Source organism: Saccoglossus kowalevskii, chromosome 4 (genome assembly GCF_978046115.1).
Source record: "Saccoglossus kowalevskii chromosome 4, keSacKowa6.1, whole genome shotgun sequence".
Taxonomy (NCBI): Eukaryota; Metazoa; Hemichordata; class Enteropneusta; family Harrimaniidae; genus Saccoglossus; species Saccoglossus kowalevskii.
The window spans coordinates 25,356,801-25,500,979 of NC_140644.1; the positions used below are offsets into that span (position 1 = coordinate 25,356,801).

The following is a 144,179-nucleotide window of genomic DNA, read 5'->3' on the forward strand; positions in this document are numbered from 1 at the left end:
CTATAGTTTACAAGGATTCATTTCTACCTTGCAAAACGTGAGGTACGGTATCATGAGAGGTAAATTTGTTTCAGAGCGAGACATAATCAACTCTTTCAATGTAATACCGGTAATAGTGCATTCTAATTACAAAGTGTTGTTCAGTTAAAAAATGGAGCTAGATGGTTCATGATGGTTAGCTCCATGGTTCAACTCATAGGGCTGCAAATACATTGTGGTCATTGTATACTAGTAATATGTAGATTACAAGCTATCAAAATATATATCTAATATAGGTGGTTATTTTACTTTTTGTAAAGTTTTACTACCATCTTGAAGTTTCAAAGTATGTTGTACCAATTAGGCCAGACTTATTATCCCTTGTTTCGTGAATCCGCCAAAATAACAGGAGCCGAAAATGAAATAAAAATAAAATTTTATTTCAGCATAATTTCTCGCGCTGGCTGAATTGTAAGTGCAAAAAATTACTAAAAAAATTATTTTTATTTTAATTTTTTTTCCGCTCGCTGCATAAAAAATCCAAGTTGCATTTTCGTTGGAGTATCATGATCAAAGTACCGAAGTCTCGCGCAGATGAGAAACAAGATTATACATGGAATAAAATTGTATTTTATTTCATTTCTTCTCTACGATCAATGATCTCACTTACAATTCTTTGAGAATCACACAAATCTAATGGAAAAAAGAATTAATTTTATTTTTTTTCCGCCCTCCTCAAAAAATTTGCCTTATAAAAACTCGAGAACCAAGGAATAAAAAAAGTCTGACCTTAGGAGCTTTGGTTTGTTCACAGAGTGTACTACCAGTACTTACATAAATTCAATGATTTCCTAATACAGCTGAAATTGTGTAATACCTAGTAACCAGTAATTACGCTGGGATACACTACTGTAGAATAAGACCAGAACATTCACAACCTCATCTTGTCAACACTATTTCACCATTTTAGAGGCAAAACAGGATTTTATGTCAAAATTTATTTCCATTTAATAAAACATATCAAATATGGTAATTTTAAAAGTCAGAAAAAAAATTATAAATTTTCCATTTTGAAGAAAATATACAAAGAAGTTCATTACATATATACAATGCAAAACTGAAAAAAAGACAGATATAGGAGGTGAAATTCAAGGTTATACGATATCCGATTTATGCAAAGTAATCATGTAAGGAAGGCATACTGAATGATTCAACTTCGAGCACTTGGATGTTGAAATTATGACATTCCAAACACAGAGGGAGTCTTCCAATTTATAAGTTATCACTGGAGTTTTACTTAATAATTCCCTCAAATAAAATGTTCCCTGCATACCAAATTCACTGATGTGCAATTTGAGCACCAAGTTTTGATGCCAGATTATTTTGAAAACTGATTAGTAACAGATTATTTCAAGACAGATCTTTTGTTCCTTTTCCAGTACTGTAAACACATTAACAATTCACTGGAATTAAATTGTGCTATTCTCTGTGACTGGTGAAATTAATGAGAACAAGTAAAATCACATTACCACTTACAGTTTGTGAAATTATCTCCTTGTGACTAGGACCCAAAATCAAAATTGTGATAATAAATACCAGTTAAAATTAATGTGTTTACAATACACTATAATATACAGGTGATAAAAAGCTTCTGACTTGAAGGCACTGTTATCATGATGCTGACTATGACAAGAACACCGAGATGTTTTTATAGGTCTTAAATTAGTCTGTAAAACAATATAAAGAAACATCAACTGAGAACCAAACTTCTTTTTCGGAATGTAAGGCAAGATACAAGTTTTACACATTGTTGATTTTAAGCAACAAGCATTCGATAAATAAAAACCTTCAATGGTTTTATAAAATAACATTGTGGAATACAATAAATTTAAACTCTTCCCGCATTTTCAATTAATTCCAGAGAGCAAAAACGCACACATCTAAATTTATTTTATAATCTCTCCAACTGACCTTTGAGGGCAGTAGTTGACTCTGAAATATGGCAATAACAGTAATGGAGTTCTTAAGAGAAATGAAATATAGTAAGTATTCATAAATTTTCAAATTGATAATTCAATAAAAAAAAAAGAATAGTAGAGTGATTTAAATACATCAGCAACAAATCACATTTATCAGTCTCTGAATCTGGAAATATATTCAGGCAAGTAAATAAAAATATAATACTATAAAACAAAGTTAACGATAAAATCATTTTTTGAAATGTAAATAAATCAGGTTTGCTTGTTTTTTAACCAGCCAGCATATGTATAGCTATGTGATTAGTTGATAAATGGTATCTTTGTAGATGTATTTAATTTCACAAGTTTAATTTAGGTATTTAAACCCTCATGATTATCAAGACATAATTGAAAGTGAAAAAAACAATGGAAACAAAATCCATTGTGCTTATAACCTTTCGCACTGATATAATTTTGTGAAAATAGCAAAATTTAAGCCATTAAACTAAAGCAAAATTAGCGATATAGTGATTCATTAAAGATTGATCACATTTTTATTAAAAGTGTACATGTCTCAGAAATGTCACGGGTGGGGAGTGAAAAAGCGTGTATAATATTTTTTAATATTTTTATTTGAAAAAGTAAAATGATTTTTTTTTTTTTAACTATTACGATGTCTTTATGCGCCCTCAGTGTTGACAATGTCAAGTACCTTTGTTTTTTCTTCCACATTATTATAAATTATTTATATAAAATGCTCCCGGTAGCTACTTTCGTTATACAGCAGACAAACCTGTAGAATAATTTATTCTAAAATTACTTTTCATAAAATCTTAAATTTGACATACATTCAATAATTTAGAATTTTGTAAAAGGATATGTTATCAAGTCTACAGATGATATTCAAAGAAAGGAATAATGAGCCATACAAATTATTTTCATTTCGCATAGTCCTAGTGCTCACTTTTTAGTTATCAAACTAAAATAAACAAAGTAATGTTTGCAAACTTTTACCATATTTGCTCTATTAGAAATGCATCTTTGATAAAGCACACATGAACCAAAAATGTAAATTGGATCATTAAAATACGACTTGATTCAATCAAGACCTATGTCATTTAGATGAACGCATGCGCTTCTAAAAATGCAAATATGGTAGTCCAAATATAATGGTATTGAAAAATAACACTTAAAATAAAAATAAATGTATGGACGTGCATGACTTGAGAACCCAGTTTGAATGAACTCATCTTGAATACATGGCACATACTTTAAAACCATTTTGAATATTTTCATGTTAAAGGGCGGGAGGCGTCGCGCCATGCATGTGTGAGATATATGGGTCTCATATTATAAACAAAGATGGCGATTTTGGCTGTTGCGCAGATCAGTATGAGTACAAACTGAGACGTTACCAAGCTTTAATTAGATATCTTTTAGGTGATTGGAGGTATTGTAGGAGTCACCGGCGGTAATTGTAATGCGCATTGGATTGTGGAAAAATCAATGTTTATCAACACAAATGTCGCACATGCGCAGCACAACGACTACCACCCTTTAATTTCGCTGCTAATTTTTGATCCGTTCCTGACATGACCTGATCAATATTTGTGATCAATTATGGCATAAAATATTTGTTATTGACTTAGGAACTCAAAATATTATATACAACAGCATTCCACAGATTTGAAACTACTTTCGTTCATAGTGTATGATTGGCACTATGTTTGCTGATGTGCTGACAGTCAAGACTACAGTAAATATTCCCACATCTCACATGCATCACGCCATAATTGAGCTTCTCTAAATGGCAGAACAGGAAAAGGTGAAATCACACAAAAATGAAATATAAAATTAAGCAAACATTTTCTTTTATAAAGTTGGCTATGATACACCTGCGTAAATAATGAATATTCTGGCCTTTAACTTAAACCATACATTAAGTAGTAACTGTGAAAATAAAGGGTTTGTAATATTATGGTGTTTATGTATAATCTTGAAAAAAAAAATTTCAAAAAAAGATTTTCTTGAAATATTAAAACATAACACTTATTTGAGAATAATTGTGTAGTTAATTGACAGTAGTGATAATTAGTAAGAAATGGCAGTTTAAGGTGTAGCAACAAATGTCAAAAAATGTGCATTCATCAAAATATACTAAATGTTTGGAGAACCCAAGTGAACTGGATAGGTACAGTGTGACAATAAAAACCATGCCTGCAGACACAAGTTATCAAACAGCATGTTAATTCTAATGGGCAAACTCACAAAGCCTTCAAGATGCAACCGATGATGCAAGATAAAATAAATAAAGACAAAATATATATCGCAAATTTATTGATTTTGAAGTATTTCTGATTTTGAAATCACTTCACTTCATTGAAAATCGAATTGCAATCTGCATACAATTTCCTTCCTTGTATTACCAGCAACACAAAGATTTGAGGAATAACGTACAAAGACAATATGTTATAATCTTGTGGTGAGTTGGCCTATCTGTGCTGACATGCCAAGTATGGTATGGTTATTTAGTGATGTGGTGATAGAACAAACAATATTAGGCTTTAGTCAAAAATGTAAGAAAACATATAAAAGGCACAATGTCAAAAGTACAGGACATCAGTATTTGGCTCAATAAGGAAGGCTATTATGTTATTATTATAAATTATTGAATCTTTAAATTAATATTCAAACATTGGCAGTTTAATAGCAGTAAGCATAGCAGTGTAAAATTTCATTTCATTCCCAATTATGTCTATTTACACAGATACTATCTATGGGAGAGGGGTCAAAGTTCATATATTTATCCCCTTTAACATGGCAGCTCAAACTTAAATCATTACAACATATGCTGCATAATATATAGAGGTGAGAATATGTACACATGTTTCTCCCTGAGCTCCTATACTCTATATTATCAATCTTTTCTGCACTTACATAGATGCTCTTGTTACAAAGATTGATGCTTATAGTCAACCATGTTGCCAGGATATGCAAATGAGCACATTAAATATGCAAGAATGACAAAATATTCATGGTACATGACCAGACTGAATAATTAGAAAATAGAAAGACAGAGGGTGATTTGTTTGAGATTTATATTTGGACATCACAGTGGCATGGATAATCAAATCAAACATCAGCCGTTATGAACAGACCTTCTAAGATGGTCATTTTCAGACAACTTCTCAAGGTTTATATATATATATATATATATATATATATAATGAAGAATGATAACATACATGATATTACAACAGAGTGCTCATTCTGAATAAATAAATGACAAAGTAGTCCCTCATTTATATGGAAGTAATATGCAAAGAATCTGCAGTACTTTACGTACCTACTGTAGATAAGGAAAACTGGAAGTCTATGGGAGATACACGAGAATGGAGAATTCTGGATACATATGGAATGTTTATGGTAGACAATGTCAATCATTCTCAGGTTATATTGTGAATGGCTAGAATCTCAAACATTCTCACAGAATGGACTCTCTAATTTCAAATATCATGTACACTTGTTGTCATACTCTATCATTTAGCACTGCCACCCCTGCAACGGCACGGCTAGATCCAATAGTTCCTTTGCTTGACCATTCCCCCAGGTGCGGGTCAAATATCTCAACTGTATTTAAGTAGTGGGCCCCGTCATGTCCAGCAATTGCGTAAATCAAGTTTCCTACAACAGCCACACCAAGCCCACTACGACACTGGTTCATAGGTGCAACAAAGTTCCATCTACAGGTGAGTGGGAAGATTGGTACAAAAGTTAAAATATGATGTGATTTGTAGTTGATGCACAATATGTACATGTAATTGAAAAATGCAATGGATGACATAATTACTAGTATAGTACATACCTGTCATCATCTGGGTAGTACCTCTCTAGTGTACTAAGATTAGAAGTGCCATCATAACCACCCATTGCATACAGTCTATTGCCAAGTACAGCGACTCCTACACCACCTCGCCTAGCACCCATGCTGCACATCATTGTCCACTGAAATCAAGCATTCAAATGTACATGATTATTGTGCCCGTCTTCTGGAAGCTTGTATTGTTATCAACAATTTGTGTCATTAAGTGCTGATTCTTCTAGAGCATCAACAAATGTTGACAAGTACTTCACCCAGTGTTGATAACTGTCACCTAGAGTTGACAAGTGTGTCACCCATGCAGTGTTTACAAGTGTGTCACCCATGCAGTGTTGACAAGTGTGTCACCCATGCAGTGTTGACAAGTGTGTCACCCATGCAGTGTTTAGAAGTGTATCACCCATGCAGTGTTTACAAGTGTGTCACCCATGCAGTGTTGACAAGTGTGTCACCCATGCAGTGTTTAGAAGTGTATCACCCATGCAGTGTTTAGAAGTGTGTCACCCATGCAGTGTTTAGAAGTGTATCACCCATGCAGTGTTTAGAAGTGTATCACCCATGCAGTGTTTAGAAGTGTGTCACTCATGCAGTGTTTACAAGTGTATCACCCATGCAGTGTTTACAAGTGTGTCACCCATGCAGTGTTTACAAGTGTATCACCAATGCAGTGTTTACAAGTGTGTCACTCATGCAGTGTTTACAAGTGTATCACCAATGCAGTGTTTACAAGTGTGTCACCCATGCAGTGTTTACAAGTGTGTCACCCATGCAGTGTTTACAAGTGTGTCACCCATGCAGTGTTTACAAGTGTGTCACCCATGCAGTGTTTACAAGTGTATCACCCATGCAGTGTTTACAAGTGTGTCACCCATGCAGTGTTTACAAGTGTGTCACCCATGCAGTGTTTACAAGTGTGTCACTCATGCAGTGTTTACAAGTATGTCACCCATGCAGTGTTGACAAGTGTGTCACCCATGCAGTGTTTAGAAGTGTATCACCCATGCAGTGTTTAGAAGTGTGTCACCCATGCAGTGTTTAGAAGTGTGTCACCCATGCAGTGTTTAGAAGTGTGTCACCCATGCAGTGTTTAGAAGTGTGTCACCCATGCAGTGTTTACAAGTGTATCACCCATGCAGTGTTTAGAAGTGTATCACCCATGCAGTGTTTAGAAGTGTGTCACCCATGCAGTGTTTACAAGTGTATCACCCATGCAGTGTTTAGAAGTGTGTCACCCATGCAGTGTTTAGAAGTGTGTCACCCATGCAGTGTTTAGAAGTGTATCACCCATGCAGTGTTTACAAGTGTGACACCCATGCAGTGTTTACAAGTGTCACTCATGCAGTGTTTACATGTCACCCATGCAGTGTTTACAAGTGTGTCACTCATGCAGTGTTTACAATTATGTCACCCATGCAGTGTTTACAAGTGTATCACCCATGCAGTGTTTACAAGTGTGTCACCCATGCAGTGTTTACAAGTGTGTCACCCATGCAGTGTTTAGAAGTGTATCACCCATGCAGTGTTTAGAAGTGTGTCACCCATGCAGTGTTTAGAAGTGTATCACCCATGCAGTGTTTACAAGTGTATCACCCATGCAGTGTTTACAAGTATGTCACCCATGCAGTGTTTACAAGTGTGTCACCCATGCAGTGTTTACAAGTGTGTCACCCATGCAGTGTTTACAAGTGTCACTCATGCAGTGTTTAGAAGTGTGTCACCCATGCAGTGTTTACAAGTGTGTCACCCATGCAGTGTTTACAAGTGTGTCACCCATGCAGTGTTTACAAGTGTGTCACCCATGCAGTGTTTACAAGTGTGTCACCCATGCAGTGTTTACAAGTGTGTCACCCATGCAGTGTTTACAAGTGTGTCACCCATGCAGTGTTTACAAGTGTGTCACCCATGCAGTGTTTACAAGTGTGTCACCCATGCAGTGTTTACAAGTGTGTCACCCATGCAGTGTTTAGAAGTGTGTCACCCATGCAGTGTTTACAAGTGTGTCACCCATGCAGTGTTTACAAGTGTATCACCAATGCAGTGTTTACAAGTGTGTCACCCATGCAGTGTTTACAAGTGTGTCACCCAGTGTTGACAAGATTGTCACCCAGTGTTGACAAGTGTGTCATCAACACTTTTTTTCAGATAGCGTATATACTCACAGTATTGGTGTCTGGATCAAATCTCTCAACACTTTTAAGATAATTATTGCCATCATGTCCCCCTACAGCATACAAGTAACCATCTACTACACCTACACCAACATGTCGACGTCTACAATTCATAGAAGGCACAAATTCTGGGAAACAAACATAGTGAAACTACTGTGAGCTACACTGAAGCTGAAATCTGAGTTCATATTTCATAAGCTGAGTTGATTGATGTATGGAATTAGATGTGGACTAATATACTAACAATATGCAAACTATTGTGTAAATTGTGGAATTAATATGCACAATTTTCAATCAAAAGCAAACCAGGTAACCAGACTATCTCTGAGCACATTATGTATCAAATTCAATTTTGTATGACATCATGGATATCATTACTGAGGTGTGGAAATCAGAGTCTGGTGACGATTTATGGTTCTCAGATTAACACTTCACTCTAAATTAGATTACTCAAGACATAAGTGTAGGTGTATGTAAAATTGTAATAAATATATGATGACTGCTACTGGAGATATTTATGGAACAGACACATAATTAATAAAGGTTCTCATTATATGCTCCACACATAAAGAGGCAAATATTGAAAACAGATAAATGTCATGCAGCAAATCATTAAAGATTGTCATTTGTTGTCAGTGCTTTCCCAACGGTTAAATTCTGGATAAACAATAAAACAAATTTAGCGTAACAATGAATACAATACAAGTCATTAATATATTGTATTGTTATGTAAATTTGTTGATACTTTATACAATTTTTTCTGGGAGAACACTGTTGGTTACTGGTAATTACCATCAATGACGACACTGATTAACTGTGAATATGTACTTACTCCAGTGGTTTGTTTTGGGGTTATACATTTCGACATCATCTAGTACCAGTGTACCTGTATATCCTCCTACTGCGTACAGCATACCGTTGAGTGTGCCGACAGCTACGTAACGTCTTGGTCGAGTCATGGATGAGACATAGCGCCATCTCTTTGTAGCAGGGTCATAACATTCTACACTGCTTAGATACTGTGTACCGTCATGTCCACCTACATAGTGTTAAGTAAATACATATCAGTGACTGTTTTTCAGTCTTGGATAACAAAAAACAGATTTTACTTAAACCTATATACGCAAGCTAATCTAATGGTGAACTGATAGTCACAGTATTTGACAATCCAGTACACAATAAATGCAATTTTGGCTTTTATGTTATGGGCATGTGTAAGGATGCACTTCTGATAAGGCATAGATGCACTTCTCATATAAGGTATATGAACAAATGTTTAAAGGTGTTGAACCCATTTTTTAAATAATACTTGTTCTTAGCTTCCCCCTTTTTTAAAAAAAAATGCACCTTTTTTATATTTAAATGATTTTATGGAACACATTTTATATTAAATGATTTTCTGATTTACACAATGTTATTTTTCCAGATATGATCATCCCACCAAAAAATAGCAAATGTAAATAAAAATAATTATACGATCCTCAAACTCATATATTAGTAATTTTATTGCAATCTACTCACCTACTGCATAAATCTTGCCGTCAATCACAGTAACACCAACTCCACTCCGCGGTGTGTTCATACTGGCTACAATGCTAACTTTACCGCTACTGAAGTCATATCTTTCAACGCAGTTTAAGGAGTAACTTGTGGTGTCCATACCACCTATACAGTAAACCAATCCTGAAATTGAAAACAAAAATAACATAAGAAAATTATTTGTTATTGCAAATTCAATATACATGTAATATGAAATTTGAGTATCGACTGATGTATACTGCAGGTGGTTGTGACCATGGTTACTAAAAAATTTGTAGTATCAGTAACCATGATGTGACCATGTACTGCATATTGTGTAATATCTTCATAACAACCTTATTATTTCATCTTTCTGATCCCACTGCTTAAAGTATGAACTCAAGGACAGAGCTAGACAGTAATAATATATTGAAATATATTTTCAATCATATCCACCATTTTAGAGATACTGTGTAATCATCCAGATTTGAAATTCCTATTTTCTAATAAGGTATGATGCAGATACCCTGAAGTAATAACCCTGATTAATGGTATATTGTAACATGTGGAGATAAGGTAACAGAAGAATAATACTACTATAAATTACGTTGATAACATTCTCCTACAGGTACATTATATTTGATGGATAAACTGCTTTTTCAACTTTTTTTCAATAAAATTCAATACATTGAGAATGCAATAAATCTCATCTGCACGGTTGCAATGATACAGGATAATAATTACCACGCTGTGCAATACTAATTACATTGTATATTAATCTTAATGCATTAAATGTGCAATATGGAGTATTTATGTTCATTTTTGAATTGATATATATTACATGTTGAAATACACACACAGGATTACAAGCACATCTGAGTATGTTAATACTTAATAAAAACAACAGTTTTGACATGTGTTAAAGGAAACATGCAGACAATTGGCTCTTACTGTTTTGTCAGTACTTATCACAAGTTTAAGAAAAACAAAGCTATGCAGTGAAAAGCTTAGCAGGAAAAGCTGCATAAAGTATTTTTATGAGTTATCCATATAACCTTTTTTTAATAACTCTATAATATAAATATCACATTATATAACTTTAAAATCTAGCTGAAGTCTGAATCCCAGTGAAATACTAAGAAACATATTATATTTCCAACCACTCCACAGATTTCATTATCAGCATCTAATAACCATGCAAATAGATGTTCATAGAAAAGTGCTTAACATTTGACCTGCAGTAGTCATTGTGAATAGATATTTATTTTCATCCTTGATGCAAGAATGAAATTTATCTTGCAAGCCATGAGTGGAAGTCTCAATATAGAAAAGCCAGAGAGGTTTTGCATCCAAGTGTTTGGTTTATCAAAGTGTGTGCATGCATGGTAATTGTTTTCCCTCTCAAAGGATATAGCAGATAAATGCATGCATTGAGGTATAAATTTTGAACAATAATAACTCTCGCCCACTGATTGTGATTCAACTTTTGAATTGCAAAAAATCAGTTTAATGCAGCTAAGCTGATTGATGGATTATACAAAACCACACTGATTCAAATAAGTAATCCTCAAATGCAATTAGTAAATTGACTGATATAACATCAAAAATTAAGGCCAGAATTGAGCAGTCAGAATTTCAAGAAGTCAATGACTGATCAGAAGGTTTCATAATAATGCCATCTAGTGGCAAGTAGGAGAGATGTTTCCATACTTCACTGGTATCATTGACATTCCATTTAAGATCCCACAAAAGACAACATGCTACAGAAAAAACGGCCTGTATATGAAATTCACTAATTCACTACACAGTATTCATGTTATTCATGGTAGTGAGTGACAATTAATCCGTAAGTTACCAAGTAATAACACAAGAGTTTAATCTTGAATATATACAAGCAAAAAACGCATTTACATGTTAATTTGAAACGAAACACTATGCAGCTGGTAACAGCAAACTGCAGTTCATATTTCACATACAGCATCAAGTTGAAGAGGAGAAGTTAAGAAGGGGACAGATGGAGTGGTGGGTGAAGAATCTGATTTCAATACAACCTTTGTTAAAGAGAAAACACAAGGTTAATGGGTATCCTATAATTAGCTGATTGAAATGTTGTGATACTATTTGAAATCCTGCAAGAAACATGAACCCACATGATATCCAAAGTAAGTATCAGTAACAAAATGTTGTCTCAAGGCTGAATTATTAAAGTCCACTATTTACTTTACACCAGTAATTGCTTTTAGCTATTTAAAAAAACAAACACTTAGTTTTAATTTTGTAGTGTTTTGTGGTATAATGTGTTACAAGCAGACTTATTTTTAATTGTAAACAGTTTTTTAGTAGCATTTGCCACAAATTAGACTGCTGGTGTGATCTATTATGTATGCTACACACATAATTCTAATTCAAACAAGGGCTTGTGGATGGTTTTCAACTGACATTTTGTGCTTAATTGTTATTTACATATCCATGAATTAAGTGTACACTACATTTATGGGTAATCTGAAATTAAAACACTGGTTAATTTCTCTAGCGAGATTTTGATTTATTTTTAATAATTTAACAATAGTAATTTAATAATTTGCAGTGTACATATATAATTGTGATAAACTAAGGTCAGTTGTACATTCTGGGCATGCACCAGAAGCAATTGTCTGTTGCCTGCTGCTTAGCACAGAGACTGTGATTTAAATTAGTATGATCATAGACTTATGTCACATCACCCTTGTGATACAACCTTTGACATTATGACCTTAGTGTCTGCAATATTACTTACTACAAAGGATTGGAGTATAACTGCAGGGGGATTCATTGAGAGGCGACAGGCGTCAAAATAATGGTCTACTTGTGGTGACTGCATGGCCACCTACTTGAGTCACATGCTTACCACCCACATCATGTGAAACAAATCTAGCCAACCACTCCATAAAAAAGTTAGAGTTACCCTCCTGAACCAAAAAAAAACCCATGTATGTGTTAGGTAAAACTAAATCAATATAGTATAAGATGACAGATACTTGTAGCATGCTAGCCCATATTCTATCCTTCTTACAGAAAACATAGAAATTAATAAATTTGTAATCAATATAACCAGCTAATTGCTATATTATTATTAGTTTATTGAACACAGATAAAGGCTAACACCCTGATCTGTGATATTCATGGTTGACACTGCATTTTAAGTTTTTCATTAGATTATACCGGTAATAAATCCCACTGTAAAATTACACATAAATCAAATTTCCTCAATTCATTTTCAAAGAATGCACTTTTAATGTGTATGTGTCTGTGTGCACAAAGTAGTGCAGGTAGGTGTATCACCTGTAAACTTGGTGGGGTGTATGTTCCACATACTCACATTTTCATTTGTGGATTTAAGCCTGCACTTTGGAATCAACCTCCAGGGCCACTAAATGCATATTGATATAGCACTTGCCTGGATGCAACAGCTAAAAAATAAACTTTGTTTAGACATGTGGGTTTAAAAAAACAACACTTAGAATTTTAGGACATTTTTAGCCTGATTTTGACCATTAGCCTAAGAAACTAGAATGTAAAAGCAACACCTACAATTAGGATAGATGTACTGTGTAAATGTGAATAAAATAATTTACCTACTTGTCATAGCAATTTTACTATCAACTAAATGTACATAGACAAATACTCAAAGATGGCTTGCAGTGCACAGCCTCAGGTTTTGAAGTCCATATACTGATTGATAGTATAAAATGAATGCTTATTTATTTTGTTATAATTAGATGTCAGCTACAGAAATTTATATTGCATACCAGGTAGATTTTAATTACAGAATATTTTTCAAAAATAATACGATTTCTCTGAAATGATTAACAATGTAGAAGGCTATGACTGATACGAATATTATTTGAACCATTTCATTATGTGAACAACAATGATTACTGATCTATGTCTTCATGATTGATGCATTAAGTTCATCCTGGTGCATTGTGATACAGATTTATTATTATTAATGCAGTGACTTTTAATTTGTTCTTGTGAAGTTCTTTTGAAGAAGTATCTTGTAATGTGAAATAAAAATCATAACGAGGGCATTCAGCAGATTAGTAAGAGGGGTCAGTGATCTTTCTTATATGTGCAATGAGATTATTCACTGAAGTAATTAACGGAAATACCCTAAAAGTAATTATGTCTCTGTCATGACATAACCAGAGGGCAATCACTAACATCACTCAGCTAGCATGAAGCAGAGTGAGCCAAATTGAGAAACAGAGAGTCAATGACAAACAGTAAATTATAAAGAATTTGATTTTATTGGTATGTAAGAAATACAATATAAAAGGGCATAGGTTTTACAGTCTGGATTCCGTGCATGGCAAGGATTCATTATTAAAACTTAAAAGCACTATGAGTAGACTACTATTCCAATCATTTCATATATTTGATATGCAGGAAGAACCTGTCTAAGGTTATTGGTCCCTACAGAATCCTTCTCAGCCATGTTGTGAAATCGTTAAATTACAATAATTCTTCTATGAATTATTAGGTTAATTGTCAAACGAAGCAGTCAATCAGATGCTTTCATGGGTTTTAACATATTGTTAAACAATTGTCTGGCAGTGTTACATGTCAATGACTGTACATACACTGAACCCACAATTCAAGATGATTAAAATGTTTTATACAAAGCAGCGCGTGTTCGGATTTCATGTAAATAAACAATGTATTTTACACGCGTTGTATACGTCGCTATGAGTCCCATATCGAACAGGACGCGACGCGACATTGAACCGCTGAAACAGGATGTGTCATAGGCTATGCAAGTGATTAACACCACTCATTAGCATAGCCACACCTCCAATTCACACTTACCCTGGGCAAGTGAATTGGGTCTTTAAGCCCAACAGAGACCATTATCTATGACACACATGACACAACTGTCACAATCATAGCAAAATTGTACTATGGCCACAACTCTCTGACTGATTGGTGCACTCTCACATAGTGACATGACTGGCAGTGCAGACAACCCAAAGCAACAGAACCTGACAGGATATAACCAAACACACTTTTGACAGGTTCCACTGAACATGATTGATAGTCAGTGTTGACAGGACAATTTTTTTATGCATTAATTAGAGACATGAACAAAAGACAGTTTTCATCATTTTGAGAAAATTTAAGTTATACTGTAGAATACTTTATTTTCGCTTGGAATTTATTATCGCTATTTTCGCTGAAGGGGTGATTCCGCGAAAATAAAATCCAGCGAATATACTTTTATTCCTATATTTCACATTAAACTCATCAAAAATCAGTGAAAATAAATTCCATATAAAACGCCCAAAAATAAAGTATTTTACAGTACATGTATAATTAGATGCGTTAGTAACTGTGGACCTTAGTAACTGTGCCAATACACAGCCAGGAAGGATTAAGAAGCCCTAAGGCATAATACAATACAGATGTACGTGGCACACAAGAAGTAGATCTTCTAAGCCAATTTGCTGCATCGCTGATTCACTGCGACTTATTGTGGACTTAACAATATCTTCAACTTAAATCTATATAGCTTTATGGCTCCTATCACATCACTCTTGCAGATTAGTCAATAGGAACTTGATCGATTGTATATACTTGCAGTTTGTTGATTATGAAAGCAGATGACACGTGTTATTTTCGCAAGAGACAATTAGTTGCGTATACACAAGTCAGAGAAAGATACTATTTCCAGATAAAATATGATGCAATACAATAAGATTAAAAGAAAAAAATTATCAACCATTACAAACTTACCTACTGTGGATTTCCTAGGTTTCACCTTTTCTCGCATGAACTTTGACCTCCTATCAGGCAGCATGTGATAATTCTTGGCTTCGTCAAGAAGATCCCGACACTTAATGTCCTGTTTTATAAGTTCCTCCGCTTCCACAGTGTCCACAAGAAAATTGGGCGAAAGAAGCGGAAGACGTATCCTCTGTAAAAGGTCAGCAATGTCATCTTTGCGCAGTTCTTTGTCATGATAAGCCCACCGCATTATTGCATTGTACACTTCCTCTTCACAGTTCACATTTAACTCCTCACTGGAAATTAAATCTATGAGTTGTTGCTTCGGCAACAGTAGGAATTCCTCCTCTTTCACCACTTCACTGAAGTGCTTCTGAGCATATCTCTCTGAGGCTATAACTAAATCCATGCAAGTGTGCAAGTCGGCAAAATTACGAATTCCTAGTCAGAAAAAAAAAAGCTATAATTTCAAAAGGAGATATGATTATGAACTGAAATGATTTCAGAAAATAATGAAGCTGCTAAAATACTGTAAAACCATTTCTCACTGGCATTTAATTTCACCATTTTGATGTTTTGAGCCATGAACTTGACAGGGCAATGATGAGTTCTATTGTTATGTTCATATGGATTTAATTTAGAAAATTTTACCTTTTGGCAAAAATAAAAACCAGCCAAAAATTAATGTGTTTACACTATTGAATATCTACTACACTAACATCAATAATTCACAAACAGATATAATTTTGTTCTATTTTTGTGTTATAATGAGCTCCTTTCAAAGTAGCTGGATAACGAATAAATGTTATCACATTAGAAACTTATCGCATATAAACCACACATGTGTTTTGTACATGTACATGTATGTCTAAATTCTTAGTTAATTGCAGGCACACATACTACCCGGTATTAAAAGTGTGAACAAAATGACATTTAATTTTCAAAATCTGGCACAAATTGAAAATACTAGTATTTATAGAACATCATGTATATTTCAACAAAACAAAGTGATGATATCACTGCTGATCAAAGACAGTCATGTCAACAGGGCCACTGTAGCTGTCTTTTGCACTAGACAAACCTAATAGCTATTAAATGACCCAATACATGATCTAAAATGCACATCTGATTTAATGTACATCCTGCAAAGCTTCTCATATTTCTCCTCCTGCTTTTCCCATTTACCTAGCACAGAATGCCTGAACACAATGTGGAAACATGAATAACATCTCTGCAGGAGCCCTATAGATGTATTCACATTAATGTTTTTCTCAGTAATACAGATTACTAAGCAGTTTGGCTCACAAAGCCAAAATCCTTCTATGTAATCGAAAACCAAGCTTGATATGAAAAAACAGATCTAATCCTTATCATATCGAAACTATTCATTAAAAATTCATCTTCAAGTTTCAAAATTTAGTTCGCCATTATTTTTGCCCATTCCCTGAGGGCACGTTGTCTAAATAATTGCAATACTGATATATCTTGAATATATTGAACACCCGAGGACCATTTGCTATGAATTTAATACTGATATCTGGAGTATTTAATCTATTTGGAAGATTGATTTCTGCTAAAATTAGTAAGATTGAAAATTAACATATCAAATTTTGTAATATACTATAATGCACAGATTGGATTTCGCTATGCAGTGAGCACAGTCTAGGATGTGTAGTTTTTCACTGTCATGTACCAAATCATTAATCAAATTAAAGGCAGCTGAGATTCAAATACTGAAGAATATATATCACGTCAAATCATATTGGTCACCTTTACTAATTTGGATAATGTTATACCAGTAAATGACATAGATTGCCAAAATGATGCTACAATTAATTGAATCAGAAAAGAAACAGAACTATGCGCATAACTTAAATTCAATATTACATGATTGAGACTAGTTTTTGAGACCAAAATAGTTTTGGAATTCACTGAAAAATGCACAGACTAATCATGCTTGTCTTTGAAATAACTTGGATAATGCATATATACCTATTTATACAAAATAGGGCACATGCATTTTTGAAAATCCATTTGGAATTTTTATCATGAAATATAATGCATTTAACATATACCATATAATGTTTAAAATGTTTGAGTTTACAGGACGATCACTGATTTTTTTGTGAAAGTATGTTTATATATATTTATAATTTTGGAGGAATTCACAGGCACATTATTATGACAACTGCATATTAAATCACTGGTTTTGAATAAGCCAGGAAGGAAGATACACATACTGCACATAATTTAAGATAACATACTGCTTTAAATAAACAATTAAAGACTGAATGAGAGCAAAAAGACTGCAGTGCTTCACTGATATTGTAAACATGCATGTACAAATATTTAACTTTGCATGCAAATAATTTCTGACACCTACAATCTGTCATTCATAAGGAAATAGGATAATCATTTATTTATTTAGTCACCAAGCTAATGAAACCAATACCAAAATTAATAAATAGATAACTAACGATTTCCATGACACTGTATACAATAATCTATCCACGCATTCACTGTTGATTTATCAAGTTATTGCTGATGACATAGTCCCTGTTGGATGTATCAATTTTTAAAATATTATTACTATTATTATAGGTCTTGACACAATACCATTAATAGAATACATTTTCCCATTTGTTACAGTTGTTAAAAAAAAAGAAAAAATATGTGTATACTTTGTGAATTGTGCTAAAAGTTGACTTTGGCATTTGAAAAGTTATTAGACAACCAACACAACAGAATTTTTATAAAAGTCCATACACAATAGACACAATTCAATATAAGTCAAACAAAACTAATATTTAACTTAAAGTAAAGATATAATTGTATAGAAAATGGGAAAAAAACAATTAATTTTCACATAAATTTCATACTTAATAGAACCAATTTCTATAGAATTTTATTAGACTTATACAAACACATGTAGAACATTTTACTTTAATAGGGGAAATACTGACTTCTCTCCAAATACTCCTAAGTTAATACTGACATTTTGGGCAAGAGAATTCAAATCCTATAACTACATTCTTTGACAGGATTTCAGTACACTCATCATGATTCAGAAACATGAACAGATTTCTTTATAATTTAACCACCTGCTGCAGCATTCACTCACCTACTTCATTTTCACTTAAAAAATATTTGTAGTGCTTTTGTGATTTTTCTTTTACAGTAATTGTTAATTTTTCATTCAGCCATTCCAATCATTGTCAGCATTGAAAGCTATACAGTCTATTATTTGGAAACATCAGTACAGTATGTTTAGCAGGTTTGTAATTTACCTAACAATAATAAATTCTCTACAACACTATTGGATGTAGGGTCAATATGCTGGACAGTATATATGCAAGCCACATGTGTGCATTGTTGATCTGGAGAGTTACCAACTAATTTGTTTTTTATGATCTATGCGGAGATGTTGTAAATGACACACTTAGTTGTCCAAATAATTTCAATTTATTATCAGAATAAAGTAGCTTTACTTTGTTTATATTAATATGCATTAAATTCACATTATTCATCAGTCAATTCGAAATTCAGAATATTATGCAGTTTCAGGACCAATGGAACACAGAACATGAATTTGTACTTTATTGTCTGCTAGTGTAATGCTGTGTCAAGTCATTCTCTCAATATTTTTTTTCAATTAATAAAATTACATATAGGTATTTTAATTGTCACTTATATTTATGATCATTCATTTTTTAATTACATGTGTATATATTTAATTAATTACTAATAATAATAACATTTAGTTACATCATGTATAGTGTAATTATGCCTTGGAAAAAATTGTAATTGTTATATTATAAGAATTAATTTTCAATCTACCCTGTGAAAATAAACATAATATTCATGAACTAATTATAAGAATGGATATTATCAGCAGCAACTTGGTTAAAGTATCTAATTTGAACATGGGTGTGAAAGTACTGCTGGTAAGGTTACTGATAAAGACACAGAAGTGAAGACTGATTCATTAGTAATGGGTGTAAAAAAGGAGGCAATTAAGGGGCAGTATAAATTAAGCTATTTTATGAATTGGGACCAAGCTTAGTAGCCGTGTCAAGACAATTATTACAATTACTGAACACTTATCATGGTTTAGTGTGTCAAAATTCAAGAAAAAAAAACATGAAGTGGTCATCCGTATACAGAAGATAATGTTTTAAGAGATTAACCATATTCTAAATGACAAACATTCACTTACACCCAGATATAACATTTTAATGTTGGAGAAGCATTATTATAGATGGAGGGACTTATTGAAAAGTTCTATTCACAGAGAACTAACACATATATACTCTCAAGCAAAAATCCTGGCATAATTATAGAACTTGCCAATTATATTTCAACAACAAAAAAAATTATTTAATATTTAAAAACTAGTTACATTCTTTTGTTTTTTTGTACAATATTTTTACATATATCTTGTAATTATTAACTCTTTTTGCTGTACTTATCATATTATAAATCTTTTAGACGGAGGCAATAAATGTATTATTATTATTATTATTCATAATGTATTTGGTGTGAAATACCTTAAAATGGTTATGGTAAAAAGTCAGTTACTAAATGAGAAATTTTCATAGAAGCCTTAAAAACAGAATTTTGTAATTAGTTTTAGATCCTAATCCAATGTAAGCCAGTAAAAGTAATGTTTTTAGTATATAGCATGCATGAGACTGGACTGGAAATCAACTTTATAATTAGAATGCAATTTTGTGATTTGCAATACTAGTATCCCAATCCTAGGTACAGAGTGCAATTAAACTGTCATGAAAAATTGCTTGTGATGTTTACAGAGCATGTTATATTTAACCCGTCCTCCAATCACACACATATAAAAAAAACGTGTTACTTTCGTAAGTATTTGCAACATTTAGAGATGGTCCCTAAAGTGATCATGTGTTATTGTTAATGTTATTTAAAAATGAAAATGTAGTGTACTAGCAGTACACACATACCGATATATGATATAGGCTCAAACTCAGTAAAGTTCATAGTCATGAACATATAATATGTCATAAATTACCATATTTACATGTACGACTTGAACTACACAGAGATAATGAGGCAACTGCCTTTATAATACCCTTGGTGCCCTTTGGAAAATACAAATAGGCAATATTGTTGAATTGGCCTTACAACTGGTTGCCCCATAGTATAGGTCATGCTCCTGCACTTATTAAAATAAATTGGAATTTTGATACATTCTTGGCATTAAAATATATTTATGTTATTTAATATTTTTATGATTAATCCTCAGTTATCTAAACTTTTCTTTTTTACATTCTAAAGAAATAAACATAACAGCATCCATGTTTAGGGTTAAGGTAATGTTATTGTAAATTGATAAAATCACAAAATATGCCCAAATAAGGACAAGTGTTATATTTTTAAGCTAACTCAAGCTCAAAGACACATTATTCAGATTAAAATGCGGTGGTCGCCGGGCCGCGTTCTGTTCCATATGGGACTCTTAGCGACGTACACAAAAAATGTAAAATACATTGTTTGTTGACATGAAATTTGAATATGCACTGCATGATGACCATCAATGAGCAGCAAATATACTTATATTTATATTTCATTGACAACAAAAGATGTCCAATTATTTTGCCAGGACCATAAGCATGTTAAGATATGTTAAGATTTGTTCTACAAACCATAAATCACTACATAAACATGGTGACACCCACTGAGATGCCAAGTTTAAATCAACATTCTAAACATATTCAATTAACCTCCAGTAAAATGACAGCTGACATAAAGGGTATTTTATCCAACAAAAAAAATCCATTTCTTATTAAACACAGCTTAGCTGTTAACACCTTTTCTACCTGTCTAATACTATGATTTATTTCCTTTCTGACAACCCCCGGGGGATGAACATTCGAGTGATTGACTCTGAACCTGAATAGACTATAGAACGTTACCTTGAGTTAAAAAGCAGACAAAGGTCACTGTGACCCAGGGACTGCTTTGATGCCAATTAATCAATTGAAAAACTCCTGCAGGGGTTTCTATTATTTGGTTTTTGCATGACTTTAATCGGATTATTCAATTTCGCTGGCATGGTAATGTGACAACTGTGTCACATTTCTTTTTAAATTGAGGTTATTTTGAATTAGTTTTTAGTATTTACGTTGACTGATGTGATCACGACTAATTCCTACTCAGATTGGCAAAATGTATTGTGGGTGAATTGTGGTACCCTGTATAAAGTGCGTAATATATCAAAGTGCCACCTACTACATCAAATAAGGCAAGTACTTGATTGCTAACAAACATGCTGAATCTGTATTTTTCTTTGACACTTTTAATTTGTGAGTTTGCAATTGAAAGTACCGGTGCATTTCTACTATAAATGGAAGATTTAAAGGCTATGTTCTGTAGTTGGTAACCTAATGGTACACTTGACTACGTGTAAAAATAATTTTATAGGTAGTAAAAATCAAAAATTACACAAGTGAGTGATGCTGTCAGACAGACAATTGTGACTGTTGGTGTACATTGAAGCCACATTGTACATGAGAAGCTGTTGATGACATAACTGCAGCACATATATTTCCCAATGAAAATTTTATAGTACAAGCTTGCTGATTTCTTTCGATTCAGAATAAGTGTTGGGAAATGACTGTCAAAATATTTTTTATCATTTTTCTACATGTACATATATAGGAAACCAGAATTGTCATCAATGTACTGATTTCAGATACTGTTTTTTAATGTTGATTGATCAATTTTATTTTTAAATGAGTGACCTGTGGAATGAAACAGCATCGCTGTCATATTAGTTTACAATTAAATAGTTTTCCATTAGCTGGTGATAATATCAAAAATAGAGAATTGAAGACATTGTCATGAAAACAGGATTAATAAATAATTCCAATTGAGGTCCTGCCAAGCTATACCTATCAAGTATTGAAGCCTAGATATTACCAAAATATTCACTGAAAATAAAGAATTGATGATATCATCATGAAAATGTACCAAGGTACCTACATACCATATTATATGGAAACAATTTAAATAGCAGCTTTCCATAAGTAGTATCATTTAATGAACATTGATAAGCCTGACAACCACTGACAGTTAGTCTATTAACTATTAGCTCTGCATCAGTAAACAGCAAAGCTAATTTTATATTCAATATCTAGATTTATTCATTCATTCATTAGATTCAGTCAGTTCCACTTGAGGAGCGACACATTCTTGTCACTAGTGTCATGAAAACAAACACAAGAGGTGATATTTATCAAAATTGCCAACAACTGAGCCCAATGGAACTACATGGTGACAAACAATTCAAGAAACAGTCACGTCTCCCTGTGTGTTCTAACAATCAACATTTCACCCCACATGTCCACTGCTCAGAAACCTGCACTGACCAACCACATGACTATCTGTATATATACATGTATATGCATTCAATTGGGACCTGATAGTGACAAAGACAACAATTCAAGTAAGAGTCACATCTTCCAGTGCTCTTTTACAATCAACATTACACAGTCAAGTCACACTTTATGTAGGTTTCACTTTGACAAGCAAGCTATCACAGCATCTATCACAGAATCTATCTCAATGATATCTAACGTCACGAGGCTTGTCTTCTCCTTAGGCGCTACTCCACAACCATCTTTAAAGCTTGCAGTTTCAAGATTGACTGTGTTTTATCTTCTACATGTTTTTTTTTTTTTTATTCTAAACACATATACTATTAGTTCTCCATGGGAGATATCCATTATTTTCGCCATTACCTTATCAATTTTAATGGGTTGCCCTCAGGGTAACTTCAGTTATATAGTTACTCTGTTGCTTTTACACAATACAAGCCATTATGCATGTACTTACTTCCTTTCTAATGGTTGTAAACATGATAGAACTGTGTGCTGAAAGCCACTTTAAAAGTTTTCTCAGTTACATACTTCACATACATTTAAGACAAAGGTTTAGAAGTCCCTGACCAGCAGGAAAATACAATCATCAGTGAGTAAATACAGGGTTCATCTTATGGGAATGTAGTTTTTAAAATTTTACAATTTGGTCAATAACTGATTGGTTCACTCAAAAATTATATAAAAAGACATTCTAAACCTTCAAAAATACCTGTAATATTATTTGCCTTTACATATTTTAAACCTTCTTTTTACAATGTATTTTCCAATAAATAATTTCTGTCAATTATAATTTTTCATGAATTTTGTGGGTTTTGCAGTAGTGAAAATGTTGTCATCATAACTTACCTAAGCAGTTTGTTGGATCCAACTGTCTTTTCAAAAAGCCTGAACAGGACACTTGTACATCCGGTAGCTGTAATAATGATGCTGCATATAGTATCTGTTGAACGGTCTCTACACGAATCTCAATACGTCCTAAAAAAACAAAATTAATATCTTACCATCAGATGTCTTATGTAATGTATCACAGGCATAACATACTTATTCAGTCACCTTAATACACTATTCCTATAAATCGTGCCTTCTAGTGACACTGAGTGTTTCTGTGACATCAACATGACATACATGTGTATATGGGTGAAGGCAATGTCATTCAAATCAACCACTGAGTTTGGGTTCGTCATCTAATATAAAGTAAAATGCATAATCTTCATTGATGCAGAAGCAGATTGATACAGATCAAATAAATATCAACATTTTGAATGGCCATTGCACAAATAGCGACATATGTTTTTTTTTTATTCTGCATTATAATATAATTTCCACAGTCAGCAAATGACTATTTCATTTTTTCATAGTTTCATTTCACCAGACATTCGTGATTAGCACCAGGGAGTAAATATATATATATAGCATCAATTTTCCACCATGGCTTAAATTGATGGTGATGATAATCACTATTGACTTCAGACTGAGTGAAAAATATCATGTGGTTACAAACATGTATGTATAAATATCACCAATAATCTTCAACAAACTATCGTTTTATCATTCCGTACAGTAAGATTACATCTGTAATAGTGTAATCATACACTATCATACAATCCAATGGTATTATTTCTTAGTTTGACTGCCAGACTACTAGTAGGTGGCAACAGCCAATATCACACTTATAGATTGGTTTTCAACACTCATGATATTTACTTGCGCATGTTGACGTCAAACTAAGAGAGAATACTGCAGGGTGAAGACACATCACAAGAGTGGTGGCAAAACTTGTCTATTGTGGAGTTGCACATGTAATAGTACAAATTGCTGATTAGTTCATAAAAAGTGCACAAAAAACTCAGCATACTCAAATTATTAATTGAAACTAATTTAAATGATCACTGTGATGTGTGACAATAACATGTACACAAGAAGCTGAGAAGCCAGTGCATGAAAAGATCTTTACCTGTATATGCATATTCTACAAGTAGTTCCATGGCATGGGCGTCTACCTCCTTCATTACAATACTATCTTGCTGTGACTCAGCCATATCCCCTGTAAACATGGCCCAGAAATAACTACTGCACGATGCTAATACAATCTTGTGTGCTCGGAAAGTCTTATCACCCACGCAAATCGTCACATCACAGAGCGTTTCTGATTTCCGTAAATCATTCATCAAATTCAGCGACTTTAGGCCAAATCTTCTATCGGCTTCGTGTACAATGACATCTGGCTCAGCCTGCTCAACGTTATCGAAGTCAAAATCCATTGTGTTGTTGCAAGGTGGTAGAAAGATATCTTGATTTTGCTGAATTTGTATGTTCTGTATATAAGGATTGTTGACTCTCAATTGCTGGCCATTAGGGCGTCTACCAAATAATCTCCTCAACATTAAGTTGTCATCAACTCTCAATCTGTATACCTAGCATCTGTGATGAAGAAAGACAGAAAAATGTGAGGTGAAAACTCAATTGGTAATCAACACTAATTGATTAAGTGACAAATAAATTATTGATGACATGAAGAGTTGATGAGCAAGGGTTTAATAGACACAATTTTATGCACTGATGAATATTTATGACACAAACTAGCAAATACTTTTCAGAATTTTTTGCTTCAATATATAGCAATTTTTAAAACTTGACAACATGTTTTCTCTACCTCCTGTATATTAACTGAAATGCAATTATCTTGGACAGATTTGAAATACCTCATAGTAAAACATGTACCAGTACTTATATATTAGTATTCAATACATTGTAATTTTAATAGCATCTTAATAGGCAGTGGTCTTCGTGCCACGCATGTGCAAAACTGTTTTCAAATTGATAAACAGTGACTTCTCCACAATTCAATGTGCTCTTCAGTGCCAAGCAAGAATGCATATTTCGACTTTATTGTGATGTACACTGAATACTGACTTTGACTCTTTAAAGTCCTTTCATGCATTCCAATCATCCCCCGAATCAACTAATTAAACCTTGGTAGCGTGGCTTTTTTTTGGTATACATTGACCTGCATAACAAGCATAGCCGTATTTTTGTTAATATGGGAACTACATCTTGTGCATGTGTGGCACAATGACCACCAGCCTTTAAGTGAATAGGATTCAACAATTCTATGGTAATTCCACAATGAATATAACTACTACATCCGTGCAAATAATATGATCAAGAAAATATAATCAAGAACAATTAAAAATAACATCTCAGTATACTTCAGTGATATGCAAATATTACATATCAAGGAACTGATGACTCAGATACATGTTATTAATTTTTTTTATTATTTGACAGTGACACCTGTCATGAACAATAACACATTCTCACTAATGGTATACACATTGAATATGTCAATTATGAAAATCAATAGTTTGGATGCTGTCACCTTTGTACAGAGTATATATAGTCACCACTGTTATCAAAACACATACATGTTGTAAACATTATCATCTGTTGTTCATTGTATTCTATGGAACTGTTATCAATTTACTTTATGGACGTGTTTTTTCCCATTAAATTGCGATCTGCAAAAAAATTTACTTGAAAATCAACCAAGAATTATAATTAAATTTGTGTTGATTTGTGGAAATGGCTAATCAGCAGAAATGTGAAAATAATTTGTATTTATAACTCTCAAAGGGTTTTTCCTTAAGGCAGGCCACTGATTGGAGATGTACAGAGTTGTAGCTATCTACTAGGGCTGCCCACTTACAAATATTTAGGTGCATAGATATATGTGTAGTAAAGTAATGTTTATAAGCCTCCTATATTGGGTACGCTCCACATATAGGGAACATGATACAGTCAGTGCAGTGAAATGTCTAAAACACATTTTGATAACAAATTGTTAGTTTTCATAACAGTTCTCATCCCCCCAAAAATAAATTATACAAATCAACACTAAGACTGAGTGTAAAATTGAAATATTCAAATACAAGTATACCTACTTAGCTTAGATATCAGATTGATTAACAGGATTTAGTTGTAACATATTGCAGCATATGTAGACAAATACACAAACCAAAATACAGTGCTGTCTGCATAACAACCAGACTGGCTGTAATTCTGTATCTACTTTACTCTGACACTCACTTGTATGCAAAGTGACACTGTGACACAAATTTCTCTACAATATATTGTGTTGAGCAACATGACTGTGACACGCCTATGGTTTATCAATGTCCAAACAGATAATGTAGTCACAGTTGTCAAGAACCTTTGAATATTGGTTTCATTGAATCCCCATTACTGTATTCTTTCTATTTAAATGCATAGTGTATTTTAGCATATACATGTACATGGTAGATTACTTTAATTGGTGCCTGCCAGTTTATATTTCATTACCCCCTTTAAAACTTGTCAGCCTACCAGGTTGATCCACTCTTGGGGGGTAAAAGAGGGTTCATATACATGAATCATACATGTAGCTGTTCTCTAGCATAAAAAGACACACTTTTTAAAAAGATACCTTTTATCAAAAAGTAAGAAGATTTTAAACATTGCAATTAAGAATACTAATATTATTTTCTCTATTAGAAGTACATCTCCAATAAAAGAGCAAATAAGTCTTATTTTTACCATATACAAACACACCTTTGCATGATAGACCATTTTCCATTCACTGTGAGATCCTGCGATACGGGCGAAAATCACACATAAAAACAGAACAAGCAAAGGTCACACCCTTGTAGTGACATTAAAACACCACATGGAATTTAATTTAAGTAGTTTGAAAGTATTTCCACACCTAATCATATGCTACACACATTTGAGTATGGTCAATTTTGATTAATAAATATGGATATTTTAACACCACAGTCCAGCCCCAATGAAAAAAAAAAGTTCAAAATCTAATAATTGTTTGGCAGAAATTCAATTCGCACATTTCTTGCAGTGAGCAGAATATGGTCTATTGTATATGTGTCACAAGTAATTACGGTATGCTTTTTATTGACTTTGTTAGGGTTCAGTAAACAAAACACCCCTACTTTTACTATTTTGTAGTCTGAGTTGAATACCGTAGTATATATGCCTCCCCTTTTTTTAACATTTCTACAAATGAGCACACAAGCACGACTGGTGTCACCTTGAGTACCAGAACCAGACTTATGGTCACTAAATGTTGTAACTCTTCCATAATGTAATACCCTTTTTAATGCTCAGTATATTCCATCTTAATCCAAAATCAAACACCAAATTAAAACTTATTAATTGTAAGTGTACAGGTAATGAATTAAAGGCAAACATGTTGATGAGAGGTGTTGTACAGTCAATGCTAGAATAATGATCATCTGACTCATATTTGACCAAGTTTATACTGTCAGTACTTGCTCTCATGTACAGTAGCAGTCATACTGCAATAATTACAGAACACACATTTTATACACTAGTAGCTACTTCCTCAAAATACATTGCAAAAGTTAATCCAAGTCAGGCATATGCTTCTCATTCAAAACATGGTACCACAATCAAATCATCTGTTTCTACAAAAACAAACAGAGTTTAACAACAGCCTAGATAAAGCATGGGCTGAACCAGTAGTATTTAAAGGCCTGAAAATAGGCTGTGACCAAGGTTAATATGTCAATGGCAGTTTATACATACTTTGTACTGTGTTCATGGATGGAATGAGTAACTATAGAGAAAATAGCTCACAGGTGGCAGAAAAACTGATCAAAATTTGCAATAATAAACACTAGTAGTAAACTGTCAGTCTCCATCAAGTTTGAAGCACACATTTAGATGCAGCTTCTTCAGCCACTCACCAATAAATAATTGTAGAGCTCTTAATGACCAGTAGACAATCAGTAACAATTTATTGTAATATTCAATTAGTCCATAGAAAGGCCAGTAATAAATGGTTGTAGTTTTAAACCAGTCATTAGCCCAACAACTATTGGTTATTATTAAATAGGGCCAACATAATGTCCAATTAAAAACTACATGTATATCTGTAGTTTCAATGGCAACCAATGGCCAATCAGAAGCTATATTCAAATTTTAATGACTGGCTACTATACAATGAGTAACCTAATGTCAAACTAAAAAAAAAAACGTTTCTCATTGGCAACCAACTTTCCAATCAGAATCTACATGTACATACAGTAATCAATGGATTGGTGAAATGTAATAGTTGATTGGTCAGTGGTTTGTTCAATAATCAAAAAGTGACTGCACACATCCAAAATTAGTTCAAATGAATGCACAATCTTTTAACAGTGAATGCTAACTGCATTGATCATTTCAACCAGAAAATACTAACAGATTTACAGAGTATAACAAATTTGGCGAACACGCAAAAAACACAACTAGAGACAGCCCTCTTAGTGTCCTTCATTCTTAAATAAATTAGTGATGAAAGCTGGCTGATGAAAGTTGGACAATTTAGAGTCATGTACAGGGGTTGGTTTGCTAGGAGGATTCATGGGAACAAATGAATATTAAATTTATTCACAATGAACTTGCATATATGGTACATGAGGTATGTCAGATGCTAAAATTAGAAAAAAAATATACCCCTTCTTAGTACAAATGGTCCACCACAATAACAAATAATGAAACTGTGGACAGACTAGTGTAGTGATTGGGTGATTGCCTTATTGGTTGGTATATTTTTCTCCTTAAGGGAGAATATCCTAGACGGTTGGAAATTTCATGGCAATTATATCTCACTATCAACGGACTGAGAAATTGACATGCTTGGTTTATTTTCCATGCAAATATAGAATGTCAAGTTTGAATTTACCATCTCTAATTGAAATGGTCAGACCACCCATACTTGGAACTGGGACACTCAGGAACTGCTGTGTGTTGGTAGCTACCCTAGTTGGATGTTGTATACAGCCAATTAGATATTTCAAGTAGGTATAAAGGTTCACAGCCATACAAGATTATCATATTATAATACACCAATGTCCTTATTTGGATTGTGTGTTGTGTCTTGGCCCCAAACCTGTATATTGTTTAGATAATAAATCAATTATCAAATGAACATGTACAATTTGGGTGCTCAGAAAAGTGAGAAGTAAAACTAAAACATAATAATCAGAATGAACTGAAAAAAGTTTGTTATTGAAAAACTTCAAATGAAGAATGTGTCAATGTCAAAAAAATTTTCACAATTTTCTCAGCATAGATTATTGCTCACAATATTGCTTAAATACATCCAGCTATCAGAAATTCATTGTAGTTATAATAAGTATCAAAGTTTCACAAATTGCAGGTATGGGAGCAGATGGGAATTTATAGTTATTACTGAAGACAACTTGTCATGGTTGAAAAATAACTAGCTGAAATTATTGTGAAATGTAATCAGGCATCAAGAGATACTATGGGATGAAAAAAAGGTTGCAAAATAGATGTTGACAAAGCCTTGGAGGGAGAAATTCCTCATATAATTGTTGAAAAATGAGACATCAGTATATCATCAAGTTGTGATGGTGGTGGTGTGTGTATGGATGGAGTATTGGGTGGTGCTCTACCTGCCGCTCCATAACATTGCCACTCCCCTGTGGCTCTATCATCGCATAATATTATCACAGAGCAATTAATAAGTTAGTTACTAGTAGTTAGTACTAAGGTAAATGATGATATGGTCTAGAAACCTAGTCTAGAGCCTACTACATCAAATTGTGAAATAAACTATATGCACTCAGATGAAAGAATGTAGGTGTATTGAGCTACTACATGTATGCACAAAGATGCAAGAGCGGAAAATGAACTTAGTAAAGGAGAGTAACAGAACTGTGTGTGGCCCCTACATACATAATGTAGAATACAATGTAAATAATCAGAGAAAAAAGAATCACATTCTTTTGACTAACACATACTGAAAAGAGAACTAAAGTAACAAAGAATTCAATAAATATTAGTATTAAATAGCGTAAATTAGCTGGGTTCCGACCTTAGGTCTCCTGGGATACAGACCTTAAGCCTTTAGAAATCCTATTCAGGCTTAATCAAAGTATGCTTGATATACAGTATACGTTCAGGGTTGTGTACAGCATTCATGTCTCATGTAATTGCTGGTTTATACTGACTATATTGGACAGACTTTTTATTAATTTAATATATTCACTATTTTAACTGTGTCCATACGATCCTATACACCGGTACTACTTTTTTTTCAATAGCAGCAACACTTTAATTTAATAGCACTGGATTATAAATATAAGAATTACAGTGAACATTGCCTCTAATTCAGGTAGGGCATTTTTTTGTTGCTCTTCACTTCAATGCCTCTCACCCCAAAAACATAATGGTACCATTCTAGGGTGCATGGCATGGAACTTTTAACACTTTAAGTTACAAAGGAGGGGAGGGGCAGTGATGGAAGACAAGTGCTCAACTGATTCTTATCTTTGTGCCATAATAAAAGAATAACATGGGAACATTTGTAGGAAGCACTAGAGCAGTGAAGGATGAAATGAAAGAGTCAACGATATACTAAGGTGTAAATGCAACCAGTGACTGTGTTTCAGTGATACGGAAATATTTGATACATTCATTTCCGCAAGGGGAACAGTAGTTTCAGGTGAAAGTAGAACAGTGAAAAAGAGTGACCCAGAAATGTTCACGTCAAACAAAGAAAGGTAAATGTCTAGCATAGACTCTCTTGTTGCAATGTAGAGGAACTGCACAAGTTTGAAGGAGTCAACTGTTGACTGTGGCGGACTAATGAATCTGTTCAGTAATATGTAGTAAAGCCTGAATACTTTTTTAATTCAGGCTTTTCTTTTGCTTCTTTTTTATTTTCAAATGTGTGGATTCTCAACAATAAGATTTTTGATTTCATGAAAAAAATAAATCTGTTCAGAGATCAAGATCTGTGACATCAAACAAACTGAACAGCATTTCCAATCCATACAAGTACCATACCCACAGAATAACTGTTCAAACTGCATGAACTTCTTAATATATAACTTATAATACCAAATGCTGAAATGAAGTAATATATAATGCATTCTGGGTGACAAGTTGGATTGACAGTCACTGGTATATCTACAGATCTTATGGAATAATTGATTAATAGTTGTTTATAACAATTTAAAATTCTAAACACTCTCAAACACCCACCTGTTACAATTGTAACTTTCGATGTCATGTAATAAATCTGAGTGAGTTAAATACATACATTTATGTATCACCTTGCTTTTCATTGGCCAGTTAATTAACTCTGACAATTTTGGAGTCCCTCCTTTTGTTGTTGTGAACATCTATTTAATTTTTGTTTCTACTGATTTAAAGTACAACTGAAGAATTGATATATAACACCACCATATATACAGATGTATATGCATGTATATGTATTTCTTATTGATCATCAATAAGTTCTTAGTGTAACTTACATTATTGGCCCTGAAAATTGCAAGCGACACTACACGTAATGTTTGACTAAACTATGAACTGTGAAGAGTTCATTTTTGTTTTTATGATATATATCCCATACACAAATATATGTTACATCTGGTATGTTTGAATTCTGGCATATACATGTACAACAAACCTACACAATGCCTAATATATAATAGCCAGCACAGGCATGCAGCCATGGTGACAATATTGTAATGATGACACATACTTTTAAAGTTAAGTGCTTTATCAATTCAATATTTGGGGTGGGGGGGGGGGGTGATTTCACAATTCATGTAACCTCCCCTCCCCAAAATGGTATATTTACTTGATAGCTAATTTAACAACACAACATGATGCATACTACCGGTACTGGTATTGTCTCATAGCACATATAAAGACATATTGATCTAATTGATTACTTTATTTTGTTACTTTTTTAGCTAGCTGTTGTTTATTTAAACAACATTCTTTATTTTATTATTTTCAAGATCCCAATAAGGATACAAAATCAATAAAGTTATTTACTTTACTTTATAAAGACATCACATCACATGTTCTCCAAATAATGGACAATGGTATATATTATACTATGTTAAAATCTGATATTACTGAACAAGAGATCCACTACGTGTGCAATATGTGCAAACTTGAACACAGCTAGTATGACCTACTTCAAAAATGATATAACCACTGCTATACAAGCTATTAACACTTCAATAAAAATGAAATGAGCCAGTAAGCCATATTGATGATTTGTCAAAGTGTGGTCATCAAAAATACCTAATACCTGTCAAGCCATTACACAACTAGGTACAGTTTAATGTTGTAGTAAATCAATGACATGTACTATAATATAGTGTTCAAAATGAGATGTAAGTCATTTCCTGTGTGGGTGTGGGTGTTTCATTTAAGAAGCACATCAACTCTTAAGGATTGACATTAAAAAAATGAGGAAATTTTAAAAGCTCAACAAATTCTTGATATTTGGCAAAAAGGAAGGTTCCATCAAATAAATGACAAAAAGTAAATTGGGGTATCAAAACTTTGTAATTCCCCCATAGCATTAAGAACAAGATATACTTGTTTAAACACACTTGTTAAACACAACAAATAGATGGTGGAAATGAAATTTAAAACATTGCATGTTATATTTCAGCAAACTATATATTGCAGCTTATTAAAAATACAGTTAATTTTTGTGATTTATAAAATGGATTTGATGTTTGGCCAAAAACAAAATTTTTGGTCAAAATCATAAAAACTAAATCTGCCTGATCACTTTTTATCTGATTTTGTGTTGGGTCATTCAAAACATCTTTTCACCAAGATAAAAACAATTTGCATAAATAACACTCATCAAAAATGCAGTCACCATTTCGCGAAGAAACATAAGCTATTTCAAATTCAAATCCTTGTTAAATTCCCAGACATGTTTTTTTAAAGGCATTAACATCCCTTAATGTTTTCAATATCTAGTCAAAAATTGTGTACAATAAACTAGTCTATGATGGATACCTGTTCACAATACTTATTAATTAATAAATAAATGTAAATCACAAGCAGCTATGTAAATAAATCTTTAAAAATTAACATGGTATCCTCAACCAATTTTCGACTGAAAAGTTATTACATGTAGATTGGTAGACTGATTTAAAGCATATTTTCTTTGTACTCAGCATTACAAGAGCAACTGGAATCTACTACAAAGCTAAGGATATTTGAGAAGAAGCCACTGGCTATAAACAGCTCCATCTTTCAAAGCACTTGATATTTTATTAAAAAAACAGCACTACCTCTAAACAAGCACTTTCTGACCTCTATCTGCAAGCTATATTTCAATATCTAAAGGACATGTACATACAAACTTGAGTAGTGTGGTATACTCTTTCACATTAAAACTAAAAAAAACTACAGAAACAAGCCAAAGAGAATGTCATTGGCCACTCTGTTTTGTATTTTAATATATAACAAATCAAATGTTGAAGCATTTTTTGGGGGGTAAAACTGCATATACTACATGTAGTTCAATGATGTGAACAAATGGCCATACACTTTAACATGTGTGAGTCTGTATGTGTGTACTGGCAAAATGCTAAACTGCTCTCCTGTTGGTCATCTTTAATTTGACACAAATCAACTTTCACTGAAGATGTGCTTGAACACAATTTCTGTGAACCAAGGTTGGACAGTGATAATTTAAAATATAAGCAGAGTTCTGCAAAAAAAAAAAAGATGAAAATAGTTTTGTCAAGCTAAATGGCTACCAGTCAACCACCTTGGGTTGGATTTTAACACAAATCAACTTTTGTTGAAGTATTACAACCCAGTAATGTGTTTACCAAGCGTCAACATACATAAACAAAGTCATATTTGAGTTACAAGCAGAATTGTGCAAAAACAAACTCAAAATCAAAGAAAGCTTAGAAAGAACTCCCGTGTGCTGATAGTATTGAAGACACATTAAAAATTAATTCAAAATTACTTGTACATTTTATTCAACTGTGATGATCAGTAATTGAGCTTTCAGTGTCAATTAATTATATTAATTAGGTGATTAATAAGCATAAAAAATTACCAAAAACTAATTGGGTTACTGCATAGTTCTCTTTAAAAGTTTCATTAAAATCCAATTTGTGGTTCTTTATATATCAGTGGAACTTTATGCAAATTAGGTAATTAATATCCAATTAAAACTAATCAGGTCTCTGCATAATCCTAGAAGATCTAAGTAGCAAGTCTCATTGAAATATGATGATTACTACTTGATATATCAAAAGCTGAAAATTAATTAATTATGCAAATTAGGTAATTAATATGTACTCATATTACCCTAAAAACTATCAGGTCTGTGCAGTGTCCTATGACATCTATGTACCAAGTTTCATTGAAATGTGACAATTACTACTTACTACTAATCATTATGCAAATTAGGTAATTAATATTGGACAGATTTTTACCCAAAACTAATCAAATCTGCGCATTAGTTTGGAGCATTTGTGTGCCAAGTTTCATCAAAATCCAATGAGTGGTTCTTTAGATATCAGTGGAACAGTCATGGAACAGCTAAAAATCAGCTAATTATCATGCAAATTAGGTAATTAATATGCATGGATTTTTACCAAAACCTAATCAAATCTGCGCATTGGCCCAGAGCATCTATGCACCAAGTTTCATCAAAAACTGATGTATGGTTCTTGAGATATCAGTGAAACAGACGGACACACACACACACACCCATACAGGTGTCCCATGAATTGTGGAGCCACCATACAGGTGTCCCATGAATTGTGGAGCCACCATTGAATTAACTTTTAATATAGTTGAATTAACTTTTAATATAGTTGCGATATGAACTCGATTAAAACGCGTTCCTATATAGGGTTGCGTTTTAATTGGAGTTTAATTAAACTCAATTACAATGCAATACAATGGAGAATTGCACTAAATTGAATTAAACTAGGGTTGAATATCCCGTGACTGAACATAGAAATGTTTGCGAAGCTTAGGTTTAGTATCGGGGTAAGGTATGGTATAATTATATTAATATTAATATAACGTGAACCATACCTTCCCCGATACTAAACCTAAGCTTCGCAAACCTGACTTAAATTCGATTAAATATTAATATAAATTATGAAACATTGTGGAGCCACCAATTTGGGGCTCCACTTGTACAAAGGGCTCCACTTTGTTTGTGTGTGTCTGGTCTACTGGCTCTACTTCTACGTCTACACTTTGTTTTAAACAGCAAACAATGTGGAGCTCGAGTGCAAGGCTCCACTTTCAGGAGGGGCTTCACATCGTTGGTGTGTAAACAGGCCAATGGCTCCACATTTCATGGTTTACCAACGCACATACACACACACACACACACACACATACAGACACACTAACTGCAAAGACTCCCTTTTTGTGCTTCACACACGGGAGTCAACAAAATGACTGATGAAATATTATAAAGTACTTGTATTTTCAAGTTATAAGTGAAAAGAAATGTATTTTTTACTTATAAAATGGGCACCAGTTGGCCAATTTTCAATATTTCTAGTTTGAAAAGAATCAACCCGCACAACTAAACATATAAAATGTAGGAAGCCAGACAATAATTCACTAATGTCGCATCTGACCTACTGGATGCAGTTATAAACTATTTTAAAATGCAGTTTTCATACCACTGAAGAATGATGTACATCATATTCACTAGATAGTTTAATATCCAATTAAATAATAATCTAAAATTAGAAATAACTTGTTTTTATACTTGGTAATAAATCACCAAGTTTATTATCCAATTATAATAGCATTTTGATAATTTTACCCTTTTTTTTTATAGCACTCTTTAAATCTCAAGTTAATCCACATTATTATGCTTTTATTCATCCCCATAGCGACATAAATAATTTTACTTGCATTTTTTAAATAGTTAATTTATTAGTATGTTTGACATGTGGGAGGACATCTGTAACGTGGGCTACATTCATATTACTAGATGTATTGATTTTCTGGAATATTTATTTGCAGCTTGGGTCTGGTAGTAGAATGAATCAATCCTTTTTAAACAGTTGGTCCCTTCGGGTTTGGGTTATTGTAGATTTTTAAAATAGGGACTAGTTTCCCAGCAATCTTACTGCTGATTCATAATTATTTGTTATCACAAAAAAACATTGTCCATGGGGTCTTCTGCAACTGATGTATTTATTTAGCAGCAAAAAAACGAGATTAAGTATACAAGTATTACATACTCACAACACATGTTTATATGGAATCAGCTGTTTTACAACAAAGGATATTAAATTTGTTTATCCAGATTTTATACATTATTGAACAGAGAAACAGATTTCTTCCAAATGGCCTTGCACAGAGACCAAAACCATGTAACTGACTGGTGATTATTATCACCAATATTCAACATATTAGTACTATCAGTGGTACTGTTCAACCTCTCCACTATATGGAATGGCAGAACCCAAAACACACTAGATGTACGGTACATGTATATGTGGCACAAACCAAAATAGCTGGATGGAGAGACAGGAGGAATATCATCAAATCCTTCAGAGAACAGAATTTTTAAATAATGTTTTGTAAGTGAATGAGCATGTACGAGAAAATGTACTGGTAGAAATAGTTTGTATACATTTACTCATATGAAAACCTCCTTGTGTATGTATAGATACAGTAAGATTATATGTCATGGTTATGTTTACTACAGCACTACTTTTTTTGAAAAACTTTAACAAACATGAACAACGAGCAGTATCATTCTGATAATTTTACACAAGTCACAAATGTTATATTAATAATACTATTTAGAACATCCACAGGTTTCTGTCATTTACTACATACAAAGTTTTTAACAAGCAGCCGGTCGGCTGAGATAGCTCCGCTGTTAACAATGCACATTTCAGAACAGAAGATATCATTAGAAACTGAACAATATGTATAGTATCAAAGCAATGGGACTTGCTGTTTTCAACAAGAAGTCAAAACTTTAACTTTTCACCAACAATGACAAAAATAATCATCGAAATTAGATAATTGAAAATATCACCACGAAATTAACAAATCTGAAAGAGGTCCACATGTAGTACCTATATATGTAATATCAAAGCAATTGGACTTGCGGTTTTTAACAAGAAGTCGAAAATATCACTTTTTACCCAAAATGACAAAAATATTCACCAAAATTAGAGAATTGAAGATATCATTGCAAAATGAACAAATCTGAGAGATCCACATGTAGTACCTATATATGTAATATCAAAGCAATTTGACTTGCTGTTTTTAACAAGAAGTCGAAAATATCACTTTTTACCAAAAATGACAAAAATATTCACCAAAATTAGAGAATTGAAGATATCATCATGAAATGAACAAATCTGAGAAAGGTCTACCCAAGGTACATATACACCAAGTATCAAAGCATTCACGCTTGTAGTTTTCATAAAGGAGTTGAAAAAGTAAAACATTGACACGAACGACGACAGACAATCACTCATATGATAAGCTCCGCTCGACAAAGCCGAATGCGGAGCTAAAAATTCGATATCAATTTGATATCAAGAAGGCATTTATGTGAGGCTACTGATAGTAACAATAACGAAACTGACATGTTTTCACTTTTACCAGCAATTAAAAGCAGCTGATTTAGACAAATTCCTATAGTAATCATTCTTCACTTGGACTAAAATCAATATATCAATTTTGAGTTATTAGACCATTATTGAATCCAGTCAACCCCAGAAGACTTAATTATCTGATTTTTACAGGTGGTTCTAATCACTAGTAGTGTTTTTTACAGCATTTATCAGTCAACACCTGCAGGACAGATGATAACTAAATGGTACACAGCAAGCAGCAATCTATATATACATCAGCACAGAGTATACAATTAATAACAGTCTAGTGAGATTGCAAGTCAGTTATATAGTATATAATTGCACCCATAGGAAATGCACTACAGACTGCTTACAGAGATATATCTAGCTTGTGTAATCTCATATCCGTATCACTGAAGACACACAGTGCACCAAACACTAATATCCTTGAATAATCATATACATGTATGTACATATAGAATATATCAGAATTTGTTTTTATCTTTCATGTTTTTTGGGGCTTTTTTTCACCAAAACTTAGAACATAGACATTGTTCTTCACAATTTTGGACTAAAAAATCATCAACAATTTTAAAAGCTGGTCAGGAACTTTTTTTTTCATACATTGTACCCATATGCACATACATGCACACCCCTACGACAGAAAAAAAAATCAATATAATACAGTGTCAGTGTCCTGTTATCTTGTAGCTATGTTAAATGTGTTGTAATAATATTATGCTTCCCTTAATCAGGTATGGAATGGTGCATGTAATGAAAATCAATACCTCCTGCTGCCAAATTACCATAAAATCCCTCCACCGTTGACATTAACATTGTCACAATTCATTACCATCATTAAAACAACTTTGCATGGCTGGTATGCACAAAGAAGTAGCAGTATGCACACATCAAACAGGAATTTACAATTCATTACTTTTCTCACAGTCCAAGGAAAGCAACCTCATAATACATCTGTTGTAATATAGGCTGCATAAGTAAATAGTAGAAATATTTGTGGAATGGATGCAACAGATTCACCAGGGCATAAAGCTATAAAGAACATATACACTGACCAGGGATAAGGATGGGAAAATTACATTCATGGTCTAACTCAAACCAGGCCAGTACGAATATTGCATCCAGTGAATTTGTGCATTTGAAGTACTAGTAATTAAGAAATTCATTATGAAAAAGCCATGCATGGCACAGTCCCTGTTACTTTTATATAATAGTTTTGTTTACAGTAATATAGCTGGAATATAATTATGATGATTGTTTAACATTAAAATGATTGACATTTGTATCTGATCGTCAAACAAGTACTTGTCCATATTGAGAGATATTGCTCTGGAACAGCATTAATTATAATAAAATCAGCCATTTTGAGTACATGTATATATCTATAACATGGTGTATTATTAGCTGTATAATGAATATATAAAATTTGAACAAATCTGAAGCCCAATCATTAAAAAAAAATGGCCGCCAGTCAGCCATTTTGAATCCAATCTGAAAAATAAAATGATGTGCATCAGGAACTTGTAATGTCTAAAGTATGTACCAAGTTTGAACAAAATCCATTCATAAATGTAAGAAATGCTTGATATTTGATGATTTTTTTTAGCACAAAAATGGCTACCATTCGGTCACTTTGAATAGGATCATCAAACCAATATATCTGTATATCTATGACATGATGTATTATGAATATTAAAATTTGAACATAATCAGTCAAAACAAGTCAGAGATATGGGTCTAGAAGCCCATTCATTAAAACAAAATGGCTATTTTGAATCTGATCTGTTAAAATAAAATGATGTGCATCAGGAACCTGTGATGTTGAATGTATTTGTACCAAGTTTGAACAAAATCGATTCATAAATGGCAGAAATGCTTGATATTTGATGATTTTTTAGCACAAAAATGGCCACCATTCGGCCATTATGAATAAAATCGTCGAACCAATATATCTGTATATCTATGACATGATGTATAGTGAATATTAAAAATTTGAACATAATCAGTCAAAGCAAGTCAGAAATATGGCACAACAACCACATTCATTAAAACAAAATTGCCCCAGTCGGCCATTTTGAATCTTATCTGAAAAACAAAATTATTTGCATCAAGGTCCCATAATGTCTAATGTATATACCAAGTTTGAACAAAATCTATCTGTAAACAGCCGAGAAATGCTTAATTTTGATGATTTTTTAGCATAAAAATGGCTGCCATTCAGCCATCTTGAATCAGATCGTGAAACAAATTGATGTGCATATGTAAAACATCATGTATGATGTATGTGTGAAGTTTGATTATGATTAGTCCAGGCATTTATGAGATACAGGTCTGGACGCATGCATGCACGCACACACACATGTACAGTCCCTGCGTTTTCGGACTGTGTCGCAATGGGGACTAATTAGTTGTTAGTAAGAGTAATGTTCAACCTAACATTCATTTCATAGTCTGATATTCTATCACAATCCATAATCAATTACAGCACTTTCGTCCTTGAAGTTCAAGCCCTGGTGAGTCTTTGGATGGGCCAAAGTAAGATAACAGAGAGAGTGTTGTCAAATAGTTGTCATTCTTTGTATCAAGAGTATTGTTAATAAATATTGGCTGTGGTACCTTACAAATTTACAATTGTAGAAAAACATGACCATTCAGCCTCATTATTTTTGCACTACACATATGATAATAATTGGTATCTGTTTAGTTATGACCTCAAGGTGTTTGAAGTGGGTCCCAAGGTAACTGACGAAGCAGATACCTTATCCAAGATGTATGATACTATATGCACTGTTGAATATAAATGACAATATAGAATCCAAGTATCCAAATGATGAAACAAATAATTTGTGAAAATTATATTGAGATTTATAATTAAAAAAGAAACACCATTAAGATATATACATGTATGCAAGATATGTAAATTCTGAAAATACATTCCATGTACATTTGTATATTGCACAACTGATACAGGATCATTCTAGCCAATTCTGATGTACAGGCAGTTTGCATATACTGTTGAGAAGAGATTATAGAAAAATGTTTATGTACATATGCAATCCAATATATTTCTGAAAAAAAACATTACTCACAAACAGTATACGAAAGTCCAGATGTACTGCAGTATAATGCTTTTAGTCTATAGTTGCAGAACAAGAGTAGCGTCTGCTGTAACCAACGATTATTGCTCATTGGCTTGACATTATCAAGGAAATTTCCAAACCTGTCTCAGTTACTTCTTTGTATGCTCAAAATGGGGAAGACAGATCTAGAGGCTCAATCAACTGATATCTGTGCAATCAAAGCAAGATCTGTCAAGCATTCAATAGCACATTAGTTCCAAGCTACTGATTCTTACAGTCCACACATCGTTTTTTGACTTGTTTCTTTCAACAGATCAATACAGTCTCTCTTTTGTTGGGCCAAGGCACTCATCTTTGCATGGATGGAATACTGACAATGTCGTCATGGCTGGCACACTGACAACTCCACACTAAGAAGTATAAGTGTGGACAAACATGTGAATGGCAAGTAAACCAATACGGCACTGAATTAAACTTTAGAGTAACACAGTAACTTTATTGATAAACTATTGGCTGGAATCTGCAAACTAATATATTTCCACAATTAAAGTGTTATTGACTGATTTTCATTCTGTAGGGCAATCACAAACATCCTGATGTGCGTACATTATAGCCATTTGTATATGTGCCTGTTTTTCCTACTACAATACATGCATTATAGTGAGACCAACACAAGTTCATTCTTTGTGAAGCACACCCCCGAACTTTAAAAAAGGTGGGTGGGCAGGAGTGGTGAAAAATACACAAACTCTGTTTCTTTTTTTTAATATTTCAGGTGTAAAATATTCATAGCAGACAGTTTGGTTGAAGGGGAGATCGTTTTATCCATATTTAGTATGATATAACTTATTGGTAACAAGTGAACTCAAGTCTTGGAACCAATCACTTATCGATATGCCAGTGTTTTTTAAAGTGTGCAATGATATGTGCAAGTGATTGCATCATGGTAAATGTAACTGAAGTAAAAAAATACAAAGTGACCTTAAGCTGATCTTCTTTACTAATGAAGCCATACAATATGGCGATGACTCCAATGTGCATCTCACTAAGTACAGTGGCCCCTCGCTAAGTCGCGGGTGTTGGGATCCAAGCAAAAACCGCGACTTATCGAGGGCCGCGACTTACCGAGGGACCTCGTGAAAGAGGGAGGTCGTGCATTGAAAAACATATAAAAAGCACATATAAACCCTCGGTTTAGTTAATTGATGTATCATCACATGTGTCAGGCAGTATTCGAATAAAATCATGATTATGTTTGCTGTAAACATTGCGTTGATTATTTTGTTTGTGTCTAATATTATGTGGGCCACTTGCTGTTGCTTGCGACTTCGACGGTAACAGCTTCCAAAATAAACCAGTTTCATCGCAATTATAAACATGTTCGTCAAAATAACCACCTTCATAGATAATTTCTCTCAGTTTTTCGGGAAAAGTTCCGACAGCGTCAATGTTCCCAGATCGAGCTTCGCCTTGGATTGAGACTGCGTGTGTCGATAGCGTGTCTTCTTTGCCATCGCAAGAACCACCCTGAACTGGCCTTAAATTCAAAGTCGTCATATCTGAGTTGTATGCTTTGCATTGGGTGATGGGACCAGATAGTGGAGTTCCGGCAGACCGTTCTTAAAGAAACGTAAACAGCTTTATCGGTGTCATCATTGTTGGACACTTTCGCTTGTTTTTCTGTTCAGTCCCGCCTCTTGGTCAACTTTGAAAACAAATTTACTTTTCATTTTTTACCCACCCACGAATAGTGGGCTCAACCACGTGCAACCCTTAACTTGGTTTGACACGGTCGATTGCCGTGAGTTTATGGCGTACGAACAGGCTGTATAGCTTTCGCTTTGACATGCTGCTCAATTGAGAAATAGAGATCAGAATGCTATGAATTCAACTCATTGTAGCGAGTTTTTGTAGAGGTATAACAAAATGGGACCGGCCAAGAAGTACGTACGGTCACTACTCGACACCCCTGTTGACACCTTGAGTAAGGCCGCCGTCACCCATTGCATCTCAGCAATTGACGGACAGTAGGTGTTAAGTTGTCTCTTTAACGGTTAGTTAAAAACACTATGCCACGAAACATTAGTCTTTGTACTTCAAAATTGCTGTCAAAACACAATAGAAATTTTGGGAGCCATCCAAGTACCCGCGACTTAGCCGAATCGCGACTTACCGAGGCGCGACTTAGCGAGGGGCCACTGTATCTCCCTTGTGTGAAAGACAAACAAATGTTGATATCATTTGCACTGTTATGTAAACATTCCTTTGTTTTTCAAACACTAGTTATGTGAACAATAGAGAGGTAAACTACATGTACCATGGGAGTACACGTCCATCATGAAACACGAGATTCAGTCGTGTCTAAGTGAAGTAAACATGTAATTATATTCCGTCAGTCTGGGGCACAGAGCCCTACATGAGTAGTGAATGAAATGACAGTTACATTTATATACTGATTAGAAAATTGAAATGGTCTTAACCATTAATATGTTCTCTGAAACATGTACTCACATTGTTACCATCAAGCCAATGAAATTACAAATTCAATACTAAAGTGGGGATAGAGAAAGTGAAAATTATATAGACTAAATGTTTGGGGAATTCGCTATATAGCAGTTTGAAGTAAAAAACAAGCAAAAATAACATTGTACAACGAATCCAAAACTTTACTTGAGCCCTAGCATATATTGCTGTCATCCAATGAAAACTATTTCTAAGGATGCAATAAATTTATTATATATATGGTATACAAGGCAGAAATCTGTCAATAAACAAGCTGCTCTCTGATTGGTCTGACTGATGTTAGGGTTCGGTAGCCAATCAGGCACAATCATCACATTGACACCAAATCTAAATTTATACTGATTATTAAGAAACTCACTGCAAAATTTAACAGAAATCCTGTAACAATACATCTTACCCTATTATCCTTAACTGACCTTCGTTTCGCCAGTGTCCCAATCTACAGATTGAATGTACACAAGTTTTGAAGAACAAGATTACTCCATTAAAACTATGCATAAATCAATATATTAAAGTTCCCATCAGGCCATTGTCTGAGATAACAATGGTCTATGTACACCAAGAAATCACTACAGCTGGAGTTGCTTTCATCGAGATAACCATCTCGTTTGAAACTCCCAATCCTTCTGCCACAATGGATACCATTTATGTATCTTAATAGCATTTAAAATCCCTTGAAAAGAAAGAGTATTTTCCTGAATTCCCCCAGCAAGTCGGTGCCTACGCTTGCCTAATTCAATATTTTAAACCTTTTAAAATTATAATACATTGAAATCCCTAACCAATCAGCTTAATAATTACTTTTGAGTGTATTGTTACACAATTCCAAACATGGTTAAACTTCGCAGTATTCCCAAATGCAGAGTCTAGTTTCCCTATTAAATTCAACTCCCAAAACCAATCTACCATGTATTGATAACTAATCAAGGCATCTCAAGTAGTGGGTAATTAAACTTACTGCCCAACTAAATTTAGCGCAAAGAATATTCCCTGATTCAGTTCACCTGGCTAGCTATATGTAATGCAGTTGATTATATCTCTAGCTATATTAAGGTGAACTTCTAAAACCTAATTTAAAAAAAAAATTATTATTAGATCATAGCTAATCCTTTATTCAGAGAGATATCACAAGCTGCCCCTTCCCAATGAGAAAATCACTCCTACCTGATCTCACTAACAGCTGAGCCAAGACTAGTGATATTAGTTAATCTAGCTATTGTAAAATTCACCAGCTACCGAAAGCTAATCCAGATATTAGTGAATTCTAATCAAGACTTATCCCCTCTGTAAACTTACAGCTACTTTACAAACTCATTGCTAACTTAGCTGAATAAAGTAAGTGGCTACTCCTCTCAGCACTGAAGTTTCATTTTTTTTCCAGATTTTAAGAAAACACACTAGTTAATCTATAAAAATAATGAGTAATTTACAGCTAATCCAGTAAGAACTAGCTAGTCTGATAAAGTTATTAGGAGTATGTTAGCTGAGCTCACTAACTTAGAAGCTGATTCATTTCACCATACAGGGTGACAGGGCTAATTCAGCTAACTTAACTAAATAACTAATCTACCACTGAGTAATTACTCACTGGCAAATTCAGCTAAGTGAACTAAATAACTAATCTACTGCTGAGTAATTACTCACTGGCTAATTCAGCTAAGTGAACTAAATAACTAATCTACTTCTGAGTAATTACTCACTGGCCAATTCAGCTAAGTAAACTAAAAAACTAATCTACTTCTGAGTAATTACTCACTGACTAATTCAGATAAGTTAACTAAATAACTAATCTACTTCTGAGTAATTACTCACTGGCTAATTCAGCTAAGTGAACTAAATAACTAATCTACTACTGAGTAATTACTCACTGGCTAATTCGGCTAAGTGTACTAAATACTGTAAAGGGGGTAATTATTCACTGGGTTTTAATTTAGCTTATTTCGCTGACTGGAAAAATGCGCTAAATTAAAACCCAGTGAATATGTAAAATTTATCATAGAACACATTATCTAAATGACGAAACTGTGAATTTAAAACCCACTGAATATGCCTGAAATGGTAAATCAGTGAAATTTAAACCCAGTGAAAATTAGTCATTTTACAGTAACTAATCTACTTTTGAGTAATTACTCACTGACTAATTCATCTAAGTGAACTAAATAACTAATCTACTTCTGAGTAATTACTCACTGGCTAATTCAGCTAAGTGAACTAAATAACTAATCTACTGATGAGTAATTACTCACTGGCCAATTCAGCTAAGTAAACTAAATAACTAATCTACTTCTGAGTAATTACTCACTGACTAATTCAGCTAAGTTAACTAAATAACTAATCTACTTCTGAGTAATTACTGGCTAATTCAGCTAAGTGAACTAAATAACTAATCTACTTCTGAGTAATTACTCACTGGCTAATTCAGCTAAGTGAACTAAATAACTAATCTACTGATGAGTAATTACTCACTGGCCAATTCAGCTAAGTAAACTAAATAACTAATCTACTTTTGAGTAATTACTCACTGACTAATTCAGCTAAGTTAACTAAATAACTAATCTACTTCTGAGTAATTACTCACTGGCTAATTCAGCTAAGTTAACTAAATAACTAATCTACTTCTGAGTAATTACTCACTGGCTAATTCAGCTAAGTGAACTAAATAACTAATCTACTGCTGAATAATTACTCACTGGCTAATTCAGCTAAGTGAACTAAATAACTACAGTAATCTATTTCTGAGTAATTACTCTCTGGCTAATTCAGCTAAGTGAACTAAATGACTAATCTACCTCTGAACATTTACTCACTGGCTAATTCAGCTAAGTGAATTAAATAAATAATATACTGCTGAGTAATTACTCACTGGCTAATTCAGCTAAGTAAACTAAATAACTAATCTACTGCTGAGTAATTATTCACTGGCTAATTCAGCTAAGTTAACTAAATAACTAATCTACTACTGAGTAATTACTCACTGGCTAATTCAGCTAAGTGAATTAAATAACTAATCCACTTCTGAGTAATCATTTACCAGCTAATTCGGCTAAGTGTACTAAATAACTAATCTACTTTTGAGTAATTACTCACTGGCTAATTCAGCTAAGTGAACTAAATAACTAATCTACTTCTGAGTAATTACTCACTGGCTAATTCAGCTAAGTGAATTAAATAACTAATCCACTTCTGAGTAATCATTTACCAGCTAATTCGGCTAAGTGTACTAAATAACTAATCTACTTTTGAGTAATTACTCACTGGCTAATTCAGCTAAGTGAACTAAATAACTAATCTACTTCTGAGTAATTACTGGCTAATTCAGCTAAGTGAACTAAATAACTAATCTACTGATGAGTAATTACTCACTGGCCAATTCAGCTAAGTAAACTAAATAACTAATCTACTTTTGAGTAATTACTCACTGACTAATTCAGCTAAGTTAACTAAATAACTAATCTACTTCTGAGTAATTACTCACTGGCTAATTCAGCTAAGTGAACTAAATAACTAATCTACTGCTGAATAATTACTCACTGGCTAATTCAGCTAAGTGAACTAAATAACTACAGTAATCTATTTCTGAGTAATTACTCTCTGGCTAATTCAGCTAAGTGAACTAAATGACTAATCTACCTCTGAACATTTACTCACTGGCTAATTCAGCTAAGTGAATTAAATAAATAATATACTGCTGAGTAATTACTCACTGGCTAATTCAGCTAAGTAAACTAAATAACTAATCTACTGCTGAGTAATTATTCACTGGCTAATTCAGCTAAGTTAACTAAATAACTAATCTACTACTGAGTAATTACTCACTGGCTAATTCAGCTAAGTGAATTAAATAACTAATCCACTTCTGAGTAATCATTTACCAGCTAATTCGGCTAAGTGTACTAAATAACTAATCTACTTTTGAGTAATTACTCACTGGCTAATTCAGCTAAGTGAACTAAATAACTAATCTACTACTGAGTAATTACTCACTGGCTAATTCAGCTAAGTGAATTAAATAACTAATCTACTTCTGAGTAATCATTTACCAGCTAATTCAGCTAAGTGAACTAAATAACTAATCTACTTTGAAGTAATTACTCACTGGCTAATTCAGCTAAGTAAATTAAATAACTAATCTACTTCTGAGTAATAATTTACCAGCTAATTCAGCTAAGTGAACTAAATAACTAATCTACTGCTGAGTAATTACTCACTGGCTAATTCAGCTAAGTAAACTAAATAACTAATCTACTGCTGAGTAATTATTCACTGGCTAATTCAGCTAAGTTAACTAAATAACTAATCTACTACTGAGTAATTACTCACTGGCTAATTCAGCTAAGTGAATTAAATAACTAATCCACTTCTGAGTAATCATTTACCAGCTAATTCGGCTAAGTGTACTAAATAACTAATCTACTTTTGAGTAATTACTCACTGGCTAATTCAGCGGAGTGAACTAAATAACTAATCTACTTCTGAGTAATTACTCACTGGCTAATTCAGCTAAGTGAATTAAATAACTAATCCACTTCTGAGTAATCATTTACCAGCTAATTCGGCTAAGTGTACTAAATAACTAATCTACTTTTGAGTAATTACTCACTGGCTAATTCAGCTAAGTTAACTAAATAACTAATCTACTGCTGAGTAATTACTCACTGGCTAATTCAGCTAAGTTAACTAAATAACTAATCTACTACTGAGTAATTACTCACTGGCTAATTCAGCTAAGTGAATTAAATAACTAATCTACTTCTGAGTAATCATTTACCAGCTAATTCAGCTAAGTGAACTAAATAACTAATCTACTTTGAAGTAATTACTCACTGGCTAATTCAGCTAAGTAAATTAAATAACTAATCTACTTCTGAGTAATCATTTACCAGCTAATTCAGCTAAGTGAACTAAATAACTAATCTACTGCTGAGTAATTACTCACTGGCTAATTCAGCTAAGTGAATTAAATAACTAATCTACTACTGAGTAATTACTCACTGGCTAATTCAGCTAAGTGAACTAAATAACTAATCTACTTCTGAGTAATGATTTACCAGCTAATTCAGCTAAGTGAACTAAATAACTAATCTACTGCTGAGTAATTACTCACTGGCTAATTCAGCTAAGTTAACTAAATAACTAATCTACTGCTGAGTAATTACTCACTGGCTAATTCAGCTAAGTGAATTAAATAACTAATCTACTACTGAGTAATTACTCACTGGCTAATTCAGCTAAGTGAATTAAATAACTAATCTATCTCTGAGTAATTATTCACTGGCTAATTCAGCTATTAAATGGAACTAAATAGAATTGCCCCTCTGCATGAGTAAATAGTTGATTAATCATAATGGTTTTGCTTTAAGGAAAAAAATCTGTCATTTACTTCAAATGGTTAAATCAAACCTACTTTAATAAAACAGGCATTTGTAAAACATTCCATTCTAACTGATATAGTATTATAACATGGTTATTCTGAATCTAGGTCTTATATCTGGCAACAGAAGACCTGTGTTTCTCTCCCAAAACATGATAAACTGGCTTAAATATCTAACTGAATCAAGCACACATGACTGTGAGCATGGTTCATTGTGACTTTGGGTATGAGATCAACTGATCAAAATCGGGAAACTTGGTACCATTACTAATATGAATTATTATTTTCAAAAATGATAATATTTTTTTGTGCATCTTGTTTGAAAACTCCCCATGAGGAATGTGCGCATTCATTAGAGCATAGCATTCAAATCAAACATACGATGTCATCAATGCGTCCATCGTTGCTATGGTGGTGGGGTCTTGGTGGTGGAGGAATCAAGGGTGGGTGTATCATCTATATATTTAAGTGGTCTCTGTTAAGTGCAATAAAACAAACATCACAAACTTGCAGGCAAATCATGCAATATATTTTGTCACTAGTGGACAGGACTGATATCACATGTTCATATATGTAGAGATGGTTAATATTAGTGATGTCATGGGCTAGTATTATATCGTACAAAGTCAGTGAGAATTCACACTAAACATCACTAAATGTGAGTGATATATCTTCAACAGTCATGTGATAATATTCACCTGCTAACTGAGAAAGATACTGAGTTGATTCATAGACCCTCTAGAGGGTCTATGGTTGATTCAACATAACAGACGCTAAAACAGACGCTTTCAATTATTGCCTGTTCAGAAAATACATTCTGATTGCATTTCTGGTTATTATCACATTGAAGTCAAAACAAATAGAAAGTAGCAGTATCTATAGGGAATCTTGTATCTTAGGTCTTATAATGTTATGATAAGACAGACATTTAAAATAAATGGGGGTCAGGTCACAGTGTTCTGATCTGATGGCTTTTAGGAGAATTGTTTTCAAGTGTACATTGACCTTGCATTAGTCAATGTTATAAAACCACTTTTAATTTTAATAAGCGATTTATTTGCAGCATTTAAAAAATTTGCAAATGTCTTTTATTGTAAATTTTTCAGTGCGTAGAACATTACATTGTCATGGATATATGCACTATATAAATTCTTTATTTATAACATATAATTTAAACTTAATTTCGTAGATGCATTTTATGGAGTTACATGCATTGTAAAATTAAAGTATATTCAATTAGTTTTAGTTATTGCCAACTAAAAGTACAATTACAGCAGGTTCAAACACACCGCCATAATAATAATGTTGACAAAAACTGACTCAGTTATTATATAATAATGCCACGGACTGCAATATCGCTTGGTATTCAGTAAAACCATAGTCAAGAATTTGAGGCTTGATAATTATTTTGTTAACACCACATTTAATAAATAAAAGAGTTTGGAATACAAGCCTAGAGGTAAGCATATTTCAAAAGTACAAGTGAAATTGGATACATTATCTATTAGTGGTGCGCGACTTTTATATAAAGACACAAACATTAGGTATCCAGGCAGAGTTTGCGTGAGAATGTTTTAGCTGTACTTTGAGGTTTGCTGAAATGATGATCAGTGATTATCTGAGCTGTCTTGCTCCTTTCAGCTAAGCAGCACTGTGACAATTTGAGTTCATGCTTTACTTCTCATACAGGAAGCAATTTACTGAAAAATCTGTATTAGTAGCTGCATCCCTAATAGAAGTCACACCCATTCTTTTTGATTAATTGAGAACTAAAAAATCATCATTTCTCACATGTGTAGATGCCCTAATAGAAGCCACATCCTCTCTGTTGCATTGTACCATTTTAATAGCCATGGTTTCTAATACAGACTTTACAGTATCAGCTATACTATATGTACACTACACTGACTTTCATTTAGACAATGACTAATAAATGAGAATAACCAAGTAATAAATATCATACACATGGGATGTGTTCAAATGCAGGTGAGGAATGACTTACATTTCTAGGGAATTCATCATGTACACAGTCAGGCATACAAGCTCTGTTACCAGTACATATTATGGTGCTTGACAGTCAAGTGTACCAAGAAAGGGCAACTCAATGTTATGCTTATTTACAAGCTCTAATTTTACTAATCAAAATCCCTTCTAATTAATAATTAGTAAATACCGTTTTATAAAATTAATATTAAAACTATAATGACCAACACATTTTATTTGTTTAGAACATATTTGATTAAATAGTGGATTAATGAAGAAATTTAATTATCATGTTATCCTCTCACATAGAAATTGCACATAAATACAGAAAACATAATGCTCACAATGATACATGTAATTGTCTAATACAATGCCATGCCAAGTACTGTAAAAAAAAAATGTTGAAATTTAACTACATGCCCTTTCAGTGAATTTGACCCAGTTGTATGAATTCGCAATTTAACACGTTCTATTCACAAAAGAGACTTATCACAATGAATCACACATTTTACTGAATTAGCTACATCTTGAATTAGCAAAAAAAAAGCTAAATTAGATAAAATAACAAGGTAACTAAAAAGACACGTTTCACAGAATGTCATTGATGCGAAACTTTCAACACTTCAGAAGGAAATTGCTAGTACATCAATTCCAATAACATGTCAGACTTGATAAACGTCAATCTCTGAAATTCAGCAGGTACACTATACACAGCAGTGTTAATGGGTAAGGAAATTAAGTACAGCTGAACAATTTGGGTTATCCCATGGTCATGATTTCACATACTCATTAATGCTTGAAGGTCAGCAAATGAGTAACATTTTTCACAGCAAGTGGAGTGAAAAATACGGCTTAGGCGGACCACATATTGTGGAAATACAACGTCACTTAGACATTCAGTTAACATGGAGTATGTGATTGTAGAAGCTTGAATGTCAGATTCAGAAACATGTTTGTTAGAGTGAGTGAAGTGAAAAATAGTGCAAATAGATGAACCACAGATTGTGTAAATACATCGTCACTAACACGTACAGTTACATTCAGTACGTAGAATCTTGAATAAGCTAAATATTACTGTACACATTAAAACTAACCAAGAAAGCAGGATTACATACACTTACTTTATAGCATCACGATGCTATTCAGAATTCACACCCAAAATAGAAATCAATATTCAATTATTCTGTGTTTAGTCTGTTATGTTTGATACATCACATGAATAGACAGATGCTATAAATAATAAAGACATATCAATAGAAACATTAAAAGTGACTGCACACAAGTTTGCCTGTATTCTAATAGAATAGAATAGAATAGAATAGAATAGAATAGAATAGAATAGAATAGAATAGAATAGAATAGAATAGAATAGAATAGAATAGAATAGAATAATGCTTTATTACATCCTTAATGAAATCTGACATTTCAGTTTTCGTGTTTGAGTGCAATAGTAATGTTTTAATCTTCAAGAAAACAATGCCTGTTATTGATAAGCTAATTGCATATACTAGTATGCAATTTGGTCACTAATTATATGCTAAGAGAACCTGTAAATGTCAAAGTCAAACAACAACCACTATGCTGCTGGTTATCGTTCTAAAAACATGTTGAACCACTGTTGTGTTTTTCAAAGGCTTTCTATTGAAAATGTTTCAGTCATTAAAAATACCAAATCTCTGTAGTAACTTTTTATAATTTGAGAATAAAACTACCCTTAATCTAATACCATTTTTAGGTTTGGTCAACACAAATCTTTCACGAAATCAGTCCGCATATTTTTTCCTCATTTTTCAATTAGTTTGATCTACCCTGTACGAAATAGGTGATTCTAATCTAATCCATGAAAGAAAAAATTGCATTTTTATAGGAAAATTGTGGCGATGAAAAGGTCAAAGACAGAACAGCCGCTATGGTAGAAGACACTATTACAATACTGATTTTGTCACATCTACCGGTAGTTCAAGATCACTATGAAAATTATTTCAGATGACAACTTATCACATTTCTTAGAAATTACAAATAAATATTTTTTACAAACAATTTTAAAAGCAAAACCAAACAGCATACTGTGTCAACAACAAATGATGATTATTTGAGTATAATAAGATAAGTTGTCTGAAAAGCACAAAATTATTTATTATTCATAATTCTTTGAACTTTGAATGATGCCTGAAATGTCTGGTTATTTGGAAGACTATGGTTACCTACTATACTTTAAATTATATAATATATTTCACAGCATGATCATATCTGTTATTTCATATACTGCCTGCATATATTAAAGGCAAAATTAATATGTATTAAACTTATTTTTTCAACAACTTCACAAAACAGATTCATAATGAGTAAAAAATTTACATCCGGTTACATGTACAATATTGAAAATATTAACTTTGTAGTTCATTTTACCATAGATCCTCTAGTAGAGGATCTATAATTTTACTTGCAATAGACAAATAATTGCACAAAAATGAAAATTGTATTGATTAACCTCTAATAGAGGATATAACGTATAATATTTATATACACACATGTCTGGTTCAGTAAAATAATATCTCCTCTACATGATTGTTGAATTTCCAATATCGGTATATATCTAAATCACCAAATATGAACATAGTTAATTATAAAAGAGCATCTTTTTGGGATCCACAGAGATCCACATGTAGTGGTACAAATACAAATCAGCAAGTTATAATATCACTAGAAAGGGTAAGGGCACTTTGCCAATAATAATTGAATGGCATTTATAAAATGAAATTATATTTCGTCTGGGGTAATTTGATATTGAATCAACACAGCTGTGTTTAAGGTTTACAATCTACCCAACCAGACTTACTGTGTTAGATTCAAATGCACTTTTTACTTCATCTCACACAATAATGCACAACTTACAATATAGATGTTAAATCGCAAGTGACAATTACTATTTTCAACGTATGTATTGAATTAACATGCAGCAAATTCATAGGGCATACTATTTAGTAGAGACACATACAGACCAAGTTATTATTTACTCCACTACATTAAATTATCTCTATTGATGAGCATCTCTGATACAAGCACACAGAAACCAAAAATAGTATTTTTTCTGTGCTAGATTATTACATGTGTATTTTGATCATAGATATACTTTATTTATGTGTGCTACCAATAGAGCACATATTATAATAGGAATGACTACATAAATGTTTTGTAAAATTATATCACCTATGCCTGGCTATATTTAAAGTAATGTAGCTATTTCAAAGTGTAGTACAGTGCAATGTACTTCTATTGGAGATGTGCTTTTAATACGGCGCCAATATAGTATCAATGAATCATGGTCCAGAGAATACTCAGAAGACCTTTAATCAAGAAGCTGTTTCCATCGAACCAATGCAGCATCTAGTGGAGGTGACTAATGATTCTGGAATGAGCCACTCTCATGAATCATGAAACTTTTATTTGCTGAGAGGTTTGACTTGCACACATTTTCACAATATTTTGTAGCCAAGTGAAACTTTCACTGGGGTTCACATAAACAGAGTCATATTAATTTTTGTGAAACCATGTGAATGCTCTATCTTGTTATGGTCGTTTATGAGCATTCAACCAAATTAAAAGGGCTGACAAATTTAAACAACTTTTCATTGTTTTCATCTAGTGGGAAACATGGTTTTTAAGAAATACGTATCTGAAAACACTGCAGAAAAAATCCTTGTTAAAGTAGTATTTAATAAAAAAAAAATAACAATACTCATCAAAATTTCCTAATAATTTGTGACAACCATAAATATATCCATCTAGTAACATAGAATTTTGCAGCAAAACAAAGTTTTGGGATATGGCAAGACCTTTTTATCACAGAAAGCAAAAGTAAATGGCTCAAAAATCACCATTTTCATGAATGTTTTGTGTAGTTTTTTTTAATTTATTTATTTATAAATTTCAATGGCAGCCAAATCAAACCAGCAATCATTGAGAAGAGTCAATCAGTCACAGCTTTAGCTTCAATGAACAATTTGAAAATGTTCCAATGTTATTCAATCGGCTAAGAGAAACCTCTCCTTTCAGTTTTAAATTGAAATTTATATTAAGTATTTAAAACAGGTTTGTGATCATGATATTGTATGAATCAAGAAAAATTGATGATTTGTTTTTAGCCAACTACCTTAAGTTAAATCAAACATTTCTGGCTGGGATAACCACAAGTTGCAGTACCTACAGTATGCCAGCAGCATGCTAACCAGAAAAATCACAGAATATAACCTCAGGTGTCTGTGAATTTAAAGGCAAGGGTACATTAATACAAAGAGCATGTACTCTACTAATCACAGATCAACTATAATTTTAAAAGTAGACTCAGTTGTCACTACAAATGATGGATGCACTCACTTCATTCAAGGTATTAGGATAGAAGGCAGTTTCTTAATACCTCTATTAAAATCACACATACACCTGTGACACTAGAAAATGCAAATTAAAATACATTTAATCCACTGTGAAGATGAAGAACTACGTTTTGATTAATTGACAGATGCTAGTATTTATTTCTAACTTTTTCTAAATATCACTCTGTGACCACTGATGAAAATTTTGCAAACAGCGAGGTAGACTAAATCTTACCTTAAGATTAACGATAAAAATATATATGATACTATATGCTTTGAGTGACTGAAAAATATACTTTAGTCATCAACCATGATGCTACAATGTAGCAACATATACTACTGTGCTTGTATGCCTCAACACATTAACAGGCTTAGAAACAATGGTAATTTTAACTTATATAGCCACGAAAAGTTACTCAGATGGGAGGGGGTTGTTGTTGTTGTTTCTAGTCACATTTCATCATATTTTATTGATACAGTATACGCATCTCTAATACAGCAACTACCGCTTATCAGAAATGTTTGACCAAAAATCGGGATCAGGCGGGTAAATGTAAATCTTTGAAAGAGAATTCGCTTGCTGAATTGAGGTACAATATCCAGACTGAAGTGACAAGTGAATTTATAAGGATATAGTGGCGAAAAAATAACCACCATGCTTGTTTTTACATGGATAATGGTCATCACTGGGAAAACCGAAGGCGTCGACCACAATGAGAAAACTGCAGGCCATCAAACTTATTCATTTTAACATATAATGATATATTCATTTTAAAGGAATATACATGCATATATAGTACATTTGGTAAAAAATTACCTGTATTATTAAATTTATCACAAGTAACAACTAGCTTATTTGCTCAATACAAATTGCTAGTTATGTGAATGAAAAAAACAAACATTTCACATTTTTCTGATGAGATGATTTGCATGCATGCTGACTTGATAACAAATATGCAATTTAAAATCAAATTTACATTCACTGTTCAGCAGTGGACTGTATGTAATATCGGCATCTGTAGAAGCACACATACAGCCTTCAAAACCTGCTTGATAATATTATCATAACAGTGTTATCATACTTGTCACTTAAATACACAGTTACAGTAACATCATCAACATCACTACACACACAGGGATGATCCTACCCGCTGGCAATCCAGTAAAACTGTTTACTTTTAAAAGAACCTCATAAAAGCAATTGATGAGACATGATGAAGAAACCAAGTGGTTTGTCATGATACACATGTAAAATACCTGAGGGGAATATTGATCAGCTACACGGTACCAATTAAGGGGTAGTCTCAAATAGTTGAAAGAAGATACTTAATATTTAGTTTAAGTTTTCAACACCCCCCGATGTGTTTGTGCTATATTTTACATGCATTGTATACATCGCAAGGGATTTAACACAATGCTGAGCAGCAACCACTGATGAAACCACAGATTTTCCAAACTGCAGATATGGAGAAAAAGAAACAGGTACTGTGTGAATAAAATTGTGTCAAGATATGACTACATTTTAATACACCTGTAATATATATCACTGGCAGGTGCAAGGAAAATTAGTACAGATCTAAATAAGAGAGGTTTCCTAGACAGGACATAAGATAATTTCAGATTTTCCCCCAATAGTGTGCGTGTTATCTACCATCATCTTGATGTATTTGGTTGTAATCATTACTGATGTGTATCTCAGTACATAACAACAACTGACAAGTTAATTTAAAAGTAGATTTATCGAAGTTGTCTTTACATAACGTCTTTATTACCAAACTGCTTCATTCTGGAGGCAAACTCAGCTAGGGATAGGTGCAGTTAACGAGCAAATAATGAGGAAATTTTAAAAGCACTACAAATTTCTAATATTCAGCAGATTGAAAGGTTGCACTGAATATTAAAAAGACAAAAAGGAAATGAGAACCTTATTTCCATGGAAACACTGCCTTCTAGGTATGAAAGTGGGCAATATGCATAAAATTGAGAATCCTAATTAAAAAATAGTTCAGATACATTAAGTTTATTCTTTGAAATTTAGAAACAGGCAATCATAAAAGTATGTTATTCATTCTCAAAACCATACTGTTACGCTTCAGTGAATAAAAAAAGAAGAGTTTATTCAATTTCAGAAATTATATACATTTTATATTACCCCAGTATATTTTTACCATTACCACATGGTTAAAAGGGAAAAGACGATCATGAGTATCCAGGACTGAAAAACTATTTGGGCCTCATAATTCACTGAATGACAAAATATCAATCATATCATATCAAATTTTAATACTAGGTTAGTTTGAATAATAAGGTAAATCAAATAAAATCAAATGGACTGAAGCTCTAGTTTGTTGAATTTCTGTCAGCATCAGTATTATAACAACATGTATTGCCCTGTAAAAATGTAATTTGCCACAAACTGTAAAAATGTAATTTGCCACAAACTGTAAAAAGCAACAGTTAGGTGCTAAAGAATTGTTAATCAAACAAGACCTAGAGTTGTAACAGTGATGTGAAGCAAAACGAATGCACAGTCCAAGCATTCAGCATATGCTCATTAATTTCTGTTTCTAGATATAACTGCAAGTGCAAGCAATATATCGTTTGTGAGAAATCAGATTGCCAATTCAGTAATACGAAACGAGTACAGGACACACATCACAAACAATCTTGCTGTAAAATATTGCCTTCCTACTAAATGTCAAGCACCTGCATTATAATGAGTTTATATTAACGAGTTTATATCATACTCCCTCAATGACTATTGGGTCAAAAAATCAGGTTTTTGACATGCAAAACAGTAATTATTTTATGGTTGCCCAAGCTAGAGAATGGTAAGTGATATTTGAAGTAGGAATCCCACAAATCCAGCTGAATGTACACTCTGCTCTTGCATTACAATACCAAAATGATATACTCTGAGTCTACACAAGGTCCTGTTTGCTTCCAGATTATAATGACATCACCATTAGGAACATAAAACACTAAATTGCACTTAATAGAAGGTCACTTTTACAATAGATTCCGGTATGTTTGATCAAATTTCAGATCACATATCCTCAGTTGGAGCAGATGTTTTTTTATAAATATCGATCAGCATATTTCTGATGTTGAATAATAAAACTGTATTGTTAATAAACGGATGCAATATAAGTAAATGATTTCCTGATTTTTGTTATATTTAATCAATTCAACATTATAACATGTCAGATATTTGAAATAATAATTTAATAAAAAGACATAATTTCATTGAACTGGAATTAAACTTGAAATTTTTCCAGTAAAATGTTGTGCCTTTGTATGCATTTAATTTATCACTATAGGTCATGATCAAAAATATGGAAAAGGGATGCAAGTTTATTTGTGAAAAGTGATTTTGGTGTTCAGTGGTTAATGTATAGCATGTTTAATGCTTAGGCATTAGACTGTATTTAGGACATAGCATTTGCTGTTCTTGTTTTTTTATGTCACTACTCAGTTGCATGTTGGGGTCTTAGTTTATTCTTCATCTTGCTTAGGTTCAATGTTGATACTAGTTTTGGGCAATTGTTACAGATTATAGAATTATGAATAGAAGATTATTTTTACCCATACCAACATCCACAATTAACATCACCTTAGTTAGTTGGATATGGGGAAATTTTCCCCACTATGAATGTTGTAAAGATACTCGTAAACCATAATATAGATATCTATGCAGTAGACACAGAGGAGGGAAATGCATTACACTTGGCAGCATCAAAAAACACTGTGGATGTTATAAAGATGCTCTTAGACCAGAATATAGATATCTATGCAGTAGACAGAGAGGAGGAAAATGCATTACACTTGGCAACATCAAAGAACACTGTGGGTGTTATAAAGATGCTCTTAAACCAGAATATAGATATCTATACAGTAGACAGAGAGGAGGAAAATGCATTACACTTGGCAGCATCAAAGAACACTGTGGATGTTATAAAGACGCTCTTAGACCAGAATATAGATATCTATTCAGTAGACAGAGAGGAAAGAAATTCATTACACTTGGCAGCATCAAAGAACACTGTGGATGTTATAAAGATGCTCTTAAACCAGAATATAGATATCTATTCAGTAGAAAGAGAGGAGAGAAATGCATTACACTTGGCAACATCAAGGAACACTGTGGATCTTATTAAGATGCTCTTAGACCAGAATATAGATATCTATTCAGTGGACAGAGAGGAGGAAAATGCATTACACTTGGCAGCATCAAAGAACACTATGGGTGTTATAAAGATGCTCTTAGACCAAAATATAGATATCTATTCAGTAGACAGAGAGGAGAGAAATGCATTACACTTGGCAACATCAAAGAACACTGTGGATCTTATTAAGATGCTCTTAGACCAGAATATAGATATCTATTCAGTGGACAGAGAGGAGGAAAATGCATTACACTTGGCAGCATCAAAGAACACTATGGGTGTTATAAAGATGCTCTTAGACCAAAATATAGATATCTATTCAGTAGACAGAGAGGAGAGAAATGCATTACACTTGGCAACATCAAAGAACACTGTGGATATTATTAAGATGCTCTTAGACCAGAATATAGATATCTATTCAGTGGACAGAGAGGAGGAAAATGCATTACACTTGGCAGCATCAAAGAACACTATGGGTGTTATAAAGATGCTCTTAGACCAAAATATAGATATCTATTCAGTAGACAGAGAAGAGAGAAATGCATTACACTTGGCAGCATCAAAGAACACTGTGGATGTTATAAAGATGCTCTTAGACCAGAACATAGATATCTATTCAGTAGACAGAGAGAACACTATGGGTGTTATAAAAATGCTCTTAGACCAGAATATAGATATCTATGCAGTAGACAGAGAGGAGAGAAATGCATTACACTTGGCAGCATCAAAGAACACTGTGGATGTTATAAAGATGCTCTTAGACCAGAATATAGATATCTATTCAGTGGACAGAGAGGAGAGAAATGCATTACACTTGGCAGCATCAAAGAACACTGTGGATGTTATAAAGCTACTCTTAAACCAGGATATGTTCATGCAGTAGACAAAAATAAGATGAATGCTCTGCACTTTGCAGCAAAGTATAATGATATGATAATCCTGTTATTATAAAGCTACCCTTAGACAGGAATATAGATATCAATGCAGTAGGCAAAAATCAGAATTAAGCAAACTTGAACATGAACTGGATTTGGAAGTTGTCTTCTACAGAAGCCAAACATTTGCCAACTCTACCAAGTCTTGCTGTCTTGCCAAACATTTATCGGACAAGATGAATACTCTGCACATTGCAGCAAAGTATAGAAGTGTATAAGGTACACTTAGAGAAGAATATAGATATCATATGCAGTAGAGAATAACAAGAAGAATGCTCTGCACATTGCAGCAGAGTATAATAGAAATCCTTGGGTTAGAATGCTACTCATAGACAAATTATAGATATCAATTCAGTAGGAAAACAGTTTCGCACTCTGGTACTAATGGCACAGAAATGGCACAGCACACCTTGCCCACCCTAATCAACAGTGATTCATGTTTGATTCACAATACAAGATTCCTGCATAAGGGCTGCATCATCGGATGGTAGTGGTGGAATTCAGGATCACATGATCAAAACATTAAGTCGATGGATTTCCAACTCATACATATTCAAGTTTTTAAGGGATCTCTTAGAGATGCACAAGCAACATTGACAGTGGCAGGGGTTAAGAGATAATTTTACATTGATATGTAATTTTGCTTTGAGTTATTTCTTTTATCATATTTACATCTTAGGGGTCACTGCCATTTATATTGGCATCAGCAGGGCAACTGCAAAGACTCCTATTGTGTGCTTGCCTAGACCAAAAAAATGCATCCAGTTGGCCAGTGGGACAGACAGATTAGCACAAAAAAACAAATTCATAAGTCCTACTGGTCTTGTCAAGACAGCAAAACATTGGCAAATGTTTAATATTTGCAGACATTTTGTTTGGTCCCATTTTCGCCCTCTTTTGAATTTTCAGCATAATAAGCTAATAGGTATAAATACCTGTCAACTTGCTTAGATAGTTTCAAAATATGTGGATCTGATTACCACTTTGATAAACAAGTGATGGTATACAGTGTAAATGTAGATGGGGAAATAACAACATAACTGGTGCAAGTGAGTGAGATGAAGTGTGAAGTAACATATAGCACACAACATGACCTAACTCATAACACAGACTGTCAAGGTCTAATCTGTAGGGAATTGCACAGACCATAAGGTGGCCTCATACACACACACACAGGCATAGTGCTAAATATGATGGTTGATGATAGTAAGTGGCTTATGAGAGATGATTTCTTTATGTTAGCATTTGAAGAAAGTTTAATTTAGACAACTTTTGTGAACGTTGTAGAGATATGCATGGCAATCAATCTCCAAGATGAATTAATTAAAATTTCTTTTTTAATGCATTTAAAAAAATATAAATGTAACAAACTAAAAATTTACAGTTCTTCAGCAAAAACTAAGAACAAGATTTCATCTCCCATAACAGACTACACAACAGCTTGTGTGAATTTATATTCAACTTGAGCCATTTATTAAGTTCTTTGTTTATTAAACCAGTGAGATTACTCATTTACTCAGCAAATGCTTATCTTGAATAAAAACAGATGATGACATGAATGATTGTTGAATGAATGTTTTGCTGTTACAGCAAGATATAAGATAATTATGTAGGGATAATCAAGCTTACAGAGATTCAATCATATAAGCACAAAAAAAGTTATCTATTATTATGAAGACAATTGCAAATCTGCCGATGATCAATCTTAAATTATTAACAGCATTTTTGTTCAATTTACCTGCCATAATTGAGAAAGCAAGTTATAAGCCTTGATTTTAAATCTAAATGTGCATGAAGATTTACTTTCATTTACCCAATAACCAAAGTTATAATAAATGGTTACTGTATCTAAAGTGATAGTAAACACTGTCAATAATGGTAGATATGAAACACACACAATATTGCCCAAAACCACATTTTTGAGTGTAGGTTTTAAGTAACTTAATCACTCTGCCACCTGATCCCCTTCTCTCATAAAAAAAATACAACACAACATTGGCCAGCCCTCAGTGATAGTTGGATAACTACATTGTACCAGGAATCAAGATATCAAGTTACAATGGGGAAATAGCTTATCAGTGGATTACACTGTATGTGGACGTCTTATCCAGGACTTCAGCAATGATATGTGTCTACATAGACCAGGATGAACCTGAAAAAAGATATCCTTCAATGGAGATACAGTTACATTTGATAGTTCTTCGATACAAACCAGCAGTCCCCCCCCCCTCCCTCCTAATGCACATAAGCAAAAAAGAACTTACAAATCATCAGCTTTTCAATAAGCAGGTAAATAATTACTTTAATGGAACTCCAAGTAGAGAAGCTGAAATAATAGCAGTAATAAGCTGTAAAAACATTTATCTGTGACCCACATGTCATTTACTGTTATATATGATGTAAAAGTCATATATGTTGTGCACTTTGATAAAGTTGATAGTTAATCATGTTACAGAAAGCAGTTCCAGGTATGATGAATGACAAACTGATAAGCTATATTGTGCATGTATATTCAGAGCTCAGCTCATCACATTTTTTACAAGATTGTAAAACATCAGCTGGTACTTTCTTTGAGTGTTTTTATACACATTGTACACTTCACTATTCATGAACACAAATATTTTAGCTACATAATGATACATGTGCGTGTAAACACAAATACAGTTGGTTATCATACATCAACAAGTCAAAGTCCAAGAATTGTTAAAATGATATGAACAGAAATTGTACTAGCATTCCGAGAGGGAAATGAATCACACCTCCAAAATCTTAAGAATTTGTGAAAATTCATTAAGCTATATCATTATCATAAAATGAGACTTCATCCCAATATTTGACACACAGAAAGCATAATTTTAGAGTTAATATTATCCCTGAATTAAGTAAAGAATAATAATAAAACAATTACAAATTTTACAAAAACAACACAGGATTCTTATAATAAGTCATAATATGCAAATCCAAAAATGAGGCTGCCAAATTTATATTTTGTAGCAAAATTATAGATATAAAACATAGGTAGAGTGAACACAGAACAGAAAAGAAAAGTAGTTACCTGCTTTGTCTAGCCAGGGGATAAGATGTATGACCACAAATGTGTCTGCACATACTTGATGCCCGACACCTTTTGCAAAGGTTGAAGTTTGTTGCTTGGTATAGTTATTTTGGCTGTATATCAAACACACATATCATTTAGCACAGGTATCTTGCTATGAATATCAAAGGCAAACAACTTTGAGGACATGCAGTGTATCAGGCATCAGGAGCATTTATAAGCCCCTGTGCTCAGCTACAGTACAGTGTACAGATAAGAACCAAACTGAGACAGGCTAGGCTAGGCTAGGCTATGCTATTCCATTTCAGTTGCAGGAGCTACAGCTACAATATGGGATGAAGTGAACAACTAAACTGAACCAGACTAGACTGTTCCATTTTAGTAGCAGGGTTGACAGCTACTGCCACAATATGGAATGAAGTGAAGAACCAAACTGAAACAGACTAGACTGTTCCATTTCAGATGGGAGGTTGATAGCTACAACTAAACCATGGGATAGAGCAAAGAAACAAACTGAAGCTACAGCTACAATAAGGGTTAAGTTGCTAGTTTCAATACATAGGCGCAATGCAAACCAGGCATCTAGTGTAATTATGAATATATTTTAGTGACCCTCTGCCCACCATGCAAATTCTAAGTACTGAAAAGAAATTTCATTTATTGAATGTAAATAAATGATAGACTTAGTCTAATTCCCAACTGACATATTGAATGAATATCATTGACTTCCTTTGCTCAGTTAGGAATAGCTTAAAGCAATTTTTTTAACATCATCTCCTCATAGTGATAACATCTATCAACTACTGTAATTGCAATTACGTCATATTCCATAGTATTTAGTACTTTCAATTTAGTATAAATAATTTTCATTGATTTCTGAATAAAAAAAAATGGAAACATCAGACTCATCAAACTGACATTTGACAACTATGATTACTTGGTAATAACTTGCGTATTTTTTGTGTATAGTAATAACATGTCTTCTTAAATATAAAGTGGTTTCAATTCTGAATGTTGAATCTAAGCAAAAATATGTTTTATCTCTTATAATAAGAAGAATCCTCTTGAGTCATAAATGTGTTACATTGTATGATCAAATATTATGATATACCATACTTAAATGATTTGATTTTTATTAGTCTAGTGTATGTGCAGTACACTTCCATTTATGATTCCAACATACAATCATGTAAATCATTTAAGCAAAAAACAAAGACCATTGCATAATGCATAATGTTCAGTAGTAAATTCAGGGGGATATGGCAGGTACCATTGGCTACGTTTGCACATTTACATCACCCATGTTAATAATAATGTTACTTCTCCAACTCTGCTTTTATTCAATTTCATGACTACACATCTTCAGAAATATTAAATAAGGAAATTCAATAACAGTATTATACTAAAGGTCTGTAGTTAGATATACACAATACAGTCAATACTACACTATAGCACAGATCATATATCTACCTAAAAACTGTGTATAAATGACTCTGAAAAATGAACCAGCTAGTATTATAACAAGTATGAAGTATAGGTGGAGATGTATCGAATTACAAAACGTGTTTCCGGCACCTGATGTGGCTAGTGTGTGCCTGTATGTAAAGTCTCCATGGATTTGAACGGAGAACAAAGGTCTTCGGGGATAAATAAGGGTTTAATTTTATAAATATTTTATAAATTTCCATAAAATATAACCCATGATTTCATAAAACTGAATGTATAGATCTAACAAAATAATTTGATTTACATGCAAGCATCTGTTGTTAATGTTTACGTTTACTGTTGTTTATACTTTCAATGCATTACACGTATGTGATATTACATGTATGAGAAAATTTACCCATTGTTGTAATTAATGTAATTTGAACTAGATTGGTACAACATGATTTGATTAGTAATTTGATTAAAGTAATATAACTACAAATTATTACATGCTTTCAATTTCAAGTAAATTTGATAGCTTAAAATTAAAAATATCCAGGGTAGTTTGTGTGTCTATTTGTGAAGCCTCTTCGTTGGACCATTGCTACACAGTGTAGAGAATGATTTATTGTTCAAAACAATGGTGGTGTGATTGTTTTGGAAAGTATAACTCCTGTATGTATATATATAATCTGAGAGGCAAGGATTTAAAATATTATTGCCCAAATACGAGTGTTAGTCCCCTTGAGCAAATGAATCCCTGCATTCGAACACAATTTGATTTAGTAACAAACAAGTAACTGCCTGAAAAAGTTTCCAAGCTTGTAAAATGGCCAGGCTCAGTGCATTTTATAAATCAATACATGTAATACATTGCTGTAGACACTGAGAAAATGATACAACAAAAAAACGCCAATATTGTTTTACAGACTATACTTCAAGATGCCTGGCTGTTAACACAGACATTAAAACAATAAATACGATCAGACATGGTCAGAGAAACTGTGTTTAGATAATGTTATGCTGAGGATTCAACTGAAAAAGTCCAGATTAACTGAGCCATAAATCATTTCAAGCAAAAACCAAGACTTTTCTGTTTACATTGTCAGATTCAATTTTTAAGCACAAGTCAGGCTTTATGTCTAAAACATGGGTTTCAAGAACTGTTCTAAGTAGAAATTTTGATTAAAGAAAAACAAATTCATTACGGTGATAATTAGATATTTTACCTACATGTAGTTGAGAAATACTTACCTAACACCCAATTGATACCTTCATATTCATTGAGTGCAAGGTAAGTATACCTGAATGTTGTAAAATCACCTTGGCAAAACAAAAAGAAAATAACACATTACATTCACTAATAAATCTCCTTGAAATGCATACCTGTACCAGTTAAAGCCAGTCACAACATAAACACACCTACCATCATCAATTTCAGTTGCAATTGTTCCTGGTTGAAAGACCTACACTTGTCACGTATAAGAAAGAGCCCAGTGGAATCAAATTCTTGATGATTAACAGCATGAATCAGTGCATCCTCTTGAGGCATGCAGAGCCATCATTATCGCTGTACTAATTACAAGTGTGGGAATTTCACATTTATCTATTAAATTATTTTTAATATCAGGATTTGTAACAGAAGCTAGAATTTCCATATTGAGTTCACCTGATAATTCATATATTCATTAATTGTTTTAATTTTTGCTTAACCAACATTAACATGAATAACATATCCTCTTTCCCATTTTTTTATCACATGAAATAAAAACTGAGAGTGAGAGCAATTTTAATGGTGATTTAACATGTTGAGAGAATGATTCACTGACTATTGATCCAAACAAGCATTGACAATGCACAGTCATGTGGTTATACCGTTTAGTCAATCTCTGATGTTCAGTCACATATATACACATCTACCAAAAGGCTGGCCATGCAACATCTGTACATGTAGTATGACTGAAAGTGCATAGACTGACAAGATGTAGCGATCATAATCACACACAGGGAGAGAGAAACCACCATGGATACTACAAAATAAATGCTGGTTTCAATCTTAAAAATATTATGACTTGCACCTGTAATCCAATGTTCATCGCGTGAATTGGTTCAAACATATTTACAGACTGTGATTTCAGATTTCAAACAAAATGGCTGTGGGTGGACACATGGATGGAAGCACAGATCCCAAATTAATAGTCCTCAATTTGTCTGAAACAGGTTCTAATTAACCAGCCTCAATTACTACTACACATTGACATAAATAAAACTGACATGCAGACCAGTGTTGCATATTTAATGGCTAAACTGCATCCTAAAGTTACCTTGGAATGTTGAGATACATGTAACATATTAATCACTAATAATAGGTGTAGTTCTGAATGACAGAATGGAATGTCAAGCCAAAAAAAGTGAAAACAAACAAGGGAGGGAGCCATTAATACTTCCTAGGTAGCACCATCCCATACACAGACACCATTGGTACATAGTAACCATCATGTTGTAAGTGTTGCATGAAGTAACACTAATAGAGTAACTGCACAGTGACAGACCATGCTTGATTTGATTCATACCGCCCAGTGAAATAATATGCAGCTGGGACTGATTTTTATGTGGTCAAGTGATTATATATTGTAGTGTCATAGCGCATATATATATATATATATATATATATATATATATATATATATATATATATATATATATATATATATACTGTCAGTGTTTTCAGGTGTACTGTGAAAAACAATGCTCATGGAAACTATTTCATGTAGTCTAACATAATGGCCACCCATCCTCAACAAGTTGAAAACATAACACGTAAAGTTGGATAGAGGACAATGAACTTGAGTAAGAGAGTCTTGATCTGAAAATCTAATAAGGCAATTTAGGATGGATATTATTAATAAAAGATCTCTTTTTTATTTTATCTTTTTACTATGCTAACTATAATGTTAACATTTACCAGCATATACATATTTATCCTTAAGTAAAATTTAATGCTGCAGATCTATAACAAGTAGAACATGTGGAGACAATAATGACATCTGTTAGTACTGATATAAAGAGAAACAGGATGAGACAAGATTATATCACAGCAAAGCAGTATGACTAAAAGTGAATGCCTCCCAGTCCCTAAAATTAACATACTGACTAATCTAAGAATAGAATGCACCTGTACGCATACTTCCCCAGCCTTCCCAGTTACATGCAGCCTGCAGTTTTGAAATACCAAGAGAGATTTTAGCAGATTAAATGCATATTTACAAGAGTCAAAAATACTGAGCGAGAAAGTCAGAATGACTGCATACAGTCAGACACCCTGACCCAAATTAAATGCACTTTCACAGCAATCAAGGCAAACCTGACAACATAATTTTGAAGGAGAATCAGTAAACTTAGGGTTTTAAATCAACACTAAAAGCGGAAATATTCCTTGCAGGGGATACTGTACTCACATTATGAATGCCTGTCAGCTATTACTTTATACTTTGCACATCCGACAACACTGGATTGTTTGTACTTAATACTTGACTGCACATGCTAAGAAATTAATAGTGACAACACATGACCTGGCATGGGTACGCATTAATGCTGAGCGCTTTCACAGCTTCCTCCAGACTCATTCAGATAAGAAAACCATGTCCATGCAAGCATTCATCTACATGCCGGCTGCTTTCTTCTTTTCTCAAGTACAAATCAAACAGTTTTACATGTACCGATATGCAATAGTTTTTTCTGTCTCTAGCGTTTGCTTCTTTGTAACAAAACGGGTCATTTTAAAAGAGTCCAGCATTTCCTTTAAAAGATGCCGGAAACTAAGAAGAGAATGAAAGCACGTTCTGATGTTAGACTGTGATATGAGTACTGAAGACAGGATGATGTACCTGATCATTTTGTCTTGGGAATAAGACAACTTCCGATTTCATTATATAGGTAATATGGGGCAGGTAGCTGGATAAAGTGCGTGTGTTGAAGACATACAGTACTAATACTATTGGTTGACAGTATAAGCACATAATAAAAATTCAGCTACCATATTTGCTCTACTAGTAATGCATACACTTACATAAATAAAAAAGGTATGTCTACGGTCAAGCCAAGTCAAATTTTAATGATCCAGCATTCAATAAATGATTTTAAATGCAATTTTTTATTTATTTGTGCTTCTATTAGAGATGTGCTTCAATAAAAGAAATATGGTATCTTCTGGTGCAGCAAGTCAGGACAACATACTGGTTGACTATATAAGGAATTTGATAATTCTTCCAAACAATATTTGAGATCATTCATTTCCTTATAAGATACATGTATCAGGGGTTTTCTAAATCGGGGAACAGATGTGCAGCGCCCTGATACTCTCGGCTGGCGCCCTCTTACCGATTGAACTTTCAAGTCATAAATATATTTCTTGAGCTGCACACTTCCGTGCTGCTGTCCAACATAAAATCTTTCTCAAATATATTTCTCTCTGTGAAAACCCAGCAACACCAGCTGACAATGTGTCTGGACACCAAATACACTAAAATTACTCCAAAAATATTTCAATGGAGATAGATAGATACACCATTAAAACGGTGCAGAAACCTTTCGATATGACGTCGCTCTGCTCCCTTGCCTGTGTGTGCTCTCTATTGTTAATTTTTTCTCGAAAAACTCCTTATGTATGATGTATGTTGTCTTCACACGGTATGACATGCCATAATAAAAAAAACAGAATACAGATTTTTTGCTATATAAAGCTAATAAAAGATCAGATCATGTGATGAAATGAAGAGAGTGTAATTGTTAGTGTCTTGTAACTAAACTTTATCCTGCCAATCACGCTTTGATATACAAATCTCCAAAAACCATCTAGTATTCTATAAAATATCTGGTAATCCAAGATGTAAATGCAGTATCTGATTGCCATTGATAGATCAGCAGGGTACATCAAACTGCTTCATCAGCAACCCACTGACTAATTTGAGATATAACAATGTCGATGTTCGTTTACAAGTAATCTGATAGACTGTGTGATGAGAAACTGAAATTATTCACACAGTGAGACTTTAGTATGCATAATTTGACTAGACCATTATGATGATTAAGAAGGAATTATTTGAAATTCTGAGGATACAGCGTGGGTGACATTTTGTTGTTGCTTATTATGATTTTGTTTTTAAATTTTCACAATGACTACTATACGTAATGACTGAATAAATGCATAATTTATTAAATAAATAATTTGGGAAATTCAAAATTTGTTTGCAAATCATTCAAAAACACCCCTATGATTTTGAAAGACAATTCAAGAAAGATGTGTGTTTTGAAAATAAATTATTTGCACTCACTTTATAATGAAACCAATGAACATTAATAAATGTGTTAAGAATTCAAGTATATGCATTTTCTCATTGATTTTAATTAGACAACAAATTTATACATTTAAACAAGATCTATTTTGTGAGTATAACCTCAAAATCACAAAAAAAATCCATTAAGGATGTTTATAAGGCATGCTGAGACCAAACCCAGATATCATGACATAAGAATATGTACATAGAGAATACAGGTATTCATGTAACACATAAAGATGCCCTATAGACCCTGAACTTCAGCCTACTTTTCAAACTATAAAAAACTGTACAACTATTTCAACACCTGATGATAAAAGAATTTGTTACCTTGTAATGCTACCTACACTGATGAATAAATATAGAAAATAAACCTGAGTGATTAAGTATGAGTCATTACAAATTTGTAAAATATCTAAAAGGTGTAATTTGGATAAAGCAAGGTGACGATTAGTCGCAAATAAAAAGAGAACTGCCTAAAGCAATGAAATTTGCTGCCTGAGTAACCATAAATTAGCCTACCATGTTTTCTTTTATGACTTATACCTTCATGGCTGCTACCACTTGTTTTATTTTATGTTTCTTACATCAATCATGTCCCTGTATTAGATTTAACAACATTAACTTGCAGCTAGAGAGAAATGTCAAAATTATAAAGGGTTTCTTTCACTTGGTTGAGGTATTATAATAACCTGGGATGTTCACCAGTTGAAGAGAAATCAATGATGCAACTACTCTATGACAGTACATATCTAATCTGATTACTGTTTAGTGTCAGCTACCAGGATTTTATCCCTGTTTAACAACAAATGAGAACACAAGACTTATTTTAAAAATAAAACACATTCAATTTATGGTGTCATAAAGCATAAAAATAAAAAGAATAAAGAAAAACAGAAATACTAACAAAACATTTCATATTTAAACATTGTCACAGCGTTTTTGATTACAATTGCCGTATTATATTTCCATGAATATAAATCATGCACATACATGTATTCACCCATTCCCCTAAAAATACAGAAACACACAATAAAAACAAACTACTTGACATTATATTCAAAGTCGAAAATGATCTTATAATCAATATTTCAAAGGAAAAACATTTTTTGAAATGATGGTGACTATGACAATAGACATTTCTCTCTAATGTACCTCTTCCTTCATCTTTGATACAAGGAAGTTAAAAATGCTTGATTTATAGCTAGATCCTGAAAACCTGTATTAATATATTCTATAAACTGACAACTGCAATTACTAGAGCAACTTTTCTTGTTATAATATATAAAAAGCTGAAGCAGAGAATTTAAATCTCAAAACATTGTCAGTTAGTTCATGAACACAGTACTGGTACTTTATTATTAAGAGCCCAAAAAAGATTGTAATTTCTTTACGGTGATAATAAAGTATTATTGTATTGTATTGTATTGTAATTATATGTATACATTTGTTTTCAATGAAAATACTATCTGCTATTGTACAGTAGGATTTTGCACAACCTGTCACAAACATTCATGCATTAACACATTGGCGTTGTGCATTTAACACATACTTTACTGAACCCAAATCGTGAGATTTTTTTCAATAGTGTATTTTATAGCTTTTTGTTTCATTACCTGATTTTTTTAAATGCTCAAAATTCTCCTGTGGGAATTAAAATGGCCAGATTGAACAAAAAACTATGCAAAATACTAACTAGCACATCATAAAATAAAAATACTGCAACAATACGGTAAAATGCATCACTACAGAAATGCGAGCTCACACATAGCAAGTTTAAAACTAGAACACATACAAATTGAAATTCTGGCGATGGTAGGAAAAACGAATTATAAAATGATGATTATGCCATGCCGGCACGAGGTGTTGCCGTCTCATGATCAAGTTGTTTTTCTTTCATAAATTTGGCCAATGCAACATTTATTGTGATGTTTTGGTGATATTTGCATTTTTTTTTTTGTTTTAATGAAGGATGAATATTTTTTCTACATTTTCTGTTAATTGTCTTTTGTTTAATGCTTGTGATTGTAATATCTGTATCGATTAATTGTGTTTGAATAATCTTATCTATTTTTATTACGTAATACCATTTACTGTGTTCATTAATTGATTTAAGTATGTTTAATCATTTAAGTATGTTTAATCATTTGTCCTTTGATAAAAACATTGATCTACTACAAATTGAGCAAATTCTCTCTATATATTTCCATTATAGGAGTTTTTTTACTCACGCCTAAAATGAATCGTAAAAAGTGTAGATGAACATCTTCTATGTCAGATTTGTAAGAACATTTGTCTCAGAAAATATCACTGCCCTTTACCAGTATTAGTCTATTTAATTTATAAAAGAGAGACAACATTGTTTTTTAATGTCAATTAGATTTATAGCCATTTTTTTCTTTCAGTAATACCAAAGTTTTTTTCCCTTTTCTTCATTCATTCATTTCATTACTTCCACGAATTTGACATTCATGCTTAGAGTAATTTCCAAATAATAAAAGTGCCCGGCTATATTTACAGACCACACAAACAGACAATGAGAGAATATCTGGCTAGATGAACTAAAATAAATACTAGACTCGTTACGAAATTACATTGAATTCGTTACATATTATAGCCATGGTGAACATGTACGCCGCCGTACAGTCATACACAAAATGACATGCAGTGGTTTAAACAGACGTGATAATTAATTGTGTATACGAGAGAGACAATGTGAATGTATTGTCTGTGAGGCAATGTCACCTGAGTCAATGTCGACGGTACGTCGTCGTCTGCGCGTAAATTTATTAAGTACATAAAATACAGAAAAATAAACACATATTCGCTCAGTCACTTATACACAGACAAATATTAAATGAGTCGCCTACCAAAAAGACGCGTGTACTCTGTTGGCGGAGGTCAGTGTAAGGGTGAACTGAGTTGACAAACAAGTTGCCTCGCGATACGACGTCGACGAGCAGTGCACAACGCATCAAGTTTTGCAATCCTTCACTGATTCACGGATTTACGCCTGGGATCACAACAAAAAAGTACGATCTTCTTACCTTATAAGCAGCACAAATCGCCATGAATCCAGTATTAGAAACCGATTGCAGCTTAGGTTGCTCGGTGGCCTGTAATTTAGAAGTACACCCAACATAACAAACACCCGGTTGAAATACCACATCCACAACCCATCACTGCTACCGGAACTTGCACAAAGGGAAATACGCTGGTCAACTATAGAGGGCGACAACACATTTCAAATGTTGAAATTTTAAGTTATTTCATTCCAAGTTTTGATCATGTTATACTCTCTCAATGTCAAATTTCGAATAATCTATATATTATTATGTCGGTATCTTATTATTATTACCACGTGTTAGCCGAGGTGGGGGGGGGTGCATTGAACAGTGTGACGAGTGCATTTTTCACAGAGTTTTCTGTGCATAATGTCATTTTTCTTGAACTTCGCCAACTCGTGGCAGCGAAATTTTTTTTCGTGCCTTGGTGAGCAGATCTCGCGCCCATGCACAATTTTGTGCCACCGCCTCGGCCAACAATTTTTCTTGCAACAACTCGCATGCAATTCTTTTTTCTCTCAGTGTCTGCCTTGCATTTTTTTTACAAAACTTTCCATGATTTCAAATGGTCAACCCCTTAGACCCTGGTGCTATATATATATTGATACCATTGATTAGCCAGTAGTGATACAAGTTATATACCACGGATTAGCCAATGGTGCTAAGATTTATATACCATTGATTAGCCAGTAGTGATACAAGTTATATACCACAGATTAGCCAATGGTGCTGAGATTTATATACCATCGATTAGCCAGTAGTGATACAAGTTATATACCACGGATTAGCCAATGGTGCTGAGATTTATATACCATCGATTAGCCAGTAGTGATACAAGTTATATACCACAGATTAGCCAATGGTGCTGAGATTTATATACCATCAATTAGCCAGTAGTGATACAAGTTATATACCACGGATTAGCCAATGGTGCTAAGAATTATATACCATCGATTAGCCAGTAGTGATACAAGTTATATACCACGGATTAGCCAATGGTGCTAAGATTTATATACCATTGATTAGCCAGTAGTGATACAAGTTATATACCACGGATTAGCCAATGGTGCTAAGAATTATATACCATCGATTAGCCAGTAGTGATACAAGTTATATACCACGGATTAGCCAATGGTGCTGAGATTTATATACCATTGATTAGCCAGTAGTGATACAAGTTATATACCACGGATTAGCCAATGGTGCTAAGATTTATATACCATCGATTAGCCAGTAGTGATACAAGTTATATACCACGGATTAGCCAATGGTGCTAAGATTTATATACCATGCATTAGCCAGTAGTGATACAAGTTATATACCACAGATTAGCCAATAGTGCTGAGATTTATATACCATCCATTAGCCAGTAGTGATATAAGTTATATACCACGGATTAGCCAATGGTGCTAAGATTTATATACCATCGATTAGCCAGTAGTGATACAAGTTATATACCACGGATTTGCCAATGGTGCTAAGATTTATATACCATTGATTAGCCAGTAGTGATACAAGTTATATACCACGGATTAGCCAATGGTGCTAAGATTTATATACCATTGATTAGCCAGTAGTGATGCAAGTTATATACCACGGATTAGCCAATGGTGCTGAGATTTATATACCATCGATTAGCCAGTAGTGATACAAGTTATATACAACGGATTAGCCAATGGTGCTGAGATTTATATACCATCGATTAGCCAGTAGTGATACAAGTTATATACCACGGATTAGCCAATGGTGCTAAAATTTATATACCATCGATTAGCCAGTGGTGATACGAGTTATATACCAAGGATTAGCCAATGATGCTAAGATTTATATACCATCGATTAGCCAGTAGTGATACAAGTTATATACAACGGATTAGCCAATGGTGCTGAGATTTATATACCATCGATTAGCCAGTAGTGATACAAGTTAAATACCACGGATTAGCCAATGGTGCTAAAATTTATATACCATCGATTAGCCAGTGGTGATACGAGTTATATACCAAGGATTAGCCAATGATGCTAAGATTTATATACCATGTATTAGCCAGTGATGCTAAGATTTATACCCAATTGATTAGCCAGTGATGCTAAGATTTATATACCATGGATTAGCCAGTGATGCTAAGATTTATACCCATTGGATTAGCCAGTGATGCTAAGATTTATATACCATGGATTAGCCAGTGATGCTAAGATTTATATACCATGGATTAGTCAGTGGTACTAACATTTATATACCATAATTTAGCCAACAGTGCTAAGATTTATTTACCACGGATTAGCCAATTGTGCTTAAATGTAAATACATGGATTGTTCAATGGTGCTAAAATTGACATACCATAGATTAGCCAATGGTATTAGAATTTAAATACCATGGTTTCGAAAATAGCGCTAAGTAAGATATATGTACCATGGATTAGCCAGTGGCATTCTATTTCAGTCTCAGTTCCTCATAGTTTCGTTCTTGCCGTACGGTATTTGTCATACACAGGGACATAGACTAAACCAAAGACTATAGTCATTGACTAAACTAAATAGCCACGGGTTGTGTCGCCAGGCACCCGTGGCAAGAGAATGGAACCACAGTCAGCTGGCATGTGTATCGCTGCGCACTAAAGTAACCTCGAATCTAACCATTTTCTGATACAGTGTCAATTGATTAGCGCCCTCTAGTGCGGATACCACCTTTTATTTCATCAGTATTGTTCAAAATATGATAGAAGCATGAAATTTGGTACATTTTAATGTACTCATGAAAATAATCCCATAACTGTCCTGGAAAACTGATATTTGGTTCAAAAAGAATCTTGGATTGGAAATGAAATACGTTAGTGGTGAGAGGTAAAATACATAATATATACAAATCAATATGTATATTATTTAATGGGTTATTAATTATTTAATGGAATATTATTTATTTGAATTACATAATTATTTAAATTTACTACACATAATCATCAATATTTTTTGAGAGCGTTGATAGTTTGTTGCATGTAATGATTATTAATACTGTATTATATAATACTTTAATATTTTGGTTTTGTTTTTAATCTCCATGATTGTTATTTAAACTTTGTGAAAAGCATGAATATATACACACACGCATTTGTTATTATAACATGTCAATACTTATATTAATTTTTGTCTATTTGACGTACAAGGTTAAGCATTTCACGGTGGCAGCATTGTGCAGTGATTGCCAAGAGTATTAAAAGAACATTACGTTATTATATTGTGTCGTATCATGTTGATGAATTATTGTTTTCATGTATAGATACGTATTGTACATTATACTGCAGATTTTGTTCCATCTTATGTGACTATAAACACACTTTACTGTCATTATTTTCAAATACTACAAATTTAGTTATTATGTTTTAGTATTATCATTAATTAATTGTCTGACATTGTTTCTCACAAAACAAATACAAGGTTATTATAATAGGAAATAAAGGAAATGCAACCTTCCATCTGGGGGCATCGCATACCAAGCGGGAATGCAGCTAAGCACTCAAAGACCAATTCACAAACCTTGTGATTTCAAAAGAAAAGAGTGGATAATGGATCACTCATGCTAGTATACACAAACAGAGAAAACCAATCTTACAAATACAGAAGTGAAGATGAGAAGCCAGAACTAATTCGAATGCATTATGTCACTCAGTTGGCAACACGCCTATTTCGTAAAGACAAGTGCTTATTTTGCAATTCTTGAAAATAGGATGACATAATTATTATAAAGAATTCGCACATCCGTAAAACCATGATAGCAGTAGAAGTACTTGGTGATTACGAATTGATTGCAACAATTGTCTCCAAAGGATTCATTGCATGACAATTGAAACATCACAAAAACTGTTTATCTGGCCGTCTGATAAGCCACAAAATTGATGACAAGAGTGAAGAAGCATTTCATTAGGTTAGTTAGAGAAAATGAGATAGATTTATTACAAGAAGTAGCAATTGACATGAATGCACTTCTTACAAGATATAAACAACATTTTAGTGGTCACAGTCATGCAGAAGGATATAGACTAGCAGCCTGTCGGCTGATATAGCTCTGCTGTTTGTGATGCATGCTCTGACAGCAATGACTAAGAAGCAATTTAAACTTAATGCTAGCTGATTTAATATCGCAAGACACCAATTTTCTTGATTTTGTTGCAGAGAATATTTCACTAAAAGTAGAGAATTGAAGATATCTTTACGAAATGGACAAATCTAATAGAGGTCTACCCAAGCTGTATGTGTACAAGTATCAAATAATTTGGTCTACTGGTTTTGAAAGGACAAGTCAAAAATATGTTTTTTGATGAAAAATAACGAAAATATTTGCTAAAAATAGAGAATTGAAGATGTTGACAGGAAGTGAACAAATCCGATATAGGTACACCCAGGGTATATATACACCAAGAATCATGGCATTCAGTTAACAATTTTGAAGAAGTCGAGCCAAAAATGATAAACCTATTCGCTGAAAATAGAGAATTCAAGATATTGTCACGAAATGAACAAATCTGACTGAGATCCACCCAAGGTACCTACAAATATAGTTACAAAGCAATCGGATTAGCACTTTTCAAGAATAACGTTTTTGACCAAAAATTACAAAAATAATTGAATTGAAGATATTGTCACAAAATCAACAGAGGTCCACCTGATATACCTACATATACAATATCAAAGAAATTGGACAAGCAGTTTTCAAGGAGAAGTGACAAAAATATTTATCAAAATTAGAGAATTGAAGATATTGTCACAAAATCAACAAATCTGACAGAGGTCCACCTGATACACCTACATATACAATATCAAAGCACTTGAACAAGCAGTCTCAAGGAAAAGTAAAAAATATAATTTTTTACCAAAAATGACAATATTCATAAAAATTAAAAAATTTAAGATGTCGTCACAAAATCAACAAACTGACAGAGGTCCACCTAATGTACCTACATAGACAATATCAGAGCAATTGAACAAGCAGTCTCAAGGAAAAGTCAAAAATATAATTTTTTACCAAATTGACAAAAATATTCATAAAAATTAAAAAAATTAAGATGTCGTCACAAAATCAACAAATCTGACAGAGGTTCACCTGATGTACCTACATATAGAATATCAAATCAATTGAACAAGCAGTTTTCAAGAAAAAGTCAAAAATATAATTTTTTACCAAAAATGACAAAAAATATTCATCAAAATTAGAGAAATGAAGATATCATCACGAAATGAACAAATCTGAGAAAAAACCACCCAAGGTACCTACATACCAAGTATCAAACCATAACATTTTTGACCAAAAATTACAAAAATATTCGCTATAAATAAGACAATTGAACATATCCACATGAAATGAACAACTCTGAGAGAGAACCACCCAAGGTACCTACATACCAAGTAACAAACCATAGCATTTTTGACCAAAAATGACAAAAATATTCGCTATAAATAAGACAATTGAACATATCCACACGAAATGAACAAATCTGAGATAGAACCACCCAAGGTACCTTCCTAGAAAGTTTCACAGCTGTAAAGTAAAGTTGACGACGGCGACGACGACGACGGACAATCAGTCGACAGCGGAGCTAAAAAGCTGAAGAAACGATTGCAGACATACTCTAAAAACACAATGTTAAATTGCAGACCACTATTTACAAAATAGCTGAGCTCAAGTAAACATAAAAGAGTGTAATGTAGAATTTGCTTCTCCTCGATGAAGAAAATGGTAGTGTTAACCTGGTATATTCTGAGATTAGGTGCGAAATGTAAAATGAGTCTCTGATAATCAATGCCCAGACAGCATTGTAATAACTTGTAACACAAACATGTACAGGTTTGTTGCACAGGACATAATATATGTTTCCTCAGGAAAGAAGTAAACTCCTGAAGATGCTCCGCAGTCAAGGTCATGCAGTCTGCAGATTTTATGCATCAATAGCAATGTAATGTCACCTGTCATGCAAGGTGAATGAAAATTATCGGGTAGCTTGATCTATCAAGAGGAAAATGAAGAAAATATACAGACAAGACGATATAAATAGCTCTTTTATAATAATCTCTTAGCCATTAGCTAGCCTTAACTTACTCAAACGTCATAACAAGCTCAGGCTAACTACATGGCTGAATCAGCAGATTGGCTAAATCTGTGTCCAGACATGCTTCCCAGAAGAAGCGTATTGTGGTATATATCGTTTAACGCTTGTGTTTACTTTGTCTCTGGTGGATAGACATTGAGTGTTTGCAGCCGGATGAACAGAATATCCAAAGTTGAAAAGAATACTCCAACATGACATACTTCTCACAAATTTAGTTTGCAGCTATAACAGCACAAGAAATTCGGTTTTGTAACTGGGAAGAATTGACTTTTCATGTTATATCACTTGGAGGCACTCATATCATGGAACAGTACTTGGAAATACTATGAAAATGATACACATGCCCTGTAATTGAAGACATACATGTAACGACTAAGAAATGTGGTCCAAATGCTACATCCATTATCAGGGGAGGTGAAAATTACATGTTATGCACCTTGGCCCACACATTTATATGTGATGTGCGGATTGCATTTGAAAGCCTATTTTCATGTTCAATTGAACAAAATTAATTTCTCCAGACGAGGCGAGTGAACTCCCCCATTTGACCTGTCGCATGGCCCAATGACCATCATTGATGAAAGAAATCACCAATCATCAAATTAAGGGTACATATATGAATACGTCTTTGAAATATGAAATCAATTGGGGGAACACCTGCAAATTGGCTCAGATAGAACTGAGCAAGTCCAGTAATCAATATCGGGACCATGTTCACATACAAAACCCTGATTATTTACCATTGGTTAGATGGTACTTTTGTTGCCTACTACGGCCCATGGTAAGCTTTGAATGCAATGACAAAGACCCTCAGGATGAATGACTACCATATAGAAAAAGAAGTAATGATGAACTTTACAGATATCAATCTGTTGAAGTGTTACGAGGTACGAAATTCTACCGATGACAATGCAAACATAAATGTATACAGATTCTCAGACCAAAGAATCACAAGAAGTATTGAGTATACTGTCACATTTAAGACATTCATTCTTAAACCTACAGTACACTTTGCAACAGGTAATACTGTGATAAAAGAAAGTACATGGTATGGTCGGAAACCGGGAATTCACCCATTCAGCTTTTCAGAAGCCTCATTAAAGACTTTGATTTGGTATGGGTTTCTCGAAGCCCAATAAGATCACACTCACTGCCCATTTCAAATTCCAAATTGTTTGAACAATTGGCTGATAGTAATTACTTGACCAAACTCATCTCACGAAAATTTTCTGGCAAATATTCTTGATCACTGAAGCAAAGACAGGAATATTGTTTTATGTGCCCCAGATGTTCCCTATGGACCTCACTCGATGAGTATGCAGATGAGGAATGAATAGGTGTCGTGATCCAATTAATTGACACAATACGTCATAGCCGGTAATTAAAACTGAACCATGGGGTTATGGCGAGATGTTTTACCCGATGAAGCGATCTATGAAATCTGACGACTAATACCATAGCCGAACCAGAACTCTTTATTTGGGAAGGTTCGTCTGTATAAATATGAATTGCTTAGATTCAATGGGTGACGGCGGCCTTACTCAAGGTGTCAACAGGGGTGTCGAGTAGTGATCATACGTGCTTCTCGGCCGGTCCCATCTTGGTATACCTCTATAAAACTCGTTACAATGAGTTGAATTCATTATCTGATCTCTATTTCTCAACTGAGCAGCATGTCAAAGCGAAAGCTATCCAGTCTGTTCGTACGCCATAAACTCACACCGATCGACGATGTCAAGAGGTGAAACCATAGGTGAAACCAAGTTAAGGGTTGCACGTGATCTAGCAGTGGGTTAGCCCACTATTCGTGGGTGGGTAAAAAATGAAGAGTAAATTTGTTTTCAAAGTTTACCAAGAGACGGGACTGAACAGAAAAATGTGCGAAATTGTCCGACAATGGTGACATCGATAAAGCTGTTTACATTTCTTCAGGAATGGTCTGCCGGAACTCCACTCTCTGGTTCCATCACCCAATGCAAAGCACGCAACTCGAATTTGAGGCCAGTTCAGGGTGGTTCTAGCGATGGCAAAGAAGACATGCTATACGAAGCTCGATCTGCGAACATGGACGCTGTCAGAACTTTTCCCGAAAAACTGAGGGAAATTATCTATGAAGGTGGTTATTTTGACGAACAAGTTTATAATTGCGATGAAACTGGTTCATTTTGGAAGCTGTTACCGTCGAAGTCGCAAGCAAAAAGCAAACGACCCACATACTATCCGACACAAACAAAATAAACAACGCATCACTGAAGTGTTCACAGCAAACATAGTCATGATTTTATTCGAATACTGCCTGACACATATGATGATACATCAATTAACTAAACCGAGGGTTTATATGTGCTTTTTATATGTTTTTCAATGCACGATCTCCCTCTTTCACGAGGTCCCTCGGTAAGTCGCGGCCCTCGATAAGTCGCGGTTTTTGCTTGGATCCCGACACCCGCGACTTACAGTTTGGGTCATTTAAACAACGGATTTTCCACGTTTTCATTCCGGTTTTTGTACAATTTGGACTGTAATTTGCCCATTGAAAGTACAGTTGTGAAATAAACCGGTTTTGTGACTCAACATACTACTTGTAACTGTGGATATTTTACGTTCAGCGGTACTTGGTTCGACCGAAATTTGAGACTCGGCGGGACGCGGTGTATCATGTACGGCGACCGGCACAGCGACCTCAGTTCCAACATCTGACCTGGATACCTTTGGTATAACCAAAGTTTTGTGACAGTATGACTGACAAGTTTTGTCGTTGTTCTGGGGTAAGTTTGATGGTGTAAGATCGGATTTTCGCATCGTTTTTGTGACACGTACATGATATGCCTTGTCTCAACTCCGGCCGAAAGACTTTGCACGCCGTCGCTCTAATACAGTGGTTGGTGAACACTCGTCACAAATCTGTAGCTTTCGAAATTACCTTCATCATCTCCTGTAACTTATTTACCCATAGTGGAGAATTACAATACCATATATCGTCGTCGAATCCTGCGTTGTCCCGTGTTTTTTGAAACAGATGGCAATTACCCGGGTGCACTGCAATTTTGTCAGCTGCCGCTACACCGGTTATTATTGGTGGCATACATTTTTGCCTGTGACTCATAGTTTTTTGCATTTTTATGTCATTGAATCCCTCAATTATATCTTGTACTTAAAGATCATGTTTTCTTTGTTGGAAGTTCGCAATCCATCTCAAAGTAACAACATTGAGAACATAGCGTTCTGGCGTTCGTGTAGGCACCTCACGGTGTTGAGGGACGGTGGTTTAGGTTTGTGTGGCGAACGACAATCACCCAACGACGGACGCTCACAACTTGGATCCCACCATTAACAAAAAGCAATATTATAGTTATATAACTTTTCAGATGTTTTTAATTCAGTATTTTTTTCAATATTCTTCCAAAATTCAACCACTATATTTCCCTAAAAATCAAATAATACCGGTTTTATGTATTTCCGTATTAAACCTGTAGTCAATTCATGTTCCAGGGCCACTTGGTTTAGCCGTGCATTATCAGCCAATATACCATGGATTGCATATGCAAATTTTGTGTTTGGGCCAATCAAATCAATGGATTAACACCATCAATATACTGGTATAATATAATTTTAGATAAATACAGTAGATTTGTACAATATATCCGGGTAGTGACTATTTAGTTGCATCGCAAACGAAGCTATCATACCACAGTCTACAAACACAAGGCAGTAGGAGCACGTTTCAGATTCACCAGTAAGTTAAGCCATTTTAACGTTATTTAAGGAGCTGATTGTATGTACCATGTTTTCACCACAGATAGATGTCGGAGAATATTTTTGAAATTTGTGTTAAAAACAAAATTCTGCGAGTTTGCTTTGACATCCTATATATTTAGGGACCTTGGCTGAACCTCAAGTAGTTAATTTCGCTAAGATATTTTGAAATTGTTTCGGGGGTAAAACCAATATACATATGCTGGAATCAGTCCTCCAAAAAGTGTGATACTAGTAGTTAAGGATGGACTATAGGGACGACCATGAGGGCGCTGTTCATATTGGGATGCGATGACGTCATAGGGATGGATGACGTCACAATGGGAGGCTGTGCTTAGCATAAATAATGACGTCACAATGGGAATTCGTGCATAAATTAACATAAATGAGGACCAATGCTGTAAAGGGGATCATTTGAATGAGGATGACGTCACAATGGGATATTGTGAATACATTTGCATAATAATAATAATAATAATAAGTATGCACTTATATAGCGCCATATATCCAAAATAAATGTTCATAGGCGCTTTACAAGACAAAAAATAAATAAAAATATAATAAAATTGATGTGAATACGAGGTCGTGTCGAGGTCATCGTGAATATATTTGCATAAATTACCATCAATTTTTTTTTTAATTATTTTTTTTTAATTATTTTTAATTATTTTTAATTATTTTTAATTATTTTTTTTTAATTGGACAGGCGTGGACGAAAGATTTTTCAGAATGTGTCGTAGAGGGCGCTCACACACACAAACACACACACACACACTAATAAATACACGTCATTTTGAAAACTAACGGAGTTTATTACACAAAGAAGGGGAAATCTACTAATGAGTAAATAATCAAAAAATGGATTAAAACTGAGTAATTGAATTGACTATATAGAAAGTATACATTTTTGTTTTTGTTTTGTTTTTGTTTTTTTGTTTTTTTTTGTTTGAGTAAATAATCAAAAAAGAATGGATTAAAAAACTGATTAATATTAATATAGTTTTCGATATATCTGTTCACATAAAGATCATTCAAATGTCTATCACGCGTAAAAGAGTCGGCTACGGAGTTCACAGGTTTCCATCGTCATCTGCGCAACAAATAGGGTTAGGGATCGGTAGAAAACTCACTGAGTGTCTTTCACTATACTACGGAGAATGATTGACATTCTTATTCTATATATGCTGTTGTATAATGTCAAGGAGTTGGGAATCCATTTCACGAGTTGATAGCGTAATTTCACAGGAATCTAAACACAGTTCAGGGTTAGATTTATACCTTTTAAACAGAATACATGTATAACGCTTGGAAAATTTTCCAACCAAATCTGGGTAAATGCGTTGAAATGCGTCATAACACATGGCAATTTTACCAATATCAATCTCAGATAAAGCTTGGTCAATAAAAAAGTGGATTTCATCGATCCGGCTATTTTTATCGGCGAATCCATAGGATAGACACCAATGTTGGAGTTGTGACGGGTGGTCTACTTCACACGCGGGACAATTAGTTTGGATGATGCAACGTACGTGTCTACAAACGAATTCAGCGACAAGTTTTTTGGAAACAAGTTTATCCAGTGGTTTCCTCAGACTGCTGCCTGTGAAAAAATACAAAAACAAACAAACTGTAAATGACTATTTCTTTGATTTACCATTTCAGGCATATTCAGTGGGTTTTAAATTCACGGTTTTATCATTTTAATACATAAAATGTTCTATGCATTAGAAGTCGGGAAATGAGCAACGAATATTTGGATTTTTAAATGAAAACGAACATACCTGATAGCCCAGTTGATTTGAGGCATAATATCATTCAATATTCTGAACTGGTTCATCCGTAAGGATACACCACGTTTTGTTGGGTGACCATTATAGTGCTCGCGAATGTGAACATAAGTTTGTCCGCGAAAAGTATTCACTGTGACAAACAATTGCTTGACAGGGCAAAGCAAATATGTAAAAATGTCGGCCTCACCTCTCGGTGGAGCTGGCGACAGACGCGTTGTGCCACTTATAGCTAGTGCATTCGTGACTTTGCGTCGTTTAATACGGCGAGTTGAATTTTCAGAAACATCGGGCTGTGCTGTAGCTGGAGTAGACATTCCAGGAGTCGCGTCCTGTAGGAGACTGCCTGAGAATTCATTAAGGTAAGTGCTGAGCTGGTTCGAAGCCATGTTGCGAGTACGCTCGTCAGTGATAAAATGATTTCACTCTCGTCTCCTGTTAAAAAAAATTCCCCTTTCTGTTGCCCCGGATGTTTACATCATGTCAGCATTTTTCCCAACCAAGTCAAATATATTTATAGATTTATCACACACACACACACACACACACACACACACACACATGTTTATGGTAAAATAAACAGGTTTCTTCCGTTCAAAAACAGTTCATGAATCCAGGGGGGAAATCAAAGTCGAGTTCGCTATGGTGTTGAGCGATGAGTGTCAGACCTATGTCGTCATAATCCATTTTTATCACACAAACAGACAAACACATGTCCTGTTCAAAAACAGTTCATGAATCCAGGGGAAATCAATGCTGAGTTCGCTAAGATGTTGAGCGATGGGTGTCAGATCTGTGTCCACATGATCCATTTTTATCACACAAACCACAGTTACTAGTTTGTAACTGTGCACAAACTGACCACACAGACACAAAGATGTTTATAGTAAAATAAACAAATTCACATCTGTTCCTGGATCCAGGGGGTGGGGGTTTATGAATGTCTGTTATCTAGGGCATTTCAGGGTGTCAGATCTGCTATCAAAACACAAATCGTTAGAATGTATTTATCACAGTGACTTCTTAGCTGAGTCAGTATGAATAAACGAGCCACACCCGTTACACGGAATGAAATGGCGTCCACAGATAATATAAGGTAGGGAATTCATTTTTTACTTTTTGTTTTCATGTTGTAAACACTACCTAATAATTCGGGATATGTGAGTTTTTGTTTTTTGAAAAAACTGTCAGTTGAAACCAGGGGAAAGTTTCTACCCATGAGTCTTTACGTCTTTAAAGAATACTTATCTTTTTATGCTATGAGAGACATTGTTATAAATTGGCACAGAAAATAGAAAGTCTGAGTAGGTAGAAAATGTATAATTAATGAAGACTTGTTTACTAAAAACGAAAACTACAATATTTTCAAATGATGTCATACCACGGTCATTCGCAAAGAATGCCTTGACACAGCGAATCAAGACTTGCTTGGACTCATTCATCGAGCATACCCCTCAGCTTTAAAACAATGATTATGTGCGGTATTTTCCCAGTAGGTAGAAAATGTATAATTAATGAAGACTTGTTTACTAAAAACGAAAACTACAATATTTTCAAATGATGTCATACCACGGTCATTCACAAAGAATGCCTTGACACAGCGAATCAAGACTTGCTTGGACTCATTCATCGAGCATACCCCTCAGCTTTAAAACAATGATTATGTGCGGTATTTTCCCAATTAGTTAGGGTGTCTTTTCACTAGACTTGACCTTTTATTTTGTCATGAAGGTCAACATATTGTATAGCGTTACCCGCCAACATGTTTGAACATAGCAACGTTATTTTCCAACCTTAGCTCGTTCAAAATCTTTTGTTTTTAATCGGAGCATGAATGCACGCCCTCTATATCTGAGTAAGTTTTTTTTTTTGAACTGACCACAAAGTTGTAGCTGATTCAAAACTCTTGTCATTTTCAGACAAACAGAAGAAAGCGACAATTCAGATGAAGGGTAACTGATTTATTTATTTATTTATTTATTTATTTATTTATTTATTTATTTATTTTATTTATTTATTTATTTCAAATTTTACCTGAGGAAAAATAAAACAGGATAAAACATGTTTTTAACTTTTTGAATTTACAGGGAAAGCAATTCACAGCTTAAAACTTTGTCAGACCTAGAACATGAATATGGTTTTATAAGCAGGTGTGTATTCGAATACTATATAAATAACTCGTTCGATATGCGTGTGAAGATTTAGTAAACAATATGAATAATAAAAATAATATAACTCTTATTTTTTCAGTGAAGACGACACATCTGAGAAATCACCTACGAAAGATAGTGTTTCGTAAGTTCTTTATTTATTTATTTATTTATTTATAATTTATTTATTTATTTATTTATTTATTTATTTATTTATTTATTTATTTATTTATTTATTTATTTATTTATTTATTTATTTATTTATTTATTTTATTTATTTTATTTATTTATTTATTATTTTTACATAGTTCATGGTCTCCAGCCAGCAGTATAGATACTCCAGATTTCAATCAGAAGTTGAAATGTCTTATTAAATCTGGTTCAAGCTCACATGTAACGTAAGTATACTTGGTAAAACAAAAAAAACACAAAAAAACAAAACATGTGAGGTAAGTTGAAATTTGTTTTTTCTTCTTTAATCTTTGTTGTTGTTTTTATAGTTCTACAAGTACTGGATTTGCAACACCCAAGTTCGCTAAGAAAAGTTTGTACTCTATATATGGAGAAACGAACACGCCTACCAACCCTCCGAGTTCAATAGGGTCTGTTAACCATCCATCTACCTCGGGATATCAACGTGGGGGGTCGTAAAGACCATGTAAGGTTTATTTATTTATTTATTTATTTGTTTGTTTGTTTGTTTGTTTGTTTGTTTGTTTGTTTTATTTATTTATTTATTTATTTATTTATATATTTGTTTGTTTTGTTTGTTTGTTTATTGATTATTTATTCATATATTTGTGTATTTATTTATTTATTTAATTTGAAATTTTATTACAGTGATACTGACACAGATGATAGTGACGAGAATATCACCGACAAGATTAATTTCAATCTTGTCAGTAAGAGAAAACGTTTTGTCAAAAAGTTTAAGGTGAGTGGAACGGACTGGGTCGTAAAAGTTTCGCATCTAAATGCCAATACGTTCGATGAAGTGCATAGCGTATTACACGCTACTTTTCATCAACTGCTCGAGCTGGTCACCTCTGACCTTGACGGATTTCCATAAACGTACCCAACTTGAACAACGAAATTTGGTTACCATTTATACCGGTTGAGGACATGAATGTTGACAAGGTGATGTCAAAAGTGGAGAGGATTCTACAATCTTACCAAGATATATCTCTTGAGGAAAACATCACCATCAGGACGGTATCTGTTGAAATGCCTCTTGGTGCCGGCAAAACACGTGGGAGGAAGCGACAGTTTGATACAAAGATCGCAGACAGGTTGAGAAATTCCAAATCTGTCATTGAAATCGTTTCCGATGACCAGATGTGTTGTGCAAGAGCAATCGTGGTCGCCATGGCACACGCCACAAAAGACGAAAATCCACCATCGGTGTGGGATTCTATAAAGAGGAAAAAAACAGCGAACTACTCTATGCAAACCGTCCGAGCTAGAGAACTTTTACGGAAGGCCAGAGTCGAACAGGGACCATGTGGCATCGAGGAGATTAAAAAATTCCAGAGCGTGTTACCCGATTTCAGAATACACGTATTGTCGCACGATCATTTTGACTCCATCATCTTTGTGGGCGATGCCGCAGAAGGTTCCAATAACATATATCTGTTTCTGAAAGATAAACACTACAACGTCATCACAAAAATGACTTGTTTTCTGGGAAAGGACTACTATTGCACTCGATGTGACAAGTCTTATTCCCACTGTTACGATCACACGTGTCCGACTGGGTGTTTGAGTTGTGGAAATCAACTGGACTGCGTGGTTACACGATGGAAAAAATGCGGGAATTGTCACAGATTTTTCAAGAACGAAGAATGTTTCGAAAAGCATCAAAAGTCAGTTAATGGGAAAAAAACTCTTTGCCAGTCAGTTCAACGTTGCGAAAAATGTCACAAACTCCTCAAATATCGTGATGGGTCTCACAAATGTAACGAAGTTTACTGCAAAACCTGCAAGTCTTTTCAGACGTACGACCACCTGTGTTACATTCAACCACTCACCGATAGAAAAAAGAACCAAGAATCTGACGATTCGATGGAAGAATTGGAGGAGGATGACTCTGACAGCCATGGTAACTACGTCTTTTACGATTTTGAATGCACGACCGACGAACAATGCACTCATATTCCAGATCTGTGCGTAGCGCGAATTCCACCGAGTACGGAGAAAGTGTTCAATGGTTCACGTACCTTGGAAGATTTCTGCGAGTGGGCATTAGAAAAAGAGCATAATGGGATGATTTTCATCGCGCATAATTCGAAGGGGTATGATGGAATTATGATTCTGAAATACTGTCACGATCACAAGATACTACCCGAAGTCATCATGAATGGTTCAAAAGTCATGCAACTATACATCCGTCGTGCAGATATCAAATTCATTGATAGCTTGAATTTCCTGCCCATGGCTCTATCTAAACTTCCTAAGACCTTCGGCATAGACGAGTTACACAAGGGGTTTTTTCCTCACCTGTTTCCGAGAACCACTGGAGACAATTACAGAGGACCGATACCCGGGGCTCGTTATTTTGACCCAGATGGTATGAAGAAGGCGGCTAGAAAGACATTCTACACATGGTACAATGGAGAAGTAGAAAAGAATTCCGTTTATGATTTACGTAAAGAACTGCTCAAGTACGACGGCGACGTGCGCATACTCGAGGAGTGTTGTTTGGCATTTAGATCGATGATGATGGATCTCACCAAAGTTGACCCCTTCAGCCGCTGCATCACGATCGCTTCCGTGTGCAACGTCATATTTCGAAAGCATTTCCTGACTCCTGACACAATAGGGGTTGTGCCTGAGAAAGGGTACCTCAGCGCCCAGAATCAATCTGCAGATGCTATAAGATGGATGGAATACGAGGCACACGTCAATAACACGCATATTCAACATGTTCGTAATTCCAGAAGGGAGATGAAAATTGGACCTTATTACATAGACGGATATGATGCTTCTACCGAAACCTTGTATGAGTACTACGGTTGTTACTTCCACGGTTGTCCAAAGTGTTTTTCCCAGAAGTAATGAGATGAATCGCAAGATTGAACTCAGTATGACATCCCTCTACGAAAGACTACTGGCAAGGGAAGAGTGGTTGAAATTGAAAGGATACTCGCTAGTCACCATGTGGGAATGCGATTTCAAAAACCTGATGAAGAACAATCACAAAGTCGAGAGGTTTGTCGGAAGCTTAAATATCTCAAATCCTATCAGAGGTAGGGAGGCTTTTCTCGGGGGTCGTACCAATGCCCTGCGTCTGTATTACGAGGTCAAGGAAGGCGAAAAGATAGAATATGTTGACTTTTGCAGCCTCTACCCGTACATCAATAAGACCTCGCGATATCCAGTTGGCCACCCGACAGTCGTAACTAAAGACTTTATCGCCAAACCCACGAACTATTTCGGTATTATCAAGTGCGACGTTTTACCTCCGAGGAGATTGTATATACCAGTTCTACCTTTCAGGGTGAACAACAAACTGATGTTCCAACTCTGTTCCAAATGCGCGGAAACCATGAATCAAGACGAATGTCACCATGGTGTCAATGAACGTCAGCTGACGGGTGTTTGGTGCACTCCGGAATTGGAAAAGGCTGAAGAAGTAGGGTATCGCATCACCAAGGTATACGAAGTTTGGCATTACGATGAGTCGGCAACATACAACCCTGAAACTGGAGAAGGAGGGTTGTTCACCGAGTACATCAACATGTTTCTGAAAATTAAACAAGAGACTTCCGGTTTTCCAGAGTGGTGTCGCACCGAGGAAGACCGAACCATGTACATCCAAAGGTACCGCGAAAGAGAAGGTATCGTCTTGGACAGAAGCAAGATAACCACCAATCCAGGTCTCAGAGCTCTCGCCAAGCTAAATCTCAACTCGTTCTGGGGAAAGCTGGGACAGAGATCAAACTTTGGACAGAGCACGTATGTAGAAACGCCCGCCAAACTGTTGGAAATGTTGATGGATGGTACAAAGGATGTCACAGATCTTTCTTTTGTCTCTGACGAAATGGTTCTTGTACAGCACTGCGATAAAGAAGACTACATTACCGAAGCACCCAATACGAACGTTGTACTGCTGCCATGACGACAAGCTATGCCCGACTTAAACTCTACAGTGTTCTGGAGAAATTAGGTAGTAGAGTCTTGTACTTTGACACAGATTCCATCCTTTACATCCAACAAGCTGGAGAATGGGATCCACCGACGGGTGATTATCTCGGAGATTTGATGAGAGAAATAACTCCGACGGATAATTACATCACACATTTCGTATCGGGAGGGCCGAAGAATTACGCGTACCGACTACACAAACCAGACAAAAGTGGGAACCAAACGGTGTGTAAAGTGAGAGGGTTCACCCTCAATTACAGAAATCAACTGGAAATTAATTTTGACTCCATGAATCGACTCGTTCGGAGAACAAGCAGTCCTCTACACGTCAAAGACCTTCGAAAAATAACGCGCAAGGGAGATAGAATATTCAATAGAGAAGAAGTTAAAACGTACAGTTTAGTGTATGACAAACGGGTGATACAAGATGATTACTGTACCCTTCTATACGGCTTCTAAAAACAAAAAATATATAAATAGAAGCTAGATCATCGGTTACCCATCATTCATCCATTTGAACCTTGAACAATCACATTGGCATGGGCTCTACCAAATCGGACTTGGTTCTATCCCTCGTCTATTCTGGCTTATGTACACTGCCTTATTTTGTTTTAAACTGGATGTTGAAAAAGTACATTGAAGAACGTAAAAGGAGACGCGATAACCAGCGAGGTCCTATGATATCGTCATGGATGCAAGATTGAAACACCCATTTACCTCTCTCGTGTGCGGTCCCACGCAGTCTGGGAAGACGTTTTTAGTCAAACAGATATTAGAACAATGTGACAGCGTCATATCTCCACCACCAGATGTTATCTATTGGTGCTACGGCGAGTTTCAGCCAGCCTATTTGGAAATGATGAAGACAGTGCCTCAAATTCGCTTTATCGAAGGGATACCTCCAGATATTGGTAGAATAATCAACCCGACTAAAAGAAACTTGTTGGTGATAGATGATCTGATGACAGAAACGGGTAACGATAAACAAATCGCCCAGTTCTTCACGAAGGGATCTCACCATCGAAATTTATCCGTGATACTGATTTTGCAAAATCTCTTTCATCAGGGCAGACAATCGAGAACCATCTGTCTCAACACGCACTACATTTTCCTGTTTAAAAATCCAAGGGACGCATCACAAGTCAACGTTCTGGCAAAGCAAATGTACCCCGGAAACATTAAGTTTCTTCAGGAGGCATTCACCGATGCCACCCAAGAACCTCACGGTTACCTCCTCGTGGATCTGATGCCAGACACCCCTGAGGAAATACGTATTCGAATGAACATACTTTCATCTCAAGTACCGATAGTGTACATGAGAAAGGTATAAAAAAAGACAGTCTTTCATCGTCAGTCATTTCACCATGTCATCCCGCATGCGAAAGAACGCTGATTTTCTCTCTGTATTGCACAAGGCCAACTCGAAACAACAAAAGGGGATAATTGATGGAGCCTCTAGTGACTTGATACAGTGTCTGTGCGAATGCTCGCTCAATGTGTTGAAAGGGAACGTCCAGCTATCACCTAGTCAGAAAAGAAAATTGGCGTTGTACGTGAAACATCTCCGAGCACTGTCCAATAAGAAAACTCCAGTCAAGAAAAAGAAAAAAATTCTGGTTCAGAAAGGAGGTTTCCTGGCCGCCTTGATTGCTCCCTTAATTTCGAGCATACTTCCTCCCCTACTAGGTCTTAAATAGATGGAATCCGTGAAGAAGATGGCTTTAGTCCCTGCTGAGCTATTATCTACCATTCAAAGCCAGAATGCTCAAATGACGAGACCTGTGGTGAAATCATTGACTTCGCTGGATAGAGACATGAACGACATAACGCAAATGGAAGAGTTGCCTGAAGATGAAAAAGTCAAACTGTACCAAAGGTTCTACGCAAGTACTTGTTGTTGCGGGAGAAGAAAAACGAACCGATTCCAATCTCCGTTACGCAGCAATTACCCAGCACTGTTGCTGTAGCCGATCAGGAATCTCAACCCGACAAAGACGGTGTGCCAGATCAAATTACATCCGAAGTCTTACAAAGTGTTCCCAATAGCATGCAGAGAAAAGCAAAGCTTCTACTACAGAAAGTTAAACAGAACCAAAGGGTTGACTGGGATGAAAATGGTGAATTAATCATTGATGGACAATCCGTGCCAGGCACGCACATCATCGATTTAGTCAATGATTTCTTGCGTAAAAGGAAGAATTTCACCCCCACAGGTTGGAGAGAATTTGCCGAAGGTATGAAAATGTCAAATGTACCTCAAGACCTTGTTGGCAATACAGATCGGTGGTCTTACATGCATACCAACACACTCAAGGGGAGAGTTCCGAGGAGACGTGGACCCCATGTGGTTTCCACTCCCATTCATCCTCGACACACGTGGGTGACGTATTAAATAGAACCTCGTCGCAACCGCTTGATCTCACTTTGGTTCAGTCGGTCGTGATGAATCCACGCTGTCCCGCTTTGCTTTCGTTTATCGAACGTATCCACTGCCTCTGCGCGTGTGAAATAGCCACACCCATAAACAATGATGAAGAAGATGGACACCATCCTAGACGAACTATTTTACGATGTCCAAAGTCCTGGAAGTTACGGGGGTTTGAATTCCCTTTATGCTGCCGTAAAAAAAACAAAGAGAGGAAAAAAGATAACCAAGTCGGACGTGAAGAAGTGGTTGAGTAAACAGGATACATATACTCTGCACAAACCTTCTAGACGGTCCTTTAAAAGAAGGAGGGTGGTGGTTTTCCAAGTGGACGAGCAGTGGGAGGCTGATCTATGCGATCTCTCCTCGATATCCAGATACAACAGTGGATACAAGTTCTTATTGACGTGTATCGATGTTTTTTCAAAATATGCTTTCGTTGTACCTCTGAAAGACAAGAGAGGGGCGAGTTTGGTCGAGGCATTTCGGAAAATACTCGGGAAGAGGCGTCGCCCTGACGTTTTGCACACGGACAGAGGAACTGAATTCACCAACAGACTTTTTCAGAACTACCTCAAGAGCAAAGACATTAAGTTCTTTACTACAGGCAATGAGACTAAAGCCAGCATTGTGGAGAGATACAACAGAACCATCAAGGGAAAAATGTTCAGATATTTCACGAAGAACAACACGTTGACTTATCTACCTGTATTAGACGACATGGTACGTTCTTACAACAATACCCATCACAGAAGTATAAATACCAAACCCTCACTCGTTACCTATGCGAACCAGAAAAAGGTCAGAGACGTATTGTACTGTGATCTAAGCACAGAGAAAAAGGGGTTGAAGAAGAGGAAGATTTATAAACTCGGTGACAGAGTCAGAATCAGTAAAACCAAACACGTTTTCAAGAAAGGTTACCTACCCAATTGGACCGAAGAGGTATTCACGATTGTTGGACGTCTCAACACGCAACCACCTGTTTACAAAAATTCAGATTACAACGGCGAAATGTTGGAAGGTACTTTCTACGAAGAAGAACTTCAGAAAATAGTAAAAGACGACGATGCATTGTACATTGTGGAGAAAGTGCTGCGCAAGAGAAAACGTAAAGGCCACGTGGAATATTTCGTTAAGTGGCGTGGGTATGATGATTCGTTTAATTCTTGGATCAGGGACTTGCAACGTTTATAAATACCGTTCACACACACGATGACCCGATTCATTTCAAAGATCATCATGTCGGGACAGGATTTCTTTTTGACGCTCCCTAGTAATGCATCGCTCGATGTGTTCCCGAACAACACATTGACAAAATACACTGTCAAACTACCGAGAACGCTTTCGCTAGATGGCGATTGGGAAGTAGCATTGGCCGACATCCACTACCCAAATTCGTGGTACAACATCGTACATGACGAAAATAGGATCTTTTACGATGCCTCACCCAATATGAGAGATCACGGAGAACTGAAATTGAATCCGGGCTACTACAACTCGATCGAAATGATTTTAGATGCGATTCGAGAAAAAGGTCTACCAGATGAAATACTGATGACATATAATTAGAGGTCAAGGAGAGTGACCGTGGTGGCTGAAGAAGGAGCTTGTGTAATCTTGATGGGTGGATTGGCCGAACTGTTAGGATTTCCCTCAAATACAACAATTACAAACGAAAGACGCACTAGTCCCTACCTTGCCGACATTAGAAGTTTGTATTCCCTCTACGTGTATTGCAATATAGTCGAACACCAAATGGTCGGTGATGTTTCCGTACCTCTCTTGAGAATAGTCAATGTTGAAGGAACCCACGGAGATAGCGTCAATCACACTTACAACAAACCTTACTTCCTCCCAATTCGAACGTCAACATTTGAGACTGTGGAGATTGATATAAGGTCTGATACGGGGGAGAAGGTGCCATTTCAAGGCGGATGAGTGATCGTGACGCTGAGTTTTCGCAAAGCTCGTCCTTCGCTAGTGTGAAGAAAAATGAACAGACATTGACCTTACACTCCTCACGTGGGGGTTTATAGAAATTACTACATGAATCAGATTGGACGAGGATCTGTATTTTCTGGCGCGAGACTGCAACGCGGATATGGAATCGGAAGTATGTTTTCTGGATTGGCGAGATCGGCCGCACCTCTGTTAACACAAGGTCTGAAAGCAGTGGCAAAACCAGCGCTCGATGCCGGTTTGGGTATTCTAGGTGATGTTGTACAAGGGAAAAACTTTAAAAAAGTGGCTTCGAGTAGAGCAAAGACTGCGGGTCGTCAAATTACTTCTTCGGTATTGAGCAATTTATTTGGAAGACCCTCTCAAACGGGGCGAGGACGCATCATCAAAAGAAAGAAGACAACAACGAGACGTGTCATTTCTTCCAAGGCTAAGAAGAGGAAAAGATCTCCTGATATATTCGACTGAACATCATGGCTTTTGTACACGAACACTCCTGTGAATGCGCAAAGACGGAACTCGATCTCTTTACTATTCCTCCGACACAGACAAGTATCGCAAAAGGAAGTTACGAAGAGATAAACCCACTCACGAATATAGCCGATGGTCCGATCGAATTTGTAATACCTTCGACCGGAAGTGACTACATCGATATTGGTTCTATGCTTTTGCACATCAAGGCTAAAATCACGAATGCCAACGGAAGTAATTTGGCTGCGGACGCCACTGTAGGGCCTGCAAACTTGTGGTTGCATTCCCTCTTCAATCAAATCGACGTGTACCTAAATGGAAAGCAGATTTCGGATGCATCTCCCACCTATTCTTACAGAGCCATGATCGAAACACTATTGAATTATGGAGGCGACGCCAAATCAACGCAGATTGGTGCGGCGATATTTGAGAAGGACACCGCTGGAAAAATGAATGTTGCAAACCCAAGGGCTGATGATGATGCCGCTAACATGGGACTCAAATGTCGATACGCATATACATCACTCAGTAAGACGGTCGACATGATCGGACAAATACACGGGGACATATTTTTTCAACCAAAGTATTTACTCAATGGGGTGGAAGTTAGACTGAATTTACATCGAAGTAAAAATCAGTTCTGCTTGATCAGTTCAACCGAAAATCCAGCATTCAAAGTAGTCATCACCGACGCTACTCTCCTGGTGAGAAAAGTCAAGTTGAGCCCCAGCGTACAACTGGGACACGTCGAAGCGTTGAAACAAGGTACTGCAAAATACCCCATCGATCGATGCATTATGAAAATCGATTCCATCCCGGCTGGTACTATGTCATTTAACAAAGATTTGATATTCCTTGGTCAGTTGCCCAAAAGAATCATCCTGTGTCTGGTTTCTAATACGTCTTTCAATGGATCCTACGAAACCAATCCATTCAACTTCCAGAATTACGGTATCACTTCACTCGTCCTCAACGTTAGAGGCGAGCAAGTTCCCGCAAAGCCATTGAAGACGGACATCACGGCAGCTGGTGGCAGAAGTTGCATCATGGCTTATTACACTCTATTTACCGGTACAAATAAAATGGGTCAAGACCAAGGCAACGGTATCACTCGAGACGAATATTCCGAAGGGTACACAATCTTCGCATTTGACCTCACTCCCAACGAATCGGCAAGCGATTATCACCTCAATTTGATACAAGAAGGAAAGATTGGTCTTGAGATTCAGTTCAGACAAGCATTGACTGAGACTGTGTCCGTTTTGATTTATGCTGAATACGACAACGTTATCGAGATTGACAGAAACGTATTGACTGATTTCTAGCTGCGATGGACACGAATCAACTGAATCGTATTCTGTCGACTAATCCGTACACTAGAAACGTGTTCTTCGGCGTTTATGCTAGAGATCAACTGCCTAAGGCTAAAGTGTTGGAGTATCCCGCAGCGTTCGTATCAAACACCGATGACAGTAGCGGAGGCGGGACACATTGGGTGGCTTTTTATCTGAAGGATCCCTACCGCGGAGAATATTTTGACTCGTATGGTAGTCAACCCTACTACATGGAATTTAAGAGATTTCTCGATAAAAACATTTGTACATGGGTCTACAATCATCAAATACTACAAGCTCCGTTCTCTACAGTTTGTGGTCAATACGTCCTGTATTACTTACTGCGCAGATGTCGAGGGGAACCTATGAAGTCTGTAGCCGACTCTTTTACGCGTGATAGACATTTGAATGACCTTTATGTGAACAGATATATCGAAAACGTGACCGGACTCAACCTCCCTATTTATGACAAATATTTTTTCCCACGCAGTTTTACTAGATGACTCATGCTTTTGAAATTTCACATATATATATTTCTCTTTTTTCTTTTTTATCACAGATGAGCGATTCTGATTAGAAAAAAAGTGTGTATTGACTTTTCAATGTTTTTCGTTTTTCTCTTGTTTTTATTATAATCGAATATTTCTTATATTACTCAGTTTTTAATCCATTCTTTTTGATTATTTACTCAAACAAGAAATAAAACAAACAAAACAAAACAAAAACAAATTGTATACTTTCTATATACTCAAAATGTCATTTTTTATTCTTATATTACTCAGTTTTTTAATCCATTCTTTTTTGATTATTTACTCAAACAAAAAAAACCAAAAAAACAAAAACAAAACAAAAACAAAAATGTATACTTTCTATATACTCAATTCAATTACTCAGTTTTAATTCATTTTTTGATTATTTACTCATTAGTAGATTCCCCCTTCTTTGTGTAATAAACTTTGTGTTAGTTTTCAAAATGACGTGTATTTATTAGAGTGTGTGTTTGTGTGTGTGAGCGCCCTCTACGATACATTCTGAAAATCTTTCGTCCACGCCTGTCCAATTAAAAAAAAATAATTAAAAATAATTAAAAATAATTAAAAAAAATAATAAAAAAAAAATTGATGGTAATTTATGCAAATATATTCACGATGACCTCGACACGACCTCGTATTTACATCAATTTTATGTATGCAAATGTATTCACAATATCCCATTGTGACGTCATCCTTATTCAAATGATCCCCTTTACGGCATTGGTCCTCATTTATGTTAATTTATGCACGAATTCCCATTGTGACGTCATTATTTATGCTAAGCACAGCCTCCCATTGTGACGTCATCCATCCCCGAATGACGTCATCGCATCCCAATATGAACAGCGCCATCATGGTCATCCCTATAGTCCATCCTTAACTACTGATACTTCGTGTATATAGGATGATTGGATGGGAGGTCAGACCTTCAAAAAGTCTGATTTATTTTTCCCGTATATATAGTGTACATTGGATGTCAGTCCTTAGACAAATGAAGACATGAAACATATCTCATCACACTGCCTACTGTCACAACTTTCCGGAGATATCTATATTATTTGTCATATTTACATGTTGCTTATGTTATAGCATAAATACTACATATTGATTAAGCGTTGTGTTTATGAAAAAGGCGTTTGATACTCTAGAATTACATATGCATGTAATAGTAATACTGTGAACTATAATGTGGTGTAACAACTATATACGTCTGCACGTTGGTTTTTGTATTGGAGAAATAAATCACAAAATTGAACACATCCATTTCCATTACCAGGACTGCCAATGATTTTTAACACGTATGTAACTACATAATTAGTACCACCGCCTAATAGATGCTATAACATTCTTATCATGTATCCATTCAATATATGATATAATTAAAAATCCTTAATTCCACCATTCAATATTTACAATATTAATTTATTCATTATTAATGTATACAATTCTGCAGTGTAGGTATATGGCTTATTATGTTTTAACTACTGCGCACGTGGAAAACCATGGAGTAAGCAATGTTGCATATCAATTGCCAAATTAAAAGAATGATATAATTCCCGTACAACCGAATATACACAGTGATTTACAAAACTTGATAATTTGGTAATGTGTTTTATATCTACTTTTTAATAGTGTTATAGGCACTTTAATTCCAATTTGATAAAATAAACACTCGAGGAAACCTCTCTTTTACATCCATGTGGTTTATGTTAATTAATTTTTTTGTTAACGTCGTTCATCTCGGGTGGAACAGTGTCATTGCTATACGTTACTCATCACGTCTTTGTTTAGTGACAAGGGCTGACAAAAGCACGTGTTCTTAAAGTGTAAATTTGTGACAAATTTGAAAGAATGCCCTTTGATTACATTCAATGGGACATTCAATTTTGTGCTGCACACCCAATAACACTTTCAGTGAATGCAATATTTAAGTTCATACTGTCAACAATCCAATCAACTTCCTGTGCATATTTTGCTGATTGATCACATGTTACCATGATTGATAATTTTAGAATTCAATATACAATCAACAGCTGCTTCAAGTTAGCAGAATGCTTGTTTTTGTATTTCGTAATAAGAATATATAACTAAATAACATATAATGATTATGTCATTAAACATTTCACGTCGTTTTTTAGAATAAGTTTTTAATATTTAATGTGCCTGGATGACAGTCACATTCTGTCACACTGTATTATTATTATTATGGCAGTTTGTTCAGTCTGCTACTGAACACGTAAGATCTGAAATTCAGGTAGAGATACAGTTTACCTGACAGGTATTTTAATTAGGAAACCAAGATGACCTCCCTTGTCCACAAAACTATATATTTTCGGAAAGCTTATTGTATGAATTTTAAAATTTTGTTAGTATATGAAATATGCACAAAAATGTGCTTTTTTGGTCAAAAGTGATTAAAAAAATATTAGCTTCTACACCATTTTTCTGTTTTCTGTCAAAATTGGTTTATGGGTACATCTGTTTACTATGAAGAAAGCGCCGTCTTGAAAACTGTCTACCAGTTGTCAATTTTGCAGGGCAGAAGCTCAAATTTCACTACTTCAAGTTTATGCATAAATTAACACCCAGGCTAGTTGTCTGTACGATTGTTGTAACACTGTTCAACCAAAAACAATGCCCCGACGGCGTTTTGAAGATTCGGCGTTTTTGTGTGGAAAAATCCCTTGCATACGAGCACATAATTACACGAAGAACCTAGAACACTTTCCTGGGGTATTTAAAATTAAAAATTGGCATTCCAGCTCAGCAGCCAATCAGCGACGCCCTAACGCTTAGATGACAATTTCGGTTTCAAATACCCCGGCTTAGTGGTCTAGGTTCTTCGCGTAATTAGGTGTTCGTATGCAAGGGATTTTTCCAAACAAAAACGACGAATTAGGCCGAATTTTGTTATCGGTTGGCTTAATATAACCCCAACGGACCGTATTTTTGTGAAAGATTGGTATTTTTGTCCTGATTTGTAGGAATCTATAAAACGCACTTCACAACTTCTCTCTTATTTAGTTTTATGCGTCATTCAAGATGGCGGCCCGCATATAGTAAATATCGTATTTATTTTATCATCACGTGTGCGCCAGCTGACTGTGCGTCTTCCCTGAAGCCCAAGAGCTTGGCTGTGTTCAGGCTGACTGCGTGAAACCGTGCTTCGGTTTATTTTTCTTCAAATAATCTCTCTGCTTATGATTTTATTGATATTTCGGCAGCTTTTTCCCTGTTACATATCTTTTACCCAATTCTACTTTTTCGGCCATCTTGAAAGTAGTTCGATATAAAATAACTGGTGACGTTAGTCGATAATATGGTGACGTTTACCATGCATATCATGACGTTTACCATGCATATCGAAATTCTACGTCACATCATGGTGTCATATTTGACATGGTCATTTAACAATTATACATATGCTTCACATTACAGCTATCATGTCTGAACGTATAATTTCCCTATCAAATCATGGTGAAGATTACCATGACAGAATGGCTGCCTTATTTGGATCCAACAAAGCAGCAGTAAACACAGCAGGAAATGAGAATATTAAGAGGGCTCTGGCTAAGTTGAGACATGACCCATCACATGAAATGCGCGTTTTAGCAATCGGCAGTGCAACAGGTAAGTACTGAAGTTGTTGATAAGTAAATAGAATAGGGTTGCATAATAAAAATGTAAACTATCTTGCTATCAACGACATTTATTTTTAATATCAATTATTTGCAATATAAATGTATGTATACTTTGCTTTCCCTGGTAATGCCACCTCCTAGTTTTTATAACATATACTGTATTTATTTGCCTGTAAACCACGATGCCTCGACGACCTACAACAAAAGATCACTTTCTGCTAATATACATTCATGCGATCCGGTCTTAGTTTAGTGACGATACAACATCTTGTTACATATTGGCCCCTATTAAAATAATAATAATAATAATAATAATAATAATAATAATAATAATAATCGCCCATGCACTGGTTAAAAGGCGGTTGTCGTCGCGCCGCGCATGTGCGATAGTTGTGTTGATAAACATGATTTTCCCACAGTCCAATGCGCTCCTTTGATACCTTTCAATCACCAAAGAAATTACTTAGCTAATTTCCCTTTATTAATATATCAAATAATATTGTTTCAAAAATCCGAAGTGTTATGTTTAACTCTAAAATACATCCATTCACTAAGTACATCCATATAGAATATTGGAATTTGACTTGGAGAAGATTAACGCAATAGTTTAACAACTTAGAATATTTAGAAATGTGAGTCCACGTTGCTTTTGAATTTGGCAGTTTCAGTGATTTGTTCAATAGCTCTAAATCTACTATTTCTAAGTACAGAATTGTTTTAAATACACTATTTACAGTTGTTCTATGTTTGTTGTCCATTCATGGACTCAAACAAATAGTTCGTGTTTTTGTTTTGTTTTGTTTTTGTTTATTTAATTTGTTAATTTAGCCGGGCGTAGCCTCTTGCAATAAGAACCAGTGAGAACCAGTTTTCAGTTTATATCATTTAATCGGCCAATTTACATTGGGAACATACAATGTATTTGTTATATACTCAACCAAGCTTTTACTCGAGTTTGACAATTCATTATTATCTTTCTGTTTAGGATCAATAGACGAAGGCATCATTGACACACTTTGTGAAAAGTATCCTAAGATAACATATACAGTCATAGAACCTGTGGCTAGCGGAATAAACGCTTTTAAAGAGCGTGTGAAATCACATGGTGGTAAATGGTCTGGAGTAACCTTTGACTTTTTGCAACAGACTGTAGAAGATTATTTAGATCAAAGAGATGAACTCCAGAAATACGACATCATTCATGCATTTCAAAGCGTGTATCATTTCTCCGATTTACGTAATATTTTGGTTACTCTGTATGGGATGCTGAATACTCACGGTATATTTCTAATAAGAGCTACAGGAGGTAATGTACTGATTCAACTACATTCACAACACAACAACCCTTTATTTTTTCAAATCCCGAATTCAAATCCCGAATTAATATCATTAATATCACACGTAACTGACAGGGAAATTACAATTAACAGACTTAGATACACAATATTGCACAAGAACAAAATGTTTTCGTATTGATACAAGATGCAAAATATGACATCAACAAATAGTGTAAATCGGATGCCCTTTTTAAATAGTTCCTTAAGTGTATCGGGAGTATAATGTGCATTCTTTTCCCTGTAGGGAACTGGGAAGCTTGCTATTTGAAAATCGGCGAATACTACCACGACCCCAGTTACCATTTCATAGGGACACAGTATATTAAGAAATTATGTCAGTCAGCCATTGTGGATTTAACTATAGAGTCCTACTACCGTGAAATATCAGTCAATGTAAGTGATTGCTTCAATGAGGAATCCATAGATGGGAATAAGAAAATTGATTTTATCTTCCAGGTTTTGAATTTCCGTCAAAACCTGCCGCCTGAAAGGCAACAGATTTTTCTTGACTTTTTTAAAAATTGCTGCGTTGAGAAAAATGGCGAGATGATGTTCAATGACGTGGAAGAAGATGTTGTTATTATAAAATCGAAGTAACGATTATGTCATGTTCATAAAATACAAGGAATAGACTAGCGAACTAAAAAGAAAAGTAAAAAATATTGCAGCGACAAGTTGTTTGACGGATCATTCCAGTCAACTAGCTTTATTTATGCTGCCGATTCATAGATATTTAAACACATTTAACTAGACATTTTGTGGTGCAAAGGATAAGATGTTGAAATTATTTATATCCATCTAATGATAACATTGCACCTTAGATTTAATCTCAAATAGAATATGAAATATGACAATATTAGTTATAGCACGACTATTGCCCAGCCAACTATCATGTATGTATGTAGTACTGTAGTGAAATAAATTAATACACTTGAAAGAAATGTGTTTATTTGTGTGATCACGTACTAGGCAACCTGCATGGTGAATGGTACTAAGACTGTTCCTTATCTTAAATGAAATGGTGGTTTTATGGGGGGAAATCTGTTTTATCTGTAATAAATATTAATTACAATGGCCTCAGCAAATCGTTCCTACTAATATTAGAGTATACGCACAGCAATTGAATGGTTGAATTGTTTGTGATTGTCGCGAAATGACTGCAGTTTAATTTCCCCAAAAATACACGTATATTCTGTAAGTTTATTGTGACTAGCGCTTGCTACATAATAGAAATCCTGAAAGGATGAAAAGATGTATGGTAATACAAAGCTGCTATGAGGACGAATGACCGAGGTAGTTATATGAATGGGCGAGACCTGAATTAAACTTCATTTGCACACATGAATGTTTATTGCAAAGTTGTATTATTATATATACGTTTATGACAGCATATGTGTGTGCTCTCACAACTATTTATTTGTATGAACTGTTCATTAAAGGTTAACCAAATATAAATTTTCGCACGATTGATTTTATTTACCATAAATATATTGATAAAATAAGACTGTATGCAATGTATTGTGTAGTTTCAATTGATTAAATGTGTCGCTTTTATTCCAAGTGCCGGCGTCTTTTATTGCACAGTGTTATTCTCAGGAAGTGCGCGTATTTGTAATATTTGAATGTAAAACGAGTGCTGCGGAATTAAATTGTGCGGAATTATGAATTGCTTGAACAAAAAAGTTAAAAGCAAATTGAAAAATAGATTTATTGATTGTTTGGTTGATGTATGTCTAATACGCAAGAACGTGAATGTTATTGCGATTAAATACATTTATATTCAACATTATATATCCATAGAAAGAACAGTTCAGTTACGAATTCATAATTACGTAGTTATACTAACTGAATGTCGTGCCTTGTGGTCTGTTTGATTTGAAAGTTCATCGCGACATACATTAATCATTCAACGGAACTAAACTAGCCTTCATATAACATTCGTCATCATGGCAGCCATGGAAATACCCATTACTTTCGTATGTCCGATGGTTAACATGCATGCGTCAGTAAAAGTGTCTTCACTACAACTTATTACCGCCATGAGCTTTTAACATAGTTACTCTGAAATGATCTATAATTTAGCAAACCTCATTACACCTCAATCCAGTGACAGAACTTCAGGCAAATGGCTCTGTTACGTTCTCGTGGATCTCGTAGACTGCAAATATTAAATTCCATACATAATGACGTAATTATCTAATATATTCGATATCCAGTAGCTTTGGTTCCTTACTGCCACGAATCTGTATCACAGTATTAGATTGAATGACTTGTGATTTATGTATGTCACCAGGAATGTATACCGTTAATTTTTACTACAATATGTTACACATGTTGTAGAACCACTCAATCAATAATGGTTTACTTTATAGCAATTAACCTGTTGATAACAGGTCAATTATAATGAGTTTACTAATTTGTGATAAATTCAGAAATGAAACTAAATGTGGTACCATTTATCAAAATAAACTGTACCAAGCATCGCAATTCTTAAATTATGTCTGTAGATACTTTGTTATAATTACCACAAGTGTCCGTCGCTCCAGATTGCGGGTAGCATTACTCGTGATTTCGGTATATCTTGCCGTGACATCGCTGGTTTACAATGCTGAATGAACTAAACCTGTACATTGCTTAAACAGCTGGAACTCAAATTGATGTCAAACTGTTGCTACTATCGACTTTTTGCCTCTCGTTTCGCTCAGACATAGCCAGTCATCTCACCTCATTGGGGCAGATCGTTGATCTATTCAAATTTGTGTGTTACCCTGTTACTACCCACAGTTCTTTGCGACAGTTCGTCATCGAAACTCTTTCTCGGCACAATAATAAAAATACATCAACATTTTATATAACAATGACAGAATAAATTAAAAATAATCTATTCAAATATAATACGACACTGTTTCAAGTACACAGCGTTAAACGCATGTTGGGTAATCGTCACTCCATGTACCATTCTGACACGTGATACTGGATGCACCAACCAGCGAGAACGGATTATCACAGGTGAATGAAGTCACGTGGTTATGGTAATGGTCACCCGATGTTGCTCCGTTTGTTGGTATAGGCGCCACTGTACAATCAGCTAAGGAAAACAATGAATAAATGATTAAGATGACGCTTTGTTGAATTTATGTTTAGCTAAATATTATAAGGAAATAAATATTTGTTTCAAGCATAAGGATATAAATACTGTGAAATACTTTATTTTAGCTGGAATTAATTTTCACTGAAAATAATTTTCGTGTGTTTTGTATGAAATTTATTTTCACTGATTTCTGACGAGTTGAATGCAAAATATGGGAGAAAAGGTATATTCGCTAGATTTTATTTTCACAGAATCATTCCTGCAGCGAAAATAGTGAAAATTAATTCCAAGCGAAAATAAAGTATTTTACAGTATATGCATAAACTATCCCCAAACTCTCAGTTACTATGGTGACGCATAATTCGAATGATATGATAATGTATAATTAAGAATTTTAGATAAAATTACATTCATGCAATATTCTGAAAGACAAATTCTCATATTATTATTTTTTTTCTGTCCATGAAAATGTCTACAAGCTATTGTACCTACCACATTGTTGTATAGGTAAGCACTGGTACCCCTTGGGTGCATCACAGGTTAACTTACACATCTCGTTGGTACTGCAGGGGTTGGGTGTACATGGACCATGTATGTAGTACTGAAAACAAATAGTAATGGTTATGATTTTCGTAAGATATCAGTGCGTTTTTACAAAAGAACTTATATAGTCATATTAATACAGCCATGAATATGCGACATTTTTCAACACTCACCTCTTCATAGTTAAGTTCATACAAATCCACACCAGCCATCGGCACTACGTCACCGGGATTCGTGTAACTGCCGACGTCATTCACTTCACACAAGCGTGTCTGAGAGTAGAAGTTGAACGACACGCACGCATCGACCTGTTGACAATACGCAGCGCAATGTAGTACATTTCTGGCAGTCCGTGATCTAATCACATGATCTCGAAGATATGCCCCATTTTGGTGCGTTGTAAGGTGCATGGACTTGCGACAAACATCGGAATACACTGGTGGTGTTTTGTCTGCAAACCAGTGGAATAACGTTAGCACAATCGGCATATATATGTGTGAGAGAGAAATCTTATCACAGGGTTGAAAAACAAAATTGTAAGAGCATATGTACAAGTCACACTGAACTGATTTGTATTCTAGCAACTATATTTCACACTTTGATTTAAACCTCATATGTGACCACAGTATTAGGACAATAGTTGTCTAATACCAGGTTGTTATGCATTTCAACACGATTCTATCCCATAAATTTGATTTGTGTCATATTCTAAACGGAGTGGCATATATGATGAATGAGTCCTGTACAGCGAAACATTCACTGTTTGTCACGTGATACATATCAAACACGTCTGTGGGCGAGACAGTCACTGAATAAAGATCACTTGAAGTGAGTTCATTCCAATTAATAATATCCCCACATATGCCGCCGATAGAATCAGAGTATACCGCCTATGAAGAAATTAAGCCGCATATTCATTAGTAATTGCGATATCTTTTGGATCATGAAGTCAGTATTTGGAATTTCAATTCAAAAAGAGTTTGGTAACTGCTAGGGCTATTATTATAGAGTGTAAACATTCAGACGTAAGCATACATACTCATGTAATGTAGAGTCAACTTTGTCGTCTTAGCAGTTAATGATGTCATTGTTTGCATGCGAGGATAATCAGCTTATGTATGGGTATGATATCGAAAATAACACACTATTTCGTGTTTTTCGTGATAGCATAATTTCGAGTGTCGGTGAAAGTTGTATGTTTACTTTTGTTGATAGACATTAATTTATTCATTTTGACGGTTTTCGTTCATATGGATGAATATTATCGCAAAAACAGTTATCGAAATATATGTACATGAGATTTGGCAAGTGATGGAGCTGAATGTTAGTTACCATGACGTAATGGAGTATACGAAGTTGAAAACAATGTTGAGACGTTGTCGAGCCAGTATGTAGTAAAACTACTTCGAACAGCTACAACTACTAAGTACAACTTGGTAACGTAAGCGAAGTGATTAAGTGTCGATTTCATGAGTAAAAAGGGGGTTATCACGAATATTGCATTCTATGTAACTTCACATCAACTGATTATCATACGTTGTACCATTGAAGGATTGAAATTGGTATATAATACTTGTTTTTGTGTATTCATGGTCAACGGAGATATGTGGCAAACAACATAATTAGAAACACTACGGTATCCATACTTGTGTTGCAGGTTATTCGAGAAAAAGGGTTTTCGTATATATTACAATGGTGAACAACATGAAAGTAGAAACAACATACCAAGCGAAATAAAAAAGAAGCTTTAAACTCCCTTCGTATCATGGAATCGACACGCGCGCAGACAAACGAACATACATACATTACAACATTAAGTATTCGAACTCGTATTCACAATATGCGTTCCTAAACACACATGAGCATCTTACGTCATTGAAATCTACTACTCATTACCTCGATTTCAGCTCCACGCAAAAAAACACTCCACATATTAGCATTAGCCATATAGCCAAGGTAAGCATCTCTCCTTAGGAATCTATTCTGATTTTGTCCCATCATTAATAAACCTCCCCCAAGCAGTGTATTACCAGTGTACAGACCATCATCAGAGACGAAGACGACGCCGTCTTTGTAGAACGACCACAAGCCTCCAGCAGATCCCCAAGCCACACAGAGATGATGCCACTTGCCGTCCACCATATTCAGTCTTAGGTTATTCGAGTATTCAGAGGCGAATTTTAAATACACATTTATCATCCGTCCAACAACCATTGCACCGTTACCAAGGGAGTTTGAGTAGCTAATAATAACTGATCTTCCAATCGTATCGAAAGATTTGATCCAAACGCAGAATGTGAGTGCTGTCAGATCTGGGACGCTATTCCCAACCTCTACACGACTCATTTCACAGGAGCTGTCAAAATGCAGTTTCCTGTCAAACAGTTCCCCACGTTCACATGTTTCTGTAACATTATGGGAGCTATGTGATAACAAGCACGTGTGAACGACTAACATAAGGCTAATACAGGATTTCTTAAAAGAAGGGTTCATGAATTTGAATTAACTGCTTTAATTGCAAGCATTATATTTTAACAGTCATTAACATGAAACCACCAGTCCTATATGTAACAATACCGCATGTGTCGCTTATATAGTAGATATAAGTGTTTTGCCTGGTACATTAAATCATATATATATATATATATATATGATTTTGTTCAACATTTTTAGTCTGAGTTGTTGAATTTATTGATTTCACACATCTATGGTTTGGTTTTGTTTGAGTATGTATTGTCAATGTTATTCAAATAAATTATTTGTTGATCAGACACATCCTTTACAAAGCTTGATTTACTCTCAACAAGATTGGGTGTGAATGTTTAGGGGTATCTTCAAGGGTGTTGTCAATCTAATTACAATGTAATGTATTCTACAACAGGTATTTTTTATTTCATTTTTTTTCATTTTTACTATATTTTTTATTATTTTGCAATTTTTTGTGTTTATTACGTAAATGTTATGATATATTATGATAACTACCACCACATATGTGTTTCGTAATTACCAAAAATTAAAAAAACTACCAGCAAATGAATAATATTAATAATATATGACACATTAACAAAAATAAAACTATTATATTAATTTATTCAGATTGAGGATTATGTGGAATGAAAATTAACGACACTAGATGTTACTTTGTTTTCACTGCCTTTTGTAAAAATTTTTATAATTAACCGAATCTGCGTTCACATGTGCGTTATTATTAGAAAGTTATTCTACCAAAGCGTAGATTTTGAATTTCTTTCTTATATCTCTTTGTTTAAATGCCGATCTGCGAGAGGGGAATATTGTGTTGAGATACCCTCAACTTATTAAAATTGACTATCGTCAAATATGTACAGCACATTATTATGCACGGAAATACTTTCGCGTTTATTAAATAACACGTGATGCTTTAACGTTATGACATTTGTTTATCCTGTTTTACATTTGATATCAATCAAAATAGTATTGCATTAAATAAAGTCATACGGGTTAAATGTTGTTGATAAAAAACAAGAAACATTTGAGAAAGATTGTTTTGACGAAAAATGTAAACAAAAATATACTTGAGAAAAAACAAAGCATTTAACCAAAGCCAATAGTAGTTTTCAGTTAACGAAAGACATGTACATTTTCCATGTTTATCATAAAACATGGGTATTGTGTATTGGTAAGGAAACTTGTGATTTCAATATACTTACCAATGATTCTAACACTGTTATACAGCAGTACGAAGAGCATCAACGCTGTTCTGTAGCGTACGAAGGTTGGGAAACACATCACGATACGTCAATGCTTCTCGATCTCGTTCCTACAAAAAACAGCCGGCGTACTACCCAATATGTAGCCTGACGATAAATATATTATGTTTCCCATGAATGTCGAAATAATCTTTGTACAAACGAATAAAAATCAGACAATTGATCGTTATTTATATATGTAAAACTTTAGTGGAACTGTATTAATGTATAACGCTTGTATGTTGCTATTGTGAAATTACTAGTGAAACAATATTTGAGGACAACGGATTTGTCTGGAAATGTACAGTGCTTTATGCAGTGAAATACAACTGCGCGTGCGTTGAAAAATGGGTCATCAAATAATGTAGGTCTTGTATATTTATGTTATATATATATACATAGCAACAGTGCCATACAAATACAGCTCTCTTCTGTGTGAATGGTTTGACAGGACATGTTATTCACAAACGAATTGATGTGAAAATTAGCAAATGACTTTACTCTTATTCATGTTTATTTTATTATTACAATTATACTATTATACCTAAATAAACTGAATGTAGAACAACTGATGCAATACTTTTCACACAGAAGATGACATTTTGACCAAACTATTCAGATAACAACATTTACAACTGCATTCAATAAACGAGATATGTTGATATATGCTTTCGTGTTCAGTGTTTGCTTGTATATAGTGTATAGTGAGTACACTAACACTGAACAATTTAATATATTCTCTAAAACTGTATATCGTGTTTATTAAATGTACAGTGAGTATATTACCACTGTACCATACAATGTGTTCTCTTCAAATGTACACAATATTCATTGTCACAAAAACAAGAATAGATTAATTAATTGGAACTTAAATAATTCTAAATAATCATTGGCATTTCTCTGAACCGTCAATAACTCAAGCAGTTATGATAATAGTAAATATTATAAATGCTCGTTGTTTAATAGGATCAACTGTTCGGTGTACACCTATGTAGCCTTTTCTGAAAATCTAAAATTCCCCTTAAGGTAGAGATGCAGTTTACCTGACAGGTATTTTAATTAGTTAATTAGGAAACCAAGATGACCTTCCTTGTCCACAAAACTATATATTTTCGGAAAGCTTATTGTATGAATTTTAAAATTTTGTTAGTATTTTTTTCTATGAACACTGTGGTTTGAAATATGCACAAAAATGTGCCTTTTTGGTCAAAAGTGATTAAAAAAAAAATTAGCTTCTAAACCATGCTTCTGTTTCCTGTCAAAATTGGTTTATGGGTACATCTGTTCACTTTGAAGAAAGTGTCGTCTTGAAAACTATCTACCAGTTGTCAATTTTACAGGGCAGCAGCTCAAATTTCACTACTTCAAGTTTATGCATAAATTAACACCCATGCTAGTTGTCTGCACGATTGTTGTAACACTGTTCAACTAAAAACAATACCCAGACGGCGTTTTGAAGATAAACACATTGTCAATCATTTGTGAAATATTCAAAACAAAAGGTCAAAGCGTCTAGGAGCTATTTTTTTTAAAGTTCTGGGATGTGCACTAAAAAGAAGTTGAGATAATTGCTAATTTGCATAACAATTCACTCAGTAAGAAGTTTGCTAATGCTCATAATTAAAATGGCTGTAACAGTTCCAAATTTAAATGTATTATCGTTTTGTTAAAAGTTAAATATAGTGCATAATATGGAGATCCCGTCATTTCTTTTTTCACCATGTTTCTTTTTTATTATTTATGTACAGCCTTGCTTAATCTTGCTAATCTTGCTAAGAGAGAATGTTTGTACCTGTTATCTATATTTTAAAATCGTTTTTTTAGTATGTTCCATTATTCACAATTCTACAAAATTTCAACAGTCTATAGCCAAAACTGTTTGGATAATAAAAAGCAAAAAAAAAAAAAAAAATCACTCCCAAGTGCCCACGAACCTGCATCTCTACCTTAACTTGTAATCGCTTCTTACAGGTATATAATATGTAATGATTTTCAACAAAGAATAATATAGATAATTTTCATTCACTTGAAATGTATACCTTTAATTTTCACTGTAGTATGTTACACGTGTTGTAGAACCGCTCAATCAATAATGGTTTACTTTATAGCAATTAACATTTGACTATTTTGCTAGTTGGCGATGACACAACAAACCCTAGATCAGTATTCATTATTTTGAATGCTGCGATATCACAATATCATAATTGGTTGATAACAGATCAACGATAAATAGTTTACTAATTTGTGATAAATTCAGAAATGAAACTAAATGTGGTCACATTTATCAAAATAAACTGTACAAAGCAGTGCAATTCTTGATTTTTTGTCTGTAGACACTTTGTTATAGTTACCACAAGTGTCCGTCGTTCCAGATTACGGGTAGCATTACTCGTGATTTCAGTATATATCGCCGTGACATCGCTGGTTTACAATGCTGAATAAACTAAACCTGTACATTGCTTAAACAGCTGGCACTCAAATTGATGTCAAACTGTTGCTACTCTCGACTTTTTGCCTCTCGTTTCGCTCAGACATAGCCAGTCATCTCACCTCATTGGGGCTGATCGTTGATCTATTCAAATTTGTGTGTTACCCTGTTACTACCCACAGTCCTTTGCGACAGTTGTGTAACTTCGTCATCAAAACTTCGAAGATTGGGGATTCTCGGCGCAATAATAGAAATACATCAACATTTTATATAAACAATGATAGAATAAATTAAAGATAATGTATTTAAATACAATACGACACTGTTTCAAGTACACAGCTTTAAACGCATGTCGGGTAATCGTCACTCCATGTACCATTCTGACACGTGATACTGGATGCACCAACCAGCGAGAACGGATTATCACAGGTGAATGAAGTCACGTGGTTATGGTAATGGTCACCCGATTTTGCTCCGTTTGTTGGTATAGGCACCACTGCACAGTCACCTAAGGAAAACAATGAATAAATGATTAAGATGAAGCTTTGTTCAATTTACGTTTAGCTAAATATTATAAGGAAATAGATATGTGTCTCAAGCATAAGGATATAAATACTGTGAAATACTTTATTTTAGCTGGAATAAATTTTCGCTGAAAATAATTTTCGGGTGTTTTGTATGAAATTTATTTTCACTGATTTCTGACGAGTTGAATGAAAATGTCTACAAACTCTTGTACCTACCACATTGTTGTATAGGTAAGCACTGGTACCCCTTGGGTGCATCACAGGTTAACTTACACATCTCGTTGGTACTGCAGGGGTTGGGTGTACATGGACCATGTATGTAGTACTGAAAACAAATAGTAATTTTTGTAAGATATCAGTGCGTTTTTACAAAAGAACTTATACAGTCATGTTAATACAGCCATGAATATGCGACATTTTTCAACACTCACCTCGTCATAGTTAAGTTCATACAAATCCACACCAGCCATCGGCACCACGTCACCGGGATTCGTGTAACTGCCTACGTCATTCACTTCACACAAGCGTGTCTGAGAGTAGAAGTTGAACGACACGCACGCATCGACCTGTTGACAATACGCAGCGCAATGAAGTACATTTCTGGCAGTCCGTGACCTAATCACATGACCTCGAAGAGATGCCCCATCTTGGTGCGTTGTAAGGTGCATGGACTTGCGACAAACGTCGGAATACACTGGTGGTGTTTTGTCTGCAAACCAGTGAAATAACTTTAGCACAATCAGCATATATATGTGTGAGAGAGAAATCTCATCACAGAGTTGAAATCAAAATTGTAAGAACATATGTACATACGCATGGCAAGTCACAGTGAACTGATTTGTATTCTTGCAACTATATTTCACACTTTGATTTAAACCTCCTATGTGACCACATTATTAGGACAATAGTTATCTAATACCAGGTTGTTATGCATTTCAACGCGATTCGATCCCACCAATGTTATTTGTGTCATATTCTAATCGGAGTGGCCTATATGACCGAATGAGATATAATAATTGGCAACAAACATGCGACCCTAAGGCCCTTTACAGTGAACCATTCACTGTTTGTCACGTGATACATACCAAACACGTCTGTGGGCGAGACAGTCACTGAATAAAGATCACTTGAAGTGAGTTCATTCCAATTAATAATATCCCCACATATGCCGCCGATAGAATCAGAGTATACCGCCTATGAAGAAATTAAGCCGCATATTCATTAGTAATTGCGATATCTTTTGGATCATGAAGTCAGTATTTGGAATTTCAATTCAAAAAAAGTTTGATAACTGCTAGGGCTATTGTTATAGAGTGTAAACATTCAGACGTATGCATACATACTCATGTAATGTAGAGTCAACTTTGTTGTCTTAGCAGTTAATGATGTCATTATTTGCATGCGAGGATAATCAGCTTATGTATCGGTATGATATCGAAAGTAACACACTATTTCGTGTTTTTCGTGATAGCATAATTTCGAGTGTCGGTGAAAGTTGTATGTTTACTTTAGTTGATAGACAGTAATTTATTCATTTTGACGGTTTTCGTTCATATGGATGAATATCATCGCAAAAACAGTTATCGAAATATATGTACATAAGATTTGGCAAGTGATGGAGCTGACGTAATGGAGTATACGAAGTTGATAAAAAATTTTCGACGTTGTCGAGCCGGTACGTAGTAAAACCAAATCGAACAGCTACAACTACTAAGTACAACTTGGTAACGTAAGCGAAGTGATTAAGTGTCGATTTCATGAGTAAAAGGGGGTTATCACGAATATTGCATTCTATGTAACGTCACATCAACTGCTTATCCTACGTTGTATCATTGAAGGTTTGAAATGGGTATATAATACTTGTTTTTGTGTATTCATGGTCAACGGAGATATGTGGCAAACAACAGAATTGGTAACACTGCGGTATCCATACTTGTGTTGCAGGTTATTCGAGAAGAAGTCTTTTCGTATATATTACAATGGTGAACATGAAAGTGAAAGAAAACATACCCAAGCAAAGTAAAATAAATAGCTTTAACCCCCCCTCGTATCATGGAATCGCAGGGGCGGATACAGGATTTTTTTATGGGGAGGGTTCAAACTTTAAAATCGCCAGACTGAGTGAATGATTTTTTTATATTATACAAAATCAAATTGAATACATTTTTTAACGGGGGGGGGGGGTAGTCCGAACCCTAAGAACCCCCCAGATCCGCCACTGAATCGACACGCGTAAATGTAACTACAGGCGAACGAACATACATACATTACAACATTAAGTATTCGAACTCGTAGTCAATAATACGTGCAAGCATATGTGTTTCTAAACACACATGAACATCATACGTCATTGAAATCTACTCCTCATTACCTCGATTTCAGCTCCACGCAATAAACCACTCCACATATTAGCATTAGCCATATAGCCAAGGTAAGCATCTCTCCTGAGGAATCTATTCTGATTTTGTCCCATCATTAATAAACCTCCCCCAATCAGTGTATTACCAGTGTATAGACCATCACCGAAGACGAAGACGCCGCCGTCTTTGTAGAACGACCACAAGCCTCCAGCGGACCCCCAAGCAACACAGAGATGATGCCACTTGCCGTCCACCATATTCAGTCCTCTGTTATTCACCAATTCGGTGCTAAATCTTAAATAAACATTAATCATCTGTCCAACAGCCATTGCACCGTTACCAAGGGAGTTTGAGTAGCTAATAATAACTGATCTTCCTATTGTATCGAAAGATTTGATCCAAACGCAGAAGGTGAGTGCTGTCAGATCTGGTACGCTATTCGAAACCTCTACACGACTCATTTCACAGGAGCTGTCCAAATGCAGTTTCTTGTCGAACAGTTCCCCACGTTCACATGTTTCTGTAACATTATGGGAGCTATGTGATAACAAGCACGTGTGAACGACTAACATAAGGCTAATACAGGATTTCTTAAAAGAAGGGTCCAGGAATTTGAATTAACTGCTTTAATTGCAAGCATTATATTTTAACAGTCATTAACATGAAACTACCAGTCCTATATGTAACAATAACACATGTGTCGCTTATATAGTAGATATAAGTGTTCTGCCTGGTACATTAAATCATATATATATAAATTTAGATACTTGACAATCTATCGCACCTTAGTGTGAAATTGACATATAATGTGTTCATGCCGCGATTCGTGTAGCACACTGTAGTCAATACAGATTAGCAGAGTTCAAATAAAGCCGGCAAGTTTTCGCTTGATCGATTTTGTTCAACATTTTTTGTCGTAGTTGTTGAATTTATTGTTTTCACACATTGATTGTTTGGTTTTGTTTGAGTATGTATTGTCAATTTTATTCAAATAAAGTATTCGTTGATTATAGGTTTTGGGCTGGAATCATTCTCATTAAGATTTTGCAATTAGTTCTGTTCATTACGTACATATTATGATATACCATGATAACTACCACCACATATATGTGTTTCGCAATCACCAAAAATTAAAAGAACTACCAGCAATAATAATAATAAATGACACAATAACAAAAATAAAAATATTCTATTAATTTATTCAGATTGAGGATTATGTTCAATGAAAATTTACGACACTAGAAGTTACTTTGTTTTCACTGCCTTTTGTAATAGATTTTATAATTAACCGATTTTGCGTTCACATGTGCGATATTATTAGAAAGTTATCCTACCAAAGCTTTGGTTATTTACTCATAAATTTAGAAGTTAGTAATAGGTGACTTTACGGTGTGTGACAGGCGCGGACAGACCATCTGCTGCAAAGATCGAACGATTATATTTTGAATTTCTTTCTTATATCATCTTGTCGAAATTACGATTTGAGATACCCTATTAAAATGGGTCATAATAAAATATGTACAGCACATTATTAAGCACGGAAATACTTTCGCGTTTATCACACGCGATGTTTTAACGTCACGCGTCGCTATGACATTTATTTGTTCTGTTTTACGTTCGATCTCAGGCAAAATAGTATTTAATAAATAAAGTCATATGGGTTAAATGCTGTTGATAAAAAACTAGAAACATTTGATGATAATGTTTATTTTGAACGAAAATATCCTTGAGAAAAAAACAACGCATTTAACCAAAGGTAATAGTAGTTTACACTTAACGAAAGACATGTACATTTCCCATGTTTATCATAAAACATGGTTATTGTGTATTGGTAGGGAAAATTGCGATTTCAACGGAGAAATATTCAGCACCCCGCAATAGATTTTACCCAAAATACTACGACAACGTCCACTTTTCTAGTACACTCGCAATATATAGTAATAACTGGTCTTACCCGACTAACCCATATACTAGGTCTGCATGGGTGATGGTGGACTCGAAACATTGAAAGATATCTCGGAACAGAATTCCCTAAAAACTAGGAGAGCACAGCAAAATATACTTACCAGTGATTCTAACACTGTTATACACCAGTAAGAAGAACATCAACGCTGTCCTGAAGCGTACGAAGGCTGGGAAGCACATCCCGATACCTAAAAGCTTCGGCATATAGTGAATCTCTACGATCTTGTTCCTACAAAAAACAACGTAGCCTGACGATAATTATATTATGTTTCCCATGAATGTCGAAATATCTTTGTTCAAACGAATACAATTTTATTTATCATTATTTATATATGTGAAACTTTAATGGAACTAAATTAATGTATAACGCTTGTGTGTTGCTATAGTGAAAGTTACTAGTGAAACAATATTTGAGGACAACGGATTATTCTGGAAATATACAGTGCTTTGTGCAGTGAAATACAACTGCGCGTGCGTGAAAAATGGGTCATCAAATAATGTAGGTCGTGCTAATATATTTGTATTACATATATATATATATATATATATATATATATATATATATATACATAGCAACAGTGCCATACAAATACAGCTCTCTTCTGTGTGAATGGTTTGACAGGACATGTTATTCACAAACGAATTGATGTGAAAATTAGCAAATGACTCTACTCTTATTCAAGTTTACCTTATCTTTAATTTTAAAAAATCATGTTGTATTACGAGAGGCGTAATGTCCCTGACCCATTTCCCATAGCAGGAGATCAATGAAACTTGGCACAGTTATCGTTTGATGCAGCTCTGGACACCATTTTTGTAGAACACCCCAGGTTGGTCCTCCAACGAAGTTGTAACTTCAGGAGTCAAGGCGGCATCATCTTGGAAAGGCTTTCATTATAAAAACAAATTCATGGCTGGGAAGAGATAAAAGCCAGAGGGTGCAAGGTCGGGAGAGTAAGCGGGATGGGGAGGATTTCATAGCCACACACCCGTGCTTCTGATCTGGTGACAAGCGAGTTGTGGACCGGAGCGTTGTCCCACGGGAGGAGGATACCTTTGCTAATCTTGCCCTGCCTCTTGATTTTGATAGTTCATCAAAAGTGAAGCATAATAGGATTCTGTAATTGTGGTACCCTTTGCCAGGAAATCACTACTCCGTCCTTGTCCCAGAAGACTGTGAGCATGACCTTGCCAGCGGAGGGCTGCACCCTTGCCTTATTTGGAGATGGTGAGTCCAAGTGATTCCACTGCATTGACCGGGCTTTGGTCCCCGGATCATAGTGATGAACCCAAGTTTCATCCTGTGTAATCAGTCTTTTGAAAAACTTTGTCTTATCTTCTTGGCACATCTCCAAATTCATCTTCACGAAGAATTCACGATGCCAGCGTTTTACAAGGTCATATGATGGGACATCGTCACCATAAGTTTCTTTCATTTCATGGTGTGCGTCCTTTCAAATACAAAAACCTGATCACTGCGCGACACTCAACTGTTTTTTTGCAATATAACCCATAGAGATGTAAATCATTACACATGCACAAATTTAATCTAGATCAGACAACTGGAAGTGGGTCAGGGGCATTGAACGCCCCACGTACAATACTATTATACCTAAATAAACTGAATGTAGAACAACTGATGCAATACCTTTCACACAGAAGATGACATTTTGACCAAACTATTCAGATAACAACATTTACAACTAACTGCATTCAATAAACGAGATGTGTTCATATAAATGAATTTTATCTGAAAAATATCTCTAGTGCATTGCTTTCTTGTGATTTTCAATTTGTGATTTCAACTTGATGTAAAGAGCAACGCATACATTTGCAGCCACATCGTTCTCTAGTGCTGACCTGCATATACCAAGACTGTTTTCGTGTTCAATTTAATGTATTCTCCAAAACTGTATATCGTGTTTATTAAATGTACAGTGAGTATATTAACACTGTACAATACAATGTGTTCTATTCAAATGTATAGTGAGTATATTAACACTGTACCATACAAAGTGTCCTCTTCAAATGTATAGTGAGTATATTAACACTGTAACATACAAAGTGTCCTCTTCAAATGTACAGTGAGTATATTAACACTGTACCTTACAATGTGTTCTCATCAAATGTATAGTGAGTATATTAACACTGTACTGTACAATGTTTTCTCATCAAATGTATAGTGAGTATATTAACACTGTACCTTACAATGTGTTCTCATCAAATGTACAGTGAGTACATTAACACTGTGCCATACAATGTGTTCTCTTCAAATGTACAGTGAGTATATTAACACTGTACCTTACAAAGTGTCCTCTTCAAACGTACAGTGAGTATATTAACACTGTACCTTACAAAGTGTCCTCTTCAAACGTACAGTGAGTATATTAACACTGTACTGTACAATGTTTTCTCTTCAAATGTATAGTGAGTATATTAACACTGTACCTTACAATGTGTTCTCATCAAATGTACAGTGAGTACATTAACACTGTACCATACAATGTGTTCTCTTCAAATGTACAGTGAGTATATTAACACTGTACCTTACAAAGTGTCTTCTTCAAAAGTACAGTGAGTATCTTAACACTGTAACATACAATGTGTTCTCTTCAAATGTATAGTGAGTATATTAACACTGTGCCATACAATGTGTTCTCTTCAAACGTACAGTGAGTATATTAACACTGTACCTTACAATGTGTTCTCTTCAAACGTACAGTGAGTATATTAACACTGTACCATACAGTGTGTCCTCTTCAAACGTACAGTGAGTATATTAACACTGTACCTTACAATGTGTTCTCTTCAAATGTATAGTGAGTATATTAACACTGTGCCATACAATGTGTTCTCTTCAAACGTACAGTGAGTATATTAACACTGTACCTTACAATGTGTTCTCTTCAAACGTACAGTGAGTATATTAACACTGTACCATACAGTGTGTCCTCTTCAAACGTACAGTGAGTATATTAACACTGTACCTTACAATGTGTTCTCTTCAAATGTATAGTGAGTATATTAACACTGTGCCATACAATGTGTTCTCTTCAAACGTACAGTGAGTATATTAACACTGTGCCATACAATGTGTCCTCTTCAAACGTACAGTGAGTATATTAACACTGTACCTTACAATGTGTTCTCTTCAAATGTATAGTGAGTATATTAACACTGTACTTTACAATGTGTTCTCTTCAAATGTATAGTGAGTATATTAACACTGTACCATACAAAGTGTCCTCTTCAAACGTACAGTGAGTATATTAACACTGTACCTTACAATGTGTTCTCTTCAAATGTATAGTGAGTATATTAACACTGTACCTTACAATGTGTTCTCATCAAATGTATAGTGAGTATATTAACACTGTACTTTACAATGTGTTCTCATCAAATGTATAGTGAGTATATTAACACTGTACCATACAAAGTGTCCTCTTCAAACGTACAGTGAGTATATTAACACTGTACCTTACAATGTGTTCTCTTCAAATGTATAGTGAGTATATTAACACTGTGCCATACAATGTGTTCTCTTCAAATGTATAGTGAGTATATTAACACTGTACCATACAATGTGTTCTCTTCAAATGTATAGTGAGTATATTAACACTGTACCATACAAAGTGTCCTCTTCAAACGTACAGTGAGTATATTAACACTGTACCATACAATGTGTTCTCTTCAAATGTACAGTGAGTATATTTAACACTGTGCCATACAATGTGTTCTCTTCAAACGTACAGTGAGTATATTAACACTGTACCTTACAATGTGTTCTCATCAAATGTATAGTGAGTATATTAACACTGTACCATACAATGTGTTCTCTTCAAATGTATAGTGAGTATATTAACACTGTGCCTTACAAAGTGTCCTCTTCAAACGTACAGTGAGTATACTAACACTGTACCTTACAATGTGTTCTCATTAAATGTATAGTGAGTATATTAACACTGTACCTTACAATGTGTTCTCATCAAATGTACAGTGAGTACATTAACACTGTACCTTACAATGTGTTCTCATCAAATGTACAGTGAGTATATTAACATTGTACCATACATTGTGTTCTCTTCAAATGTACAGTAAGTATATTAACACTGTACTGTACAATGTTTTCTCTCCAAATGTATAGTGAGTATATTAACACTGTACCTTACAATGTGTTCTCTTCAAATTTATAGTGAGTATATTAACACTGTACTTTACAATGTGTTCTCTTCAAATGTATAGTGAGTATATTAACACTGTACCTTACAATGTGTTCTCTTCAAATTTATAGTGAGTATATTAACACTGTACTTTACAATGTGTTCTCTTCAAATGTACAGTGAGTATATTAACACTGTACTGTACAATGTTTTCTCTTCAAATGTATAGTGAGTATATTAACACTGTGCCATACTGTCCTTGAATTACCATCGTCATGAGAACAATGACATAATTTTGAAATATCAAGTTTAATTGACTTTGCTGCAAGTAAAAATATGGAAACAATCGTAGGTATATATATATATATATATATATATAACCTATAAATAAGCACATTAATATTGCGGTCACTAATATATTACATAGAATGTTAAATCCAATAAATATATTTCGATTGCGGACTATTCATAATGTTGCAGACACTATATGTCACTCTACTTAAGTACATAAATAATAAGAACATAACATTGTGAAATCCTTTTGTACTAAATAATCAGTTCCAGGTGCTTCTCAAGATACACATGGTGGCTTGCGTACCGGACAGGACATATTTTAGGCGATGTGAATAGTTATTGAACATTATTGTACTATGGTAAAATTATTTATAAAATAAATATATATTTCATAATCACATATTTATGGATATATAAAATAGTTTTGAAAATCTAAAATCCATAACAACATAATTATTGACCATATTCACAAAAAAGTTTAATTATTTATCAAATTGTTGCAAGATTGTATTCTAAAATACTTCAACTCAAATTATTGATTGTAAAACTCAAAAATATTGCTAATACACTTCAATCATATGCAAATATACTCTAATGATAAATAAGCAGTTTACTGGCACAACACCACTTTGAAATTTAATTACAAGAGAACAAATCCACGCAGGACAAAAGCTGGAGATGGTTATTTTACTAAACTCTTGATAACAATAGACAAAGTCTGTAGCTATAGCCTTTCATTTGCGCACAGATATTGAAATATGGTGTATATGATCAACTGCCATCTTTATTTTGAGATCACAGACTTTATAGGGAGACTGGTAAAAATAAATTTAAAAATAAGTTTAGGCGAAAGATTCCAGTTGTCCCTTCTTTTTATCAGCGGCAATGTTCTCGCCGAAGAGGTTTGGCGCGTTCTGTTGAATCCCTGCAATGAAATTCGTTATGGCATCTACGTTAAATGAGTCGTGCAAATAGATTCGAACATAACATTGTTGGTCCCATGGCATCTGCGTAGCCAAAGTGAGATGACGACTCTTGTATTGTTCTTCCACACGGGATGTTTCGCTCCAAACCTTGTGACAGCAATCACACTGAAACACATGTAAAACGCCATTATACACTAATAGTAATAAACATTTGAATGTACAGACCCCCAATCAACATCATCCCCAGTTTAAAAATGCAATATAAACGAGAGTATATATTTTTAATATATTATTGACTTATTATGTAATAAAGGCAATGGTTATCCGAACGGCAAAGCGCTTGACCGCAAACACTTCAGGTTGCTCATAAAAATATAGTAACTCACTGTAACATATTAACTAGAACCTATTTAATACATTTACCTATCCATTTCTTAAAAAATAGCAATCATACAGTTGATGTCAACGGGTTCGACATTTCTGCAAAATTCGGATCTACCCCGTGCGCTTGTCGTTTCACTGCTTATAAGTTTGCTATCATATAAGAAAGTTTTACTCCTGAAAGTAAGGATTGTGACTTAAAAGGGCGGAAGTCGTCGCGCCACGCATGATATACGGGTCTCGTATAAACAAAGATGGCGACTTTGAGTGTTGCGCAGATCAACGAGTACAAACTGAGACGTTACCGAGCTTTAATTAGGTATTTTATTATGTGTTTAGAAAGTATCGAATGAGTCACAAGCGGTAATTAGTGCTAGTCGCGCCCAGGTCTAACCTCATACTTGTGTGATTTCCATTATAAGAGCGCAATGGTTATGGGAAAATCAATGTTTATCAACACAAATATTGCACATGCGCAGCGCGACGACTTACGCCCTTTAACACGCACTGTGATGTTTATGTTCGAAGGTTGGCCATTCAACGATGACGTAACGAACTGTAAACGTTTTGATATCCGGGCAATTACTGCCATCAAATAGATTTTTGTGGCACATAACTAAATGTTCGCTTGACGAAAAATCCGATTCTTGGTACGAGTATGCGTTGATTGTTTAACGTGCAATAGCAATGACCGCATGTGTATATTGATATTTTTCATTAATTATTCACCGCACGAATACTCAATGTAAAGTGTGCTGCAAAAGCAACATTTTTAACCACAATCAAAACCATAATCCGATATAGCTCACAACATGCAGTATGTACTATTAAACATCAATTACAAACAAAAAAATGTTTTTTCGGGGTTGTAACTTTAAAATGTAACCTGAATTGGTAAAGCTGAATCCATTACGAAAAAAATATTGTCGGTGATCATTGTATGCATATGCATCATTATTATACATCTGTCACCGTAACGCCATAAATTACAACGTGCCGTAATTTTGCGGTATTTTACAGAGTATTTTCATCCTACCAAATAAGGAAATGCAAATTCTAAATATGGAATGATTACGCGTGTAACATGACTTACACTAGGGTTTGACCGGACTACACACAAACAAGTTTGCAGATTCTGTTTTAAACTTTTTGAATTTCGGCATTCCCATGGTGTATCCTTGGATCGAAGGAACAGATGTATAATAATAAGGTTAATACGAGAATACCTCAAAGTATGCACTCAGACAGTACGCCGTTGCGCTGCGCATCGGTCGACACTATCGCTGTACTGTCGTCGTGGATACTTGGAGGTATCCTCGTAATAACCTCATAGTATTAATTTGATAGTAGATTTTAACGCAAATGATATTTGGTTGAGCGAAAGACTGACACCAATCGGCTGTGTTTCTCAAATAGTGTTTTATTCTTTCATGTTATCGCGGTTACATAGATCAAAGGGAAAACGGACGCCATTGACAGGAGGCAATCGAAGATCCCTTTAGAAGTAAAAACAAGTCGCGCGTTTCTCTCGCTTTCAATCCCGATGACAATTTCCGTCTATGCTCCATTTCAGATAAAACGACGTATGTGAGACGACATAATGAATATAAATAAGTATGCAAATGAGTAAACAAATTATATGCAAATGAGTCACCAAGCTTGATAAGAATGTATATATACTCACCGAAAGGCATGTGAATATTTGACACATCTTACAGAAAAAGATGGTGCCACAACAAGCCGAGAAACAGGGTTTCTCACTGTCTATCCACGTCTCATTTTTCACACCAGTCGTGACTCGCAATTCCAGTGAGCTAAATTTGATCAACGGAATGCTTTGAAAGTGAAGCATATCGCTACAGAAGGTCGTCATTTTGTAAGACGTTGGCTTCTTTTTTTGTTTCTGTTCACTTGTAATCGAAACACCTGGATTACAATAAGACATTTATGTTTAATATATATTCAAATAATATAGCCATAAAACTGAAATCATCAATAAGTTTCCTCTTTAGTCATCATGACGTGACAATATAGACACTGATATTATTTTCCGTATTTTAAACGAAAAAGATGGCCGACAGTCAGCCACCGTGTAAAAACGTATGTATATTTACTTGTCTCTAAGACATGCACTGACCGGCAAGTGAGATTTGGCTTAACAAGATATCCAAGTACACATTCTATTTAGTTATTCATTTTCTAGAAGAAAAAATTTCTTCACTTGTAAGGCACGCATTAACCACTTTAGACCGATATATGGCGCCATAGTGGTGTTTAACACTACGCATTTACTTTGTCAAAGCTGATCATATGACGGGACAGACACCCACACTATCTAGTGTGGTGACCAAGATTTCTTAGTCATGACTTTCTACATACCTGCTGAGTCATCGGTCGATAATAAAATAATCCTCTTATTTGTTAGGTACGCCCTCCCTTCACCCATGGAAGGCTTGTTGAAAATTGCCTCCCAGTCACTATCAAAGAAAGACACGTTTGTGTAGCTCAAATATGCCCCGTTTGCAAATAACGACTCCCCATCGGTTAGCAACCCTGGAACAAATAAAAGAATACCCATAAAATCATAACTAGATAACAATTACATTGATTATCACATTTCTCATGGAGATGTACGCAACAAAATCAAATTATGCGTTACAAAATATCATCAAAATCTAAATTTATGTCAAAAGGAATGTTTCATTAAAGATACTTTCTAAAAAAAAAGTTGTATTGAGACTACGTATTTATTACAAACTACCGTCGGGTAAAATGGCGTAGGCAACGTTAACTGATAATATGTCCATAATATCAACTAATGCACCTATCAAATAAATGGCGCCATCAAACTACATATGTTAAATTTCTTCAAAAAATATTTTTCATTAGTAAATGGCGCCCTCACTCAACAATAAATAAAGTAAGGGGTTGGCCAGAGTTTGATGAGTGGAGTGCATCTATTGGCTGAGCTTGTTAGGAACCATTAATGCTGTATGGTGTATTAGGAGGGGTGGGGGAATTCATGTTTGCAATGTCTGGTTGTAATATCTTATCTCGTTGTATACAGGTTGCTTTCTTGGTTGTTCAATTATGGATACAATTTTGTGACGTGTAGAAGATGTGTTGATTGGTTGTTGGGTCATTGTTTAGACGCCCTATAGCTTAATATGGCGGTGTTTTCTGAAAATATTGCATCAACATGACTATTTATTATTGTTCTAGATCATGACTTGTCATTGAATATGATGTCGGAGAATAAAAGGAATACTGTACAAGATATATTAATTATTGCTGGCAATATTTCAATTTGTATTAGGGGCAAACTGTGCCACAAGCTAGTCGCTGTATTGTTATGCTTCTAAAATAAATTCTTAAAATGTCTCGAAACAGAATTAAATATAAAGATATTGATTGTAAAATATAGTAATTTGTATATGGTCACAGTCAAGTATTATTGACATTCACGATCTCAGTTGGGGTTTACCTTTTAATGTAATAGCAAGAGCTTTTGAGATTGTTTATTTTAATTTTGTGGTATTTTTTTCAATTTCAATATTAAGAAGAAATGAATTTATCCAAGTGTATTGACTCTCTCCTCCCTCTTTTTCTAATATTGTTACTGGTCTACCCCTTACTTGTTGCAACTATGCATATTGATGAATTTATGTATTAATTACATCTTTAATTGAGTGTTTTAAATAATTATGTAACACTTCTAGGAGTTTTAGTATGACTATGCATAGTGTCAGTAAAAATTCAAAAAAACTCAGGCAAAATATTTCACAAACTATAGAGTGATGTGAGTTCTGCAGTTTTTCTTTTTCATTTTTTATTTGTGAAAAAATGGTGTTTTAAGACTGCAAACCAAGAGTGCAATGATAGCCCACCAACGTGTCTCACATGTCTCTTATCTTGCCTGAGTGTGAAAGTACACTAACTCTTATTTTGTCAAATATTAGAATTTCTTTTATTTTGGAAAGTTCTTTTGTATAAATAGAATATATAATATGGTATACAAAGTGTGTATCAAAACATGGCGGCCTCCTATGTAGTGATGTATTGTTGTTTCCAAAATATATTTTTCGCTGGGAACGTGCTAGCTTACACAAGATTTCCAAACCGTGGTGGTATGCATGCAATACCAATAGAGAATATGGTAAGTACTTGTAATTATAATCCTATTTAAAAACAGGGCACATTCATTGAAAATAAAACAAATATAACATAATTCTTACGTTTTACCATCTGTTCATACTGTATATTATCTGTGGATTTAAAAAATCTGCTTTTTGTATCCTGATACATCTGCGATGCGGAGTCTCTCAATACCGCTTCTAGCAACTGATGGCGCTTGTGAACTCGATGTAGTGAGTTCAATGTTTGATGGGAACTCGCATCAAACAACCCGGTATTGAATTGCGGCAAGCTTTCTCTATTGGTAGTATTCGGTTGGCTTGTGACGACCGCTGGGGAAATTTTATGTTTATTCCTGTTTGTTGGCTGTCTTGTCGTTGTCAGACCGGGCAAGTCGATGCTTTCTGCCTGTAAGCAAGTGTACCAACTTTGTGAAATGTCCGTCATCCAAAGGTTTAAGAAGCTTACATACATCTAGTATATTCAAATACAGTGGCGCTAGTTTTCGGATGAATTGGACGCCAACAGATTTGAACAGTTTGTGATATTGATATTTGCTGATGCCTATATTGGCGTGAGTGACGCTATTAAGGTTGTGTCGAAAGAGTATTTATAGATATACATGAACTCACTCACAGTATAACTAGTGGGCGACTTATAGCAAAACAATCGCCCGACATGCATCTACCCATGGATGGATAGATCGTCGGTGCATTTATCTTTACGTTTGACATCTTGGAGACAACATCACTGAGTGTGTAATTAATTATGGTAACGGAAATGTTATCGATTGGCCTGCTTGTAGAACAAACAATGAGACTAAAGCTATTGAGTTATGCCTTGTAATTAGAATTAGCTATCATGCCTGGGAATGCATACCACCATATTTAATAGGGAGAATCGACCCCTACTAGTGGAGTTGAAAAACAAGTATGAAAAATATGTTTAGTTGTGTTAATGTTTGTTTCTGGCCATTGGCGCAATTGGTGTATGACCAGTTAAGAAAGAAATACAGAAATATATCTATTTCAAACAATTGTTATCTTAAGATTACGTGGTTAGGTAAAATAACCATATTGTTTGGTGGGAATGGTTAGGAATTAAGGTAGACTGTAATTGCAAAGATTTTTTTAATGGTTTTGAGTTTGAAACAATATTAAAGTAACAATTATTTACCGACACAGTATTAAATGGCGACATATGAAATCCATGAAATATATTATATTATTTATCTATGAAATATACTTGTTATTTTGTTATTGTTTTTCTAGTGACACGTTTTCCCATACTCCACGAGAACAAGCAAGGTTCACCAAGTCATGCGCGTTAGACTACGCCTGCAAGATCATCGATGAATACATCGTTGTATAACATTTAATCAATATAGAAATCGGGTAACAATGTTTATATAAATGTTTGAATAGAATTTTCAAAAAGGAACCCGGATTGTAAAATTACTCATTCGACCTTCTACAATATGCCGTACTCTAATCACAATATGCAACGTGGTAATTGCATGTATTGTAAAAAAAGAAATCAATTATTAATAAGTTATCGCATTTCAAGAGAATGTTTACAAATTTACATTTATAATAATAACGGCATTGGCAATCAAACTGTTCTGTTCAAACCGTCACAACTGCAGTGACCTGCAGATTATCTTGTGCAACGATAGACATATTCCACTAGGATATTGACCTGTAGACCTATGCTGGTGATATGGCTATGACCTAAGCAAATACGAATCGTACTCCCCATTTTGTGGTTGCCATGGATAAACATAACATAACAAGTCTCAGTGTGTATACACTATCGCCACAACAAACCCGTTTCTATCATCTTTAAAAATAATTATAAATTTCTCAATTCAAACTGAAACGACCGGTTTATATTGACCTACTGAATACAATTGGAAAGTTTTCGTTTTTGCGCACTGTACTCGTTGATTGGCTGGTTGGATTCAGCTCAATTGGTATGGATACATTTTATACGATCAGCATTGTATGCCCTGGCCCTGTATTCAGTATGAATTCAATGCACGTATTCAATGTGAAATAAATGTATTCTAATGTCTTAAAGAAATGACTGAAATTGACAACTTATCGCCAACCCTTACAGTTATACCTATAATTCTTTTAAAAATATTAAGTGAAATGATATCGAAAACAAGAAAGAAGATGGAATTGCAATTTTAGTTTCACTAAATAAATAAATAAATAAATAAATAAATAAATAAATAAATAAATAAATAAATAAATAAATAAATAAATAAATAAATAAATAAATAAATAAATAAATAAATAAGACTGTCGTACGAGTTCGCTATTCCTCATGCAGAAAAATATAATAAGCGTATTGTGGTAGTTGGAAGTCAGTTTCATCACATTTTCAAAGTTATTTGATTGTTCTCATTAATACAATTTATTCGTACACACTAGACATACTGCTGTACTTATATTGATCGATGTTGATATATAACACATTGGGTTGACAGATTAACCCGAAAGGTTCGCTTGCAGCAGATATCTGTGACATAAATCAACATTCGGAACGTGCTGCCGTTACCATAGTCCGTTGTTACCATGGTAAAATAAACAGAGCAGTAATAAACACTGTACAACGTATACATAACCTGAAACCCACTGAAACATATTTGAAAAATGCAGTTGCTATTGTCTCCGCAAATAGACCAAATTTGTCAGTTACCTAATTAATTATTTTTTAACAGTTTAACAGTTAGTATTGGATTATCACTGGTTAAAGTTGGAAGCCCCCCCTAAGTACAGATAAAGTTGTGACAATGACATTTGAAATATAACGGAAATGATTACACTAACAACACCCCGTACCTAAAATTCACATTCCAACCAATCAATCATACCAAACATACCTGGTTTTCCGCTTTGTCCGAAACAATAAGACTATCACGCTGCATATTTTCCATCTCCATGGATCGGTTATGGACACCGTCGGGTTTTTCGTCACCGTGTAACTGTACAAAGCCTTCATCCATGTCATTTATCTTCGTGTCTGTGTGCAACTTCAATAGCGGTGAGATATTTACATTGTTAGGTAATAATTACCAAATGAGCGTTAATATTAAATCAAAACCTCAATGGCCCCCAGTCTGATAACATATTCAGATTTTAATTATCATTATTTACCCAGCATTCATAGCAGATAAATAACTCCTTCGGATCGCACCACTAATCAAAGGTTGTATAAAGTAGTTAATAATTTAATCAGATTTTCGTATAGTTAACCTAGTTGAACTATAGGTAATGTGTCCTATTGTTGGATAAACAAGAAGTTGCAGATGGCTGATGGCTGACAAGTAGGCCATCGATTATTCGAATGCACGCGTAGGTTTAAGGCGCAACCAAACGCAGAGAAACAAAATAACTGCAGCTGACCCAACCACACCATCATGATTTTATAACTTGGGCTGCATGTATTTCACAGTGTTTGATTTTATAACGACGTCGGACTGATTCGGACCTATGTACGTTATCAAAAAGCGCTCGAGATTCACAGCAAAACACATACTGTTTGCTGCTGGGTCTCAAACCACGTCGATTATTTTGTGTGCCAACGAGAGTCTGGTTAATTTGATTAACAAGTTGCCTGGGTTATTCTGAAGGTCACAGATTTTATATCACAGAATACTTTATGAGATCACGGATGCACTTCGAATGTGTTTTTTTCACGCGCGATCACAGGTGGGAAAACAATTACAGTTGACCCAGCTACATCATCAAGTATAATACTATGACTGGAGCGCAAAATTTACACATGATTTGTTTTTACTAACGACACAGAAAGGAATCGGATCCACGCATAAAGTCATTAGTAGAGCGATCGAGGCTCACATTATTCTAAAAAAAAACATACTGTTTACTACTGGGTCGTGAACCAAGCCGATTTTATTTTGTTTCATCTATATTATGATTAACTTGCTCCTTACGTGGTCCAGTCACATTATTTACACTACCATATTCAGGTATCACTGAGTATTCCACTCTTAAATACTGTATTGTACGTGGATGCACGCACTCGTCCGAGTAATGTTTTTCTTTAGACAAAATAAAAATGGATATACTGTGTTTCAATTATAATCCCTGCACAGTGGTTGGTTTTAACTGGCAGTCGCCATTGAGAAGTGCGTTTTCTAATTTCAAGTAAGTATTTTACACGGGTTTTATACGTCGCTATGAATCCTACATCGACGACTACCGCCCTTTAAAACGTAGAATAAAACCCGACACAAACATTTTGCTACATCTTAGTAAAGGGAATAAGGACTGGTCTACATCAAAACAGATGCGTTACTGTCGTACCATTTTTTTCCTGAAACAGTTGCTGCGGTGATACAAATTATCGTCTGAAGTTGAGTGGTGAAAGAATAACACGCACTACACAAGATCGGATAAGGCAACAAGGACTTGGCGATACTTTGAATATTCAATTCTGGGCTGAATTTGTAGTTTGTAATTGTTTGTTAGTTTGTCTGTCAAACAGATAATCTATCAGCTATTGACATTTTTCGTGAAATATTTGAAAGAGACTGTGTGGAAAAGTTGCCGAAAAACGATATATATATATAAAAAACTTAATAACCATAAAAATAGTCATAAATAGTCAAAACATACATAAAATATGCAAAAAAAATTAACCTATACTCAAATATTTGATTTTAATCAAAAATTTACGGAAATTATTACTTTGAACATGGTTGATGTTTGTGTAGATGAATATAAAATAAGAGCAGACACATCTCAAATATTTGTACGCATATTGCTCAACTAAAACTTAGCTCAACAACTTAGTAAAATGTACTATGTACACTTATGCTACTTGTATAGATTCGAGACTTTCAATAGTTTATAATATTCCATGCAATTGAATTACCTAACAGAAACAAATATTTTGTTGGAAAGGTAGTTTTGAAATAATTAACAAACTTTATCTTTAAATAAGGCTATTAATTACCAATCGCGGCATCCCAGATCATTTCTATATAGCATAATATTTAATTAACATTGCAAATTAATCACGTTTGCATATTTTGTGCACCATACTATTCACAACGGTGGAGATATTGCGCAATACATTCCTACACAAATATGATATATCACCCATTATGGAGTCAGAACTTATTCCTTGTGAAAATTCGCACGTTATCAAATTATTCAAATGAGTCTCGTTTTCATTCGTGTTTGTGGCATTCAAAATTGTGTGTATAATGCAGACACATTACATAAGACAGACTTATGATATATGGTCCGATTCCGAATAGAAATAACCTTTTGTGCAAATATATTAAACAAATATACACACGTTCAACTTCCGTTTTTTTCTATGGCCAATGAACCCCAAATTAAGCCATCAGGTTTGTTGATATACCAATTTAATATCAGTTCAAATATAAGCGTCAGATTCACCCAAAATTACTTAAAAAACTCCATTCCACAAACTAAAATGAAACCTATTTGTCGAAAAAGAGAATACTATGTACCTATGTATTAAGAACACTAAGATTGGGTAAGATTGGTGGCCTACACTGTAGACATGATTTAAATACACTCAGAAGTCGTCCACGGATAGACAGGCGGCCTACACCGTAGACGTGATTTAAATACACGCAGAAGTCGTCCACGGATAGACAGACGGCCTACACTGTAGACGTGATTTAAATACACGCAGAAGTCGTCCACGGATAGACAGACGGCCTACACTATAGACGTGATTTAAATACACGCAGAAGTCGTCCACGGATAGACAGACGGCCTACACTATAGACGTGATTTAAATACACGCAGAAGTCGTCCATGGATAGACTGGCGGCCTACACTATAGACGTGATTTAAATACACGCAGAAGTCGTCCACGGATAGACAGGCGGCCTACACTGTAGACGTGATTTAAATACACGTAGAAGTCGTCCACGGATAGACAGGCGGCCTACACTATAGACGTGATTTAAATACACGCAGAAGTCGTCCACGGATAGAAGGCGGCCTACACTGTAGACGTGATTTAAATACACGTAGAAGTCATCTACGGATAGACAGACGGCCTACACTATAGACGTGATTTAAATACACGCAGAAGTCGTCCACTGATAGATAGGCGGCCTACACTGTAGACGTGATTTAAATACACGCATAGTCGACTACGGATAGACAGACGGCCTACACCGTAGACGTGATTTAAATACACGCAGAAGTCGTCCATGGATGGACAGACGGCCTACACTATAGACGTGATTTAAATACACTCAGAAGTCGTCCATGGATAGACAGACGGCCTACACTGTAGACGTGATTTAAATACACGCATAGTCGACTACGGATAGACAGACGGCCTACACCGTAGACGTGATTTAAATACACGCAGAAGTCGTCCATGGATGGACAGACGGCCTACACTATAGACGTGATTTAAATACACTCAGAAGTCGTCCATGGATAGACAGATGGCCTACACTGTAGACGTGATTTAAATACACGCAGAAGTCGTCCACGGATAGACAGACGGCCTACACTATAGACGTGATTTAAATACACGCAGAAGTCGTCCATGGATAGACAGACGGCCTACACTATAGACGTGATTTAAATACACGCAGAAGTCGTCCATGGATAGACTGGTGGCCTACACTATAGACGTGATTTAAATACACGCAGAAGTCGTCCACGGATAGACAGGCGGCCTACACTGTAGACGTGATTTAAATACACGTAGAAGTCGTCCACGGATAGACAGGCGGCCTACACTATAGACGTGATTTAAATACACGCAGAAGTCGTCCACGGATAGACAGGCGGCCTACACTGTAGACGTGATTTAAATACACGTAGAAGTCGTCCACGGATAGACAGACGGCCTACACTATAGACGTGATTTAAATACACGCAGAAGTCGTCCACTGATAGACAGGCGGCCTACACTGTAGACGTGATTTAAATACACGCATAGTCGACTACGGATAGACAGACGGCCTACACCGTAGACGTGATTTAAATACACGCAGAAGTCGTCCATGGATGGACAGACGGCCTACACTATAGACGTGATTTAAATACACTCAGAAGTCGTCCATGGATAGACAGACGGCCTACACTGTAGACGCGATTTAAATACACGTATAGTCGACTACGGATAGACAGACGGCCTACACCGTAGACGTGATTTAAATACACGCAGAAGTCGTCCATGGATGGACAGATGGCCTACACTATAGACGTGATTTAAATACACTCAGAAGTCGTCCATGGATAGACAGACGGCCTACACTGTAGACGTGATTTAAATACACGCAGAAGTCGTCCACGGATAGACAGACGGCCTACACTATAAACGTGATTTAAATACACGCAGAAGTCGTCCATGGATAGACAGATGGCCTACACTGTAGACATGATTTAAATACACTCAGAAGTCGCCCATGGATAGACAGACGGCCTACACTGTAGACATGATTTAAATACACGCAGAAGTCGTCCACGGATAGACAGACGGCCTACACTATAGACGTGATTTAAATACACGCAGAAGTCGTCCATGGATAGACAGGCGGCCTACACTGTAGACATGATTTAAATACACTCAGAAGTCGTCCATAGATAGACAGCCGGCCTACACTGTAGACGTGATTTAAATACACGCAGAAGTCGTCCACTGATAGACAGGCGGCCTACACTGTAGACGTGATTTAAATACACGCATAGTCGACTACGGATAGACAAACGGCCTACACCGTAGACGTGATTTAAATACACGCAGAAGTCGTCCATGGATAGACAGACGGCCTACACTATAGACATGATTTAAATACACTCAGAAGTCGTCCATGGATAGACAGACGGCCTACACTGTAGACGCGATTTAAATACACGTATAGTCGACTACGGATAGACAGACGGCCTACACCGTAGACGTGATTTAAATACACGCAGAAGTCGTCCATGGATGGACAGACGGCCTACACTATAGACGTGATTTAAATACACTCAGAAGTCGTCCATGGATAGACAGACGGCCTACACTGTAGACGTGATTTAAATACACGCAGAAGTCGTCCACGGATAGACAGACGGTCTACACTATAAACGTGATTTAAATACACGCAGAAGTCGTCCATGGATAGACAGATGGCCTACACTGTAGACATGATTTAAATACACGTAGAAGTCGTCCATGGATAGATAGAAGGCCTACACTGTAGACATGATTTAAATACACTCAGAAGTCGCCCATGGATAGACAGACGGCCTACACTGTAGACATGATTTAAATACACGCAGAAGTCGTCCACGGATAGACAGACGGCCTACACTATAGACGTGATTTAAATACACGCAGAAGTCGTCCATGGATAGACAGGCGGCCTACACTGTAGACATGATTTAAATACACTCAGAAGTCGTTCATGGATAGACAGCCGGCCTACACTGTAGACGTGATTTAAATACACGCAGAAGTCGTCCACTGATAGACAGGCGACCTACAATGTAGATGTGATTTAAATACACGCATAGTCGACTACGGATAGACTGGCGGCCTACACTATAGACGTGATTTAAATACACGCAGAAGTCGTCCACGGATAGACAGGCGGCCTACACTGTAGACGTGATTTAAATACACGCAGAAGTCGTCCACGGATAGACAGGCGGCCTACACTATAGACGTGATTTAAATACACGCAGAAGTCGTCCACGGATAGACAGGCGGCCTACACTGTAGACGTGATTTAAATACACGTAGAAGTCGTCCACGGATAGACAGACGTCCTACACTATAGACGTGATTTAAATACACGCAGAAGTCGTCCACTGATAGACAGGCGGCCTACACTGTAGACGTGATTTAAATACACGCATAGTTGACTACGGATAGACAGACGGCCTACACCGTAGACGTGATTTAAATACACGCAGAAGTCGTCCATGGATGGACAGACGGCCTACACTATAGACGTGATTTATATACACTCAGAAGTCGTCCATGGATAGACAGACGGCCTACACTGTAGACGTGATTTAAATACACACACAGTCGACTACGGATAGACAGACGGCCTACACCGTAGACGTGATTTAAATACACGCAGAAGTTGTACATGGATGGACAGACGGCCTACACTATAGACGTGATTTCAATACACTCAGAAGTCGTCCACGGATAGACAGACGGCCTTCACTATAGACGTGATTAAAATACACGCAGAAGTCGTCCATGGATAGACAGACGGCCTACACTGTAGACATGATTTAAATACACGTAGAAGTCGTCCATGGATAGACAGACGGCCTACTCTGTAGACATGATTTAAATACACTCAGAAGTCGTCCATGGATAGACAGACGGCCTACACTGTAGACGTGATTTAAATACACGCAGAAGTCATCCACGGATAGACAGACGGCCAACACTATAGACGTGATATAAATACACGCAGAAGTCGTCCATGGATAGACAGGCGGCCTACATTGCAGACATGATTTAAATACACTCAGAAGTCGTCCATGGATAGACAGCCGGCCTACACTGTAGACGTGATTTAAATACACGCAGAAGTCGTCCACTGATAGACAGGCGGCCTACACTGTAGACATGATTTAAATACACGCATAGTCGACTACGGATAGACAGGCAGCCTACACCGTAGACGTGATTTAAATACACGCAGAAGTCGTCCATGGATAGACAGACGGCCTACACTGTAGACGTGGTTTAAATACACGCAGAAGTCGTCCACTGATAGACAGGCAGCCTATACTGTAGACGTGATTTAAATACACGCATAGTCGACTACGGATAGACAGGCGGCCTACACTGTAGACGTGATTTAAATACACGCAGAAGTCGTCCAGGGATAGACAGACGGCCTACACTGTAGACGTGATTTAAATACACGCAGAAGTCGTCCACTGATAGACAGGAGGCCTACACTGTAGACGTGATTTAAATACACGCATAGTCGACTACGGATAGACAGGCGGCCTGCACTGTAGACGTGATTTAAATACACGCAGAAGTCGTCCACGGATAGACAGACGGCCGGCCTACACTGTAGACGTGATTTAAATACACGCAGAAGTCGACTACGGATAGATAGGCAGCCTACACCGTAGACGTGATTTAAATACACGCAGAAGTCGTCCACGGATAGACAGGCGGCCTACACTACTGTAGACGTGATTTAAATACACACAGAAGTCGACTACGGATAGATAGGCCGCCTACACCGTAGACGTGATTTAAATACACGCAGAAGTCGTCCATGGATAGACAGACGGCCTACACTGTAGACGTGATTTAAATACACGTAGAAGTCGTCCACGGATAGACAGACGGCCTACACTATAGACGTGATTTAAATACACGCAGAAGTCGTCCATGGATAGACAGGCGGCCTACACTGTAGACATGATTTAAATACACTCAGAAGTCGTCCATGGATAGACAGACGGCCTACACTGTAGACGTGATTTAAATACACGCAGAAGTCGTCCATGGATAGACAGGCGGCCTACACTGTAGACATGATTTAAATACACTCAGAAGTCGTTCATGGTTAGACAGACGGCCTACACTGTAGACGTGATTTAAATACACGCAGAAGTCGTCCACTGATAGACAGGCGGCCTACAATGTAGACGTGATTTAAATACACGCATAGTCGACTACGGATAGACAGGCGGCCTACACTGTAGACGTGATTTAAATACACGCAGAAGTCATCCACGGATAGACAGACGGCCTACACCGTAGACGTGATTTAAATGAACGCAGAAGTCGTCCATGGATAGACAGACGGCCTACACTGTAAACGTGATTTAAATACACGCAGAAGTCGTCCACTGATAGACAGGCGGCCTACACTGTAGACCTGATTTAAATACACGCATAGTCGACTACGGATAGACAGGCGGCCTACACTGTAGACATGATTTAAATACACGCAGAAGTCATCCACGGATAGACAGACGGCCTACGCTGTAGACGTGATTTAAATACACGCAGAAGTCGACTATGGATAGATAGGCGGCCTACACCGTAGACGTGATTTAAATAGATGCAGAAGTCGACTACGGATAGATAGGCGGCCTACACCGTAGACGTGATTTAAATACACGCAGAAGTCGTCTAGGGATAGACAGACGGCCTACACTGTAGACGTGATTTAAATACACGCAGAAGTCGTCCACTGATAGACAGGCGGCCTACACTGTAGACGTGATTTAAATGCACGCATAGTCGACTACGGATAGACAGGCGGCCTGCACTGTAGACGTGATTTAAACACACGCAGAAGTCGTCCACGGATAGACAGACGGCCTACACTGTAGACGTGATTTAAATACACGCAGAAGTCGACTACGGATAGATAGGCAGCCTACACCGTAGACGTGATTTAAATACACGCAGAACTCGTCCACTGATAGACAGGCGGCCTACACTACTGTAGACGTGATTTAAATACACGCAGAAGTCGACTACGGATAGATAGGCCGCCTACACCGTAGACGTGATTTAAATACACGCAGAAGTCGTCCATGGATAGACAGACGGCCTACACTGTAGACGTGATTTAAATACACGTAGAAGTCGTCCACGGATAGACAGACGGCCTACACTATAGACGTGATTTAAATACACGCAGAAGTCGTCCATGGATAGACAGGCGGCCTACACTGTAGACATGATTTAAATACACTCAGAAGTCGTCCATGGATAGACAGGCGGCCTACACTGTAGACATGATTTAAATACACTCAGAAGTCGTTCATGGTTAGACAGACGGTCTACACTGTAGACGTGATTTAAATACACACAGAAGTCGTCCACTGATAGACAGGCAGCCAACACTGTAGACGTGATTTAAATACACGCATAGTCGACTACGGATAGACAGGCGGCCTACACTGTAGACGTGATTTAAATACACGCAGAAGTCATCCACGGATAGACAGACGGCCTACACCGTAGACGTGATTTAAATGCACGTAGAAGTCGTCCATGGATAGACAGACGGCCTACACTGTAGACGTGATTTAAATACACGCAGAAGTCGTCCACTGATAGACAGGCGGCCTACACTGTAGACCTGATTTAAATACACGCATAGTCGACTACGGATAGACAGGCGGCCTACACTGTAGACATGATTTAAATACACGCAGAAGTCGTCCACGGATAGACAGACGGCCTACGCTGTAGACGTGATTTAAATACACGCAGAAGTCGACTACGGATAGATAGGCGGCCTACACCGTAGACGTGATTTAAATAGACGCAGAAGTCGACTACGGATAGATAGGCGGCCTACACCGTAGACGTGATTTAAATACACGCAGAAGTCGTCCATGGATAGACAGACGGCCTACACTGTAGACGTGATTTAAAAACACGCAGAAGTCGACTACGAATAGATAGGCGGCCTACACTGTAGACGTGATTTAAATACACGCATAGTCGACTACGAATAGACAGACGGCCTACACCGTAGACGTGATTTAAATACACGCAGAAGTCGTCCATGGATGGACAGACGGCCTACACTATAGACGTGATTTAAATACACTCAGAAGTCGTCCATGGATAGACAGACGGCCTACACTGTAGACGTGATTTAAATACACGCATAGTCGACTACGGATAGACAGACGGCCTACACTATAGACGTGATTTAAATACACGCAGAAGTCGTCCATGGATAGACAGACGGCCTACACTGTAGACATGATTTAAATACACTCAGAAGTCGTCCATGGATAGACAGACGGCCTACACTGTAGACGGGATTTAAATACACGCAGAAGTCGTCCACGGATAGACAGACGGCCTACACTATAGACGTGATTTAAATACACGCAGAAGTCGTCCATGGATAGACAGGCGGCCTACACTGTAGACATGATTTAAATACACTCAGAAGTCGTCCATGGATAGACAGCCGGCCTACACTGTAGACGTGATTTAAATACACGCAGAAGTCGTCCACTGATAGACAGGCGGCCTACACTGTAGACATGATTTAAATACACGCATAGTAGACTACGGATAGACAGGCGGCCTACACCGTAGACGTGATTTAAATACACTCAGAAGTCGTCCATGAATAGACAGACGGCCTACACTGTAGATGTGATTTAAATACACGCATAGTCGACTACGGATAGACAGACGGCCTACACCATAGACGTGATTTAAATACACGCAGAAGTTGTCCATGGATGGACAGACGGCCTACACTATAGACGTGATTTAAATACACTCAGAAGTCGTCCATGGATAGACAGACGGCCTACACTGTAGACGTGATTTAAATACACGCAGAAGTTGTCCACGGATAGACAGACGGCCTACACTATAGACGTGATTTAAATACACGCAGAAGTCGTCCATGGATAGACAGACGGCCTACACTGTAGACATGATTTAAATACACTCAGAAGTCGTCCATGGATAGACAGACGGCCTACACTGTAGACGTGATTTAAATACACGCAGAAGTCGTCCACGGATAGACAGACGGCCTACACTATAGACGTGATTTAAATACACGCAGAAGTCGTCCATGGATAGACAGGCGGCCTACACTGTAGACATGATTTAAATACACTCAGAAGTCGTCCATGGATAGACAGCCGGCCTACACTGTAGACGTGATTTAAATACACGCAGAAGTCATCCACTGATAGACAGGCGGCCTACACTGTAGACAAGATTTAAATACACGCATAGTCGACTACGGATAGACAGGCGGCCTACACCGTAGACGTGATTTAAATACACGCAGAAGTCGTCCATGGATAGACAGACGGCCTACACTGTAGACGTGGTTTAAATACACGCAGAAGTCGTCCACTGATAGACAGGCGGCCTACACTGTAGACGTGATTTAAATACACGCATAGTCGACTACGGATAGACAGGCGGCCTACACTGTAGACGTGATTTAAATACACGCAGAAGTCGTCCAGGGATAGACAGACGGCCTACACTGTAGACATGATTTAAATACACGCAGAAGTCGTCCACTGATAGACAGGCGGCCTACACTGTAGACGTGATTTAAATACACGCATAGTCGACTACGGATAGACAGGCGGCCTGCACTGTAGACGTGATTTAAATACACGCAGAAGTCGTCCACGGATAGACAGACGGCCTACACTGTAGACGTGATTTAAATACACGCAGAAGTCGACTACGGATAGATAGGCAGCCTACACCATAGACGTGATTTAAATACACGCAGAAGTCGTCCACGGATAGACAGGCGGCCTACACTACTGTAGACGTGATTTAAATACACGCAGAAGTCGACTACGGATAGATAGGCCGCCTACACCGTAGACGTGATTTAAATACACGCAGAAGTCGTCCATGGATAGACAGACGGCCTACACTGTAGACGTGATTTAAATACACGTAGAAGTCGTCCACGGATAGACAGACGGCCTACACTATAGACGTGATTTAAATACACGCAGAAGTCGTCCATGGATAGACAGGCGGCCTACACTGTAGACATGATTTAAATACACTCAGAAGTCGTCCATGGATAGACAGACGGCATACACTGTAGACGTGATTTAAATACACGCAGAAGTCGTCCATGGATAGACAGGCGGCCTACACTGTAGACATGATTTAAATACACTCAGAAGTCGTTCATGGTTAGACAGACGGCCTACACTGTAGACGTGATTTAAATACACGCAGAAGTCGTCCACTGATAGACAGGCGGCCTACAATGTAGACGTGATTTAAATACACGCATAGTCGACTACGGATAGACAGGCGGCCTACACTGTAGACGTGATTTAAATACACGCAGAAGTCATCCACGGATAGACAGACGGCCTACACCGTAGACGTGATTTAAATGCACGCAGAAGTCGTCCATGGATAGACAGACGGCCTACACTGTAAACGTGATTTAAATACACGCAGAAGTCGTCCACTGATAGACAGGCGGCTTACACTGTAGACCTGATTTAAATACACGCATAGTCGACTACGGATAGACAGGCGGCCTACACCGTAGACGTGATTTAAATACACGCAGAAGTCGTCTAGGGATAGACAGACGGCCTACACTGTAGACGTGATTTAAATACACGCAGAAGTCGTCCACTGATAGACAGGCGGCCTACACTGTAGACGTAATTTAAATGCACGCATAGTCGACTACGGATAGACAGGCGGCCTGCACTGTAGACGTGATTTAAACACATGCAGAAGTCGTCCACGGATAGACAGACGGCCTACACTGTAGACGTGATTTAAATACACGCAGAAGTCGACTACGGATAGATAGGCAGCCTACACCGTAGACGTGATTTAAATACACGCAGAACTCGTCCGCTGATAGACAGGCGGCCTACACTACTGTAGACGTGATTTAAATACACGCAGAAGTCGACTACGGATAGATAGGCCGCCTACACCGTAGACGTGATTTAAATACACGCAGAAGTCGTCCATGGATAGACAGACGGCCTACACTGTAGACGTGATTTAAATACACGTAGAAGTCGTCCACGGATAGACAGACGGCCTACACTATAGACGTGATTTAAATACACGCAGAAGTCGTCCATGGATAGACAGGCGGCCTACACTGTAGACATGATTTAAATACACTCAGAAGTCGTCCATGGATAGACAGGCGGCCTACACTGTAGACATGATTTAAATACACTCAGAAGTCGTTCATGGTTAGACAGACGGCATACACTGTAGACGTGATTTAAATACACACAGAAGTCGTCCACTGATAGACAGGCAGCCAACACTGTAGACGTGATTTAAATACACGCATAGTCGACTACGGATAGACAGGCGGCCTACACTGTAGACGTGATTTAAATACACGCAGAAGTCATCCACGGATAGACAGACGGCCTACACCGTAGACGTGATTTAAATGCACGTAGAAGTCGTCCATGGATAGACAGACGGCCTACACTGTAGACGTGATTTAAATACACGCAGAAGTCGTCCATTGATAGACAGGCGGCCTACACTGTAGACCTGATTTAAATACACGCATAGTCGACTACGGATAGACAGGCGGCCTACACTGTAGACATGATTTAAATACACGCAGAAGTCATCCACTGATAGACAGGCGGCCTACACTGTAGACAAGATTTAAATACACGCATAGTCGACTACGGATAGACAGGCGGCCTACACCGTAGACGTGATTTAAATACACGCAGAAGTCGTCCATGGATAGACAGACGGCCTACACTGTAGACGTGGTTTAAATACACGCAGAAGTCGTCCACTGATAGACAGGCGGCCTACACTGTAGACGTGATTTAAATACACGCATAGTCGACTACGGATAGACAGGCGGCCTACACTGTAGACGTGATTTAAATACACGCAGAAGTCGTCCAGGGATAGACAGACGGCCTACACTGTAGACGTGATTTAAATACACGCAGAAGTCGTCCACTGATAGACAGGCGGCCTACACTGTAGACGTGATTTAAATACACGCATAGTCGACTACGG

At 35.4% G+C, this 144,179-nt stretch overlaps 7 protein-coding genes across 7 annotated transcripts; 3 read left to right on the top strand and 4 right to left on the bottom strand.

Annotated features, from left to right (window-relative positions):
- Positions 1 to 586: 586 nt before the first annotated feature.
- On the bottom strand, positions 587 to 73,572 carry LOC100371880 (kelch-like protein 12). Its single transcript, XM_006819387.3, has 9 exons — positions 73,440 to 73,572; positions 24,633 to 25,099; positions 23,525 to 23,653; positions 15,276 to 15,707; positions 9,507 to 9,668; positions 8,818 to 9,024; positions 7,977 to 8,113; positions 5,803 to 5,942; positions 587 to 5,680 (listed from the first exon to the last, which is right to left on the bottom strand). The coding sequence occupies exons 2-9, from the start codon at positions 25,060 to 25,062 to the stop codon at positions 5,467 to 5,469; spliced, it is 1,851 nt and encodes a 616-aa protein (XP_006819450.2). The 5' UTR covers positions 25,063 to 25,099; positions 73,440 to 73,572; the 3' UTR covers positions 587 to 5,466.
- Positions 73,573 to 90,309: 16,737 nt separating this feature from the next.
- On the top strand, positions 90,310 to 91,368 carry LOC146747228 (uncharacterized). The gene has a single exon (XM_085498348.1). The coding sequence runs from the start codon at positions 90,310 to 90,312 to the stop codon at positions 91,366 to 91,368; it is 1,059 nt and encodes a 352-aa protein (XP_085354474.1).
- A 4,886-nt stretch (positions 91,369 to 96,254) lies between these two features.
- LOC146747229 (uncharacterized protein F54H12.2-like) lies at positions 96,255 to 97,577 on the top strand. Its single transcript, XM_085498349.1, has one exon. The coding sequence runs from the start codon at positions 96,255 to 96,257 to the stop codon at positions 97,575 to 97,577; it is 1,323 nt and encodes a 440-aa protein (XP_085354475.1).
- A 3,986-nt stretch (positions 97,578 to 101,563) lies between these two features.
- Positions 101,564 to 104,025, top strand: LOC100372330 (histamine N-methyltransferase-like). The gene is made up of 3 exons (XM_002737089.4): positions 101,564 to 101,749; positions 102,746 to 103,066; positions 103,342 to 104,025. The coding sequence occupies exons 1-3, from the start codon at positions 101,617 to 101,619 to the stop codon at positions 103,692 to 103,694; spliced, it is 807 nt and encodes a 268-aa protein (XP_002737135.2). The 5' UTR covers positions 101,564 to 101,616; the 3' UTR covers positions 103,695 to 104,025.
- Positions 104,026 to 105,926: 1,901 nt separating this feature from the next.
- Positions 105,927 to 107,035, bottom strand: LOC146747230 (fibulin-7-like). Its single transcript, XM_085498578.1, has 3 exons — positions 106,905 to 107,035; positions 106,681 to 106,789; positions 105,927 to 106,185 (listed from the first exon to the last, which is right to left on the bottom strand). The coding sequence occupies exons 1-3, from the start codon at positions 106,941 to 106,943 to the stop codon at positions 106,019 to 106,021; spliced, it is 315 nt and encodes a 104-aa protein (XP_085354704.1). The 5' UTR covers positions 106,944 to 107,035; the 3' UTR covers positions 105,927 to 106,018.
- Positions 107,036 to 108,603: 1,568 nt separating this feature from the next.
- On the bottom strand, positions 108,604 to 109,188 carry LOC146747231 (neuronal pentraxin-2-like). Its single transcript, XM_085498350.1, has one exon. It carries the CDS (start codon positions 109,186 to 109,188, stop codon positions 108,604 to 108,606), a length of 585 nt encoding a protein of 194 aa, XP_085354476.1.
- Positions 109,189 to 115,761: 6,573 nt separating this feature from the next.
- LOC146747232 (neuronal pentraxin-2-like) lies at positions 115,762 to 116,346 on the bottom strand. Its single transcript, XM_085498351.1, has one exon. The coding sequence runs from the start codon at positions 116,344 to 116,346 to the stop codon at positions 115,762 to 115,764; it is 585 nt and encodes a 194-aa protein (XP_085354477.1).
- Positions 116,347 to 144,179: the final 27,833 nt, after the last annotated feature.

Excerpts from the sequence above, each read along its gene's own strand:
- LOC146747228 (XM_085498348.1), top strand. The coding sequence starts at position 90,310 with ATGAATCGCAAGATTGAACTCAGTATGACATCCCTCTACGAAAGACTA.
- LOC100371880 (XM_006819387.3), bottom strand. The coding sequence starts at position 25,062 with ATGTTGAGGAGATTATTTGGTAGACGCCCTAATGGCCAGCAATTGAGA. Across the intron at positions 23,654-24,632 it reads TGTAGAATATGCATATACAG|GACGTATTGAGATTCGTGTA; the intron begins GTAAAGATCTTT and ends TTGTTTTTTTAG. Across the intron at positions 5,681-5,802 it reads TACTACCCAGATGATGACAG|ATGGAACTTTGTTGCACCTA; the intron begins GTATGTACTATA and ends ACTCACCTGTAG.
- LOC146747232 (XM_085498351.1), bottom strand. The coding sequence starts at position 116,346 with ATGTTAGTCGTTCACACGTGCTTGTTATCACATAGCTCCCATAATGTT.
- LOC100372330 (XM_002737089.4), top strand. The coding sequence starts at position 101,617 with ATGGCTGCCTTATTTGGATCCAACAAAGCAGCAGTAAACACAGCAGGA. Across the intron at positions 101,750-102,745 it reads AGCAATCGGCAGTGCAACAG|GATCAATAGACGAAGGCATC; the intron begins GTAAGTACTGAA and ends CTTTCTGTTTAG. Across the intron at positions 103,067-103,341 it reads TCTAATAAGAGCTACAGGAG|GGAACTGGGAAGCTTGCTAT; the intron begins GTAATGTACTGA and ends TTTTCCCTGTAG.
- LOC146747229 (XM_085498349.1), top strand. The coding sequence starts at position 96,255 with ATGGCTTTTGTACACGAACACTCCTGTGAATGCGCAAAGACGGAACTC.
- LOC146747230 (XM_085498578.1), bottom strand. The coding sequence starts at position 106,943 with ATGGCTGGTGTGGATTTGTATGAACTTAACTATGAAGAG. Across the intron at positions 106,790-106,904 it reads ATGAACTTAACTATGAAGAG|TACTACATACATGGTCCATG; the intron begins GTGAGTGTTGAA and ends ATTTGTTTTCAG. Across the intron at positions 106,186-106,680 it reads CTTACCTATACAACAATGTG|CTGATTGTACAGTGGCGCCT; the intron begins GTAGGTACAATA and ends TGTTTTCCTTAG.
- LOC146747231 (XM_085498350.1), bottom strand. The coding sequence starts at position 109,188 with ATGTTAGTCGTTCACACGTGCTTGTTATCACATAGCTCCCATAATGTT.